This window comes from Girardinichthys multiradiatus, chromosome 10 (assembly GCF_021462225.1).
Source record: "Girardinichthys multiradiatus isolate DD_20200921_A chromosome 10, DD_fGirMul_XY1, whole genome shotgun sequence".
Lineage (NCBI taxonomy): Eukaryota > Metazoa > Chordata > Actinopteri > Cyprinodontiformes > Goodeidae > Girardinichthys > Girardinichthys multiradiatus.
This window is the reverse complement of record NC_061803.1, coordinates 37,681,639-37,807,888: the sequence shown is the minus strand read 5'-3', so window position 1 is coordinate 37,807,888 and position 126,250 is coordinate 37,681,639. Positions and strand designations below refer to the sequence as shown.

General features: G+C 41.6%; 2 protein-coding genes, 1 long non-coding RNA gene and 1 pseudogene across 3 annotated transcripts; 2 read left to right on the top strand and 2 right to left on the bottom strand.

The window, feature by feature from the left end:
* Positions 1-7,224: 7,224 nt before the first annotated feature.
* LOC124874678 (caveolae-associated protein 1-like) lies at positions 7,225-61,052 on the top strand. The gene is made up of 2 exons (XM_047376139.1): positions 7,225-8,014; positions 58,094-61,052. The coding sequence occupies exons 1-2, from the start codon at positions 7,484-7,486 to the stop codon at positions 58,973-58,975; spliced, it is 1,413 nt and encodes a 470-aa protein (XP_047232095.1). The 5' UTR covers positions 7,225-7,483; the 3' UTR covers positions 58,976-61,052.
* LOC124874679 lies at positions 37,021-53,185 on the bottom strand. The gene is made up of 4 exons (XR_007039866.1): positions 52,120-53,185; positions 48,722-48,804; positions 41,652-41,847; positions 37,021-37,076 (listed from the first exon to the last, which is right to left on the bottom strand). It is a non-coding gene; the product is annotated as an uncharacterized LOC124874679 (long non-coding RNA).
* A 974-nt stretch (positions 61,053-62,026) lies between the features above and the next one.
* LOC124874677 (signal transducer and activator of transcription 5B-like) lies at positions 62,027-104,981 on the top strand. The gene is made up of 19 exons (XM_047376138.1): positions 62,027-62,521; positions 71,044-71,212; positions 71,426-71,582; positions 72,133-72,222; positions 72,321-72,498; positions 77,840-77,970; positions 82,641-82,792; positions 82,883-83,038; positions 86,274-86,453; positions 86,836-86,923; positions 87,193-87,315; positions 87,528-87,620; positions 95,805-96,011; positions 96,531-96,625; positions 96,770-96,912; positions 98,932-99,087; positions 99,200-99,251; positions 102,626-102,730; positions 103,091-104,981. The coding sequence occupies exons 2-19, from the start codon at positions 71,085-71,087 to the stop codon at positions 103,212-103,214; spliced, it is 2,358 nt and encodes a 785-aa protein (XP_047232094.1). The 5' UTR covers positions 62,027-62,521; positions 71,044-71,084; the 3' UTR covers positions 103,215-104,981.
* On the bottom strand, positions 73,381-75,322 carry LOC124875030 (annotated as a pseudogene).
* Positions 104,982-126,250: the final 21,269 nt, after the last annotated feature.

Below are 126,250 nucleotides of genomic sequence, written 5' to 3'. Positions count from 1 at the left end.
CAGGAGGCAGGCTCCTTGGTTTAATTTAGATCTGTGTACTTTAAAGCACAATGTTAGAAAATTGGAGAGAAAATGGCACTCTACACACCTAGAGGATTCCTACTTAATCTGGAAAAATAGCCTACTGTTGTATGACAAGACACTTCGCCAAGCCAGAACAGCAGTACAGTTGCTAAACGTACAGAGTCATAGCTCTGTTGAGCCATCCATTCCCTTAGCTCTCAGCAGTCATGACTTTATGGAATTGTTCTTAAATAAAATTGATTCTATAAAAAAAAAAATCTTTGACATACTCCCGAAGATGATTACTTCATCCTCAGCAAGTGAAACAACATTGGAAATAACTGCAGAACCTGATTTGTGTTTGGACTGTTTTGATCCTGTGGAGCTTCCTGAGTTATCAGAAATATTAGCCTCATCTAAACATTCAACTTGTATGTTAGACCCAATCCCAACCAAATTATTTAAGGAAGTGTTCCCTCTGATTACCAGTACCATTTTAGGTATGATAAACCTATCCTTAGTAAATGGATATGTACCACAGGCTTTTAAGGTAGCTGTAATTAATCCTTTACTTAAGAAACCTTCGCTTGATCGAGATGACTTGAAACATTACAGACCTATATCCAATCTTCCATTCTTATCTAAAATTCTTGAGAAAATAGTTGCTAATCAAATGTGTGAGTATTTACACAGCAATGACCTGTTTGAAGAGTATCAGTCAGGCTTCAGAGGTCATCATAGCACTGAAACAGCTCTGCTGAAAGTCACTAACGATATTCTTATGGCCTCAGATAATGGACTTGTGTCTGTACTTGTCCTCTTAGATCTCAGTGCTGCATTTGATACAGTCGATCATAATATTCTCTTAGAAAGGCTGGAATATGCTGTAGGGATCAGGGGAACAGCGCTAGGCTGGTTTAAATCATATTTGTCTGACAGATTCCAGTTTGTTCATGTAAATGATAAATCATCTTTAAACTCCAGGGTTAATTGTGGAGTACCACAGGGTTCAGTACTTGGGCCAATTCTCTTTACTATACATATTCTTCCAATAGGTCAAATTATCAACCAGCATAGGATAAATTTTCACTGTTACGCTGATGATACTCAGCTTTACTTATCCATAAATCCTGATGAGCCCAACCAGTTAAATAGACTACAAGCATGTCTTGAAGACATAAAAACTTGGATGACTTAAAATTTTTAGCTTCTAAATTCAGACAAGACAGAAGTTGTTGTCTTTGGACCAGAGTCTTTAAAAAAGAAACTGCTTAGTCAATCATTTAAACTGGATGGCATTAAATTGACCTCCGGTAATAAAGTAAAAAACCTTGCTGTTATTTTTGACCAGGACATGTCATTTAAATCCCATATTAAACAGGTTTCTAGGATTTCCTTCTTTCACCTCCGGAACATTGCCAGAATTAGAAATATCCTATCCAGGAGAGACGCTGAAAAACTAGTCCATGCATTTGTTACTTCAAGGCTGGACTATTGTAATTCTTTACTATCAGGATGTCCACAAAATGCAGTTAAAAGCCCTCAGCTGATTCAAAATGCTGCAGCAAGAGTTCTGATGAAAATTAAAAAGATAGATCATATTTCTCCTATTTTAGCTTCCCTTCATTGGCTCCCTGTTAAATCCAGAATAGAATTTAAAATTCTCCTCCTTATAAATAGAGCCCTTAATAATCTAGCTCCATCATACATCAGAGATCTGATTGTTCCATATGTTCCTAACAGAGTACTTCGTTCTCAGACTGTAGGTTTACTGGTGGTTCCTACAGTTTCTAGAAGTAGAATGGGAGGCAGATCCTTTAGTTATTGAGCTCCTCTCCTGTGGAACCAGCTCCCAGTTGTGGTCGGTGAGGCTGTCTACTTTTAAGGCTAGGCTGAACACTTTCCTTTTTGATAAAGCTTATAGTTAGAGTGGCTTAGGCTATCTTCCTTTTTTACCTCTGCCTTTCTCCCTCCCTGTTGGATGGAGTAAGGGGGAGTCAGGTTTAGCCTAAACCAGCTCAGTTATGGTTGAGGTGCAAACACACCCTCCATTTCTGCTACCTTTATGACCCCTTCTCTTTTCCAATGGTTATAATCAGTCAGGCAGAGAAAGGTATCCTGATCCTTGTGGTTTTTAGTATAACAATGGGCATCAGTGGGCTCTAGATGGACAAACTTTATCAGTTTATTATTTTACTTAGTGCCCCTACACGTGGCCTGTTCTGGGGTGGCCGGGCTCTGGCACTCGGTGGTTTGGTCTGGCCTCCCCGCGCTCTTCCGGACCCTTTGTGGTGTGCCTTGAGATGACATTGTTGTGAATAAGCGCTATATAAATAAATAAACTGAAACTGAAACTATCTCTGTAGTTATGCTGCTATAGGCTTAGGCTGCTGGAGGACATAATGACCACTTTCACCCTCTTTGCTACATTCTCACACTACTCTCCAATTTTGCATTATTTGCTGTTATTTCAGTTTTTCACTTTATGTTCTCTTTCTTTTCTCTTCCTAGAAGCTACACCTGGCCTGACTCTGGTCTACCTGTGACACCTTTCTGGAGAGGGGCATTGTCCAAGCTTCTGCTGGCAACAACTTAATGCTCACCTTCTACAGATGATCCACTTGGCACTGTTGTTCAGGGTTTAACCCTTTCTCTCTCCTAGATATAGCTATTGACTGAGCTTTTACTGTAACTAATTAAATGGGCTCTCTTTAAGAATCTATCCTTGAAAGCTGGCTCAAAGTTTATGTGTTCTTTCTTTCTAGATGAAACAACTAAAGGAACTACATCCACTAACATTTACTTTTCCTGGAAAGTACTCCGGGATCAGTGCTTCTGTGTTCTTTTTGTGTCTCTGCTCTGTTCTCTCAAATCCCAAGTCGGTCGTGGCAGATGAGCCTGGTTCTGCTGGAGGTTTCTTCCTGTTAAAATGGAGTTTTTCCTTTCCACTGTCGCTACATGCATGCTCAGTATGAGGGATTGCTGCAAAGTCAACGCCAGTGACTGTCCACTGTTGCTACATGCTCATCCAGGAGGAGTGAATGCTACAAATCTCTGACTCGATGCAATCTGCTGGGTTTCCTTAGATAGAAAAACTTTTTATCCAATTTGAATAAATAACTGAATCTGACTGCACTGTTCAATGGTTAGGATTAATTGGAATGTATGTACCTGACTTTTGTGGAGTGCCTTGAGACAACATCTGTTGTGAATTGGTGCTATATAAATAAACTGAATTGAATTAAATTGACAGGAGTGGCACCTGGTGGGGTCTTTTGCTGCTGTAGCTCATCTGCTTAGAGGTTTCACATGGTGGAACATTGGTGGTGACCAGTGGCTTCTATCATTTAGAACTAGTTTGCCCATTCTCCTCTGAGACCAGCAAGGCTTTCTTTTCCAACAGCTTCTGCTCACTGTGTATTTTCTCTTTTTTGGACCATTCTCTGTTAATCTAAAAGATGGTTGTTTGAGAAAATCCCAGTGGACCAGCAGGTTCTGAAAGATTCAGACGAGCCTGTCTGGCAACAACAACCATGCCACGATCAAGATAACTTAAACAAAAATACAGGAAGCTATCTAGGTGAGGTAAGGATAACTTGCTGATGATCAAACTGAGCATCAGAATGAGGATTAATTTCTTCCTTATTCTGATGCTCACTTTGATCTTCAGCAAGTTATCCTTACCTCACCTAGATGGCCTCCTGTCTTTTTGTATAGTGAGACACACAAAATAATAATAATAATGATAATGATAATTTTATAATCTAATGTGATAATAAAGTATAAATGTCATATCCACACTTTTGTCACGTTGTCCTCTATATAGACAACAGATGGCGCATCTGTGCTCTGCCTCCAAGAAATCAGCTCAACAAACTCTGAACATCTATTAGTCTCTGTGACAGTCTGCCCTCTTTCTTTTTATGAAAGTATGATAGACACAAACTTGTTTGGAGCAGTCACTTGAAGAAAGCCTCATCTTTCCAAGAAGAACATTCTAGGTAGTTATGCTTGCCAAGCTACATTTTGATGAAACAAAAAGAAGACTTGTGGACCAATGTCTTCTATGCAGATGAAAATGAAGGAAAGAAGTGTGGGCATGATGCACAACACCAAGTTAAGGGAAAACCAAACACTTCCCACCAACTGTCAGGCATGGGGGTGTGCAGTACTTTAGTCATTTTAGTCACCATGAAAAGGTACTATTTAACAGCACCCATCTGTTAAACGAGAAACAGCAAGAAGACTGACAGACTGATAAAGTCTTACAAAAAGCAACAGCTTCAGGGTTTTCTTGCTAAAATGGTTTTAGAACCTACTAAATCATGGATGAGCTTGGTCTTCCATACAAAGGTTTAGAAATTTAGAATTTCATATAGATCCTTTTATTAGATCCTTAAATTATAGAATGGAAAGAGTCTGCTTCCCATGACTGTTTATCACTGCAATTGTCTACAACTTGATATCTGTCGGCCAAAACAAAAATATTAATCTGTCAGGTTAAAACCAAATCTTTACATACTCTTTGTTAAAAAAAACACCTTTCCCTTCACATTGTGTTTTTGCTCAGTTAGGATTACCTACATTATTTCTATTTGCTAAATGAATCGTTTTGTGGATTTTTTGTAACTTTCTTAAAACTCAAAAGTGTATAGACATTTCCATTGTGTGCGCACCAGAACCTGTTCATTCCTTCAACACAAAACTCGTCTCCTTCCTGAACATCATGATGTCTGGACACTCCCATGCTGTTTATACCTGCATGTAACTGTTAGAACAGATGAACGTGGAACCTTCAGGTATCTGGACATAAGCAAGGATGAACAAGACTGGTGGACGTCAACGCTTCTCCTCCTAAGATCTGGGCTGATTTCTCTGGATTTTTCCCTGATGTCACACAAGGAAGCCGATTGTTTGAGGTGTTGCCTTAAGATGAGAGGCTCCATTTAACTGAATGATCTGAATTACAGGTCCTTCTCAAAATATTAGCATATTGTGATAAAGTTCATTATTTCCCATAATGTCATGATGAAAATTTAACATTTATATATTTTAGATTCATTGCACACTAACTGAAATATTTCAAGTCTTTTATTGTCTTAATACGGATGATTTTGGCATACAGCTCATGAAAACCCAAAATTCCTATCTCACAAAATTAGCATATTTCATCTGACCAATAAAAGAAAAGTGTTTTTAATACAAATAACGTCAACCTTCAAATAATCATGTACAGTTATGTACTCAATACTTGGTCAGGAATCCTTTTGCAGAAATGACTGCTTCAATGCGGCGTGGCATGGAGGCAATCAGCCTGTGGCACTGCTGAGGTCTTATGGAGGCCCAGGATGCTTCGATAGCTGCCTTTAGCTCATCCAGAGTGTTGGGTCTTGAGTCTCTCAACGTTCTCTTCACAATATCCCACAGATTCTTTATGGGGTTCAGGTCAGAAGAGTTGGCAGGCCAATTGAGCACAGTGATACCATGGTCAGTAAACCATTTACCAGTGGTTTTGGCACTGTGAGCAGGTGCCAGGTCGTGCTGAAAAATTAAATCTTCATCTCCATAAAGCTTTTCAGCAGATGGAAGCATGAAGTGCTCCAAAATCTCCTGATAGCTAGCTGCATTGACCCTGCCCTTGATAAAACACAGTGGACCAACACCAGCAGCTGACACGGCACCCCAGACCATCACTGACTGTGGGTACTTGACACTGGACTTCTGGCATTTTGGCATTTCCTTCTCCCCAGTCTTCCTCCAGACTCTGGCACCTTGATTTCCGAATGACATGCAGAATTTGCTTTCATCCAAAAAAAGTACTTTGGACCACTGAGCAACAGTCCAGTGCTGCTTCTCTGTAGCCCAGGTCAGGCGCTTCTGCTGCTGTTTCTGGTTCAAAAGTGGCTTGACCTGGGGAATGCGGCACCTGTAGCCCATTTCCTGCACACGCCTGTGCACCGTGGCTCTGGATGTTTCTACTCCACACTCAGTCCACTGCTTCCGCAGGTCCCCCAAGGTCTGGAATCGGCCCTTCTCCACAATCTTCCTCAGGGTCCGGTCACCTCTTCTCGTTGTGCAGCGTTTTCTGCCACACGTTTTCCTTCCCACAGACTTCCCACTGAGGTGCCTTGATACAGCACTCTGGGAACAACCTATTCGTTCAGAAATTTCTTTCTGTGTCTTACCCTCTTGCTTGAGGGTGTCAATAGTGGCCTTCTGGACAGCAGTCAGGTCGGCAGTCTTACCCATGACTGGGGTTTTGAGTGATGAACCAGGCTGGGAGTTTTAAAGGCCTCAGGAATCTTTTGCAGGTGTTTAGAGTTAACTCGTTGATTCAGATGATTAGGTTCATAGCTCGTTTAGAGACCCTTTTAATGATATGCTAATTTTGTGAGATAGGAATTTTGGGTGTTCATGAGCTGTATGCCAAAATCATCCGTATTAAGACAATAAAAGACCTGACATATTTCAGTTAGTGTGCAATTAATCTAAAATATATGAATGTTAAATTTTCATCATGACATTATGGAAAATAATGAACTTTATCACATTATGCTAATATTTTGAGAAGGACCTGTAGTTAATCAGAAACTTACAAAGCCATGACATCATCATCTGGACTTTTTTTGATTCTTTGAAGGTTTAGCAATCCTCATTATTCTGGTATTCAGCAAACAGAAATAATGTTGTTCCTAACTGAGCTAAAACAGGAACTGTTTAGTCTGATATAATGTTAGACTGTGAGGAAATAAAATTACCTCTCTTCTAAATGTCTGGTTTAAAGTATCCATCAAGTATCTCTTTAGGAAAATACTTTTTAAATCACATTTTGCAGGCTTTGTTCCTGAGATGTATGTAGGCATAATGTTTTACCATATTGCTTGTTAGAATTGTTTGCTTTGTTTTTTCTCCATGTTGGCTTTGGTCCAGGACAAATCAACTCCTCCCTCATCTCTATAAAAGAAACGCTGCAGGGAATGAAGAAAGAAGAGGAAACATGGGCAGATGTGGCCTAACATTCCTCCTCTGCTGTGCCCCAGCTTGTATTCGAGTGTACTGCTACAGCTCTGCAAACTGTTGCAGCCAAGTCAACAGTACAAGGCAAGACCAAGGGCAGGGGGTGTGTCATTAAATCATAGAGAGGCTGAATCTAGGGAGGAGATAAAGGAGGAGTTTGAGGAACAGGGGGAGTCCAGTGGAAAAAAAAAAGGCTGGACAGAAAATACCCTGTAGGCTGTAGTTGGATGCTCGGGTTTTCTGCCACAACTCTTATGTGGTGACGTCCAGCACTGCTTGTCTTCTTTGCAAACTGACTGCAGGAGAAAACAGAACAGCTTTAAAATAGGCTACATACTGTAGAGGAATAAGTGCTTCCATAAAAAGGAGAAGTAAAGAACAAAAGTAAAAGGCGAAGCTAGTGATAGGGCAAGAATTTAGATATTTAAAAAGCTTGAAGTTTCACCACCTCAAATTCATCAAAATGGCAACCATGGAAGCACTGGAATCATCTAGTGCCCTGCTGGAGCCTCAAACCTTGACTGAAATCTCAGACGATGAGATCAATCTTCCACCTTCTGATGAAGAAGACAATGCCATTGCTGCCACCAAGAAAGATCTGCATGCCATGGGCACAGAAGGAGAAACAAACGAAGACAAGGATGAGGCACAGATGTCAGACCCTCAGGTAAACGGGGTGATGGTCCTATCATTGCTTGACAAGATAATCGGAGCAGTGGACCAAATCCAGCAGACCCAGAGTGGGCTTGAGACCAGACAGCAGGAAATGGAACGCACAGTGACCAATATTCAAGGCGAGCTGACAAAACTGTGCAAAAACCACAGCACTACATCCAACAGCGTCAACAAGATGATGGAGAAGGTGCGCAAAGTGAGCGTCAATGTCAAGACTGTCAAAGCCACGCTGGAGAAACAAGGCGGCCAGATAAAGAAGCTGGAAAACAATGAGGCAGAGCTCCTGAAGAGGCGTAACTTTAAAGTCATGGTTTACCAGGTGGGAAAGTGTTTGCATGCACAAAAATTAGCAGCATAGGTTGTTTTTAGAGCATGATATTAGAGATGGGTGTGGCACACTGGTGAACTAAACCAGATGTTCAGGAGTTGGTCCTTCGGAGTCAATGTAAAAAACATGATGACTGAAGATGATTCAGGTGTGGTTCAATCAACAGATAAATGCTGCTGAGGATGACGTGTTTTCAGGGAGTGGTTCTGGGTTCTCCTCTACTATTACCAGACCCCATATGAATTTGTGAGGAGAGTCTGTCCCACGACACACTCTCCTCACAAATTTATATATGATAACTCGTGTTTTTAAAAGATTAGGCTGATTATAAAGAGCCTGGATGAAGCTCAGTTCTGGAAAGAAAATCTTTACAGATTTTAGTATAACATGCACAGTTGTAATAAGCTCAGTAAGAACATACAGAGAGAGGAAATCCAAATGACATCCATTATGAGCCGATGTCTTTTCTAATTAAAAAAGAATAAATGATCTGTTTAACATTTTTTTTACTTTTTGGTGTCTAAATATTTATAAAAAGCAGCTATGTTGTCCTAAAATTAGTGTTGTATCAATCCAGTTATCATTCCTGCTTAACTGGTTTAAGTCTAATCTGGCACTTTGTAGTTTTAGACAGCATGAGCAGAGATAAGGGTGTGTGTCTGTGATGGGCATGCTGCCAGTCTGAAAACTTCTACCACTACTCCATTTAACTCATAAGCTTGTATAAAGTGTATTTTTTCAAATGAGAGAATGTTTTCCTCTATATACCCAACAATATTAAAAATGAAATCACAAACCTAATCTGGGTCTTAAATAATCCAATTTTTGGTTTTCTCTATTCAAGCAGGGTGAACGATTTGTGAGGGAAGCCCAAACTTTTTTTAGACTGTGAGTTCATTGTGTGTGTGTGTGTGTGTGTGATGGACCAGTAGTGCATGACGATTCAGAGTTTCCATCTTGACTCAGACATCATGGACTGGAACGACCGCACTCTCTCTGCTTCCCTCAGAGACGTTCCAGCAGCTACACTACATTTCCGGTTAGGTAACCGACTGTGGCACAGAGCTCAGTATTTCAGTATGCCCATAAGGTTCTGTTAATGTATGTATTGTCTTGACATAGCAGCAAGACAGGGTGTATAACAGTGCAGATTAACAGCTTATCATTTCATCAGATGGAATTCAGTGACTCAACTGTTTCTCAATCTGGGAATGTCATAAATCTACTTTTCATCAGGATCTAATACAGTCTTGGAGGTCTTGTGGGTTTTGTACTTTACAATGCAATCTATTGCAAATCTCAAATAGAAAACTGTAAACATTTGGGGATTTTGTAAAAATTAAGCTCTGCAGCAATGGAAACTCCGCCTCAAATGCTCACTAACTCAAAACACTGAGTTTATTTATGGTTGCCAGAAAACAAAGAATTCATCATCAATAAATGTGCTCGCACACATACATGCACACTCGTTGCTGCAGACAAAACGCACAATATTAATAATTAAATAGTATATATATTATAAAGTTTCCAAACCCACTAAACATTATACCTTTTCTGCATGTTAAATTTTTATTTTTAAGAAGATTCCAGAGAACATTCTGGAGTTTCCTTTGATTGAATGAGCAACGTGCTCCTCCCTTAATTTACTACACCAGTTGCCAGTTTTTGATATCGGCAACAAGGAAAGTTGCCCAAGGTGGCATTAGAGGGGGGGGGGGTTGGATTTCCCTTTCAGTTGAGAAAAGGCTACATGTTTCTCTTGTTCACAAGAAAGATTGCCGGTTGTTTGGAAAATCATGGTGGTTATTCCATATTTTGCTTCTACCTTCCACCAAAGTCTACATGTTAAAAAAACAAAAATTAATACTCATAAACTACCTGTTGTTTTAGCTCACACAGGCTCACTACATGTGACTGAAGCAGACTTTCTTGATTTTTCCAAGTATCTTTAGCTGAAACAAACAGATTAGTAAATAATTTTTCATGACAAATTTTAACAGAAAACGTCAACCCTCCCACCCGTGGTTTCTTGCTATATGTGTGTCTATGCATCAAATCAAAATAACAAAAACAAAATCACAATTATAAGTGCCAAATATATTACTTTAGCTAATGCTGTATAATGGCGTGATTTTTGTGTTTGCATCATTGTGTGTGGCTCAAAACTGTGGTTCAGTTTTACTTCTAGTTAAAATAAGATTCTGTTGAATATGAGGACAGCAGAAACAGCCCGCTGTGAGAGGAAGCAGAACAAAAACCAGCCCAGAACAGGTATCAGAGGTCAGAGGTCCACAAATGGAGGGACCATATAACAAGCAGCTCTAGACCATCTGACAGCCCGATACTCCTGTCCTAGGAAACCTGGATTGTATGAGTTACGACATTTAATTTTCCTTCGGGATTAATACTTTTTTAATTGAGTTGAATTAACTCTTTACATTTTCTTTAACATAGAAAGTACCCTTGCATCAGTGCTTCTGTGTTTGTATGTGCTCTGTCTTCTCAAGCCTTCCATCGGTTGTGGGAGATGGCCGCTGACACTGAACCCGGTTCTGGTCCAGCTGCCTGTTTTCCTTTTCACTTTTGCAGGATGCATGTTCGGGATGACTCAGAGGTTGGACCAAGTCATTGTTTTGCAAGTTAGTTTCTGGTTTTTCCACACAAGTTTCAAGTCAAGTCCCAAGTATAGGCATGCAAGTCCCAAGTCGACCAGGTCCAAAATGTTTCATTTCGATTCTTAAATAAACCATTGAGGTAAATATGACATTTAATCACAGAGTAATAATCAATAACTTCTGGTTTGAGTTTTTAAAATTATTTCTAGGCAGAACACCCAGCAAGATGAACTGAAACTGAGAATCAGCTCTGATGTTACTTTATACAATCAATAATAACTCAAACAAACTAAACAGTAAACTGAGAACAGAATGAGCAATCTCATCCTTGATAATAAAAAATAACCAGATTTCTATAACAAATTAAAATGGTCTCCATGTTAACCAACTGCAACAGTACAAACCTGCTTTTACAATAATATATGAGCAACACGAGATCATTAAAATAACACCTATTTATACAAGGAAGGCACGTTTATTAATACAGCACCATTGATATACAAGGCAATCTGAAGTGCTTTACAGAACACCAAAGGAAAAACATATGACAAAGCATAAAAGAAACATGTTTAAACATTTCATCAATGAGTATTTTTGTTTAAAAGTTGCAGTAAAATGTTTTCAGCCCTGATTATAGGGACCAGTTGCGCCTCTCAGATTTTAAGGCAGTTTGTTCGTGAGCTGAGGAGAATAGAAACTAAATGCAGGCTCACCTTGTTTAATTCTGGTCCTGAGAACACTGAGTAAGCAGGTCTCTGAAGACCTGAGGGGTCTATATGGTTCATACCTGACCACCAACTCAGGAATGAATTTTAAAATCTATCTTTTGACAAACAGGGAGACAGTGCATGGATTAAAGCACTGAGATGTTTGTGATTACTATGATAAGATCCATTTTGCTGGTGTTGGTAAGGACTCTAGCAGCAGCATTTTGGATGAGCTGCAGCTGCCTAATTTTGAGAAGTTTTTATCTAATTCTTTTTGTGTCCTTTGAGCAGTTAAAGATCTCAGCTATGTGCAGAGTTTATTATTGAAAATTCATACTTCCTCCTTCATCTTTTCTGTTGAATATCAAGAATCTATCAGATGATTCTATAAAACAAATCAACAGGCCCTCTAAGATTACTCTCCACTACTACAGCATGGTATAGAGTTGTATAACTCTGATAGGAAGGAGAATAAGAGCGAAAGGTGAAGTAAAAGAAGAGGTGTCCAAGTGCACAGGGAGTGGATAAGTGTGTAATGATGAAGACCAGGGACCATATTTAGACAGCTGACTCATGTCAGAGGAATTCTAAGCTCTCTGTTTTAGCCTCTTACTAACAAGTAGTGAGTCAAAGAATCAAGTCCTCCTTATTTAAAGACTTGAGTCTTGACTTGTACTTGTCTCTCAAAGACTTGAGACTTAACTTGAACTGGCCTCTTAAAGACTTGAGACTTGACTTAGCCTCTTAAAAAACTTGAGCTGGACTTTTTGGAAAATGACTTGTAAACGTCTCTGGTTAGAGGCTTAGAGTTTGCGTGTTCTTCTTGTTCATACATGTTTTTTAATCCCAAACAGATGCTTTTTCAGTCTGGATGATAATTAACATGGATATGATAAGTGTGAGGAGAAGAAAACATTGTCTCCTCTGCTGTCCACACATTTCTAAACAGAAAGATCAGGGTCTGAATATGTTGTCCTTCTGCAAAACTGTAAAGCACCATTTCACCCTGTGAGCAAACAGGCTGCTTTGAATTCATCAACCAGTGCAAACAGGTCTGTTCAGAACCATATATGGGCATTTGAACCAGAAATGTCTCTCCCTCATGTCATGTTGAGGATTGCAAGAACCATTGTTTCAGCTGAGAGTGGATTATTGTGTTTATATAGATATTGTGTTAACGTGAAGCCTCTTGTAATAGTCACCACTGAAAATGGTTTGCTAAAATAAAGAGGGAATAGAAGACAAACATGGAGGATAAACCAGAAAATGGGGGAGAGATGATAGAAGAAACAGAGAGATCTAAAAATATAAACTATTGCATTCTTCTTTGATTGTGAGAAGAAAATGACCTCTAGATTGGGTTCATGTTTGGTTTGGGAGATCCAGTCCACTGATCTGTGCATTAACTAGATCACTGGCTTGTAGTTGGTATGTCATTAGGTTTCTACCTTATTATGTTTGAAATCATCCCATTTCCTTTACGACACTCTGAGAGGTATAACTTGTTTCAGATCAGAACATCTTATAGAAACGTAAAGAAAATCTGTGTTGCAGTGAAGCATGATATCACCACTAACACTTCTAAAACATGGAATGCATATGCATCACTGTCAGTTTTAGGGACATACAGTTGCATCTCTAGGTAGCAAGCTATGTTTAATAAAGTGTTTGTGTTTCAGCTGAATGGGGAGGGAATATTCTCTGATGTTGTTTAAGGAACTGCATTACCCAAACTATAAGGGGAAGACAATCATAGTCTGACTAACTGGAGTGTTGTAAAGGAAACTGAGTATATGCTGTGTTGTGCTGTGTTTCTTTTTTTGACCGGCTCCATAGCAACATCTTTATCTAGTTGGACTTTCTAGCAGTGTGGCAGCGACCGTCTTTCTGTGAAGGTTACAGAGCAGTAGATTCACTTCATTTCATTTGAGTTTATTTTTATAGCACCAATACACACCACATGCTGTCTCAAGGAACTTTACAAAAAGACAACTGATTCAATCCAATCAGACAGATTCCAAGGCAGGTATATACACTCCAACTGATTCTAGTTGACTAGACTGCTTGACTGCATCAAACAATGCAGTCAAGTTCAGTTTATTATTCAAATTGTTTAAAACGTTTTCTATCTAAGGAAACCCAGCAGATTGCATCAAATCAGGGACTTGCAGCATTCAATCCACTTTCAGGATGAGCATGTAGTGACAGTGGACAGTCAGTTGCATAGACTTTGCCACAATCCCTCATACTAAGCATGCATGTAGCGACAGTGGAATGGAAAACTTGCCTTTACCAGAAAGAAACCTCCAGCAGAACCAGAACCAGGCTCGGTGTGAACGGCCATCTGCCATAACTGACTGGGGGGTTGAGAGAACAGAGCATACATAAACAAAAAAAGAAACACAGAAGCACTAATCTGATAACTCAGAAAGCTGAACTCAATCAGTCCAACAGATCAGGTTCTACAGAGCAGGTTGTACGGTTACCTACGGTGCTGTCTTACTGACTGTAAGATGGTTGCTACTACTCCTCCTCACCCAGTATTTGAAGGTATGTGAACATTTTAATAATTAGTAGGACTTGACTCATTTATAATAACATAATCATCTTGCTGCAGCCAGCTTTCTGTAAGACAAAATAAAATAATCTGTCATCATAAATGAAGTCATTAACTAACAAAGTTTTCAAGACAGAGATCTTATGTTTAAGGTAAGGTAAGGTAAGGTAAGTTTATTTATATAGCACTTTTCAGCAACGAGACACTCAAAGCGCTGTACATGCAATTACAATACAATCACAAAGAAAATAAACACAGATACAGACACAGAAAAACAAATCAAATGATAAAATCAAGCAACAGAGGTAATTTAAAAAAAATAAAATAAAATAAAGAGAATAGAATGATGGATAAGAAAATGAAAGGAAAATTGGACTGAAAACGTAACTAATTATGCTTAGATGGCGCAGTCAAAGGCCACTCTAAACAAATAAGTTTTTAATCTTGATTTAAAGCAACTTAGGGTTTCGGCACTTTTATAGTTTTCTGGGAGTCTATTCCAAAGTAGTGGAGCATAAGAACTAAAAGCTGCTTCTCCATGTTTGGTTCAGGTCCTGGGTATGCAAAGTAGATTTGAGCGAGATGACCTGAGAGGTCTGGGTGGTTGATACACTGACAACAAGTCTGTAATGTATTTTGGTGCTAAGCCATTCAGTGATTTATAGACTAACAAAAGTATTTTAAAGTCAATTCTCTGAACTACAGGGACATTAGAACCAGGGTGATGTGCTCCACTTTCTTAGCTTTTGTGAGGACGTGGGCAGCAGCATTCTGGATCAACTGCAGCTGTCTGATTGACTTTTTAGGCAGACTGAGAAGAAACCATTGCAGTAATCAATTCTACTAAAGATGAACGTATGAATTAGTTTTTCAAGGTCCTGCTGAGACATTAGTCCTTTAATCCTGGAGATGTTTTTTAGGTGATAGAAGGCCAACTTTGTTACTGTCTTTATGTGCCTCTGAAGGTTCAGGTCTGAGTCCATCACTACACCCGGGTTTCGAGCCTGACTGGTGGTTTCTAGCTGTATTAACTGAAGCTGTGTGCTAACTTTTAAATGCTCTTCCTTTGGTCCAAAGAGTATTACTTCAGTTTTGTTTTGATTCAGCTGAAGAAACTTTTAGCATTTACCCAGCGCTTGAATGGGTTCATAGTCACCTGGTGACATCATAATGTATGTACCTGACTGTTGTGAAGTGCCTTGAGACAACATGTGTTGTGAATTGGCGCTATATAAATAAAACTGAATTGAATTGAATTGAATAACGTATAGCTGTGTGTCGTCTGCATAGTTATGATAACTTACGTTGTTGTTTATCAAAATCTGAGTTAGGGGGAGTATGTAGATATTGAATAGGAGGGGCCCTAAGATGGACCCTTGGGGAACACCACATGTGATTTTTGTGCTCTCTGATGTAAAGTTACCTACTGACACAAAAAAGTCCCTGTCCTTCAAGTAGGATTTAAACCAGTTGAGTGCTGTACCAGAAAGGCCGATCCAGTTTTCCAGGCGCTCTAATAAAACGGAGTGATCAACAGTGTCGAATGCTGCACTAAGGTCCAATAATACCAGCACTGTGGTTCTTCCACAGTCTGCATTTATATGGATGTCATTGAACACCTTGACAACAGCAGTCTCTGTACTATGGTGAGCACAGAAGCCTGACTGGAAGACATCGAAGCGGTTGGTGGCTGTTAGGAAGTTGTTTAACAGCTGAAACACAGCTTTTTCAATAATCTTACTGATGAAGGGGAGGTTTGATATTGGCCTGTAGTTCTGTAGTAGCAGCTTGTCCAAGTTGCTCTTTTTCAATAGAGGTTTGATAATTGCTGTTTTCAGGGCCTGGGAGAAAACACCTGACAAAAGGGACGTGTTTATTATTTGTGTTAATGTTTAATAAGCCACATTTAATTATTTATTATTTATTTATAATTTAATTATTAATTATCTATTTTTTTCTATTCAGTCTGTTCAGAGTTGTTTTTATTTTAATAAGATTTTCATGGTTTGTTCCATTTAGATTAGTTTTTAATCTATTTATTTTGACCGCGGACACTGTCTTAATAGGGTAACAGTACAGCAGCTGCAGAGAGGTGTTATCCTACAACCTTGCTTCCTGGTCTGAGCCTTGGATTATCAGCATTGTAGAGAGCTAATAAATTTGTCCAGATTCCTAGAAAGAAGAGTTGCTGTTCAATTTGGGATGGATGCCATCTCTCCAGATTAAACCAGGTTTCCCCCAAAATGTTCACCAGTCATCAGTGTAAACCACATAGTTCTCAAGATACCGCCTATACAGCCTTGTTGAATGACAGCAAGTGGCTAAACATGTCTTCATTGGTCGATCAGGGAGGGGACCGGAGAAAATGACAGAGTCCAACAAATTTACACATCCAAGCAACATGATTTTAGTGACCTCTGATTGGTGTAACTGTGGCCATGACCTCCAGCATGACTACCAACCTTTGTGCAGGGCTCCTCTCTGTCGTCTCTGGGGAACTCCGGTCTGTCTTTTGACATAGTCTCTGCTGTAGTGGTGTGGGCAGAGAAGGGACAGAGCTCGGACAGGGGATTCATGCTGCCTGCCTGAGTTTTTATCCATGATGCCCTTCCTGACACAAGCTGGACTTGAACTCTAGTTCCACATATTAAAGAGGCAAAATTTCCTTGCTATATATCAAAGGGGCTGGGGTTCAGATGAATAACGTACTGGAATGATGATGGACTTAGTGGAATGAAGGTAGTACTTTTTCCTGGTTGAGGAGACTCTACTATCAGTCTTTAACTTAAATGCACCTCTGGGGGTCCCAGTTCCTTGATCTCCCTCGGGCTGACTGACTGAATGGGATGGTACAATGCCCTCTCCCTCCGTTGGTCTTTCTGAGTCCAAGCCAATATGTACCACCGATGCTTGTCCAGCAGGTTGGGGGATGCTTTGGGAAGGTTGGGGCTCCTCCTCTAGGGAGCTAGGTGGTTCTGCTGCCATGGACCTGCGTGGGTGCCTGGATGCTGGGGTGACTGGGTTGCAGGGTTGACCTGCTCTGGCAGCTGGATTGGTTAAGAAGGTTTGGTAATTTGTGTTTCGACTTGTTCCTCTCTGGCCTAGGGGCTCCTGTGCTTCGCTGTCAGCTTGCTTCCATGTTGGGTGTTTGACCCCTATGTGGGGGTTCCATGCTGTCTGCCCGCTGGCTGCGGTGACCTGTGGTAGCTGAGGGTGCTTCCCTTTGTTGCTTTTGAGTCTTGAGTGTTTAGAGGTTTCTACTTTTTTCACCATGGGAACATCTTTGCAATGTCAGGCGAAAAACTAGTACTGTCAGGATCTGTTTGTTCGGTTTTGAGTTTTGGTTTCTCTGCACTTTCCTATCTGTGTTCTTCAAGTTACTGTTTATATTGAGTTATGTTCCTGATTTATTCTTGTGTTTAGAATACTTTCTGGATTCCTGTGTTATTTTGAGTTTTCCTTAAAGATCTGGTTCTCTCTTGTTAATGTTCTTTACCTAGTGTTAGTGTTTTCTTGCTCCAGTTAATTTAGATGAATTTCTGTTACTTCCCTGTACTCCCTGCTCATTTGGCTCATTTGTGTTAATTAATCACTGTCCCTTAGTATTCTTCAGACTCCCTTCCACCAGCTGCTCCTGATTCTTTCCTAATTAGCCTCCTCATTTCATTGGTCCATACTCCAATTCCCTCAGTATTTAAACTCTCTGGTTTTCATTGTTTGTCACTGGTTCCTCCTGATATCTACCCTGTTCACACCCTGAAAACCTCTCTGTTAGCTACTTTCTCAGCTACCTTCTTCATGTCTGGTGCCATAACTGTAAGCTACTGTACTTGTATTTTCATTATTAAAATCTTTTCTTTTCACCATGTGGCTCCCAAGCTCTGGTCCACACTTTGGTCCTGCAAAACCCTCAAAATTCATGACAACTACATACACCGACTCTGAGCACACTCCCGCACACACAAACATAACCACACACACACACACACACACATATCAACAGTCATGCACCCATACAAATAAACTAAGGGGTTGAAGGTCATGCAAACACAGGTAAAATTATATTTCTAGACAAAACATACGCTCCCAGTGGTTTTTACAGAGACTGGGCTGTTCACAGTTCGTTTATATTAAAAACAAAATTGATTAAATATCTGTCTAATGTATGTTCAATATTTAAAATGGAATCATGTATATAACCTCTGAGAAAAAAAACACAAACAGAAAAGACAAAGATCTGCACTATGTATTTTTTGTGTCGATGCTTTTGCATTTCCACGTGAATCAGACATCTGCTAGTCATGTGAGGGTTTGGTTACATGATCCTTACATCATGTGAATCCAGTTAGTGGGACAAATGAGGGACATTTGTTATTTGCCAAAACAAACATTTAAAGAGAAAAACTCTCAGCCGATTATCTTTTGATGAGTGTACTAGAAACAGTAGTGTATGTGGGGCCATTAGGGACATTGTTCTGAGCTTACTCTCACACTCACTACTGAAATGTTGCAGGCTTTTACACACACCACTGAAGTGCTCTCATACACACTATTGATACACTACATGCTCTTACACATGCTACTAAAATGCTCTTACACACACTACTGAAATACTCAAATACTGAAATTATATATATACTGATGTATATATATAATAACCATTTTACAAGATATAATTTAGCACACCTTTATAATTAAGGATGGAAATAATTAGCACAGAGCTGTAAGGCCATAAAAATAGAGCCCGAGGGTTAAACCCACTGTCTCCACTGTAAATAACTGCCCATGGTCTTTATTTACATATTCCTAATGCCTTATGAGCTTGTTTTCCTTAAAAATTTCTTGTTTTATTATCTTTTCATTTTATTCTCGTTTATAAATCAGCCATTTAAAATGTTCAAAATATTTTTTATGTTCATAGAAATAAAAAAATATAACTCTGTAATTAAAGTATATTGATACTGACAGATACAGTCAGTCAGTCATTTTCTATCGCTTATTCCATAGTGGGTCGCAGGGAAGCTGGTGCCTATCTCCAGCAGTCTACAGGCGAGAGGCGGGGTACACCCTGGATAGGTCGCCAGTCAATCGCAGGGCAACACACAAACAACCATGCATACACTCATTCATACACCTTAGGGCAATTTAGAGAGACCATTAACCTAACAGGCATGTCTTTGGACTGTGGGAGGAAGCCAGAGTATCCGGTGAGCACCCACGCATGCACAGGGAGAACATGCAAACTCCATGCAGAAAGCTCCCCGGCCAGGAATCGAACCTTCTTGCTGCAAGGCAACAGTGCTACCAACTGCGCCACCGTGCAGCCCCATGACAGACACAAGTACATTTATTTATTTATAACATTCTTAAAGTGTAAATACATTTATTTGTAGAGCATAATAATAACACATTAGTGGTTGTGGTTTTTGTCTCATTCTATTGTTTTTGCACATTTACCTTGCTTATTCTTTGATTGAACCTTTTTCATGACTGTTTAGACCCTACCTGTGTGCTAGTAAGAGCTGCTGTAGCAGGTTAATTTCTCCATCTCCAATAAAGTCAATCTTATCTTAATAATAAATAACAATGATAATAATAATGATATATTTATAAATAGACCAAACATTAACCGTTAAATATAATCTGACTGAATCACATCTGTGTTTAAATCCACTCATTGGGAAAACCCAGCAGCAGTTTGAAAACGATGTGCCTGTAGTCAGGCGATCTCTCCTGGTATAGTGAGCCTCAGCCGCCAAGTCAGCTGACAGCTGGTGAGGCAAGCCGGCTGTTAGCACAGCAGTTGCGGACATTTACGAACATGTTGCAGCACCTTTGCAATTATGCAATATCTTGGTAAATGGAGCAGATATTTCAGATATTTCAGGTTAACACAACTACATTCTCACCTAAAAACATTGTAAAAGGTATTTATGTTCCACAGAAAGCATAATATATCCAACTTTATTCACAGCTTTTCTCTCTGCCATTACTACTTTCGTTTCAACAATCAGCTTTGACTTGCAATGAATCATGGGATAGGGTGGGCCACGAAGTATATACTGGACCCATCCTTCATATCTGGGGAAAAGAAGGACGCATTTGTCGGCTCCCTTTGGAGGATCCTTTGAATTTGAACAGCCTTCGTCGCATCTCTGTGATGTAATTGGCCCACAATGCCACCTTAAAAGGACACAGGTCTTCTCAACGACCCTCTCCCAATACCCACACTGCATGCACCATACGCCCCTCTATGAAGTGTGTACTTTAAAGAGGTGCACATAGGGGTGCACAAAGTGCACACAGGGGTTGAAGTGCACAGGTTAAAAGTGTGCTAAATTGAAGAATTGGGACAGTAGGGGTTACATCAATGACTTGCACCTCTGCCACGTAACTGCAACATCAAAAATGGCAGGACCCAACATTGTTTTTGACGTTTTGCTGCTAAAAAATATTTTAAAACTGTAACAAGCAATTGTTTTGAGGAGAAAGAAGGAAGGAGGCTTATACACCAGATTCTTGAAATGGCGCCAGTGTTTGTTCGAAAGGTCATTTCAATGTTATGGGCTACGGACTGCCCAGAATCATCCTGAAGCCAGTTGTGTCTTACAATGTTGAGCCTGGAAAACCAGTAAAAAAATATATTGTCGGCTTGCTGTCGTGATAGAAACATCTTGCTGTGGTGAAATAGATAGGCATTCATTATCAATACAGAATATCAATTGGTTATCGTGAGCAGATAAAAGTCCCTGAAAGTCCTTGAAAGACCCTTAGCTTCTACATTGGCCTGAGAATGCTAATCCATGTGGACTGAATAAGAAGGTCTGGCCTGCAAATATTTCTGGAATGCAGGGTTATGTCATGATTTTTACAGCCGACTTAACCCACATGCAGAGACACTCAGAGAACTTATTAAATAAAGAAGTGTATTGCAAACTTGGTCAAGCACAACAGAAGCGGCGAATGTAATCTCCTGTCACTGAAAAAACACAAAGAGAAATGATTAGAGGCTGAACCTCAGAATGAGGAAACATTCTCTTACTGGAGAATCCGGGGAAACCGCCAGGGAGAGGATAAGTGTCAGGAAAGAAGTCCCGCTAGCCAGGTTCAGTCCAATTCCAGGAAGTAGCCAGTACCACAACGGCGGACTGTGACAGGTCAGGCAGAAATTGTACCTGGAACAGGTAACAGGGGAAGTTAGAATTCATACAGAAAAATACTTGAAAAATCCTTCACAGCAATTCTTGCAAAGTTTTCAGGGCTGGCCAGAAGATTACCACGGAGGCAAAACACTCAGGCGACAAAGTGTTGACAACCATCCTCTTTATGCTTCCCAGCTGATGAATAGATGCGCAACACCTGTCGCCTCAGGACTCTCCTACCTACACCTAGTGTTGGAAAGGTGTTAGCAGCAGGCAGCAGATGACTCCAGATCCTGACACCACCTCCCCGTCAACGGCCGCCTCCTGGCGGCCCAGAAGACGCGGTTTGGGAGGCCCGGAAATCCCGGATCAGGGAGGGATCGATGATGAAGGAACCCGAAACCCAGGAGCGGTCCTCCGGACCGTACCCCTCCCAGTCAACGAGGTACTGACATCCACGTCCCCGTCGTCGAGAGGCCACAATGCGGCGAACAGAGTAGACAGGGTGGCCACGAAAGTCCTGGGCGGGCGGAGGGGGCAAAGCCGGAGGGCAGAGCAGGCTGGTCTGGACAGGCTTCAATTGAGAAACGGGAAAAACAGGGTGAACACGGAGACTAGGAGGCAGACGGAGGCGAACAGAGGCAGGACCAACAAGAGAATCAACCACGTAGGGCCCGATGAACCTGGGAGAAAGCTTTCTGGACAGGGACTTAAGTGGGATGTCCCGTGCGGCGAGCCAAACCTTCTGACCAGGGAGGTAACTAGGAGCGGGCAGACGTCGACGGTCTGCGTAGCGCTTGTTTTGGGCTGCTGTCCGGTGAAGCGCCCGGCTGGCGGCGTTCCATACCTGCTCACATCTCCGGATGTGGTGTCGTACAGTAGGAACAGTGATGTCCTTCTCCTCCGACGGGAAAAACGGGGGCTGGTATCCCAAGGAGGCTTCGAAAGGGGAATAGCCGATGGCTGAAGAGACGTGGGAGTTGTGAGCGTATTCGATCCACCCCAAGTGGTCGCTCCATTCAGCGGGACAGGTGGACGTTGCGCACCGCAGGGCCGCCTCCAGCTCCTGGTTGAGGCGCTCCACCTGGCCATTAGACTGGGGGTGATGACCAAATGTTAGAGCCACCTTCGCCCCCAAGGCGTCACAGAAATGTCTCCAGACACGGGAAGTAAACTGAGGACCCCTGTCGGACAACAGGCAACTGGGGATGCCATGCAGGCGGAAAACATGTTTGACCATCAATCTAGCTGTTTGGAGGGCCGACGGCAGCTTTCTGAGAGGAACCAGGTGGCAGGCCTTGGAGAACCGGTCGATAATGGCCATAATTATGGTCATCCCTTGAGAACTTGGTAGGCCCGTGACGAAGTCCACGGCCACATGGGACCAGGGTCGGCCGGGGATGCTGAGAGGCTGGAGCAAACCTGCGGAAGGTTGATTTGAGGACTTGCTTCTAGCGCATGTGGCGCAGGCATTCACATACTCCCTAACGTCTCTGTGAAGGGACGGCCACCAATAACGTCTGGAAATTGCGGCGATGGTCCTACTGACACCAGGGTGAGCGGAGAACTTGGCCGAATGGAACCAGCCGATCAATCTGGATCGCATTGAAGCTGGAACGTAGGTCCTTCCAGGGGGTCCTGTTCCTGGCCCTGGATCATCAGGAAGGGCTCGCTGCACCAGGTCCTCTATCTCCCAGGTCAACGAGCACACTGTACGTCTTGGCAGCAGGATCGACTCGGCCTTTTTTTCTGAATCTTCAGGTCCGAATTGGCGGGACAGAGCGTCAGGTTTGAGGTTCTTGGATCCTGGCCTAAAAGAAATAGACAGATTAAATCGGGAAAAGAAAAGTTACCAACGTGATTGACCTGCATTAAGACGCTTAGCTGACTGGATGTACGACAAATTTTTATGGTCTGTCCAGACCAACACGGGGTGTTCGGCGCCCTCCAGCCAATGCCTCCACTCCTCTAGGGCCAACTTAATGGCCAGCAGTTCCCTGTCTCCAACCTGATAGTTTCGTTCAGCAGGGGTCAGCCGACGGGAGACAAAGGTGCAGGGGTGAAACCTTCCATCCAGGTCTGAAAGCTGGGAGAGAACCGCTCCCACCCCGGTATCCAAGGCGTCTCCTTCCAGAGTAAACTGCCTTGTAGAGTCAGGATGGATCATGAACCGGCACCTGGGAGAACAGCTTTTTCAGCCAGGTGAAGGCAGTCTCGGCCTCCGATCCCCAGCTGAAGGTCGTCTTGGTGGAAGTTAGTGCAGTTAATGGGGCCGCCACCTGGCTGTAATTTCTAATAAACCTTCGGTAGAAGTTGGCGAACCCCAAGAACTGCTGCAACCTCCTCCGGGAGTCAGGTACTGGCCAGTCCATCACTGCTCGAACCTTCCCTGGGTCATAGCGAACCTGTCCCTCCTCCAACACGAAACCCAGGAAGCTGACGGTCGACTGATGGAAGTCGCACTTCTCCACTTTAACATACAGTCTGTTCTCGAGGAGGCGCTGTAGGACCTGTCTAACATGGTGGCGGTGTTCCTCGAGACTTCTGAAAAAAATCTAAATGTCGTCCAGGTATACAAATACAAAAATTGGTCCGTCAGTTGCCCCATCACAGCCGACGGACCCGTCCTTTTGGCCGGACAGGACAAGCGAAAATGAAATGGCCGGAGGCACCACAATAAAAACATTGGTTAGCCTCCCGGCGTAGTCGTTGCTCTCCAGGCGAGAGACTGGCTCTCCCTACCTGCATGGGCTCGGTCTCGGAGTGGCTGACTTGAGGCTCTAACGACACTGGTAACGGGGACGAGGGAAACGGGGAAGACCGCCCCACTACCCTCTCGGAGCGATCCCTCCTCCTCTCCCGTAGGCAAGAATCAATACGGACAGCCAAATCAATGTACTTATCTAACTCTTCTGGTTCATCTAAGAGGACTAACTCGTCCTTAATGGGCTCGTCCAGAGACTGGAAAAACGCCGCTTTCAACGCGTTCCAGCCTGAGGATCGCAGCCAATGTACGGAAATCAATAGAAAAATCAGCTAAAGGACGATTCCCCTGTTTTAGCGCCCACAACCTGTGGGCAGTACAGGACTGATCTGAAGCTACATCAAAAGTCTGTTTAAACTCCCTAATGAAAACCTCATAAGACACACCGAAACTAGTGCAGTTGGAAAATCGTGCCTCCGCCCACCGGAGCTCTCCCGATTAACAAGCCCAAGACATATGAGATCTTACCCTCATTGTGAGAAAATGCTCGGGGTGACCGGTTAAACACCAATTTACACTGGAGTAAAAATCCGCGGCATCTGCCCACATCTCAGGAGAACTTCTCAGGGTGAGGAGTAACATCTTGGAAACGTGGCTGATGTTGGGTCTCCAGGGGCTCCGCAGCGCCCCCAATAGGTGCGGCGGACTCGGGACTACAAGCACCTCAAAACAATGATGCCAAATGCTCTAGCTGCTGGTTTGTTTGCAGCTGCCGGTCTAGGAGGGTTTGGAGAGTGGAACCGTGCGCATGAATCTGCTGACTATGTTCAGCTAAAGTTCTCTGAAGGGTCTCCGCTGGGTTAAGCTGGCCTGAGTGTTCTGTCATGATTTTTACAGCCGACTTAACCCACATGCAGAGACACTCAGAGAACTTATTAAATAAAGAAGTGTATTGCAAACTTGGTCAAGCACAACAGAAGCGGCGAATCTAATCTCCCGTCACTGAAAAAACACAAAGAGAAATGATTAGTGGCTGAACCTCAGAATATGACCCAACTGAAACATTCTCTTACTGGAGAATCCGGGGAAACCGCCAAGGAGAGGATAAGTGTCAGGAAAGAAGCCCCGCTAGCCAGGTTCAGTCCAATTCCAGGAAGTAGCCAGTACCACAACGGTGGACTGGGACAGGTCAGGCAGAAATCGTACCTGGAACAGGTAACAGGGGAAGTTAGAATTCATACATAAAAATACTTGAAAAATCCTTCACAGCAATTCTTGCAAAGTTTTCAGGGCTGGCCAGAAGATTACCACGGAGGCAAAACACTCAGGCGACGACGTGTTGGCAACCATCCTCTTTATGCTTCCCAGCTGATGAATAGATGCGCAACACCTGTCGCCTCAGGACTCTCCTACTGGCGGCACCTAGTGTTGGAAAGGTGTTAGCAGCAGGCAGCAGATGACTCCAGATCCTGACACCACCTCTCCCTCAACGGCCGCCTCCTGGCGGTCCAGAAGACACGGTTTGGGAGGCCCGGAAATCCCGGATCAGGGAGGGATCGATGATGAAGGAACCCGGAACCCAGGAGCGGTCCTCCGGACCGTACCCCTCCCAGTCGACGAGGTACTGACATCCACGTCCCCGTCGTTGAGAGGCCACAATGCGGCGAACAGACTAGACAGGGTGGCCCTGAAAGTCCCGGGCCTAATACTGTATGGCGGTTGCAATAACTAACTTCTTGTCGGTCTTCCTGTTGTGGAGGACTTCCAGAATAGGACGATAGCCAGAGATCCAGTTCAGCTTTGTGAGGTCCTACAGTATATTGGTAATTTGAGGATGTGCAATGCCCCTTAACTTAAACTTCCGCCTTTGGCTTCACTTCATATGTAAGGATGTTAACCTAAGGCTACAACAAATAAAACTTTCAGGTCACATTGAGGGGTTTTACTGCCTGCTCGATATTTTAGCTTTGTTGTTTATGGATAGGAGTCAGAGCAAAGAGGTGCAGAGATGCTGCAGCTTAGAACGAACATTACAGCTGTAACTACGGTTCTATGAATCCTGAATGACCGCCAGAAGCGGTGCTTAGAGCACTGAATGATCATTCTTGTGCTTGCGCAGGTCAAGTACTAATATCAACAAAGTCACGTGTAACCCCTGGAGGTAACGGTGAGTGTGTATAATCACGTGACACCAGTAGCTCAGTCCCCCAATCTTCTCGCGATCACGACGATACAGAGTAACCGAGCGCTCTGGCAGTCATCCAGGATTCATAGAACCGTAGTTACAGCTGTAACTTTCATTCTGTTTCATCCCTACTGATTGCCAGACCTACTGACCCTGAGGTATCACAAAAGAAGAACAATAAAGGAAATGCCCACCTCACTGAGTTGGCAAGTGGGCTGCTACAATATTCCTTCCAAAGGATGAGGGAAGGTGACGTTCTCACTGTAAAGCCCCATAAAAGTGTCAGGAAAGGAGCAGGAGGCAGCAGCACAGATGGCCTCCAAAAGCTCTGTGCGTTGCCGCCCAAGAAGTACTAAGGCCCTGGGTGGAATGACACCACACCCCTGTGGATGGCCGGCGGCCCTGTAGAACATACGCCTGCTCAACTACGTCCACCACCCAGCGAGAAGACACTGCTTCGAAAGGGCCTGTCCTCTACGGGGACCAGCGTAGCAGACAAACAGACAATGAGAATGGCGCACAGATGCGGAAGGACTAATATATGTCTCCAGTGCCTGAACAGGGCACAGGGGTTCACCAGCACCCTCGAGTTGAGCAAGTTGTAGAGGCATGGAGTGGCACATAGACAAGGGAACCTTATGGACAAACCCCACTCTAGGCCACAGGGTTACACCTGAGCCATCAGGGCTCCAAAGGAAGCAGGACCCGTAAACAGACAAGGCCTGAAGTTCCCCCACATGTTTCCCTAACTCCATGGCAAGGAGGAAAGGGGTCTTTTTAGACAGGAACTCAAGCTCCGGCACAGCCAAGGGTTCAAAAGGAGAAGACCGCAGGGCACTGAAAACCACAGAAATATCCCATGCAGGCACCACAGGCGGAGTGGGAGGATGCAACTGCCAAGCACCCCTCAGTAATAACAATACATCCCTGTGGCTGCCTACAGTGTCACCATCTACTGTCTCATGCCGGCAAGATATAACAGCGACATACACCTCAAGCGTGGATGGAGACCGACCCCAGTCAAGGAGTTCCTGGAGAAAAACAAGAATATCTGAATTGTTGCAACATACAGGGTCAACAGTCCTAGGACGGTACCAACTGTTCAAAACCTTCTACCAACAAGCATACAGCTGACGCGTGGAGGGAGCTTTGGCATTGCTCATTGCATGGCCGACCCGGCCGCTGTACCACACAGGGCCCTGCAGCGGCCAAACCCACAGCTGCAGGCGACTGGGATTGGGGTGCAGGATCCGACACCCCAGCTGAGAAAGAAGTTTCCCTCCTCGGGGGAAGAAGCATGGAAGAGCTGCAGCAGAGTCTGGGCAGCAGAGGAAACCAGGTCCTCCCAGGCCAGAAGAGGGCCACCAATAGTAGACGGTGCCCATCTTGAAGGACTCTCAGGAGGGTCGGGCCCAAAAGGGGCAGCGGAGGAAAAATATATAGGAGACAACGGGCCAATTGTGGGCCAGTGCGTCCCGACCCAGGGGACTGGTGCTGTCTGCCAGACAGAACCAGTCTGGGACTTGAACCCGGGACAGCCGCATCGAGGACTAGAGCCATTGAGCAGGTAAGTAACTGAAAAAACAACAGAGACAAAATTAATTCACAAGACTGGAGATGGTGTTAGCTAATGTAGGTAATCAAACAGCTAATGTGAATAAATTATGCATAGACAACCTGAATTTATTTAGATTATAAAGCTGCTGAATTATTAAAACGTATGCAGTGAGAGAGAACCTTTGTCCAAGACAACTTAAACTTGAAAATATCGGCAGTTTTTTAGTATTATTTGGGTTTTCAACTGTTCAATAACCATTTAAAGGGCAAAAGTGACATTCCATTTAGTGAGATTTTGCCCTTGCGTGTGGTATTCTATAACATAATGACCACAATAGGTTCAATAAGCACCATAAATTGCACAAAAATATACATTAGAATGAAATTCACACACCAATACAGTGTCTTGATACTAGCTGATCAATTAAATCCTGAATTTAAAGGATAATTGCATCCTTTTCAAACTAGAATTTAGACCACATTAACTAACTGTGGAGCAGAATCTGATTTCAATACTTTTTTTGACATAATTAAATATTAAGTTCCACTCCAGAAAAAAACAAGTCTCACAATGCCAATGTCAAGCCCTCTTGTATAATTTCTAAGAAAATTATACAAGATAGCCATGTCCTTTATGCAGCTGTGTGTCGTTTAAGCAAAGGACACACTGTAATAGGCTGGATGGAAGCCACCAGGGGTGGGAAAAGCCACGTTTTTCAGTCTTCATAAATCTCCCAATTAACATCAGTCGCCATTGTTACTGAAAAGCAAAAACAAAGGGTTACCATAGAAACAGTCAGTTTCATCCCTTAAATTAATGGGCAGATCTGTGCTTGTCAGCCAGGGAGAACTGTAAATTGACTCTAAGAGGGACAAAGAGGAGAGATGATAGAACGGCCGATGCTATGCTGCTAAATGATGGTTGATTTTACTTTTTCTAGACTGATTTCGTTTGGTCGAATACAGTGAAAGGTTGTTTAAGAATCATGGTCATCCTGTGTCATGCTTCATTTTGCTTAGACTGAATGGAAATTTACACTCATTGTGTCCATGCTATCAATTATGCTGTCGTTAGCCACATAAATCTTTTTTCTGTGCTTTACTGTGAGGCTCTTTGTGGTTACATTTGATCTGCTGATGTGCTTTTTCATGAGACGGCATGGTCAGAATACCAAGAAAATAAAGTGTGCCATTAAAGTTGCACCATGTGATTGTTAACAATGGCAAGCTGTGTCTTGAAGTAAGAGCTGTGTGTTGTTTTCACAGTTAGTAGAAAAAACATGGAGCTGCCTCACACGTTTTTGCAGTCTAGGCACAATTTGATCCTATTTGTTCTGCTGCTTGATAAAAGTTGATAAAGATCTTACATTTAAGAAGAAAGAGCTTAACACATATCATGAGGGCATCATAATAGTAGATGTGTTAGGATACAACAGCTACTGTCAACAAGAACTGACTGTTTTATGAATTTTTACAGTTCTTATTGAAGAGAAACAGAAGCAGGGTTTCCTGTAATGTGTGTGTGTCTATATACAGTACAGACCAAAAGTTTGGACACACCTTCTCATTCAAAGAGTTTTCTTTATTTTCATGACTATGAATATTGTAGCTTCACACTGAAGACATCAAAACTATGAATTAACACATGTAGAATTATATACTGAACAAAAAAGTGTGAAACAACTGAAAATATGTCGTATATTCTAGGTTCTTCAAAGTAGTCACCTTTTGCTTTAATTACTGCTACGCACACTCTTGGCATTCTGTTGATGAGCTTCAAGAGGTAGTCACCTGAAATGGTTTTCCAACAGTCTTGAAGGAGTTGCCATAGATGCTTAGCACTTGTTGGCCCTTTTGCCTTCACTCTGCGGTTCAGCTCAACCCAAGCCATCTCGATTGCGTTCAGGTCCGTTGACTGTGGAGGCCAGGTCATCTGGCGCAGCACCCTATCACTATCCTTTTTGGTCAAATAGCCCTTACACAGCCTGGAGGTGTGTTTGGGGTCATTGTCCTGTTGAAAAATAAATGATGGTCCAACTAGACGCAAACCGGATGGAATAGCATGCCGCTGCAAGATGCTGTGGTAGCCATGCTGGTTCAGTATGCCTTCAATTTTGAATAAATCCCCAACAGTGTCACCAGCAAAGCACCCCCACACCATCACACCTCCTCCTCCATACTTCACGGTGGGAACCAGGCATGTAGAGTCCATCCGTTCACCTCTTCTGCGCCGCACAAAGACACGGTGGTTGGAACCAAAGATCTCAAACTTGGACTCATCAGACCAAAGCACAGATTTCCACTGGTCTAATGTTTGTTCCTTGTGTTCTTTAGCCCAAAACAAGTCTCTTCTGCATGTTGCCTGTCCTCAGCAGTGGTTTCCTAGCAGCTATTTTACCATGAAGGCCTGATTCACACAGTCTCCTCTTAACAGTTGTTCTAGAGATGTGTCTGCTGCTAGAACTCTGTGTGGCATTGACCTGTTCTCTAATCTGAGCTACTGTTAACCTGCAATTTCTGAGGCTGGTGACTTGGATGAACTTATCGTCCGCAGCAGAGGTGACTCTTGGTCTTCCTTTCCTGGGGCGGTCCTCATGTGAGCCAGTTTCTTTGTAGCGTTTGATGGTTTTTGCGACTGCACTTGGGGACACTTTCAAAGTTTTCCCAATTGTTCGGACTGACTGACCTTCATTTCTTAAAGTAATGACGGCCACTCGTTTTTCTTTACTTAGCTGCTTTTTTCTTGCCATAATACGAATTCTAATACAATATTCATAGTCATTAAAATAAAGAAAACTCTTTGAATGAGAAGGTGTGCCCAAACTTTTGGTGTATACTGTATATATATATATAGCTTTTATTATTTTGATAAAGAAATCAAGGATGAATGCGTCTTTGGGAGAGGTCAGGCATATTGAGGTAATGGGGGGGGCTCAGATTGGCTTGAAGAGGGGAAAAGGGAACGTCGTCGAAAAAACGTTATGAACCTTTGGACTTGAGGTCACCGCCAGAAGTGATGCAGTATAATGGGGCTAAATCACTAACCAACTGGATGTTGTGGTGAAGGACGAAGCAGAAAATATTGCAGTATCAATAAATGATGCAATTGGCCGAGACATTAGGGAATTATTAGGTTATATCTCACATCATCGTGTTATTCAGAAAGTCACAAGACATCATTGTTTAACTAGTCAGGCCAGTTCTGCGATTTTAAGGTAATAAAAATCACATGTTTACAGAAGCCCTGTTCTCTGATTGGGGAGATATTATCATGCAATATTCCCTGGTATTTAGCTAAAAAGCTAGATCACTTGTTAGTAAACCTGCTGTAGGTTTTCCACACTGGACCATCAAGCCTAAAGTTAGTGATGAGGCACAGGCAAGAGCAGTGTCCGGGCTGCTAAGGCAGCTGCTTAGTTTAAATGGACTGAATGGTAAATGGACTGAACTTATATAGCGCTTTTCCAGTCATACAGACTGCTCAAAGCGCTTTACACTTGACCCACATTCACCCAATCGCACGCACTAACGCTCACACATTCATACACCGATACGCAGATTGGTAGGCAACTTGAGGTTAAGTGCCTTGCCCAGGGGCACATCGACATATGGCAGGAGGAAGCTGGAATCGAACCCACAACCTTCTGATTGCAAGACGACTACTCTTCCTACTGAACCACAGTTGCCTAGTTTATGTTTTTATTTCTTTTATTTAATGGACCTGTATAGCACTACGGTCACTTTGGGTCTGTAAAGTGTTCTATTAAGATTAATTGATTGACAAATTCTGGTTGAAGAGTGTTTGGCATTGGCAGAGATTATTTTGCTTTTAATTTTCCATGGGTGCAACCCACCTGTCCTTTTAACCCTAACCCTCTTAACCTACAATGCATTTTCCTTACAAATGTACCATTTAAATGAAATTAAACACACTTTCTACATTTAAGTGAAACCAATTTAAATAATGGAAGGGTTATATAAATAATGAAAATGCATAGTAGTGTGCTGTGAAATTAAAATGACTAAACTGACTGAAGGATGGTTACTTGCTTCCTCATGTCAGGTTGCCTAATGTCATATGTGTTTTCAATTAAGCGCTCTGATCAAACAAATCCTTCTTGAATTTGGTTATGTACAGGTCCTTCTCAAAATATTAGCATATTGTGATAAAGTTCATTATTTTCCATAATGTCATGATGAAAATTTAACATTCATATATTTTAGATTCATTGCACACTAACTGAAATATTTCAGGTCTTTTATTGTCTTAATACGGATGATTTTGGCATACAGCTCATGAAAACCCAAAATTCCTATCTCACAAAATTAGCATATCATAAAAGGGGTCTCTAAACGAGCTATGAACCTAATCATCTGAATCAACGAGTTAACTCTAAACACCTGCAAAAGATTCCTGAGGCCTTTAAAACTCCCAGCCTGGTTCATCACTCATATATATATACCCCAGCCATGGGTTACAACATTAAAGGCCAGTAAGAAGTTTTTGAATAAAAAACCTGTTTTGCAACAAACTTCCATGCAGGTCCCCAGCGGAACACAGACATAACTCTTAGCTGCAAGTTAACCTTTTGTTCACTGTGGATGCTTTTTTTGTTCTAGAATTGCGCTGCTCAAGGTGCAGAAGGTTGGAGTAGGTCTGTTACTTTTGATTCTGATTTATTCATTTTTGGGAACTCTTCCTCTTGTGGTGGATACAGTTGATTTTTTTATGGATGACTGTCCTCTCCGGTGTCGGATGCTGTGCATTTTGGAGGATTTTTCCTAATACTTTTCTACTTTTGGACATTTGTTATGATGCATTGCCATGGCAACGAGGTTGTTTCTTACAACCGGGAGCAGCTGATTAATATCTCAAAAGCTCAAATAATACTTCAACTACAACCCCAAATCCCTGATAAGTTGAAAAGGAGACGCCATGGATGCAGAGCAGGAGCAAAGAGAAGAGAGAGAAGGAGGAAGTTCAAACCATCTCTTCTGTCGATTATGATGGGCAATGTGAGATCCTTGGGAAACAAGTTGGATGAACTCCAAGCCCTACAAAGGACCCAGCCAGAGTACTAGGAATGCAGTATTATGTGTTTTACTGAGACATGGCCGCAGGATCATATCCCTGACTCCAGCATCTCTCTGCCGGTCTTTTTAACCATACCAGCAGACAGAGATTTAAAGAGGAGCGGCAAATGTAAAGGAGGTGGACTGGCAGTACTTGTGAACAACAGATGGTGTAATCCAGGACATGTTACTGTGAAGTGTCGTCTCTGCAGTCCAGATATTGAACTGTTGGCAGTAAGTTTTCGTCCATATTATTTACCCAGAGAGTTCACCAGTGTTATTTTGGCAACAGTATACATTCCACCTTCCGCTGTTGCCGGCACTGCATGTGATGCCATCAGCTCAGTTGTTGCTAAGCTACAGACACAAAACCCCAATGCTTTTGTGGCAATTTCTGGTGATTTTAACCACGCTTCATTCTCTGCTACACTTCCAACATTTCAACAGTTTGTCAGCTGCTCTACCAGAGAAAACAATACGTTGGATTTGTTTTATGCAAATGTCTAGGACTCATACATCTCTACAGCAAGACCTCCTCTAGGCAAATCAGATCACAATCTTGTTTTTCTCTGCTCGATATATAAGCCCCTTGTTCACCTTGTTCAGAGGCAACCTGTAATAAAGAGGACTGTGAGAAAATGGTCACAGGAAGCTGAAGAATCCTTCGCATCCTCCTCTCCTGCTCACAGCCAAACAGACATTCCACCTTCCTTTGACCCACAGGACCCACAGCTGTCCAGTAACACCTCACATTTTTTATCTTCCACCTCAGCCCTAGACCCTTCTGCTTCTACATGTTTGCCTTCAACTATATCAGAAGATGCTGATACTTCCTTTGCTTCCACCTGTGTGTCTCAAGAAGTCAGGTGAAGAGACAACTGGAGAGACTGAATAGGAATAAGGCTGCAGGTCCAGATCATGTCAGCCTTAGAGTCTTGAAGGCCTGTGCAGAGTAGCTTTGTGGGATTCTGCAGCACCTCTTCAACCTTAGCCTGGCCCAGAAGAAGGTTCCGGTGTTGTGGAAGACCTCCTGTCTTGTTCCGGTACCAAAGAAAACTCACCCATCAGTCCTCAATGACTATAGACCTATTGCCCTGACATCTCACATCATGAAGGTCCTAGAGAGACTCCTGTTGGCCCACCTGAGTAAGCAAGGAGTTAAAGATGCCATCATACACCTGCTTCAATAAACCCACTGTCATCTGGACAAAGCCAGTAGCACTGTGAGGATCATGTTCTTTGATTTCTCCAGTGCATTTAATACAATCCAACCTGATTTGCTTTGTCAGAAACTCCAGAAGACTCAGATGGAGGCCTGAAAAATCTCCTGGATCAAAGACTACCTGACAAACAGACCACAGTTTGTGAGACTGAAGGGTTGTGTGTCTAACCAGGTAGTCAATTCAATTCAATTCAATTCAGTGTGGAAGTAATCATCTCATCTTGAACATGACTAAAACAAAGGAGATGATTGTAGATTTTAAGAGAAACAGGAATAAGTCAAAAACTATTTCCATCATGGGAGAGGAGGTGGAGGTGGTGCAGGAGTATAAATACCTTGGTGTTCACCTGGACAACAGACTGGAGTGGAGATGCAACTGTGAAGCCATCTACAAGAAGGGACAGAGCAGACTGTACTTCTTGATGAAGCTTAGGTCCTTTGGTGTTTGCAGCAAGATGCTGCAGATCTTCTATAAGTCGTGGAAAGTGTGATCTCTTCTGCTGTCATCTGCTGGGGAAGCAGCATCAGAGCCAGGGACTTAAAAAAGCTCAACAAGCTGATAAAGAAAGCTGGCTCTGTTCTGGGGACTCCTCTGGAGATCATTGTACAAAGAAGGATTCTTCTCATAAAATGAAGAACATTATGGAAAACCCTGAGCATCCTCTTCATGAGACTGTCCTACAACAACAGAGTGTCTTCAGTCAGAGGCTTCTTCAGATGTGCTGTAAGACGGAGCGCTACAGGAGATCCTTCCTGCCCACAGCCATCAGTGTTAGGTAATATTCAGTCAACTCAGAGGTAAGAACGATACAGTCAGTTTTACTTGCAAGGGTAGCTCACTTTGCAGTGCAGACTACAAAGTTTTGAAACCCTATCTCTTTATTTATATGCACAGTTCAACAGACAGTTCAGTATGTGTGTTTGTGTGAGGCTGAAAGGAGGCTGGTTCTCACGGGGTGCGATTCAGCCTAGTGTGTGAAATAGATAATGGTGATCCCACACACAGGAGGGCTGCATACCAGATCATGATACAAAGCGGAGTGCAGGTGCCTTGCAGCACAAAGTTTTTACATGAGTGATAACAAGTCCTTGCACCCATCCAACAGTCCCTCCTTTTATCACAAGTAAAATCATTTAATATAAAAACGAATTAGAAAAATACTCTGTATGAGCGAAAACCCACGGACGGTAAACAGATTATATTTTGTGGGAAATACTCATACGGCCTCGCCGCCCTCGGCGACCATTAAAAGTTAAATGTTGATCAATACTTGAAATCATAAAAATAAATGAATAATACTTGAAAACATAAAAATAAAAGAATAATACTTGAAAACATAAAAATAAAAGAATAATACCTGAAAACTTAAAAATAAAAGATCAATACTTGAAAACATAAAAATAAAAGGATAATACTTAATGAACACAGTGAAACATAATAAAGGAATTTAAAAATCTGCCCTGTTTATGTCATCATTGTACTTTTTCTCATTTCACTTAAGCAACAACTTCTTTCGATTTTCTGCTGTAAGGTCATTTTATGAAATACAATGTATGAGTACATTCAGGCTTTTGATGTGATTTATTTACAACATGTCATCATAATCGTCCACTTCATTTTCGTGCATTTCTACCTGGTTCAGTGTTGCATATGCCACCGTGACTGACAGAGTTACTATTCTTTGTACCATGCATTTGCAACATGGGATAATACATATTGACAGGAGACACAGAAGGTCCATGCATGCTATTACTGCAACTAGGAGAACCTTAAACAGATTTATCCATCCCCCTGTGAGCATCCAATCTAACCAAGAGTTAGGATCTGGGTGGTCATGTGCCATGGCATTTGCAGATTCCGTAGGTTGTTTAATGCTCCCGTTATGTTTGCAAAGTGTATATTATATGGGATATATGTGCAACAGGTGTTATTCAATAGAACACAAACGCCCCCCGTTGATGCTGTTAGAATATCCAAAGCCATGCGGTTCTGAATTACCATGGCTCGCATAGCGCTCATTTCTGTGTTTTGACCCTCTTCTACTATTATGGAGTTATTTAGAAACAGTCCAAATCGATAACTTAAAGTTTCCACGCGCAGCATTAATTTGCCCACACCCAACCAGGGTAGGAGAGATAATAATGTTTTATCATCTTTAGGCCAAAGTTTAAATTCATCTGGGACATTTGTTCCCCAAATGGGGTCATGTGGTTTAACATTTATTTCCCTTTTTGGCCTCCTATGTGGTATAACTATAGTCTGCTTAATAAGTACCACAGTGTGATCTGATGTGAAAACTGGGGTACATACACCATACCAGCTGGGTGGAAGTACATAATAAGCGTTATTACCACATAACCATGCCAGCCCTTCTATCCAGTATGTGCCATTTTGCATGAAGGTGGTAATCTGAGATGTTGTTTTACAATTTGTATTTGTACCCAAGTAAGTAGAGTTGTTCCCTTTGTTTTTGTTGTAACACTGGGCATGCCTTTAAATAAGCATTGAAAGAGGAGATTTTTTCTCCTTCTGTAATATTGAAGGCTTTCCAGAAATCGGGACAGGTACAATTATGAGGGTTGCACGTATAATTTAAACTCTGGTTTGCTGCTGGAAACTGACCTGGTAAGATAAATTGATCGCGACGTGCATATCCTAGTGCTCCAAAGGAGGAGGCGCAATTTGCCTGTGAATCATTCATAGCTTTGACATATATGGTGGGGCCTTGGGAATGCACGGGCATTATGGAACACACATAACAATCAGTTTTATTTTGAGTTTTAGCTGTATCGAACACGTAACGGTACCAGTAATTTTGCATAAATGGGTGTGTGTCATGTCCTTCCGTCAGTGGTCTGAGATGGGTCCCGTCTGATGTCCATCTCTTCTGGTGCGGTATCACCTCCTGTGGATCCTGCTTTAGGCAGAGAAAGAGTCCTGCTATCAGAATTAAGCTCAGGCTTATCAGTCCTGTCCACATGTTACAGAGAGCCATTTTATAATTGGGTGCAGATCAGCTGTTTTCTTCACCGGTTTGAGACACTGGGCTCCATGGGTCCTCCAGTCCCTTTGTAGCCGGGCTTCCTCTGCTACCCCGTCGGTTGATCTGGCTCTTGTAACGGCAAAACTGGCTTACAGTGGCTTTTATGGATCTAGGAATGCCTCTCTGCTATTTTCAGAGCTGTGGGCGTTGTCAGGAGTACTTGAAACGGCCCTTTCCACCGAGGAGTGCTCCAATCCTTCCTGTGGAGTGTCTTAATCAGGACCAGGTCTCCAGGCCTCAGGTCGTTCTGTGGGATAGGAGCAGAGATTATCGGCAGACCACTGGACATTTGTGTTTCTTTTGTCTGCAACATTTTATTCATCCACTCAGCTAATGAAGTTTCCTGTTGTGCTTTCTCTTTTTCATTCATGTCAGAGGGCAGAGAAAACGGTCTGCCATGTACTATTTCTTTGAGAATACAAATTTACATCAGCAACTTGGTGTCACGTGATCTCAGGCTCAGAATATAGTGGGTGGAGTTATACAATGATGTACAGTAGGTGGCAAATGGAGTAAGACCAGTTTTATTTGGAGTTATTCTCATCCATAATTTAACCACGGATAGGCATTCGGGCCATGGCCTCCCAGTTTCTTCCATTGTTTTCCTTAATCTTCAACTGAAACCCTAATGCTTTAGAACATAGTTCTATTACACTATTTACAAAATGAGTTCCATTATCTGACCTTATAATCTGTGGGATACCATATGTGGGGAAGAAATGTGTCACTAGGTTCTTAGCTACTGTGAGTGCATCACAGTGTTTTGCAGGGTATATTTCAACCCATTTAGAAAATGCATCTATTATCACTAGGCAATATTTTTTCCCCTGTGACCTTGACAGTTCGATTAAATCCATGTGTATGGTATGAAATGGGTGTGCTGCTGCTGGGAACTGTCCTCTTTTGGGCCTCAGGTTGCCCTGTGAGTTGTGTTTGCAACAAATTATTCATAATCTGCAAAAATTCTTTGCATAGTCAGAAAAATTTATAGTGTAGAATTGATGTTTTACCAGATGTGACATATTTACCCGTGACACGTGGGTCTTCCCAATGTGTCACTGTAGTCGCTGTGTTGTACAGGTCCTTCTCAAAATATTAGCATATTGTGATAAAGTTCATTATTTTCCATAATGTCATGATGAAAATTTAACATTCATATATTTTAGATTCATTGCACACTAACTGAAATATTTCAGGTCTTTTATTGTCTTAATACGGATGATTTTGGCATACAGCTCATGAAAACCCAAAATTTACCATCTTCTGCAGTAGGTATTAGAATACTTGGATTTAAAGGGCACATCTTTTAGAGTTATGTTTAGCTGTGATAATAATAGCGATGTCAGTGTGATATGCCTTGCATGTAGTGTCAGGTGCTTCTCTTAATATTCCTGACTTCAACATATCTTATATTACTGGCTTAGTACCTTCTTCAGCTTCTGGCTTGAAGGGGTATTGGCGGACTAATGGCCTTTTTTCAGATATTAGTTTTAACCTTGTATGGTGGGAAATCCCTTTATAAGCCCTACATCAGTTGATGATTGGGACCACAGTTCAGGTGGGACAGCAGCTTGGGCAGGATGCATGTTGCTCTCTTTGCTCTCAGCTAAGCCCTGTATTTGTCCCTCTGCCTCATCTAAATGTGTCCTTGGTTGGACTTTGATTGTCCACCCTAGAGTGAGCTTCCAGATTTCTGTATTAGGATCTACTTTCGACAGTGTCATTGCTGTTCCTGCAGAGGTTTAAAGCCTCTGTTTTTCCAAATTCTTATTATTCTTTTTTATCATATTTGATTTTATTGGGGACTTTATTTTATCTTTTTTTTATATAAAGTAAGTCCTTATTACATTTAAAAATGAGATCACTATTTTTGGTAGTTGCTATTATTTTAAATAATGCTTGGTTTAGTTCTTATTAAAAATAAAAAAATTAAAACTTACTCACTGATGAACACAAAAAATGAAGGGCATATTATATCTTATAATCTTAGTTTGTCTTACCCAGTTTTATAGATACACCGTACAGTTAGCTTTGTATTTAGTTCAAGTAACTAAAGTTTGTTTCAATTAACTCACGTTTTCTCTATTTCAGTCCAGTCCAGTAATTCTGTTAAGGTTCATTTAATCTTGTGTTAAGTTTGAGTCTAATTCGATCATTTTGAACCTGACTGGAAAAAGTCTAAACGTCTGTTAAAATCTTTTTGTTTTACCATAGAGAACTGACCTAATATTATTATGGTACTGTTCAGGACTGTAATTTTTACATAACATGAAACAGACATTTATTTCACAAAAACAGAAAGTCAAACACAGACATTTGGCCACATGAAAGTTTAAATACCCTGTTTGTAAAATAATTGTGAAACATTCAAGACTTTCTTATGGTTATCAGTATTTTCAATACAGGTAGAACCTTTGCTATCTTTATATGGTTTTTCGGAAAAGATTCTGGAAACCTTATTAAGATATAAGTTTGGCAATGATCATCAGAACATCAGACCTTTATTAGCGCTATTAAGGTCCCTCAAAGATGCATTACAATGAAATCAGTCATTCCCATTCACACACATTCACACACTACTTACTTATTTCTCTGTCACAGTAATTTTGTTTGCAAACATTTTAACATAATTTGACTTCTATTATTCTTAAAATGCACATCGTTTCCTCATAACCCCTTTTGTTTCCACTAGGTCTGTTTTGAACGCTTCAATTCCTTTTTTATTCACCAAGAATAAATAACTAAATTCATTTCAATTCAAAATTCAAAAATACTTTATTAATCCCAAAGGGAAATTAAATAAAGCGGGCTTAGTGGGGTCCACCTTAAAGGTATTTTGTTGGGTGTCATGTTATCATTGTCAGGTCAGTGAGGTTCATAAGTCAGTCAGAACCTTGGTCATTTGGTCTGTGCACATAATGTTTCATAGATCCAGCCTATGATTAGTCAGCAAAACTTCCACCTATAGGAGACAAATTGATTGTTAATGAATGAGCTGCATTTCCTAGGAACACTGTCTTCCTCCTGGATGAGCATCACTTGTTGAAAAACTTTCATCATTATTTGTTTCACATATTCAATCAGATCTTTATATTATACCAGTAGGTGAAGTTGTTAGTATCTCATGTAGACTGACATATACTGTTGCATTTGGAGAGGATCTCAGATTAAATAAACATAGTTAGAGCTTCAATCCAGGTTCATTTTGTGTCTGCAGACTTTAGCCAATTTTTCTTTTTTTCTTTTTTTTATACATAAAGAGCAAGATTCAAAACATTTTCAAAAGGCAGATTGTGGCAGAATGTAGACAAAACTGCTTATTGATTGACAAAATAACATTCAAGCACACAATCACCATATTAAAGGCTCTACTTCTAGAGAATCACTAAACTTCTGGGGTCCGGTTTTGGCCCGCGGACCTTGAGTTTGACACATGCAGGGTAGAGATACAATTTTTATCAGACCTTTCAGCAGAGACACGCTTCTGCTGTTTGCAGACGTTTTATCTTTGTTTTCAGGCAGCTGCATCTCTTTGTCAAGGTCGTTTCACAGAGCTGAAATTTAACTTCTCTCAAAGAGGAGAGAATCAAGAATGCACACAATCTGAGCCAATATGGAATTATTTCCCTGTAAAATTAATCTTTTGCATTTTATCATGGTATTGTTGGTAGTATAACACCATTATAATTTGGGGCTACCTTGGTATTCTAAACTGGGATGGGTGGCGGTCCACCCCCCTTATTTGTTTTCAGTTAAGCTGAAAGTTTTTGTTTTTCTGTGCTTTTCTTTAGGCCTCAGTATTATGGCTATGTCAGTTAAAGGCTGCTCTTGTTTTTTTAATTAATCTTTTTGTTTTAATCTGTTTATCAACTGTATGCACTCAGGGACTGAAAGGTCCCGTTTGAAATTATAATCTGGAAAGGTTTTTTATTGTCTCTTGAATCTTTTGAATGCATAATCTCCAGTTTAAGATCCCCGTGTAGTTTTAGGATTTCAGTGATAATTAAGTTACCTGAAAATCCGTATTTTTTATGCCATCGTGTACATATTTATGTTAAATCAGAGTTTTTGCTCTGTCCCTTCCCCATTGTTCTTTGTTATTTTTCTTCAAACTATGAATGTCCCAGATAAAAGTTCACTGGCATGAGACTTATGGGGGGGACATTAACACGCCCTTCTACTGCGACTAGTCCGCAGCGATGTTAATTTTCCGGAATGAAATCCGACCTAAATCCCCAAAGTCACCAGTACGTTGTTTTAATCTGGGCAAAATAAAACACAAGACTAGCAGAATCCTACTATGATTCTATTAAAATGCTTAGTCCTCCATACACACACAACACAGTCACACAGTTAGTTTCAGGTACCTTGTAATTTTTTCTAAATTAACTTGGTGTTTTTTATGAGCTCAATTTATTCCGTTCTTTTTACTTTTATAGCGCTTATTCTATTCCTTCGCAGGGGAATAACCCTTAGTCGTTTTATTTGGCCCTCTTCCCGGTGGGGCCTTACCTTAATTTATCGCTATTCCCTTCACGGCGGAATAAAACGTTCCCAATCCAGTGTCCTTACCGGCAACACACTACCAACGACTTTTAAGTACTTTTCTTCTTTTATTTATATAGCGCTTACTCTATTCCCTCGCAGGGGAATAATCCTCAGTCATTTTCTTTAATCCCCTTCACAGCGGGATTGTACCAAATTTGTCACTATTCCTTTCACGGCGGAATAAAACCTTCCCAATGCAGTGTCCTTATCGGCGACACACTACCAACGACTTTTAAGTACTTTTCTCATGTACTGTGTTTTAAAACTGTCTCACCTCGGAGTTGACTTCTTGGTGACTCTCTGGATCCTGTGAGAGTCACCCGGCGTCGAGGAAGACAATAATCCACCGGCCTGATGCAAATCTATACACAGGGACTCTGCCGCACGGCCTCCCTTAGCCATCCAGGCTAAGGGAGGCCGTGCGGCAGAGTTCACTCGACATTAGGCTTCCCCCACGGCTCCCAGAGTCACTGTTAAAGCAAAGAGAAATAAGGTTATTGAGTTAATCCGGCTCGAAGGACCAAGTAAATATTAGGTAATATTCAGTCAACTCAGAGGTAAGAACGATACAGTCAGTTTTACTTGCAAGGGTAGCTCACTTTGCAGTGCAGACTACAAAGTTTTGACACCCTATCTCTTTATTTATATGCACAGTTCAACAGACAGTTCAGACAGGGTGTATGTGTGTGTGTGTGTGTGTGAGGCTGAAAGGAGGCTGGTTCTCACAGGATGCGATTCAGCCTAGTGTGTGAAATAGATAACGTGATCCCACACACAGGAGGGCTGCATACCAGAGCATGATACAAAGCGGAGTGCAGGCGCCTTGCAGCACAGTTTTTACATGAGTGATAACAAGTCCTCGCACCCATCCAACAATCAGCATCTACAAGGGCTCTTTGAAGAAACCTACATAATGAGCTACAACAACATTTCATTTCCCTTTGGGATGAATAAAGTATTTTTGAATTGAATTGAATTTCTTCAACTTTGTCGCCTCGGACAACTTTTCCTCAGCACAGTTCACGTAAGAGGTAGTGTTTGGGCGGAGAGTTTAGCTTAGAATGAAATAATCTAAACATTTTTCTTTTTATGACGTTTGGTTTTGTTTGTGTTGAAAACTCAACTATCTTAGTGCTAACAAAAAGTATTTCTGGGCAAATTTGACTCTTTTGAATATTTGGCTCTCCAGGTAAAGAGCCCGGTCCGAACAATGTTCTTGAATATTTACAGGCCTCCTAAGTCCAAAACAAACTTTATCAGTGATTTTAATGAGCTTTTATCTGTGATATGTGTTGACTATGACTGTTTAATTATTGTGGGAGACTTCAACATTCACATGGACAATCCTGAAGACAGAAGTGCAAAAGATCTATGTGACTCTTAGAAATTTTGGTTTGACTCAAATGTTAAACAGCAAACGCACAAACAGGGACATATTTTGGACTTGATCATCACTAAGGGTCTAAGCATTTCCAAGGTGTCTGTAACTGATGTTGCCCTATCTGACCACTTTTCTGTTATTTTTGAAAGCATCATCTGCAATGACTCAGTTTGCCAAAGAGACATGATAAGAAAACACATCTTTAAGGACAGTGCTGCTGAAACCTTTACTCTTCTACCTCCACTTTGCCCTGTAACACAGTAGATGAGCTGGTAGATAACTTTCATTCTAAAATCTCAGACATCATTGATTCAATTGCTCCAATTAAAGTGAAAGTCGTGTCTGGGAAGAAAATGTCTCCATGGAGAAGTGCTCCACCAGTCAGAAGTGAAAAAAAGGAGTGTCGAAAAACTGAACACAGGTGGCGAAAGACTGGACTCCAGGTTCACTATATTATCTATAAAGAGAGACTATACAGATATAACCTACAACTGAAAAATGAAAGGGAATCTTTCTTTTCTGAGATCATCAGCAAAAACATTAACAATGCTCGTGCATTATTTGCCACGGTCGACAAGTTAACAAACCCTCCTGTAACTGTAGCCTCTGAACTCCACTCTACCAGGGCCTGCAATGAATTTGCTAAATTCTTCACTGAAAAACCCAAAAGAACAGAGGGGCAGTCAGCACATCCACATCAACTCCAGTACCATTGTTGTTTCCAACTAGAACTGATTTTGACAAAATTTCCCAATTTCACCAAATAAACTGCAAAATCTTAGAAGAAATCGTACAGCAACTAAGCTCTTCTTCCTGCTGTCTCGATCTTTTACCCACAGTTTTCCTTAAGAAAGCTTTGCCTGTAATAATGTCTGATTTAACACAAATAATAAACACATCCCTTTTGTCAGGTGTTTTCCCCCAGGCCCTAAAAACAACAATTATCAAACCTCTATTGAAAAAGAGCAACTTGGACAAGCTGCTACTACAGAACTACAGGCCTATATCAAACCACCCCTTCATCAGTAAGATTATTGAAAAAGCTGTGTTTCAGCAGTTAAACAACTTCCTAACAATGACCAACCGCTTTGATGTCTTCCAGTCAGGCTTCTGTGCTCACAACAGTACAGAGACTGCTCTTGTCAAGGTGTTCAATGACATCCGTATAAATGCAGACTGTGGAAGAACCACAGTGCTGGTATTATTGGACCTTAGTGCAGCATTCGACACTGTTGTTTCACTTGCTGAGGATGAAGTAATCATCTTCAGGAGTATGTCAAAGATTTTCTTTTTAATAGAATCAATTTTATTGAAGAATAGTCCCATAAAGTCATCACTGCTGAGAGCTAAGGGAATGGATGGCTCAACAGAGCTATGACTCTGTGTAAGTTTAGCAACTGTACTAAAGAGAAACCTAGGATTATTCTTGCTCTCTTGTATTAATGATGAGAAATAAGCTGTTCTGGCTTGGCAAAGTGTCTTTTTATACAACAGTAGGCTATCAACAAGAGAATCAATTTGTGAAGGGGCAGAAACAAAATTATTGCCCTCCACTGTGCTTTTCTGTGATAATGAGGAAATTAAAAGTGGAACAGATTCTTTAAAGGTTGTTACAGCATTTTCTGATAATGATCTACTATAATGAAATTTTATTTTAGGTATGGAGTACTCTGTTAAATTAAACTCAAAGGTTATTAAGAAATGGTCAGACAGGACAGGGTTATGAGAAAATATTGTTATTTCTTTACACTCAATGCCATTTGTCAGCACAAGGTCCAGAGAATGAAGACAAAGGTGGGTAGGTTTGTTAATGTTTTGTCCAAAGCCAATTGAGTCTAAGATAGCATTAAAGTTATATTTAGGCTATCACTCTCAGTGTCAACATGAATGTTAAAATCCCCCACTATAATAACTTTATCTGTATTTAACACTAAATCAGATAAAAGGTCTGAAAACTGATCTAAAAATTGAGAGTAAGGACCTGGTGGATGGTTCAAAACAACAAACAGAAGTGGTTTTGGTGCTTTGCAATTTGGATGAGGAAAACTAAGGATTAAATATTCAAAAGAGTTGTAGCTATTGATTGGTCTGGGACTAATCAATAAATCGGATTGAAAGACGGTTGCTACTCCTCCTCCTCGCCCAGTATTTCGAGGAATGTGAAAATTTAAATAATTAGTAGGAGCTGACTCATTTATAGTAACATAATCCTCTTGCTGCAGCCAGGTTTCTGTGAGGCAAAATAAATCAATCTGATTGTCACAAATCACATCACTAACTAGCAAAGTCTTTGAAGAGAGAGATCTTATGTTCAGTAAGTCACATTTAATTGTTTTTTTTTCTTTTTAGTCTGACTTGTGTTTATTTTCCTGATTTCCTCCTTTTAGATAATTTTTTTTATCTATTCAATTTTGGCCATGGGCGAGACTCTGTCTTAATAGGGTAATGGGTGGGTAGCAGTACAGCCGCAGAGAGGAGTGTTAAACTACGACCCTGCTTCCTGGTCTGAACCCTGGGTTGTCAGAGTTTTGGAGAACTAATAAATTCGGCCAGATTCCTAGAAAGAAGAGCTGCTCCATCCAAAGAGGGATGGATGCCGTCTCTCCGGATCAGATCAGGATTTCCCCAAAATGTTCGCCAACATCGTTTTCTGGACACCACCTAGACAGCCAGCGGTTGAATGACAGCGTGCAGCTAAACATGTCGTCACTGGTCAGATCAGAGAGGGGACCAGAGAAAATTACGGAGTCCAACATTGTTTTGGCAAATTGGCAACACTAACTTTGGTGACCTCCGATTGACGTAACCGGATGCCATTACCGCCAGCGTGAATAACAATCTTACTGTATTTACGCTTATCCTTAGCCAGCAGTTTCAGGTAGGATTTGATGTCGCCCGTTCTGGCCCCTGGCAGACATTTGACTATGGTCGCTGGTGTCTCTAGTACCACTTTTCTGACTGTGGAGCTGCCAATGAGTTGGCTTCTCAGCGGGTGTGTCGCTGAGCGGGGAAAATCTGTTAGAAACGCAGACGGGTTAGTGGTGACCTATGGGCTGGGATCTAGGACTATGTTTTCTACGTACCATCACCCAGCCGGCCTGAGGCCCTGGCTGCGTGGGCTCTGCTGAAGGACTGCTATGGGGAGCTATCCACGGTGGCTCCGCGCTGGCTCTCTGCTGGTTTCAAGGGGCCTTGGCTATCTGCTGGTTTTTCAACAGCGCGGAGCCGGGCCTCCAATTACGACACCCTCGCCTCCGAAGCTAGAAAAATGCTACATTTATTACACGTACCATTATCACTAAAGGAGGCAGAGGAGTAACTGAACATCTGACACAGAGAGCAGGAGAGAGGAGGAGACTCAGAGAGAGAAACAGTAGAACGGGTAGCCATGGTGGAGATAAAGCTAACGCTAAGCTAGCGACCCCTTACCACTACTAGAAAAACCGTATGAGACACAGAGAGTCCCCAAAGGTTAAATGCAGCAACAGAAAGTATGTCTTTTAATGTGCTTATCTATTAGAACAAGTAAGAGATATCAGAGTAGAGAGAAATCAGATCAAACGAGAGAGCCTTCACACACCAAACAATCCACCGATTGCAACTGCGAAAACAGGAAGTGACAAATACACCTTACCACGCATTGAGAATTGGTCATCCAGAAGGTTGGTTTTATTCAGCAAATCATTCTTTAAAATATTAATTTATTAAAGTAATGTTTTATCTGATGTTGCATTGTGAATGGTTGTTTGAAGGTATTCCAATTATTGTCTAAGTTGGTTCCAAGCCTAACTTAACTTCATTTCCAGATTCTTCAAGATAATCCTTGGTTCTCAAACATAAATATTGCATCACTCTTTCGGTCATTTTTTTCCAACCATCTTTGATAAACCTGTTTATATTGTACATAGCCCATTAGTCTTCCTTATTTTTTCACTCTGCCTGGTAATTTAGTTGGGTCGTTTTAGCATAGTAAAGAGTTTGTTGATTGAAATATAATTGACTTTGAGTTGAATTATTTTTGTAAATAAATTCTTATAGTATAGGAAATGGTGTGATTTCATTCTGTGTGTGTACCGAGTTTTGCTGTTCAATAATGCCAGCGCTTGGCTCATCCCTTTCAATTTTGTCCTAATACCACCGCCTTATTGGGCCGGTATTCACAAGACAACCTTTAACAGACAACCCTTAACAGACCAAAATATTGTTATTTAATATTAAATAATATATTCATATTCATCATCACAACAATACACGTATATATACAGTGCCTTGCGAAAGTACTCGGCCCCCTTGAACTGGTCCACCTCTTGCCACATTTCAGGCTTCAAACATAAAAATATAAAATTCTAATTTTTTGTGAAGAATCAACAACATGTGGGACACAATTGTGAAGTGGAATTAAATTTATTGGATGTGTCAAACTTGTTTAACAAATAAAAAACTGAAAAGTGGGGCGTGCAATATTATTCGGCCCCCTTGCGTTAATACTTTGTAGCGCCACCCTTTGCTGCAATTACAGCTGCAAGTCGCTTGGGGTATGTCTATCAGTTTTGCACATCGAGAGACTGAAATTCTTGCCCCTTCTTCCTTGCAAAACAGCTGGAGCTCAGTGAGATCGGATGGACAGCCAACACCTGGATACATTTATTTGTGAACCATTCCATTGTAGATTTGGCTTTATGTTTTGGATCATTGTCTTGTTGGAAGATAAATCTCCGTCCCAGTCTCAGGTCTCTTGCAGACTCCAACAGGTTTTCTTCCAGAATGGTCCTGTACTTGGCCCCATCCATCTTCCCATCAATTTTTCCCTGTCCCTGCTATCGAAAAGCAGGCCCAAACCTTGATGCTGCCACCACCATGTTTGACAGTGGGGATGGTGTGTTCAGGGTTATGAGCTGTGTTGCTTTTACACCAAGCATATCATTTTGCATTGTGGCCAAACAGTTCGATATTGGTTTCATCTGACCAGAGCACATTCTTCCACATGTTTGGTGTGTCTCCCAGGTGGCTTGTGGCAAACTTTAAACGAGACTTTTTATAGATATCTTTGAGAAATGGCTTTCTTCTTGCCAGTCTTCCATAAAGGCAAGATTTGTGCAGTGTATGACTGATTGTTGTCCTATGGACAGACTCTCCCACCTCAGCTGTAGATCTTTGTAGTTCATCCAGAGTGATCATGTCCCTTCTCCTTGTTTGAGATGAAAGTTTAGAGGGAAGGGCGGGTCTTGGTAGATTTGCAGTGGTCTGATTTTCTTTCCTTTTCAATATGATTGCTTGCACAGTGCTCCTTGGGATGTTTAAAGCTTGGGAAATCTTTTTGTATCCAAATCCGGCTTTAAACTTCTCCACAACAGTATCTTGGACCTGCCTGGTGTGTTCCTTCGTCTTCATGATGCTCTCTGCACTTTAACAAAACCCTTAGACTATAACAGAGATGGTGCATTTTTACAGAGACTTGATTACACACAGGTGGATTTTATTTATATATATATATATATATATATATATATATAATTTCAGTATTTGAGTATTTCAGTAGTGTGTGTAAGAGCATTTTAGTAGCGTGTGTAAGAGCATGTATATATATATATACATATATAAGCCTGAAATGTGTCAAGAGGTTGCAAGAGGTTGACCAGTTCAAGGGGGCCGAGTACTTTCGCAAGGCACTGTATATATATATATATAATATATATATATATATATAATTTCAGTATTTGAGTATTTCAGTAGTGTGTGTAAGAGCATTTTAGTAGCGTGTGTAAGAGCATGTATATATATATATATATATATATATATACATATATTCCCCCCCCCCCAGCAGCAGCCCACTGCCGTGATTTAAGAAAATCGTAGATGAAAACGTGAGAACGTGAAAATGTAAATCCAAAGAAGGTTAAAAAATGCGAATATTATAGTGAAGAAAACAGAAGGCTGTGTTCAACTTCAGCCTGATGACTCACTCTTGCTTTCTTCCCTTGGGGACTTGCAGAATGCCATCACTTTATATAGTAATCTCTTTCTCTTCCTCTCTGCTCTCATGTCTCTGATTAAAGGGGACCAACGGAAAGAAGAGATGATTAGGGAGTCTTGCTCTGTACATGACCATCACACTCGTTCCCATGCCACACAAGATAAATACATTCAATAACCTCCGCACACATAGTCTCTGGTAAGAGACTATTCTAAATATCTGTCATCCAACAGGTGGGTCAGGGTCAAGGTTTAAATAGTTTTGCAGCTTTCAGTAGTTTTTATTTTTATTTAGTTTTTAATTCACATTTTGAATTCTATTTTAGTTTTAATTTGTTTTTAGCATGTGTCTGCTACTTTAGTTTGGTACATTAGTTTAACATTGGTACAGTTACAATTTTATTTATTCTAAAATATATATTCATAATTAACCTTTAAAAATCAAGTGTAATAGCAGGAAAGTCAATCCACACTGTTGTTAGCATTTCCGCAGAGTAATAAAACAAATAGCAATAGTAATGTCTGTCTTCTTTCCTTTCCTCCTTTTTCTAACACTCTTCTGCTCTTCTTACTGCTCTTAGCTTTACTTTTCTATCCATCAATCTATTTATCTTTTCTAACTTTTCAAATTTTCCTGTTCTTTCAGTCTTTTTTCTATTTTCCTCCTCTCATCAGACGTTCACTATTCTCAAACATAGGCATAATGTAATCAAAATCCTCTCCAAGAACATTACAACATACAGTACAGACCAAAAGTTTGGACACACCTTCTCATTCAAAGAGTTGTCTTTATTTTCATGACTATGAATATTGTAACTATTAATTAACACATGTGGAATTATATACTGAACAAAAAAGTGTGAAACAACTGAAAATATGTCTTATATTCTAGGTTCTTCAAAGTCGCCACCTTTTGCTTTGATTACTGCTACGCACACTCTTGGCATTCTGTTGATGAGCTTCATGAGGTAGTCACCTGAAATGGTTTTCCAACAGTCTTGAAGGAGTTCCCAGAGATGCTTAGCACTTGTTGGCCCTTTTGCCTTCACTCTGCGGTCCAGCTCACCCCAAGCCATCTCGATTGCATTCAGGTCCGTTGACTGTGGAGGCCAGGTCATCTGGCGCAGCCCCCCATCACTATCCTTTTTGATGAAATAGCTCTTACACAGCCTGGAGGTGTGTTTGGGGTCATTGTCCTGTTGAAAAATAAATGATGGTCCAACTAAACGCAAACTGGATGGAATAGACTGACTGACTGACGGAATTATATACTGAACAAAAAAGTGTGAAACAACTGAAAATATGTCTTATATTCTAGGTTCTTCAAAGTAGCCACCTTTTACTTTGATTACTGCTCCGCACACTCTTGGCATTCTGTTGATGAGCTTCAAGAGGTAGTCACCTGAAATGGTTTTCACTTCACAGATGTGCCCTGTCAGGTTTAATAAGTGGGATTTAAAGCCTTATAAATGGGGTTGGGACCATCAGTTGCGTTGTGCAGGAGGTGGATACTGTACACATCTGATAGTCCTACTGAATAGACTGTTAGAATTTGTATTATGGCAAGAAAAAAGCAGCTAAGTAAAGAAAAACGAGTGGCCATCATTACTTTAAGAAATGAAGGTCAGTCAGTCCGAACAATTGGGAAAACTTTGAAAGTGTCCCCAAGTGCAGTCGCAAAAACCATCAAGCACTACAAAGAAACTGGCTCACATGAGGACCGCCCCAGGAAAGGAAGACCGAGAGTCACCTCTGCTGCGGACGATAAGTTCATCCGAGTCACCAGCCTCAGAAATCGCAGGTTAACAGTAGCTCAGATTAGAGAACAGGTCAATGCCACACAGAGTTCTAGCAGCAGACACATCTCTAGAACAACTGTTAAGAGGAGATTGTGTGAATCAGGCCTTAATGGTAAAATAGCTGCTAGGAACCCACTGCTGAGGACAGGCTAAAGAACACAAGGACTGGACATTAGACCAGTGGAAATCTGTGATTTGGTCTGATGAGTCCAAGTTTGAGATCTTTGGTTCCAACCACCGTGTCTTTGTGCAGCGCAGACGAAGTGAACGGATGGACTCTACATGCCTGGTTCCCACCGTGAAGTATGGAGGAGGAGGTGTGATGGTGTGGGGTTGCTTTGCTGGTGACACTGTTGGAGATTTATTCAAAATTGAAGGCATACTGAACCAGCATGGCTACCACAGCAACTTGCAGCGGCATCTTATTCCATCCGGTTTGCGTTTAGTTGGACCATCATTTATTTTTCAACAGGACAATGACCCCAAACACACCTCCAGGCTGTGTAAGGGCTATTTGACCAAAAAGGATAGTGATGGGGTGCTGCGTCAGATGACCTGGCCTCCACAGTCAACGGACCTGAACCCAATTGAGATGGTTTGGGGTGAGCTGAACCACAGAGTGAAGGCAAAATGGCCAACAAGTGCTAAGCATCTCTGGGAACTCCTTCAAGACTGTTGGAAAACCATTTCAGGTGACTACCTCTTGAAGCTCATCAACAGAATGCCAAGAGTGTGCGTAGCAGTAATCAAAGCAAAAGGTGGCTACTTTGAAGAACCTAGAATATAAGACATATTTTCAGTTGTTTCACACTTTTTTGTTCAGTATATAATTCCACATGTGTTAATTAATAGTTTCGATGCCTTCAGTGTCAAGCTACAATATTCATAGTCATTAAAATAAAGACAACTCTTTGAATGAGAAGGTGTGTCCAAACATTTGGTCTGTACTGTATTATATACTGAAAAATTACAATTTAACAAATAAAATAAGATTTTTGTTTCAGATACCCTTTAGAAGTTGGTTATTTTTAGATACAAGGAAACTAGGATAATCCTAATATAATCCTATAAATATTAACTTTTCTTTATTATTTAACTGTTTTCTTCAGTTGATTTACCAAAATTGCCTTATTTAGCAAAAAAAGTAAAGAAAAACTTTTTACTTGGATCTACAGGCTACTACAACAGAAGAAATGCATATTTAACCAGGTGATTATCTCTCCCCCCTCATCATTCTCAGTTCATGCATTTCTTGCCTCTTTCAGTTTTCCTGTTACTGACTCCTCTCAGTAACTTTCGTTTTTCCAAACTGAGTGGAAACCCCCCCTCACCCTGACTTCACAAATCACTATAACTTAGCAAAACAACTGATAACTAACTCAGAAAATATAAACCAAAGGTCGTCAATCAATTCTAAAACATCTTTGAACGAATCCTTGTTGACACTGTAGCTCAACTTTCCCAAATCAGGAAGTTGTTATAATAATTATGTTGTTATTACTCAGCTGCAGCTACTCTGTGCTCTTGTCCTCCTATTTGTTGTACTGTTCGTTCATAAAAGTGTGGTTTATTTGCATTTGGGTCCTCACCTTTAAAACGAAACACATCCAAGCCAATTCTTTTACCTGGCACAGTGAATGTTGACAACACTAGTAACGTTTCCTACCGCAAACCAAATTTCATCACGGCCAGGGTCAATCCAGTCCAAGGCAGCGTGCTTAGCTCTTCTTCAACTACTCTGTAACGTTAATAGCCGCGTGACCAGCTACCGTTGTTGAACGCAACATACTCCCTGGCGTTTTCGACGCACAGATGACTTGACGTACACGCCATCTGCTGGCGGAATGCGGCACAGCGAGAACAAAAACAACAACAACCGGATCTAGACTTCATGATGCATGAGGCACACAAACGAAAACTAATCACATTATCTCTATAAATTCAGTTAATTTTAGTTAGTTTTGTGAACACTCATTACAGTTTCAGTGAGTTTTCCTTTATTTGCAATGTCTCGTTTTTATTATGAACGAAAATGGTTTTTTACTTCTATTTTTCGTTATTTCGTTAGTTTTCGTTAACGATAATATCTTGGTCTGATTTTTAAAAAAGATACATTTTCACATTTTTCTGTGTTATAAGGGAACAGCTGAATTATGAGTCTGAAATATTTTAAAAGGTGACTTGGGTTTTTTTTAGGTCTGGTTCTGTGTAGTTATAATAGGTAATAGTTCCTTTCAGTAGAAAAGAACACATCATAGTGAGCTGGTTGAACAGTAAATGAATCCTTGCAGTGGTGGAAGCTAAGATGTAGTCTGTGAAACAAGGTCACAGTGATGTCATCTTTCTCCTATAGGTGTGGAAACTATTATTGATTAACACTAAAATAGGTTCATTGGTCAGTATAAAGTTGTAAATGTTGTCCATTCTAAACAGTAGACTAGCTGTTGATATCAGTAACTCAGTTTCAGGTGATTCACGTTCTCCCCATGTTTAATTTGGCTACTTAGACATTGGTTCCAACTATCATCACACTGAACTCCTAAGCAGAATACACCCGCTGATTGTGCTGTCTATACAGTGAGATGATGCTCTTCCATCCATTTATTTTTCTCTATCCAGGTAATGCAGCAGCTCTTTGGTAGAAAGAGGGAACACGCTGTCACTAGACGAACAGGTGAACACAGAAACACCTGGAGTTGACATGCAGACACCAAACACAAAACCACTGTGCAGTTCATGAAGTCCTACTTAAGCATACTTTGTTGGCCTGAATGGTTCACAGGTCTCAGCTAGATGTCCAGAACTGTGCAAGGTGACTGGAAGGAAGTTGAATATCAGAGAAATTAACCGCCAAAGATTACGCTTTTACTCTTGACTCTGTGTTAATACTGAGATTATTTTTATGTGACAAACTATACTCCTTATCTCCAAGCTCTTTTCTGCACTCCAGGCCGTATTCATGATCAGGGAGAACGTGATGACTCAGAAAAAGTTCAAAAGATCTCCAAATATCTGTATTTCCATGTAAGTTAAAATGATTAAAAGCTTCTGATAACTGCCGACTTGTAAAATGATATTCTAAATTGATTTGCATTTCATAGTTCAACAGGTAAAGAATGTTGTCCACAACTTTGCTGGAAGTTTATTCCTACGATGTCCAAAGGATTCCCTGTTTTCCTGGTTTTGCTGGAAAATCCACCCCCATGCATGTGTGTAATGGAATGTCAAATCAAAACACACATCTGGCTTTCCATAGCAGCAGGGGAGTTTTGGTGGTTGGACTTTAAAGGAAACCAGAAACAGAGCAGGGTGTGTTACCACAGGATTCCTCTCTCTAACTGTAAGTCTGCCTAGTGAGTGGCTGCAGTGTGAGAAGCTACTATGTTGTGCTTAGTATCCCAAACCCACACACACAAACAGCTGCTCATGCTGCCAAACACAGAGAAAAACATGCACACACTTTGACTAAACAATTTACTGAAAGGCATTTCATCCAAAACAGTGTAGTTTGTTCATCCATGGTACCATTTTACCATGGAGATATGGGTACAAATTGTTTTGCAGTAATGTTTAGGCAGTACAACTATTTCTTCTGTTAGTTTTTACCGCTGGAAGGCTGCCCATGTTACTCCTGTAACCCATAATGCTTGTCCTTTCCAGATCAGCATTTATATATGTAAAAAACATGCAAGACCGTTAACTTTCACACATTAAATGGCAAAATGAAATCATAGCTACACTTTCCTCTTTCAAAGACTGGGAGGATTACCTGAGAAAATGGTAGAAACATATTTAACTGTATGGTCGACTCCTTTGGCCTGAAGTTCTTAGGGTTGGATCAGCGTAATGGTATTATCAGAGTCCTCAGTGTTTCTGGTGCCCTTATGTACCTTAGCTAGCATTAGGAGTTTTTGAGATCTCAGACTTATAATTTCTGATTAATACAAAGATTCAGATCATCAACCCAAGTGATTCAGGAACTGACCAGGACTGTAGCCCCTCAACAACATGGGGTTACAAATTCCCTCCAAGGGCTTTTTGTTGACAGTGGAAAATGAGAAACAAATTCTGATAGCACTAGTGGACTAAAATTATGATTTAACAGATAATTACAGCTTTGTTTTATGTATGAAAACCAGACCAAAACTAAACAAAAAGCCAATTAGAATGACAATAACCATGACATGATAACTAATGATGATTACTATAACAGGATTGGTTTTAAAGAAAACTGAATATTTATGTATGGTGTGGACTCCAGTTAACAGTGGCTTAAATGTGTCAAAGGAACCCAGGTGGAGCAATTTATTTACAAATGCCTTTGAAAAAAAAAGAATCAGAATCTGTGTTGCTGCAGATTTTAGACTCAGGAGTCCAAGAATGTCTTAAAAGCTCTAATATTTCTACATAAACATGTTAGAAAACAGCGGATCATGCTGCATTTGAGGTTGTGTGACTCTGAGGGGATTAGTTCTTTTAAATTACTTAGAAGACCTGAGTATTTGTTCTATGGTGCAGAAACTCTTACTAGGTGCTGGATTGTTCAATGAAGTAGTGAGATGGAAACAAAATGCTCCTAATACTGCAGACACCTCTTTTTCTCTCTCTCCCAAACACACACACACACACACACACACACGCACACACACACACACACACACAGGCTCAGAATAATGACGTACCATGTTCATCTATTTTCCGAAGTTCTGAGTGTACCTTCCTGTCTTTGGGGTAGCTGCCTCACTGAGAACAATGTCCCATTAAATTAGGAGGGTCAGGAAGTGAAAACACCAAGGTGAATGCCTAAACTTCCCACAGCTCTTTCCATGTACTGTGGACACGCAAAAGCATGCGGCTGAGAATTTCCGCTGCTGTTGAAGTAATTATATACAAACACATTACCCAGTGACCTCCACCTCTCCAAGATGTCAAACTGGACTTAAGCTTTATAGATGAAGGGAGCTAGGAGCACCTTATATTAAACATTCCCTGAAGTCTAGAAAGTCTGCAGCATCACTTTAGTCTCTTAAGTTAAAGAAATTCATGCTGAAATATTTGTCCCTGAGCAATCCCTTGTTGAAACCAGGGTCACTGTAAACATCTTTAAATAAACATGTTGAGTTTAAATGCTCAGTGTTCAAATAAACAAATAGTGCACAGTCAGCTGCAGTGGCCAATTGAGACCTGTATGAAACTGATCATTTGTGCTCCACTTTGTGCTGGTAAATCGCATGAAATCAACAATCAACAGTGAAGTTTGTGGTTGTAACGTGACAAAATGTTAAAAACCTCGACAAGTGGTGCGGCGCTGGTGGTGTAGGGGTTAAGAGCGCAACCATTTGCAGAGGCTATAGTCCTTGGTGTGGCTGTCCCGGGTTTGAGTCCCGGACCTGGCGGCCTTAGCCGAATGTCTCCTCCCCTCTCTTCGCCCCTCTTTCCTGTCAACCTACTATAGAAAAATAAATGCCTCTAGTGCTGCAAAAAAAAAGTATTTAAAAAAAACAAACCTCAACAAGTATGAATACTTTTGGAAGGAACTATATGCAGACAAAACACTAACTACTCATAAACTCTGTCTAATAGCTGATTGTTAATTCTTTGGCAGTAACAGCTGCCATCAAGTGTTTGTTATTACTGGTAATGAGTCTTTTTAATCATGGTGGAGGAATTTTGGCTCACTCTGCTTTGCAGAATTGTTTTAATTAAGTTGTATTGGAAGGTTTCCTAGCATGAACAGCCTGCTTAAGGTAAGGACACAACATTTCAATTGGATTTAAGTCTGGGCTTTAAATAGGACACTCCAAATTATTCACCATGTTTATTTAGCAATTCAGTGGTTGACTTGCTCGTATGCTTTGGATCATTGTCGTGCTGCAGAACCCAAGAGAGCTTGAGCTTAGATTAAAACTGATAGCTGGACATTCTCCTTCAGGATTTTCTACGTCAGAGCAGAATTCATGGTTCCATCGATCCCAGCAAATTGTCCAGGTTCTAAACCAGCCCCCAGACCATAACACTACCACCACCATGTTTAACTGTAGGTATGATTATTAAAATAACTGTACATCATTTATTTTATGACAACAGATGTTTATTTATGACAAACAGTTGTTTATTTGTCAGAGACTGAATGTACTGTATGTATGGCTGCAGTCATATCTTTACAGTTACAGGTTATTTTTTATTTAAAGGCAATCATTGATGATTAACAAAAGATCAGTGTCCATGTCTTTGCTGTGGTGAACTCCAACACTGTTTGTTTGACAGAAGTACTGATTCTGAGTGAGGCAGTTTTTCCATCCCCCCTGCCTGTTAACACAACTGCTCAGGAAAGCCTAAATCCCTCCTACAAGGTCAAGTTTACCCAAGATACTGTAGTACAATACCTCAACAAAATTACCGTCATCATCCTCCAAGTGAAAACAATAGATATGTCTATACTCTCAGCTCTCATTCCCATACCTTCCAGCTAACACTATGATGCTATCATCTTCCTGTTGGACAGATGGTTTTCCAAGACTCAGAGGAATGACAGCAGAAAAACATGTCAGTTGTCCACACCTTACCAGAGCACCCACACACACACTCTGGGACAGAGGAATACCACATGCAGACATTTAGGGGTCCAGATGGAGTGACTGTCCTCTCACCTCCGTCCCATTCTCTTGTTAAATGAGACGAGGAGGGCAACAGAAGAGCAATTTGCTCATCTGGCAAACAAACAGAACAGACCTGCTGGTATCAGGAGTCAGGCACAGTAAGGTCACCCATACAGATAAGCCTCGATATTTACAGAAACATATTTTCCTTCTGTTTTATCTCTATTAGTTAACCTGAATTATTTCTATTTTTTAATGACTAAATAAAGTCAGATGTTTTCATCAATTTCCTGCCTTCAAACTGCCTGACTTGTTCAAATGCTCTGGGTTTCAAGCTTCTCACAATAGTTTGCTAGGGCTTTGGCTCATTCCTCCTGACAGAATCAGTGTAACTGGGTCAGGTTTCTTGTCTGCCTTGCTCATACACACCTTTCTAGCTCTGCCCACTGATTTTCTATGCACTGATCAACTTCAGCAGCATCTTCACAACATCTTTAACTTTTGTTCTGGTGTTGCAGTTTTTCATATTTTTCCTCCCAACATAATGTTTGTTTTTCAGTGTGCAGGATAAATGTCACATTATGTGTGGAAAAACATTTGAGATGATTATCATGGTCTAATTTTTAACATCATAAAAAACTTGGCATTTTGACAGGGGTGTGAACACTTTTAAAGCCTATGTAGTTGAACAAAAGAGATCTTTAACTGATGTTTCTGTGAAATCTACAGTTTGTTTTACAATTTATCTTGAAATGAAACTAAACACTAACACAACTACTGAAAGTGCTTCTCTTTAACTATGAATATGTTTTATTTTGCACTTATTGACATGACTGCATGATTATTATTTAATTTCCCTTTGGAATTAATAAAGTATTTTTGAATATGAGTTGAATTGAATTATTGTCTGCAGGCAAGACTTTGTCCATTATGTATGAAATTCTTTATGTTCCTTTCTCCTCAGGATGAAGTGAAGGTTGCCTCAAAACTCAGCATCTCCAAGTCCTTGAGAGTTTCCGAGTCTGTATCAGGCAGCAGAGGAGGTAGTCTGTTAGAGCTCAAAGAAGCTGTGGAGGAACCTGGGGAAACAGGAGTAGAGGTTGACAAGGAGGACAAGCCCCATGTAGATCTTTCCTCAGATGAAGAGGAGGTAGAAATTGAAGACACCATCGAGGAGACCCGAGCTGAACGCATCAAGCGCAGCAGCATGCAACGGGTGCATAACCTGAAGACTGTCTTCTCCAAGGAGAAGATGGATAAGACCAGAGCAAAGACCAAAGAGAACCTGGAGAAGACCAGACAAAAAACCAAGGAGAACATTGAAAAGACAAAGCAGAAGACAAAGGAGAACCTGGAGAAGACCAGACAAAAAACAAAGGAAAACATTGAGAAGACAAAGCAGAAAACAAAGGAGAATCTGGAGAAGACACGTCACAACATTGAAAAGAAGATGGGAAAACTTGGGACACGCATGAGTGTGAACCCTGAGCGAAAACAGAAGATTAAAACATCTGGTGACAAGATGAAGAAGGCCTTCACACCAGACCACGTTGTTTATGCCCGGTCTAAAACTGCCATCTATAAGGTGCCCCCATTCACATTCCATGTGAAGAAGATCCGTGAGGGTGAAGTTGAGGTCGTTCAAGGAACCGAAATGGTGGAGGTGTCAAGAGAAGTAGAGCCAATAGAGGGGGAGGATGTGGAAGTAGACAACGCTGAGGTGGATGTTGAGATGGAGATGGTGAATAGAGGTGGGGAGGAAGAAGACGTTGATGAGAATGAAGAAGAAGAGAGCCATGATGCCTTACAAGAAAATGATGATGATGATGATAAAGACAGCGACTAAATGCTCAAATATTGAGCAAAAAACCTGCATCCATTCAGATCAACCATTGTTTCTACACTAAGATCTTGGCTTAATTTGGAAGAAACATGTTAAACAATAACTGAGACAGTTTTACAGGGTTGGCCACCATTCTTACTAATAACAGAGGGTTTATGCTCATCAAGGTATCTTCTGAAAACACAGCATTAGCACTTAAGGTCTGAATGTGTCCATCAGATGTGTGCTAAAAGTGATACATCCAGAATGTCTAAATCTCACAGAACCCTGAGTCTAAACATTAAGGAAACTGTAATGGTTTGCTTTCATATTCTCATTATTTAACCCATTCTTTTTTTTTGTAACTAAGAACCTGAAGAGACGACCTGCTGCTACTGCAGCCATACTTAGACAAACTATTCTAGCAGCTGAGATCATAAAGTCCCAACGAAGTAGTAGGGTTATTTTGAGTTTAATTTGCTGTTAAAACTGTTTCCCATTGAAATCCTTTAAAAAGAATGCAGTTTCGAAGGATTTTGACTAGTCTCTGCCTTCTTAAGTTCAACTTTGCTTTATTAAAACTGCTAACAAACAAATAACCTACAAGGTCATGTTTTAAATCTCTAGCTTACACCAATAATAGAGTAGAAATGATGTCCAAACGCAAACAAAATAAACCTGGAGATCAATTTTGTTTTCTTTATAGACTTGGTGCTTAAGATTTATGGTTTCATTAATCTGATTATTGTTTTTTAGTGGTCCAGAATATAAAGACACATTTTCTATAACGGCAAATTTTTGTGGATGATGAGCAGGAAAATGATCAGGTGGCACCATAACAAAAAGGTTATAATTTTTATTGTTTAATAAACTCTTGACTCCACAAACAGAAACGCATATATAAGGAATTTCCTTTCTCACATAAACTCAAACTATTTCTTCCACTTTCTTTGCTGTTCAGCTTTTTAAATAACCATTTAAAGTATCATCTTCCTCTGATTAATGTAGATCTGTTAGCACGTCAAGTTTTTGATGAACACTCGTATTTGTTTAGGATTTTTCTATAATATAACACTATCCACCTTATGATACTTCTTTTTAATGCTGGCAGACTTGCTCTATTATAAAATGTCTATTTCACACATATTGCATTTATTTCACAGAACACAACACAGTAAATATTCCGGTTTATTTATATCTGACCATATCTTAAAAAATGACTCCAATTAGTGAAAATCAAGATCACCATGATCTTTATACACTTTTTTACAATACATTTCTCTCTGAATACACTCACACACAGCTAGACCAGACCTACAGTGGATCTTCTAGTGAACAGGCTGCTTTCAACTAAAGTAGGTATGCTTTTGTCCAACACTGACCCCTAGTGTTGAGGTTAAGTTTAAGCACTTCCTGCTCCACATTAAATTTATTCAGAAATTCTAATAATTTTGTTAACAGCAGCATCTAAGGCAAGGGTGTCCAAATCTCTTCTCTAGCACCTGAATCAAAAGGCTGAATTTCCTCATCAGCCTCCAGGGATTCAGCTCTGCAGAGGCCTTGGAACGAGGACTGGAGTTGGGCACCCCTGCACTAAGCAATCTACATAAAGACTGGCCGCAGAGGGGGGTTGGTCATATATATTGGTCAAAATTTAAGCAGGAATTTTGCTTCCAAATATACCATGAATCATAATCCGAAAACACTTTCCGGGTTAAAAGGAACACAGCTGTTTCTTATGGCATCTTGTGTAAATAATATGACTCTGTCAGAGCAGATTATTATTAGCTTTACCGGAACCTCTTGCTAATTATCACTTGCACTTATTCTGCATTTTGTGACCATGCTAAACTTTAGTTTTTGCACAATGCATTGAATGGAAACCATGATAATTATTAGTAAGCAGAGACTAAAAATTCAGGCCTTTCCATGTATGGCTGTGTTTAGAGACCTTCACTGTTTTTATTTCCAAACCTTTGCTGATGAAACGCAAAATATAGTTTATCTAGTTTTCTGCTTTGCTTTGTCTGTATGTGATTGCTGAAAACTGCATCACAGCTTAACCACTAACGATTTAATGAATAAAACCCATTAAATCACAGTTCCTGTGTTTTACTGAGTGTGTACAAACATAAACTGTCATCTTATTATTTTCATTTCAAATGAAGCTAATTTTAAAAAACTTTTTATTTTTCCTATGTATGTTTAGTTTCTAGGGTGTTGAAAATGCACCCTAGAAATATGAAGTAAGACTTGCGATTAAAGCACATTCTGAAAATGCCATCACTTATTTTGATTGTGATCAAAGACTCATTGAGTGATTAAAAATATTAATATTTATTTCTTCTGTGGAGATAAAATATGGAAAGTTCAGGTCTGCTCTCTATAGTGACTGATCAGGAGCTTCATTAGATTTAAAGAGTTACTATACACAAGCACATGTGAAGATGTGATTTTTGAAGTAGACTGCTGCAGACTGGAGCAAAGTTACTTTCCTCATGAAGTGCCCCTATAAATTTTTGGGACACGGAAAACAACGTTTCTCTGGAGAAGAAAGGAAGGCGCTGGTGCTAAGATGAGTACTGTGTTACTCCACCAGTGAAGCATCAATGTTTAGAGCTTCTGCTCATCCAAGGGTGTGGCCAAGAGCACTGCCATGAACGAAGAGTGGGAGGAAAACATCAGGCAAATAAAATCTTCAAACAATCTTGACATAATTGTGGTTATTTTCAGGCATGAAGCAGATGAAGGATTCACCGGGCCCAGACTGGTTTTACTGTGACACATACCCCAGAATTTGTGCCCCAGTAATATTTCCAGATCACATTTAATGAAAAAATAGCTAATATTTAACAATAAAGTGCCCTGGGATCCAGTGTACATGGAAATCTGAATGCTTGGCAGGAAAATGTAATTGAATATGGACAGACTAGAGGAATACGCACTGCACTGTTTGTCTAAATCTGATTGCACTGGAAGTCGAAAATTAGTTAAAATGTTTATTCAATAACACATAAACATTTAAAAGTGTTAAATGTTGTGGAAGCCACAAACCCAAGAACTTTGTTCCTGCGATGATCTCCAGGAGAGTAAGCCTGTGGTGGACCTGCTGAGGTACATTTGATGTTATGTTGGAGGTGTTTCCCCAAGATCTCTACTGCTGTTTCAGGTAGGAACAAACAGCGACAGTGACGTTCTGCACATGCGCCACGCTAGCAAGCACATGCAGGGTTTGGACACACCTGGTGATGCCCAGTAGGTAGAAAGAGGCGGGGCTTTTCGAGACGCCGCCGCCCGGAGCCTCGCAATAAACCCGGAAATAGTTCGCTTCTCAACTAAATACAAACGTCAAAATCTGTTAATTACACGGACATTGCTAACACAATCCCATCTGAGCGAGATTTGCAGAAAAATCATTCTGTTCTGTTGATTAGCGTCGGACGCACAGCAGCAGTAGCCTCTTGCTGAGCAGAACCGAACCATTGGTCGACAACCTTTCAGGATGACAGGTTAAGCTCAACATTTAAGGCTTAGTGTGGTGTCCACCCGAGAGCTGCAGCTTCCACGAAGGTGAGTGAAGGCCTCAGGAAGTGAGAAGTTTGTGTGTGGTGCATGAAGTGAAGTTTTCTTCAGACGGGTACTGTTCCTCAATCTGCTAGCTTCACCGTCGCTAGCTAGCTGGCGTTTCGCTCTAAAAGTGTCTCATTGACACTTCCAGCCTGAACGCAGGATCTGAGCAGGAACCAGACATTTTCTCTCCACAGAACCTCTGCTTACTATAGGTGTAGAGGCTAAGCTGTCTCGTCAACTTCCAGGTAGACTGAGGTTTACTACCTGTAAGTTTCTGCTGGGAACGTCCCCATGCTCTCTGTTTATCCGAAGATGGTCTGCGGACAGAAACTAGGATTTACTCACTTTCACAGAGTTTGGTAAAGTTCCACTGAGTCCCCATCTACCATTATGTCCCATCATAATAGTGTGATCCAGGTGGAGGTTGTTTATTTTATCTGATTAGAATAGAATAATCTTTCATCAACATCAATGCGAGAATTCTGTATTTCAGCAGCAAAATGAAGGAAAGATACTGGACATTACATGATAGATAATAGATAATACTAATGTCAATAAGGAAATATCTGTACAGGTGATTGCAAAAGTAGGGGAAATGAATCTAAAAATCTATATTAAATACAAAGACACTGCTCTATATATCCCTTCTGAGCTGAGAACACCTTGGTATCGCTCAGAACGGGATGAGAAGTCTGGATTTCCCTCCTGGACCAGTCTGCTCCAACAACACAATCTAAGATAAGCAGAATATGATGGCTAGATAGTACATATGCAGAATAGCTTGATAGAGTGTGCTTTTATTTTTGTAAAACTAAGTTTTAAACAACAAAAACATTGTGTTCCATTTCGAAGGTAATTGTAGCTGAGTATCTGAACAGATACTTCAGCTTAGACCTTTTTAAATACAGGGGTTGGACAATGAAACTGAAACACCTGTCATTTTAGTGTGGGAGGTTTCATGGCTAAATTGGACCAGCCTGGTAGCCAGTCTTCATTGATTGCACATTGCACCAGTAAGAGCAGAGTGTGAAGATTCAATTAGCAGGGTAAGAGCACAGTTTTGCACAAAATATTGAAATGCACACAACATTATGGGTGACATACCAGAGTTCAAAAGAGGACAAATTGTTGGTGCATGTCTTGCTGGCGCATCTGTGACCAAGACAGCAAGTTTTTGTGATGTATCAAGAGCCATGGTATCCAGGGTAATGTCAGCATACCACCAAGAAGGACAGACCACATCCAACAGGATTAACTGTGGATGCAAGAGGAAGCTGTCTGAAAGGGATGTTCGGGTGCTAACCCGGATTGTATCCAAAAAACATAAAACCACGGCTGCCCAAATCACGGCAGAATTAAATGTGCACCTCAACTCTCCTGTTTCCACCAGAACTGTCCGTCGGGAGCTCCACAGGGTCAATATACACGGCCGGGCTGCTATAGCCAAACCTTTGGTCACTCATGCCAATGCCAAATGTCGGTTTCAATGGTGCAAGGAGCGCAAATTTTGGGCTGTGGACAATGTTAAACATGTATTGTTCTCTGATGAGTCCACCTTTACCGTTTTCCCCACGGTGTGGAGAAGCCCCAAAGAAGCGTACCACCCAGACTGTTGCATACCCAGAGTGAAGCATGGGGGTGGATCAGTGATGGTTTGGGCTGCCATATCATGGCATTCCCTTGGTCCAATACTTGTGCTAGATGGGCGGATCACTCCCAAGGACTACCGAACCATTCTTGAGGACCATGTGCATCCAATGGTTCAAACATTGTATCCTGAAGACTGATGAAAGATTGGTTTGATGAACATGAAAGTGAAGTTGAACATCTCCCATGGCCTGCACAGTCACCAGATCTAAATATTATTGAGCCACGTTGATGCTGTATTGGCTGCAAAAGGAGGCCCAACACCATACTAATAAATTATTGTGGTCTAAAACCAGGTGTTTCAGTTTCATCCACCTGTTTCCACCCTGATTTGTGGGAACTGGCAAGGAGACTTTTTTTCCTTTACTCTGAAGAGTCATTCCATTCCTAAGTTTCTCCAGTATTTAAATTCAATTCAATTCAGTTTATTTATATAGCGCCAATTCACAACACATGTTGTCTCAAGCCACTTCACAACAGTCAGGTACATACATTCCAATTAATATTAACAATTGAACAGTGCAGTCGGAGTTAGCTTTTTATTCAAATTGGATAAAAAGTTTTTCTATCTAAGGAAACCCAGCAGATTGCATCCAGTCAGTGACTTACAGCATTCCCTCCTCCCGGATGAGCATGTAGAGACAGTGGACAGTCACTGGCGTTGACTTTGCAGCAATCCCTCATACTAAACATGCATGTAGCGACAGCGGAGAGGAAAAACTCCCTTTTACCAGGAAGAAACCTCCAGCAGAACCAGGCTCAGTATGAGCGGCCATCTGCCACGACCGACTGGGGGTTTGAGAGAACAGAGCAGAGACACAAAAAGAACACAGAAGCACTGATCCAGAAGTACTTTCTATGGGAAGGAAAAGTAAATGTTAATGGATGTAGCTCCTTTAGTTGTTTCACCTAGAAAGAAAGAACACATAAACTCTGAGCCAGTTTTCAAGGTTAGAGTCTGAAAGAGAGCACATAGTTTGTTACAGTTAAGCTCAGTCAATTGCCATGTCTAGGAGAGAGAAAGGGTTAAACACTAAAAGACAGGGCTATGTGGATCATTGGTAGAGGGTGAGCATTAAGTTGTTGCCAGCAGAAGCTCGGGCGATTCCCCTCTCCAAAAAGGTGTCACAGGTAGACACAGAGCCAAGCCAGGTGTAGCTTCTAGGAAGAGAATAGAGAGAACAAAGTTAAAAGCTGAAATAACAGCAAATAATGCAAAATTGGAGAGTAGTGTGAGAATGTAGCGAAGAGGGTGAAAGTGGTCGTTATGTCCTCCTGCAGCCTAAGCCTATAGCAGCATAACTACACAGATAGTTTCAGTTCAGATTATTTAGTTAAACGGCGCTTATTTACAACGATGTTGTCTCAAGTCACCCCACAAAGACTCCCACTGATGGTCATTGTTATACTAAAAACCACAAGGATTGGGATACCTCTCTCTGTCAGACTGATCACAACCATCGGAAAAGAGAAGGGGTCACACAGGTAGCAGAAATGGAGGGTGTGTTTGCACCTCAACCATAACTGAGCCAGTTTAGGCTAAACCTGACTCGCCCTTACTCCAACCAACAGGGAGGGAGGAAGGCTCCCTCCCTGATAAACTAAGCCACTCTAACTATAAGCTTTATCAAAAAGGAAAGTTTTAAGCCTAGCCTTAAAAGTAGACAGGGTGTCTGCCTCACGGACTAAAGCTGGGAGCTGGTTCCACAGGAGAGAAGCCTGATTATAAAGGATCTGCCTCCCATTCTACTTCTAGAGACTCTAGGAACCACCAGTATACCTGCAGTATGAGAACGAAGTGCTCTGTTAGGAACATATGGAACAATCAGATCTCTGATGTATGATGGAGCTAGATCATTAAGGGCTTTATATGTGAGGAGGAGAATTTTAAATTCTATTCTGGATTTAACAGGGAGCCAATGAAGGGAAGCTAAAATAGGAGAAATATGATCTCTCTTTTTAATTAAAATCTACTGTCTAGTTTAGCAGGTATGAATTCAGAATCATGTGTTATCCAGTGTAGTATTCGTGCATTTTGTTCTGTCCTTGACTACTTTTTTTTCCAAATGTTCAGTGGAACTGTTACCCAGGAAGGGAGTTTCATCAAATAATTATTTAGCAGGTTTACGTCTCCTATAAATTAAGGGAGAGGTATATTATCAGGTTTTGTTCTATAGATTTCCATTTGGCGTCGTAGGTGGGGTCAGTCCAGCTAATTAAACAACGTATGTGTGCTGCTCTATAATAATCCTCTAGGATACATGGTCATTGGTAATAGTGACCACTTGTTTAGGTCTGCTTTAGTGTCTGCTGTAATTGGAGTATAATTGTTGTCATAAATGGAAGTTAAGTCTTTAGGTATATGAATACTTAAATATTTAATTGCGCTGTTTTTCCATTTAAATTGGCATTTTCTTGAAAGTATCTCTGTAGGTTTGTAGTTAAAGGTAAGGGTCTGTGTTTTATGTAAGTTTTAGTCTGTAGCCAGAATACCACCCAACTTTTTCTAGTACGGACAGTACTCTCAGTAGACCTGCCTCCGGGCAGGTGAGTGTCATAAGAATGTTGTCTGCATATGAGCAAACTTTGTGTTGAGTCTCTCCAATAAAAATGCCCATTATGTCATTGTCCTCTCTAACTGCCTGAATCAGAGGTTCAATAGATAATGCAAAAAGAGCAGGACTAAGGGGGCATCCATGTCTGCATCCTCTTTCGAGTGGAATAGGATTGGATAGATTACCAGTTACTTTAATTTGGGCTGTAGTTGAGCAATATAAAGATTTCAGACATCTTATAATTTTGGAGTCAAAACCAAACTATTTAAGGACCAGATATAAATAATCCCACCAGACTGATTTAAATGCCTTCTCGGCATCTAGGCTTATAACTACTGATTATTTATCACTTTTTCTCATATTGTCAATAAGATGTAATGCTCGTCTCACATAATCCTGTGTTTATTTTTGACAAAGCCCGTTTAATCCGAGTCAGTTAGTTCTGGGATTATGTTTTCCAAGTGTTTTGCCATTATAGATGCGAACAGTCTATAGTCTGTTTAATATTGATATGGGTCTGTACGAGCCACACTCAGGCCTATCTTTACCAGGTTTAGTGATAACTGAGATCACTGGGTATCTCCAGGATATTGGAGTGTCCCCTCCTTGCAGGACATGGTTAAACAATTCTTCAGAAGTAGTATTAGAATTTTTCTAAAGGTCTTATACTAGGTAGGCGTCAGCACCTGCCATCTTATTAGATATTAAATATGATATAGCCTTATTTATTTCATAGTCTGTCGTTGTCTCTGTTAGTAACTTATGCCCCTTTTCCACTGGCTCAATTTGGTCCTACTTGACTCTACTCGGCTTGCTATGCGAGCGTTTCCTTTACAGTTTTTTTCTATACAGGTACCTACTTTTTTGGTCCCTGCTCGTGAGCAGGTACGACCGGTGCTGAGTTAGGGACTACATGTGATGTGAACAGACTGCTGTTCACTGATTGGCCATGGGAAGAGGAGAAATGAGAAGATTTTTGTTGAGACAGTGCAAGGAAAAGTTAATAAAACTCAAGAGCAACTAAAATAAAATTAAGGACCACTTTTCAAAAACCTTTTGGATGTTTTCTAAATCGGGATTACTTTTTTTGGACAGGGGTCTTTTATTTTCTGTATACATCATTTAGCTTGTAGTTGTTTTATTCTCCATTCCAGTAGCTTTTTATAAAAGTTTTGTTTGACTAACTTTGCTCTCCTCTCTACTTGATTTTCCAATATATCTTTTAGGATTTGTTTTGTTTTTGTATTAATAATCTCTTAAAATATTACTATCGCTATACTCTACATGTTTAGTCTCCGACACTTTTATCTTTTAACTTGGTACTCTTGTTTGATTACCCTTTTCACTCTTCTTGTGGGATGAGTTTGCTTCTCAGGACTGCCTTAGTGGCATCCCATAGTGTGCTGGGGTACACTGTTTTATTGTCATTATGAACTAACTCTTCAATCTTTTCTCACATATTTGTGACACTATGTCGTTGAGAAGACCTGTGTTAAGTCTCCATAAGGTCTCCTTGGGTTTGTTGCCAAGGTGAACCACTAAGTATACCTCAGCATGATCCGAAATATTTCTCACCCCAATATCACTTTGGGGTGAGATATAATCCTGTTTCTGTCTATGACTAACATAAAAAAATGGTCGATTCTAGAGTATACTAAGTGAGGATGGGAGAAAAAAGTTAAGGAATATTGAGCAGGATGTAATTCCCTCTACACATCAACCATGCCCAATTCTTTCATTAGTTTTCGAATGTGTATTGTTTGAGAGCCAATCCTTTTTTTTGATTTACTTGAGGAGTCCAGGGAGGGATGTAGCTGAGCATTCCAGTCTCCTCCACATATAAATACACCTGACAAATCCACAGACAACATATACTGCCTGGCCAAAAAAAAACGTTGCCACTTGGATTTAAGTAAGCAAATGGGTACAAGCCTCCCATTGGGTAATTACTGCATGGGCGATTATGTTTCAGCTGGCAACAAGTTATTTAACCCCAACTGGTGCAATGAGTTGCTTCTCATATCTTAAACAACCATGTCGAAAGACACATTCCGTGGTTGTGGAAAAGATGTCTGTCTGTTTCAGAAGGGTAGAATCATTGGAATGCATCAAGCAAAGAAAACATCTAAGGAGATTGCAGACACTACCTAAATGGGGTTAAGAATTGTCCAACGCATTATTAAAAACTGGTAGGATAGTGGGGACCCATCGTCTTCGAGGAAGAAATGTGGCTGGAAAAGAAATCCTGAATGATCGTGATCGGCAAGCACTTAAACGTTTGGTGAAATCAAGTCGAAGAAAAATAACAGTAGAACTCCGGGTTTGTTTAATAGTGAAAGTAAGAGCATTTCCACACGCACAATGCGAAGGAAACTCAGGGTATTGGGACTGAACAGCTGTGTAGCCTTAAGAAAACCACTAATCAGTGAGGCTAACCGGGAAAAAAGGCTTCAATTTGCTAGGGAGCATAAAGATTGGACTTTGGAGCAATGGAAGAAGGTCATATGGTCTGATGAGTCCAGATTTACCCTGTTCCAGATTGACGGGCGCATCAGAGTAAGAAGAGAGGCAGGTGAAGTGATGCACCCATCATGCCTAGTGCAAGCCTATGGGAGCAGTGCTATGATCTGGGGTTGCTGCTGTTGGTCAGGTCTGGGTTCAGCAACAGTATGTGTTCAAAGAATGAGGTCAGCTAAGCACCTGAATATACTGAAAACCAGGTTATTCCATCAATGGATTTTTTCTTCTCTGATGGCTCGGGCGTATTCCAAGATGACAATGCCAGGATTCATCGGGCTCCAATTGTGAAAGAATGGTTCAGGGAGCATGAGACATCATTCTCACACATGAACTGGCCACCACAGAGTCCAGACCTCAACCCCATTGAGAATATGTGGGATGTGCTGGAGAAGGCTGCGCAGCGGTCAGACTGCCATTAAACTTCAAGGCAAAAGGCGGAAGCCTTATTCGTGGTAGGGCCCCCCCTTCTTGTGGACATGAGTCTCCAACAACTGATAGTCAGAGCAGAGCACATCAGTGTGGTGATTGCTCCCAGATCAGCGGTCAGTTTTAATGCCTAATCATGTCAGAGGGAAACGCACATCACTTGATATTAAATACACCAGGTTACTCACACCTCTTAAGTCAACTCTTCCATGTTAATCCACTAGGGCTGCTCATTATGTTGGTGAAGAAAATAATTTTGTACCGATTTCCATCATTGCTTTAGAACGACTTTAATTTTTCCTGGATGTTTTTCATGTGCGCTTCTCGGCCCCAGCGCAATCCTGCTCCTGTTGTCTTCCAGGGCGGGGACTATACAGGTCTTCTCTCTTTCTCCAGCGCTGTCTATGATTATTCCCCTCTTCTGTAGCTCCTCTCTTGCATGCGATGCGCTGGTAGGTAGTCGACCCAGTGTCAAAAAACATGCAAAGTTTTGCAAGGTAGACCGTCTGGAAGTGCAGCGCTTTTTCTTTAAGAGTCTTCCTGATTGCGGAATAGGCCTTTCTTTTCATGACTATCTCTGTGGGGTAATCTTGTTCAAAAAACACCCTTTTACCATCATAGAGTATCTGTTTTATTTTCCAAGCAGAGTGGAATATTAGTTCTTTGGTTTAATCAAGATGTTTTTTGGCCATTGTGAGATAGGCCTTTGTGTTCTTTTGGGTCTTCTTTGTCAGGTGTGAGTGTAAGTACAGCCAAAAAGCTGCTCTCACTCACATATTCTTCTGTTCTTACCATTAGATGGGAAACAATCTAAATAATGACTAAAACTGAGTTGTTCACCAAGACACCCTCATCATCCACATATATAATAGAAAGTCAGTGATTTTCATATTGTTTCATGTATGACAATCACTCAGGTCTGCAACATTTTCACACAAGGCCCGCTCCTAATGCACAGTGGGAATGAAAAAGGGTTTCATGTCCAGTCACAGGGCTGTTTGGGGAAGATTGACCCTGGTTCTGACTCACATGGTTGAGGATGCTTTTGTAACATGACTACTTCTTCTGTCATTAACATCAGTTCAGAGCAATTTAACAATGCCCAACAACAACGTTGAAGCAATCATCTTCTATTAAGACCAGAACTTCATATAAACTGCTAATTAAAAGTCTGTGCTGCACACCCTCAGTTCTGTTTTTTTATAGCATAATGCAGAAATAAAATCACTTTATTTCACTGGAAGCAAAGTTGCTAAACTATCCGCAATATAAATAACAGTTTTTGTTCTTTTCTACAGTGTTCCAGCAAGAGAATCGAGGTTGTCATGTTCTGTATTATTTTCAGCGCTAACTGCTTTAAACCTTGTGTTCCAGGCTTCTTTTCCTACTACCATCTTGGTTCCTCAGGTTGCGCCATGGCAATGTGGATTCAGGCCCAACAGTTGCAGGGCAATGCATTGCATCAGATGCAGGCACTGTATGGCCAGCATTTCCCCATAGAGGTGCGACACTACCTGGCCCAGTGGATTGAAAGCCAGCCTTGGTATGCAGCTCACCTGTACTGGATTCTGACCTATTGATAGTCAAATATCTGCTCGAGGCTCTGTAACTGAACATAGATGGATTTTGCAACAAAAACAATGGTTTTGCTGAATGGTCTCTCTTGTGTCACAATAAATAGAAATGTTGTTGTTGTTGTTGTTTTTAATAGCGAGTTATCTCTATCCTGAGATCTAATTAAGATTTGTTTTCTTAGGGACTCTGTGGATTTGGATAACACAGGAGAAGAGGCTAAAGCCAAGTGTCTGCTTGACAGCCTGGTGACAGAGCTGCAGAGAAAAGCCCAGCTTCAGGGAGGCGAAGATGGTTTTCTTCTCAAGATCAAGCTGGGGCATTATGCCGACCAGTTCAAGGTACCCGTGCAAGTCACTTTGGCTGGGGGTGTCATTCATTCATTCTTCAGCTGTGATGTGGGGTGCTTTTATGGGTGTTTTTGTGGTTCTCTGTGTGATTCAACAAATGTACTTGGACCTTTGCCTCACTTTCAGTGTAACCCAAAGAAGCTGATGGTAATGATAAAACTGGATTTGCAGGATTCTTTGAGTGGCTTTGCTTTTCAAGTATTGCTTAAAGACATATTGCAAGGGAAAGTACTGATCATACTCTGTGCATAAAATACTTATTTGGTAAAAGATCTTGGAAAACAAGCCGAGACTCCTAGACTTCCCTCTCCCCAGTCACCACCCCCAGCTCCTCTGCTGGAAGCCCAAGGTGTTCCCAGACCAGCCGAGAGACATAGTCCCTCCAGCGTGTCCTGGGCTTCCTCCAGAGGGAGGGGCAATGGCTAACTAAATGTATTGAATGTATATGATGGACGGTACTGTTGCATTGTACCAGAAAACCACAGAGTTAGTGGGACATTAAATGCTCAGTTCTAACCTGTGTATCTGTTTGTGTCTGCAGAGCACTTATGACCGCTGTCCTTTCGAGTTGGTGCGCTGCATTAAACACATCCTCCAATCAGAGCAGAGACTGGTTCAAGAAGCAACAAATGTACGTTTCATTGATCATCATTGAAGTTATTAGTAAAAACCTCTTTTACTTTCCAAAAGTAGAAAAATGAAAGTATATTTTAAATTGTTTGTTAATAGGCAAGCTCAGGGAGCGGGGCGCAGGCCATGGACACGCTGTCTCAACGGCATCAGCAGATCAACCAAGCCTTTGAAGAACTTCGCCTGGCGACGCAGGAAACTGAGAATGAGCTCAGAAAGCTGCAGCACAACCAAGAATACTTCATCATTCAGTACCAGGAAAATCTGCGAATCCAAGGTGAGACTGATCTCAGCCACCTCTGAAAGTAGACTCAGCGTAACAAACCTCAAAACTAATCTCATAAAATTTATATTAAATATTCTGTTCCTTTTGGGAAATGTTCACACACAGATGTGTCATGCTAGCTTTTATTTAGCTCTGGAAAAGAAAGAGATTTAATTGCACATAAGCAATAAAATGAACTTTGTTTTACTGATTAAGCAAAAGATGTCAAGAAAATATAGATTTCTGGCCAAGGAAAAAGTTAAGACACCCTAACCCCTGATAGCTAGTGTTGATGTTTTTAAAGTGTGTTTCACATTTTGGTCCTGTTGTAGCAAAACATCCCCAAACCATGATACCTCTACCTCCATTCTTCACAACTGGTATAAGGTTTTATTCCAGGACTGCTGTTTTTGGTGTCCAGATGATTACATTTTAGACTCATCCGTCTGAAGAACATTATTCCAGAAGTTCTAGTCCCTGTCCTATGTCCTCTCTGGTAAACATCAGTCTGACCTTGTTGTTTTTCTTGGAGAATAAGGGTTTCTGCCTTGCACACCTCCCAGGGAGGTAAAACTTTTTTAGTCTCTTATTGGTTGGATCTTCATATCAACAGTAACAAGAGCTGCTGTAGGTTCAGTGATGACATTTTATGTCTTTTTTTTGCTTTTTGACAAGGTTTGTTGTGCAGTTGAAAGAAACGATATTTTCACAGAACCAGAAGCGTGGGGAGGGAGAGAGTTTTAGTTTATATGGAAGATGTAAAACATTTAACTGGTGGACATAATCACAATAACAAGTTAAACTTCAGGACTGAGGAAGTAGTGGATGATGGTTGTTACATGCTTTGTGGCTGCATTGGCACAGATTTCTAGTGTTAGCCCACAGAGGCCAGGATCACATCATCACCTGCATGGTGACGCCATCAGCCAGCGCCAGACGAGCCCAAACCAGAACATCATGACCTCCTCGAAACACACCAGTGAGAAAGAGGATGTGGGAGTGCTTCCTTCTCATTTTTGTGTCCCACTTCCACGCTGCTCCGAAGTTTGGTTTCAAAACTTTCTGTATGTGATCTGCAACCGTCACCTCCAGGTCCTCCAGCACATATTCATCATCATAACAGTCATCGTCAGGTTCTCAGCGTCAGTGTTGGGGTTGGAGTCCCTCACCAGGTACTTCATTGAACAGCTGAATGTACAGGACACCGCCGTCGGGTCATCATCAGGTAGCCGCACCAAAGTGTACGAGGAACCAGGCTGGCTGTAGGGGGGGCTGGAATGTAGTGTACCACCTCATAAGCTTCTGCTGGCTCCATCTGCACCACCACCTTTTGTAGCAACTGGTCGTTCAGAGTGTTTGTGCAGTCGAACTGGAACACCATGTGTCAGGCAAATGTGTGCTTGATGCAGCAAACCACATATTCTGTCTCAGCCTCGGTCAGCTGTACTGGCTCTGATGACTTGAACAACGGGCCGAGAGCCTGGAATTCTGGGATGGACGCAAGTTGTTCCTAGTAGATGTCCTGGCGTGATGGGGCCAACTTTTCTGGCAGTTTGCTGGTAGCAACAGAAGAAATTTCGGTTTTCTGATTGGAGTGGTCGCCAGGGGTACAGACTTCATGACAAAAGGCTTCTTTGAGGGCTCCAGGGTTTACTGGTGGAGGGATTTTTCCAAGCCAGGAATGGACACAGACAGCCCATTAAAGATGTACGCAGCATTCAGAGCTTTCTGCTTCTCCTGCAGCACGTTTATGTAGAAAGTAGCTCTGTCTCGCACCTCATCGTCGCTGTCCATCACACACCTCTGCATGAGAACCAGGACGCTCGGCAGCAGATCATCATTCTGAGCTCCAAATTTAGCCAAAGCGATCACAGCAGCTGCACGAACCCCCTCATTCTCCAGTACCACCCGGTTGAATATAAAGTGAATGTACTTGGAGGGCGGCGGGGTCCGTGGACCCTCTTTGCCCAGCAGGTGCAGGGTCTTTGTGGCCAGCACTGTGTGCTCACAGTCCTCAATGAATTCACACAGATGGGCCAAGCCCCTCTCTCTCAGAATTCTCCTCGATGATGCTGATGATGCAGTCCACGATGCCTCGCTTGTAGACAAAACCACCATCATCTCTCAGCATGTTGGACAAGAAGTTCATCATGGCGCTGTGCTTCCTGAGATACTTTTGACATAGGGCGCTGATGGCCTGCACAACCACCACCTTGAATTCATCAGAAATCTCAGAGACGAAAGAGGAGATTTGTTTCATGAGGTGGTTCATGCTGCTCTCACTGCCAGTCTTCAATAGCGTGGTGATGGCCAGGGTTGCAATGCTGTGGTTCGAATCGGTGACCAGGTTCTCCAGCTCCAAGTTGCACGCAGTCACAGCTGGCAGGTGTTTCATGACCACCTTGTTGAGGGTCCCAAAAGCAGCATATCTCAAGGCTGCTTTAGGGAAGCTGCAGAAGAGCTGGAGCACTGATACAGCAGGAGCCAGCTCCCTGGCAGTACAGTTGGGCATGTGGACAATGGCAGAAGCAGCCTCATAAACAACCATCTCTTTCTTCTTCCTCAAGCAGCTCTCGATGAAGTCAAACAAGGGGCTGTCATGACCTCCCTCCATCTCGTCCAGCAGTTTGCTGGCACTGCGGATCAGCATGCAGTAGGCAAAGGGGGACTTCAGGCCGGACTTGGTGAACTTGTTGAGCATCTTGGTCACAGCGAGGCGATCGTTCTTCCTGAGATGATACAACAGGCCAGGAGCATGGTACGGGACCATGATGTTGTCACTAGAGGCAGCCTCCTGGGCCTCATTCACCCAGCGCTTAACCACATCGTAGCTCATCTTGTAGCTCAAATTATTATTTTTATTATTAATAATCCGAAATGATTGTTATTATTAAAATAAGATAAATTACAGACACATACGATATATTTAAATAAATGTTTCTCTAAAGATTCTTATATAAAGGGGAAAAAAAAAGACACACCAGGTAGTGTCTTCAGATCTTGAATCATTTCTTGTGTCCGCTGCTGCTGCTCTATGCTGCTCACTCTGGTTGTTTCACTCACTGCCATATCTTCTGTAACCCTGGATTCTGTATCTGCTCTGGACCGGTCTGGTGCATGGCCCAGAGGATCTCCAAGAACCATACGCAGATCGTGCAGAAAAAATTGGTGATAAATGCGGTAGCAAGTCCAAAACAACTCATTCTGTGGAAGTTAAACTGCTCAATTTTTCGTTTTATGCATACAGATATTTTCACGTTTTCTTCCCTGAGTTCATTTGTTGCTTAATTTGGTGCATTTAACATTTAATTGCTTGGTTTATAATACCTTAGTTAACCCACTAACTGATCTAATATTAACCACTTCTAATATATACATGTGTATGTATAAATTTGTGTTTATTTAATAATATAGTGAGATCTAGTCCGTCTTTAGTGAGTTAATTTTGAAAACCTGGATGTTTTGCTGGTTCTGTTTAGTGGTGGTGTGGTATGATTCATGCATATTGACTCCAGCTGTGCACTGGCATCCGGCAAAAATAGACTCTGGTCAACCGCCGCAGGCCGGAGCACTTGTGTTCTTCCGTCTGATGAAAGCTGACTTTGTTCTCCTGACTTTGCTGCGTCTCTCTGTGATAGTGACTGAAATATGTCTAAAGAAACATCAGATTCTTTGCTGCTGTCTGTGTTGCTGCCGTTATAGTGGCAGTCAGTTGACCTGCAGGGGTTCCCCTTTGACGTCATAAAAGAGCACAACAAAATCAAGTATTTTGGGAATGTCTTTTTATTGAAAATTATAACCATATATCTCAACATACGTTCATTTCAATGGCATGTATTTACTCTTTAAAATATTTTATCAATGTTTCCATAAATTGGATTTATCATGAACATTTGTCACAGGGACACATCCTTTGTTTCTTATACAGGTCCTTCTCAAAATATTAGCATATTGTGATAAAGTTAATTATTTTCCATAATGTCATGATGAAAATTTAACATTCATATATTTTAGATTCATTGCACACTAACTGAAATATTTCAAGTCTTTTATTGTCTTAATACGGATGATTTTGGCATACAGCTCATGAAAGCCCAAAATTCCTATCTCACAAAATTAGCATATTTCATCCGACCAATAAAAGAAAAGTGTTTTTAATACAAAAAACGTCAACCTTCAAATAATCATGTACAGTTATGCACTCAATACTTGGTCGGGAATCCTTTGGCAGAAATGACTGCTTCAATGCGGCGTGGCATGGAGGCAATCAGCCTGTGGCACTGCTGAGGTCTTATGGAGGCCCAGGATGCTTCGATAGCGGCCTTTAGCTCATCCAGAGTGTTGGGTCTTGAGTCTCTCAACGTTCTCTTCACAATATCCCACAGATTCTCTATGGGGTTCAGGTCAGGAGAGTTGGCAGGCCAATTGAGCACAGTGATACCATGGTCAGTAAACCATTTACCAGTGGTTTTGGCAATGTGAGCAGGTGCCAGTTCATGCTGAAAAATGAAATCTTCATCTCCATAAAGCTTTTCAGCAGATGGAAGCATGAAGTGCTCCAAAATCTCCTGATAGCTAACTGCATTGACCCTGCCCTTGATAAAACACAGTGGACCAACACCAAGACCAAGACCCCAAGGTCTGGAATCGGCCCTTCTCCACAATCTTCCTCAGGGTCCGGTCACCTCTTCTCGTTGTGCAGCGTTTTCTGCCACACTTTTTTCTTCCCACAGACTTCCCACTGAGGTGCCTTGATACAGCACTCTGGAACAGCCTATTCGTTCAGAAATTTCTTTCTGTGTCTTACCCTCTCGCTTAAGGGTGTCAATAGTGGCCTTCTGGACAGCAGTCAGGTCGGCAGTCTTACCCATGATTGGGGTTTTGAGTGATGAACCAGGCTGGGAGTTTTAAAGGCCTCAGGAATCTTTTGCAGGTGTTTAGAGTTAACTCGTTGATTCAGATGATTAGGTTCATAGCTCGTTTAGAGACCCTTTTAATAATATGCTAATTTTGTGAGATAGGAATTTTGGGTTTTCATGAGCTGTATGCCAAAATCATCCGTATTAAGACAATAAAAGACCTGAAATATTTCAGTTGGTGTGCAATGAATCTAAAATATATGAATGTTAAATTTTCATCATGACATTATGGAAAATAATTAACTTTATCACAATATGCTAATATTTTGAGAAGGACCTGTATTGTTTTAAATTAGCCAAATAGGCTTGTCTGCAGCCCCCAGCAAGATAAGTGTCATCGGAGTCTGGTAATTTTCTTAGCTCAAAGGTAAGTACCAGATTTGGGAGGAAAAATTTTAAACATGCTACATGTTTTCTGCTATTTGCTCCACTAGCCCAGCTAACCAGCTTGTCTTCGGTGCCAGCAGCAGAGCGCACACAGAGGGAAGCTACCCTGCAGAGCAAGAGGGCCACTGTGGAGGCTTGGCTCGCCAGAGAGGCCAGCACCCTACAGAAATACCGGCTTGTATGAAGACACCATACTTTCCTCTTGCTTAGCAGTGCTCTACACACACTTATAACACATTTAGTGTATTCATTTGCATAAAAAATGTTTTATGTCTCTTGGCTTATTCTTATACACAAAGTACAATTCCCACAGGGTTATAAGAACTGGCTGGTTACCTGCACCCCTTTGTTTGCTTTCTCAACACAGGGTCCCTCGTGAACATAGACTAAATACATGAACGTTGCAGCCTAATATGTCCTACATTTGATTTATTTATTTACTTGACTGGTGGTGTTGCAGTGGGGACATTTCTTGACTGCAATTAGTTTGAGGTGAGCGGGGCGTGGGTGTACACATGCAGCAAGTTAGGACTGATCCTCAGATCAATGTGTCATGGACTATTAGCTTCCATACATGGGGAACCTGCTCTGCTGCCACACCATCTGCCACCTCCACATAGGTTTTATTGGAGCTGTAAAACCACAGATTCTGAATGAAACTCAGCAGGTGGTCTCTTACAGGCCTGTAGTACAGAGAGAGTTATAGGAAATACAGCAGCAAATCCTTTAATATGAAAGAACGCCACATTCAGTGGGTTGGTGAATTAAGTTAATCTAGAAACTGCCAGATTTGACTGTTGGTTATTTAGCCTGACTGAAACCTTTTAAATACCCTTTGGTTGCTCCAGGAGGACCAGTTGTAGTTGGTTAGTCAGCATGAATAGGAGGGTCGACTGAACTAGAACATGTCTAATATAGTAGTTCCTTTTAACCAGATGAGGAAGACTTGACTATTGGCTTTCCTTTCTACTGAATTATTTGAGCAGAAACAGTGATGATTCTCAATAAAACAGCCTAAATGACCACAGAGTTTAAATTTGACCAAACAGCCAATATGGCTGCACAGCCAATTAATACAACTAATTAATGTTACTCAGTGAAGGTCAGAATAGTTTTGGTTAAAACAGAAACAATGAACCAAGATCTGTTTTTAAGGCGAATTTAATTCAAGCTAAACTCTGACCTCTCTTCTTCTGAACCATCATCTCCTTTGCTAAGAAGATAGAACTTAGTTGTGTCTCTTCACCTTTAAAGCTGCTAACCTTATCAGGCAAACTTGACTGAATTCTCCTAAAAAGGCTGTCTATGAAAAAGCAGACATTTGAAGGCCAGGATTTGTTATGTGTTGTGCTATCTATGCGGTATCAGTAAGCCAACTGCATAAATAATTAAGATTTTTATTAAATTAGTTGATCAGAAATGTTTATGTTGTGTATTTATCTGTGTGTCTAGTCTGGTATGAACAGGGCAATAAATAAGTCAGAATTTGAACCGAACATTTTAGAGTATATTTGATGTGAATATAAAATATCTACATACAGCATGCATGTTTAGTTGCTTCTGCTGTGCTAACAGCAAAGGTTTGGATGAACTTTCCATCCCTGTTTTTATTTTCCTATCAAGCTGTTGGCTTACAGCTAGCACTGCAATCCTTAGAAACATAACAGATATTAAGATGTTCATGTTTTGCTGAAAACTCTTTGTTCTTGTTCAGTCACTCCTGTTTTTCCTGTAAGTAGCTCCCATATCGCAAAATGTTCACCTGATGAAGAGCTGGCTTTGCACAATACAGGGCATGGTAGAGGATCCGACTAACCTAAATAAATAACTCATTAGCAGGTCTCAGCTGAATAACTGGATGCTGATGAGAGAATAAAGCCATTTGATCCAGGTGTTTGAGAAGGGATTCATCTTAAAGCTGCGGGATAGTAGCTCTCCAGGACTGGACTTGGACACCCCTGATGTAAATAAAGAAGTAGAGGAAGACAAAATCAAGAAGAGGACCAGCTTCGTCAAATGAAACCTGTGCAATACTAATCATACATGCAATAAGCAACAAAGTGATGCTGAGGGAAGCTGGACTCAGAGTTCAGATATATTTGAGCTGATACAAAGAGGCTTCAGTCATTCTGTCAGGAACTCCAGCAAAACTGGTTTCTGAACTAAATAAAGTATTCAGCAACTTGCTTTTTACACCAGGACCAGGGATGAAAATGAGCCGGTACAGTCCGGTACTGCGTACCACTTAAAGATTTTGCGCGGTACGCAGTACCGGGAAGAATAGCTATGAGGCCGTCATCCAGAACCAGTTACGGCTGCAAAAATTCACGAGCACACAAAGAAGATCAGATCCGCTACCAATAGGCAGTCTAAAACACGACTTAATCTGTTTATAAATATAGCTTTCTTTCCCCTCATTCCAAATAGTTTCTGAACTGTTCTGCTATGCTGGAGCCTCAATGCTCTTGCTTTGCTTCTCTCCCCTCGGAGCTCGAGGCTTTTGTGAACGGCCAGCCTTTAAAACGAGAACCGCTACGTTTAATGTCTGTCTGTACTGCTAAATACCCCAGTTAAAAGCAAAGGGAGAGAAACTAGTTCTGTTTCATGTTATTTTGCTGAATTACAACAACACAGTACAGCTCAAAAAAACCGCTTATGACCCGAGATTTCACATACACTACACGAGAGCGCATGCACGCTTTTACCTCCAAAAACAGAACGGTTGCCAAGCAGATCGGTGCGTTTGATTTAATGGACTGGGAGATTTTACACAGGTGGTGCACAGACATAAAAAACCGCCGCTTGCATTAGTACAGGATTTACAATAAATCACTTAACCATTTACAGGCTTTTAAATAAAAACCGCGAAACCAACCGAACTGTCAAATTTTTAATTTAAATGAAATCAAAACTTGACCACAATGCAGAGAACAATAACTTATTTGTTCGAAAGAAAAGACGGAAACTGAAGATGAAAAGTTATGCATCAGAAAATGGTTTATCATTGTTTCATACATGACAGTTCTTTAACAATTGAAAAAAGAAAAAAAAAACTGAAAATGTTTTGCTGATTAATTGAACAGAGCAGCATGTCAGGGCAGGTTGTTTTGACTGGTACCCTGGCTAACAGGGAGGATGTGTCTAAACGTAACATTTTCATTCATTCCATTTGTTTGCTATGAGAATATAATTTCAGTTTTACACACATACAGGTCCTTCTCAAAATATTAGCATATTGTGATAAAGTTCATTATTTTCCATAATGTAATGATGAAAATTTAACATTCATACATTTTAGATTCATTGCACACTAACTGAAATATTTCAGGTCTTTTATTGTCTTAATACGGATTATTTTGGCATACAGCTCATGAAAACCCAAAATTCCTATCTCACAAAATTAGCATATTTCATCCGACCAATAAAAGAAAAGTGTTTTTAATACAAAAAACGTCAACCTTCAAATAATCATGTACAGTTATGCACTCAATACTTGGTCGGGAATCCTTTGGCAGAAATGACTGCTTCAATGCGGCGTGGCATGGAGGCAATCAGCCTGTGGCACTGCTGAGGTCTTATGGAGGCCCAGGATGCTTCGATAGCGGCCTTTAGCTCATCCAGAGTGTTGGGTCTTGAGTCTCTCAACGTTCTCTTCACAATATCCCACAGATTCTCTATGGGGTTCAGGTCAGGAGAGTTGGCAGGCCAATTGAGCACAGTGATACCATGGTCAGTAAACCATTTACCAGTGGTTTTGGCACTGTGAGCAGGTGCCAGGTTGTGCTGAAAAATGAAATCTTCATCTCCATAAAGCTTTTCAGCAGATGGAAGCATAAAGTGCTCCAAAATCTCCTGATAGCTAGCTGCATTGACCCTGCCCTTAATAAAACACAGTGGACCAAGACCAGCAGCTGACACGGCATCCCAGACCATCACTGACTGTGGGTACTTGACACTGGACTTCTGGCATTTTGGCATTTCCTTCTCCCCAGTCTTCCTCCAGACTCTGGCACCTTGATTTCCGAATGACATGCAGAATTTGCTTTCATCCGAAAAAAGTACTTTGGACCACTGAGCAACAGTCCAGTGCTGCTTCTCTGTAGCCCAGGTCAGGCGCTTCTGCCGCTGTTTCTGGTTCAAAAGTGGCTTGACCTGGGGAATGCGGCACCTGTAGCCCATTTCCTGCACACGCCTGTGCACGGTGGCTCTGGATATTTCTACTCCAGACTCAGTCCACTGCTTCCGCAGGTCCCCCAAGGTCTGAAATCGGCCCTTCTCCACAATCTTCCTCAGGGTCCGGTCACCTCTTCTCATTGTGCAGCGTTTTCTGCCACACTTTTTCCTTCCCACAGACTTCCCACTCAGGTGCCTTGATACAGCACTCTGGCAACAGCCTATTCGTTCAGAAATGTCTTTCTGTGTCTTACCCTCTTGCTTGAGGGTGTCAATAGTGGCCTTCTGGACAGCAGTCAGGTCGACAGTCTTACCCATGATTGGGGTTTTGAGTGATGAACCAGGCTGGGAGTTTTAAAGGCCTCAGAAATCTTTTGCAGGTGTTTAGAGTTAACTCGTTGATTCAGATGATTAGGTTCATAGCTCGTTTAGAGACCCTTTTAATGATATGCTAATTTTGTGAGATAGGAATTTTGGGTTTTCATGAGCTGTATGCCAAAATCATCCGTATTTAGACAATAAAAGACCTGAAATATTTCAGTTAGTGTGCAATGAATCTAAAATATATGAATGTTAAATTTTCATCATGACATTATGGAAAATAATTAACTTTATCACAATATGCTAATGTTTTGAGAAGGACCTGTATGTTTCTCTTCATGTGGCCATTTATAGGACCTGGCAGAACAGCACCAGAAGACTCTTGGTTTACTAAGGAAGCAGCAGACCCTGATCCTGGATGAAGAACTTATTCAGTGGAAAAGGAGACAGCAGCTGGCAGGCAATGGTGGTCCTCATGAGGGGGGTCTGGACGTTCTGCAGTCTTGGTATAATCTGGATGTATTTATTCTCCTATTAAATTAAAATTAGCATGTTATAGATGGTCATTTCTGTTGTATAAACCATTGTCTGTTGAGGTGTGAGAAGCTGGCTGACCTGATTTGGCAGAACAGACAGCAAATTCGGCGCTGTGAACATCTTACCCAGCAACTTCCTCTGCCTGGCTCAATAGAAGAACTGCTGAACAAACTCAACTCTGACATTACTGACATCATCTCTGCCCTGGTCACCAGGTGAGAAACACTCAACATCCTTTTTAACCTGATTTCAGTTCAGTTTTATAACGAGTTAGCTCTCAGCAAATCTAATTTATATTCACTACTATTTAACTGGATTAATCCAGTCATATAGACAGATTTAAATTCAGTTCCATGCATTTCACTGTGATGCAGTTATCTTCTATTTATTAGGCTGGTAATAGTTTTCCATGTAAGGAACCTCAACAATTCATCAAGTCACAGACTTTGCAGCAATCCCTCCATTTGGGCAGGCTGTAGTGTCAGTAGACAGTTAATTACATCCAGTGACTGACTCCACAACAATTTGTCATACTGAGCAAGCATGTGGTGATATTGGAGAGGAATTGCTCCTTTTTAACAGAAATCTGCTTCAGAATGCTGTATTAGGGGACATCTTCCGGTGATTTCTAAATCTATGACAGCAGGTCCAAGTCTGTTGTAGCTAATTCTCCCAGTTTCAGGGTCACAGTCCCAAGTTCTCTGATGAGCACTGGCAGCAGTAAATCTTGAATCTCTACATCTTCTAGATTTGGGTTTGAGCTGTTTGATGCATGATTCAAAAGCAACAGTTACATTGAGAAGAAAGTTCATGAGAAGCTGTATAAACACAATCACTGCTGTATTCTTGGTGTCCAGTAGTTTAACCATCAGTGGTCTTCAGTCTGGACCTCTAAATCCTAGATAGTTTTAGTCCTGTAATCCTCAACCACCTTTAGTGATGTCTTCCACCTTGACCAAGGAATTTCTGTGTGTGCACGGCATTGAGTCATAGGCTTCTCGTTCTTATTGCTGGGCTAAAAGCTCATATATCTGGTGTCACAGCCCCCAGTGTTTGTGACTAGTGGTTGAAGCTTGGCTTCTCTGGTTTTATTAATCGTTCTCAAATTGAACATACAGCAACCAACACTTGGTATTTGGAAGGCATCTCCTTTTCTTCCATTCCATTCCAACTTCTTCCATTTTTTAATAATTGCACCCACAGTTGTTGCCTTCCCACCCAGCTGCTTGCCTATATAATAATAATAATTAATAATAATAAAATCTATCTTCGGCCACATGTTTTGGACACTTGGCCGGGCACTCCCTTAGAGATAGGGTGAGGAGCTTGGCCATCTGGGAGGGGCTCGGAGTAGAGCCGCTGCTCCTCCACATCGAGAGGAGCCAGTTGAGGTGACTCGGGCATCTATACCGGATGCCTCCTGGACCCCTTCCTCGGGAGGTGTGTAGATTCATTGCACACTAACTGAAATATTTCAGGTCTTTCATTGTCTTAATACGGATGATTTTGGCATACAGCTCATGAAAACCCAAAATTCCTATCTCACAAAATTAGCATATCATTAAAAGGGTCTCTAAACGAGCTATGAACCTAATCATCTGAATCAACAAATTAACTCTAAACACCTGCAAAAGATTCCTGAGGCCTTTAAAACTTCCAGCCTGGTACATCACTCAAAACCCCAATCATGGGTAAGACTGCCGACCTGACTGCTGTCCAGAAGGCCACTATTGACACCCTCAAGCGAGAGGGTAAGACACAGAAAGAAATTTCTGAACGAATAGGCTGTTCCCAGAGTGCTGTATCAAGGCACCTCAGTGGGAAGGAAAAAGTGTGGCAGAAAACGCTGCACAACGAGAAGAGGTGACCGGACCCTGAGGCAGATTGTGGAGAAGGGCCGATTCCAGACCTTGGGGGACCTGCGGAAGCAGTGGACTGAGTCTGGAGTAGAAACATCCAGAGCCACCGTGCACAGGCGTGTGCAGGAAATGGGCTACAGGTGCCGCATTCCCCAGGTCAAGCCACTTTTGAACCAGAAACAGCGGCAGAAGTGCCTGACCTGGGCTACAGAGAAGCAGCACTGGACTGTTGCTCAGTGGTCCAAAGTCCTTTTTTTGGATGAAAGCAAATTCTGCATGTCATTCGGAAATCAAGGTGCCAGAGTCTGGAGGAAGACTGTGGAGAAGGAAATGCCAAAATGCCAGAAGTCCAGTGTCAAGTACCCACAGTCAGTGATGGTCTGGGGTGCCGTGTCAGCTGCTGGTCTTGGTCCACTGTGTTTTATCAAGGGCAGGGTCAATGCAGCTAGCTATCAGGAGATTTTGGAGCACTTTATGCTTCCATCTGCTGAAAAGCTTTATGGAGATGAAGATTTCATTTTTCAGCACAACCTGGCACCTGCTCACAGTGCCAAAACCACTGGTAAATGGTTTACTGACCATGGTATCACTGTGCTCAATTGGCCTGCCAACTCTCCTGACCTGAACCCCATAGAGAATCTGTGGGATATTGTGAAGAGAATGTTGAGAGACTCAAGACCCAACACTCTGGATGAGCTAAAGGCCGCTATTGAAGCATCCTGGGCCTCCATAAGACCTCAGCAGTGCCACAGGCTGATTGCCTCCATGCCACGCCGCATTGAAGCAGTCATTTCTGCAAAAGGATTCCCGACCAAGTATTGAGTGCATAACTGTACATGATTATTTGAAGGTTGATGTTTTTTGTATTAAAAACACTTTTCTTTTATTGGTCGGATGAAATATGCTAATTTTGTGAAATAGGAATTTTGGGTTTTCATGAGTTGTATGCCAAAATCATCCGTATTAAGACAATAAAAGACCTGAAATATTTCAGTTAGTATGCAATGAATCTAAAATATATGAATGTTAAATTTTCATCATGACATTATGGAAAATAATGAACTTTATCACAATATGCTAATATTTTGAGAAGGACCTGTATATATATTTATGTGTTAGATTGTCCTCACGGACAGGTTTGGCTGATATCACCATACATTTTTTACCAAATCTCTCGGATTGTACAAATAAACCTACCTCTGGCTAAAGTCTATGAAGCTATCCAACGAATGCTCTCCGAATGTTTTTAAGGGCGAGATTTGACCCACCTAACAGTACATGATACACGTTGGTTGTAGGTCTATGAAACCAGAGTTGGATCACATCTCTAGTCCTGGAACTTAGGAGCTCATGTGTTTATCTTATGCTTCTAGTGGAGGGAAGTTCTGGTTTCCAAAGCTTGCCTTCAGACACTGGGGACTATGCTGTCTCTACAGCAAGAACATTTGGAGTAAATTTTCTCAATAACAAGTTTTCTTTGAAGATGTTGTCGATGACAAGTGATTTGTTTGCAGCCCTACTGAGGGTCCATGCACTGAGAGTACTTACGTTCAATGTTCACCAACATGTTACTGTGTTCTCTGGTTTTCAGCACCTTCATCATTGAAAAACAGCCGCCTCAGGTGTTAAAGACCCAAACAAAATTTGCAGCTACAGTCCGTCTTCTTGTGGGTGGGAAGCTCAACGTCCACATGAACCCACCGCAGGTGAAGGCTGTCATTGTTGGTGAGCAGCAAGCCAAAGCTTTGCTGAAGAATGAAAGTACACACAGGCGAGTAACCAGCTGAATGGAAACGTGTCTCTTCAAAGACCTCTAGCAGACATTTTATTGGATATGAACAGACAAATACTTCAGTGTTCAGATAATGTACAGTAAACGATACACTCAGTGAGTTGAAGCAGATATGCCCTGATTAAAAGACCAGGGTCTACTGACCATGAGGGTCTGGACTGAAATGAAAATCTAAATCCAGTAAATGTTTCTTATCCAGACAAATTTGTAAAGCTTTTTGTAACACAGTTCATTTAAATTCGACCAAACTAACATGACCTTGAGTTCAAACTAGTTCATTTTCTTTGTAAACTGTTATGTGATGAGTTTGTTCTGTTAAAGAGGTGTTGTAGAGGAATTACTCTTTCTTTTGCCATGATAGTGAAAGCAGTGGAGAGATCCTTAACAACAACTGTGTAATGGAGTACCACCAGGCCACGTGCACCCTGAGTGCCCACTTCAGGAACATGGTAAACAACTTTACAACTTGTTCGTTGATTTCATCATTCTGATTACATTTTACTGCATATATGATGTAAACCCCTACACCTGGACCATTTTGACGAAAGTGATGGTTTAGATTAGAGTCTTCATGGGTCGGTTGTTTCTTTAGCTGAAGGTTCGACATGGATTTGAGTTTACCTCTGCTTGCCTGTTCCTGTTGTGTGGCAGTTTAACCCTGTGATGACTGTGGTAAAGTTGCTGCTGTCTAATAAGTCACTTGTTTGATCTTTTCCAGTCACTGAAGCGAATTAAACGTTCAGATCGTCGGGGCGCAGAATCTGTGACAGAGGAGAAGTTTACCATTCTGTTTGAGTCGCAGTTCAGCATTGGGGGAAACGAGCTAGTCTTTCATGTCAAGGTTATTCAGCTGGACGATTTCTTTTATTTTTCATTTTTAGAACCATGAACAGTCAAATAAAAGATAATAAACATGAAATCATCTGCTTCCTGGTTCTGTTTAAACCTAATCTATTACAGCATTGAAATGCAGTTGGTGATTGTGCAAATTCAAATAATTTTAGATCACTATTGTTCATCAGGTGCCCTTAATGTTTCATCTGTGACCTGCAGACGCTGTCTTTACCTGTGGTTGTGATTGTCCATGGCAGTCAGGACAATAACGCCACGGCAACAGTCCTGTGGGACAACGCCTTCGCTGAGCCGGTAAGATGAATCTGCAATGAATGTTGCTGTGTTACATATACAAGAAAATTGCCTAGATGCATGGACACAAGACATTTAATACATCTTATTGTATTGCAGTTATGGGAGCATTAAAATCAATGTGCCTTTATGAGTTTCTTCTAAGATGCAGGGCTGAATGGGAAATACGCTCTAATTAAAATGCAAAAACTAGCTTATGGTAGCTTCTGTGTTGATCCTTGGGAGGCTAGGATGGTAAACCATGGAAGGCATCCATTCTGTCCAAAGTAGAGCTGGACAACATCAAGTCACAATAGTTACTGCATATGACAAACAACTACTTGGATACAATATTTGTCAGGATACTATATTTCAAGGATACTATAATTAATATTTTGTGTAGATGTTTAGTGGTTTTATACCTTTTTATAAAGAATCAAGTTAAAACCAAGTAAAGAGCAAGACAGAGTTACAGATAAAAATTAGAAATACTATTAATTCATTCACTGTGTTTTTTAAACAAGTTGTATACAAACTTAAAACAATTAGAGTTAACCTGCATATTTTGCATCGCAGTTATACAAGTTAACTACATGACAGACATTAAGGGAGAGGATGGAGGGAAAGAGAAACACAAACCCACTGTTGTTGTTATTATTAATATATTATTTAATATTAATATGTGATTAAATAATAATTCGGACTGTTAAGTGTTCGGTGAATACCAGCCTAATAAGGCAGTGGTGTTAGGACAAAATTGAAAGGGATGAGCCAAGCTCTGACATTACTGAACAGCAAAACTGCACACACATGGAATAAATTCACGAAATTTCTTAAAATAAAACATTTTATTACCAAAAATAAGTCAACTCAAAGTCAAACATATTTCAATCAACAAACTCTTTACTATGCTAGAACAATCCTACTAAACTATGAAGCAGAATGAGGAAGACCAACTATGTACAATATGAATAAGTGAATCAAAGATGGTTCTCAAACATATATAACATTGAATGGTAATGTAACCAAGGATTATCTTGAAGAATCTGGAAATGAAGTTAAGTTAGGCTTGGAACTTAGACAATAATTGGTATGCCTTTAAACAACCATTCACAATGAAAGATCAGATAAAACATTATTTTAATTAAATCATATTTTAAAAAATGGTTTGCTGAATAAAACCAACCTTCTGGATAACTAATTCTCAAGGCTGTTTAATTTGCTGTTTTTATTTAGTACAATAATACTTAAGGAAATATTAGTTTGAATAAGAACCAAACCTTTCTGGATAAATGAGTCTTAATGGTATTTAATTAGCTATCACATTTAGTGAAATAATATTTAGAGAAATATTACTTACCTAGATTGGAACCTAACAACCTTTCTGGAAAAAATAATTATTAATAACTCATAAATGGCGGTCAGAAGTCAAGTGTCACCTTAGCCATTAGCGAATGAAGCTAAGAAAAGAAGCTTATAGCTTGTTACCATTCCTTTACTCAAACATGTACCTTTTGAAATACTATTAATATTATTGTCAAAATATTGCCGATCTGTGTTTAAAAGCCACCCTTTAAAAAACGTTTTTCTTAACTTTAAAAACACAACACAGAACACATCATTAGCTGAGGAGCTAGTCTGCTAGCACTTAACTGAGTTTTCTCAATACGAACAAAAACCAAAGTCATTAAATAAACATTATTTAGATTATTTCATATCTTCTCTGCCCAAACACTACCTCTTATGTGAACCGTTCTGAAGAAAAGATGTCCTAGGGGACAAGTTGAGGAAAGCGGAGCTCTCCCAGTAATCCACATATGGGCATGAAAGGGACTAGCATTGCAGCTAATCTCGGTAGCTGTGAGAGGGTTGGTTGTTTTGCTGGCTCGACCGAACAGTACAACAAAGGCACGTTATATGGAGGTAAATTTGTCTCAATATTATTCAATCAAACAAAAAACTGATCTCAATCAAAAAAATAAATTGTGGTCAAAACTTTTGGAATATTCAATCAAAAAAAAAACTAATCTCAATCAAAACATATTAAGTTGTGATCAAAACGTTCAGAGTTGTAACGATTTTATTTTGGGGAGAAAGAAAATTGTTTGAAAAAACTTTTTGGATTAAAATGACAAATTCTTTCTCACGAAGAGAAAAAAGTTATTTGCAAAACATAAACTTTTATTTGCGCATGTCAAAAATCTTTGAGTTCAACCAAAAACAGATAGCGTCAAAACCAAAAGAGCGAGAGTCGTAACCAAAGAATTTTGAGTGCTGGGAACATTGCCTAAAGGCAAACGATATAAGACGTTTCCCTATTGGTTAGCGCTGACTAAAGCAGCAGACTGATCGCCCCCAGCTTTGAATTTCCGCTCAAACTGCAGGACTTGCTGCGTCGCTTCAGTGAGGAGACATCAACTGTACAGAAGAAAACTGCTGTTAAGTGAGCCGACAGTCAGAAATACGCGGTCACACCAGCTGACACCAGCTCTCTCTTAAAGATTAGCTTCGCGCATACAAGGTGCATTATGGTAATGGAGCAGAAAGGACACCGATCCTGGCATCGGTTGAGAAAACAAGAGGAAAACAGAAAAGTAACCTACAGAGCATTTATATTAATTACATTTTTACAACTTTCACATTCATGTTGTATGTAAAAGAATAAATATTCAATATTTTACTGTACAGTTTTGGAGAAATATCTTGTCAAAGTACCTCAAAATGCTCAACCATTATATGCATTTATCCTTTATTTATGCTTTTGCAGTTTCCTGGGAGTTTATTCCAGATTACTGGAGCATAATAACTAAAAGCTGCTTCTTCATGTTTGGATCTGATTCTGGGTATACAGAGTAGATTTGAGCCAGAAGACCTGAGAGGTCTGGGTGGTTGATACACTGACAAGTCTGTAATTTATTTTGGTGCTAAGCCATTCAGTGATTTATAGACTAACAGAAGTATTTTAAAGTCTATTCTCTGAGCTACAGGGACATTAGAACCAGGGTGATGTGCTCCACTTTCTTAGCTTTAGTGTGGACGTGGGCAGCAGCATTCTGGATCAACTGCAGCTGTCTGACTTTTTAGGCAGACCGTGAAGACACCGTTGCAGTAATCAATTCTACTAAAGATGAACGCATTAATTAGTTTTTCAAGGTCCTGCTGAGGCATTGGTCTTTGAATCCTGGAGATGTTCTTTAGGTGACAGAAGGCTGACCTTGTTACTGTCTTTATGTGCCTCTGAAGGTTCAGGTCTGAGTCCATCACTACACCCAGGTTTCGAGTCTGACTGGTGGTTTCTAGCTATATTAACTGAAGCTGTGTATTAACTTTTAAATGCTCTTCCTGTGGTCCAAAGATTATTATTTCAGTTTTGTTTTGATTCAGCTGAAGAAAATTTTGCCCCATCCAAGCATCGATTTCTTCTAAGCGTTTACCCAGCGCTTGAATGGGTTCATAGTCACCTGGTGACATCGTAACGTATAGCTGTGTGTCGTCTGCATAGTTATAATAACTTACATTGTTGTTTATTAAAATCTGAGTTAGGGGGAGCATGTAGATATTGAATAGAAGGGGCCCTAAGATGGACCATTGGGGAACACCACATGTGATTTTTGTGCTCTCTGATGTAAAGTTACCTACTGACACAAAAAAGTCCCTGTCCTTCAAGTAGGATTTAAACCAGTTGAGTGCTGTACCAGAAAGGCCAATCCAGTTTTCCAGGCGCTCTAATAAAATGGAGTGATCAACAGTGTCGAATGCTGCACTAAGGTCCAATAATACCAGCACTGTGGTTCTTCCACAGTCTGCATTTATATGGATGTCATTGAACACCTTGACAAGAGCAGTCTCTGTACTGTGGTGAGCACGGACGCCTGCCTGGAAGACATCAAAGCGGTTAGTCATTGTGAGGAAGTTATTTAACTGCTGAAACACAGCTTTTTCAATAATCTTGCTGATGAAGGGGAGGTTTGATATAGGCCTGTAGTTCTGTAGTAGCAGCTTGTCCAAATTGCTCTTTTTCAATAGAGGTTTGATAATTGCTGTTTTTAGGGCCTGGGGGAAAACACCTGACAAAAGGGATGTGTTTATTGTTTGTGTTAAATCAGACATTATTACAGGCAAAGCTTTCTTAAGGAAAGCTGTGGGTAAAAGATCGAGACAGCAGGAAGAAGAGCTTAGTTGGTGGACAATTTCTACTAAATTTTTGTAGTTTATTTGGTGAAATTGGGAAAATTTGTCAAAATCCATTCTAGTTGGAGACAACTTTGGTACTGGAGTTGATGTGGATGTGCTGACTGCCCCTCTGTTCTTTTGGGTTTTTCAGTGAAGAAGTTAGCAAATTCATTGCAGGCCCTGGTAGAGTGGAGTTCAGATGCTACAGTTACAAGAGGGTTTGTTAACCTGTCAACCGTGGCAAATAATGCACAAGCATTGTTAATGTTTTTGCTGATCTCATAAAAAGATTCCCTTGCATTTTTCAGTTGTAGGTTATATCTGTATAGTCTTTTTATAGATAATATAATGAACCTGGAGTCCAGTCAGCTTTTTGACACTCCCTTTTTTCACTTCTGACTGGTGGAGCACTTCTCCACGGAGACATTTTCTTCCCAGAAACGACTTTCACTTTAATTGGAGCAATTGAATCAATGATGTCCGAGATTTTAGAATGAAAGTTATCTACCAGCTCATCTACTGTGTTACAGGGCAAAGTGGAGGTAGAAGAGTAAACGTTTCAGCAGCACCGTCCTTAAAGATGCCTTTTCTTATCATGTCTCTTTGGCAAACTGAGCCATTGGAGATTATGTTTTCAAAAACAACAGAAATATGGTCAGATAGGGCAACATCAGTTACAGACACCTTGGAAATGCTTAGACCCTTAGTGATGATCAAGTCCAAAATATGTCCCTGTTTGTGTGTTTGCTGTTTTAAAATGTTGAGTCAAACCAAAATTTCTAAGAGTGTCACATAGATCTATTGGACTTCTGTCTTCAGGATTGTCCATGTGAAATTTGAAGTCTCCCACAATAATTAAACAGTCATAATCAACACATATCACAGATAAAAGCTCATTGAAATCACTGAAAAAGTTTGTTATGGATTTAGGAGGCCTGTAAATATTCAAGAACATGGTCGGACCGGGCTCTTTACCTGGAGAGCCAAATATTCAAAAGAGTCAAATTTGCCCAGAAATGCTTTTTTACACTTTAGCAAATCTTTAAACAAAGTGATGACCCCTCCACCTTTGCTCTCACAAAGAAAATTGTAGTTCGTAGGCGTCGACTCTATCAGAATGGGAGCTTCATTAAATTCATGTAACCATGTTTCTGTTAAAAACATGACATCAAGATTGTGGTCAGTAATGAAGTCATTGATTAAAAATGATTTTCCTGACAGAGATCTAATGTTCAATAAAGCCAGTTTATATGACTTAGTTGCTGATATTAACTCTATGTGTGGTTGTACCTGACAGTTTATGGCTTTTGTTGATTGTTTATTACTGTCTCTTATCCTTTTGGGGGGTGTGGTAAAATGGATGAACTCCATTTGCCTATTTCCGGCTCGTGATTTTACCACTTACCTGTGTTCAAGGAACTAAAGGAGGAGGTGTGGCCTAACTTCCTGTATTTGGAGGTTTCAGGGAAGTGATGTCACAGGAGGTACCAGGTGAAGAGGGGAGAAGAAACTGTTAGTGTTAAGTTAACTTTGGGGTTTTGTTTGTTAGTTTTGATGTGTTAGAGTTAGGATATAATTGTTAAACCATAAACACAGGGTTGTTGCTAGATAGAAGTAGCTTCAGTGATTTGAGATTATTTCTCATGTTGGAATATACCTGTAAGATGGAAGATTCCATTTCAGTTAATTGTGTTTGGAAGGGCATGAAGGTATTTAAGCAGATCAGGAAAGAAGTTAAGGAGGGAGGACCAGGTCAGTGTAGCTGTGTGCACGTGATGTTAATTTTGGTTGGTTTGAGTATAGTTATGTTTATTTTGTCACTTTCAAGTTTAAATCATTTTTGTACATATTAGTGGTTGTTCTTTTTGTAAATAAACCACCTGCTACACTGGAGACCATCAGTCTGCTGCCCTTCTTCAGTCACTTTGGCCACAATATACCACAGGGGGGTATAACGGGGGGGTCCACTTCTCCTGTGGATTTCAACAGGGAGACCTTTTGTGATGGCCTCTCTTTCTCAGCCAACTGGCCGGTTAATTCTGCTGGAGCTGTTGGAGGCGTCGTTATCATTGTTGTCGATACTTCATGTTCTCTGCTGAAGGTCGAAGCTGCTGGCGGATTATTTACTGAATAGAAGAGATTAGATGTGAGACGTCTGGCTCCCGGCTTGTTCAAACAGAAACCATCTTGCTTGAAGAGTTGTCTTTTCCCAAAAAATAGTTGTCGATGAAGTTCACAGATGTAGTAGCATATGTTTTTTTCAACCACTAATTAATCATCAGAAGTCTCGAAAAAATCTCATCTCCACAGAAAATTGGTGCAAAGGGTCTGTTGAGAAACACCTTGATATTGAGACCTCCAACAATATTCAGAAGACGAGTGAAATCCTCCTTCAATCCTTCTGATTTTGTCTTAGCCACGTCATCCATGGCTCCACAGTGTATAATAAGGTTTTCTAGAGACAGGCGCTTTTCTGTGATTGCAAGAATATTCTCTGAGATATTGGACGCCATGTTACTGGTACCAATCATGACTTCTGTGTTTTTCTTGTTGCAGAGGTTTTTAATCCCATCCACAGCTGTGTTGCCCTCTATTAGGGTTCTTGGTCCGGTGGGGCGCTTTTTCTCTGGCAATTTAGGAGAAGACTGTTTAGAATGAAGGTTGTTCTCAAACCTTTTATTGTTCTCAGAAGATGAATCATTCCCTGGTTTTCATTCTGTAGTGGAGCAAATCTGTTTTTGAGAGAATTTCATTATTTCCAGCTGTCTCACTCCTATCAGTTGTTGTGACAGCAGCTCGCTGTCGAAGTCTCCTTTTCCCAGGGGAAACGGGAGCATTTCTCTGTAATTCTGGCCATTCTAACTTATTTAATTGCTGAGATCGTCCAGTGAGTCGTTCACCTTAATTTTTTGGGCATGCGTCTAAAACATGCCAGGGGGTCTGCCGGTAGGTTTATTCTCAGTGTTCTGATTGCCAGCTGAGTTGTTGAGCTGGCTGTCACTGTTTGGGATCACAGGCAGAGTTGAATCATCGTTGTACCTCATATTCACCTCCACATTCACTTCATGTCAATGGATTTTCATCTCCAAAACAACCAATTTCTGTAAATGTTTGTTGAAGTCCTCTGTGGTGAAGGGAGGCATTTTTTGCTGATTAGCTGGCGTCAACTTGTCCTTCTTTCGAGTTCGATTATAAAAGCATCAAAATCCTTTAGAAAAAAAATTTAAATAATAATAATCCTTGGGAGTTGCTGGTAAGAAGTAGTTTTATTCCAATATTTACATAATTTTGGCTAAGAGATAAAAAGTGAAGAGTAAAAGAATGCAAGCAAGCAAGCAGGGAGCTTAGGAGAAAAGTGTCTGAGCAGGCAGAGGAGGAAGTAGAAAAATAATTATTTGCTAATGCAAACTCCTTGCAAGAAATTATGCAGATCTGGGTCCAGATTCATATTATTGTTTTTTTTTTCTATTTCCTGGGTGTTTTATTAAGGTAATTTCCTATTAGATTTTCTTTATTTTTCTTTGCAAGTTGGAGATTGGTACTTTTTATTTTATTTTTACTTATCTTTTAGGTTCTTTGTTGAGATTTGTAAGTCTTATTTTTTTATTATGGGCCGAAATAACTGCTGTTAAGGAATCCCACACACCAACTTCCCCTTTATTGTTTTTCTCTAAAAACTGTTTTATTTAGTTTTTCATCTAAACACAAACTGTGGATTTATGTTCAATCTCTACCGTGTTTTACGGGGTTTCTCACTGATACATGCTTAAAGGTGGGCCTTACCACCAGATTTTTATTGGGGTGGCATCTGTTATCTTTCTATTCATTTTAGTGACCAAGAAGCTTTAATTTTGTTAACTTTACATTGTACATATTGTAGCGTTGATCCTACAATAAATAAATGCTCTAAACTAAAAAAAGATGTGGCTGTTCTAAAAAGTGCAAAAAGTAAAACAAACCCTCTCCTGCCCCTCACTGCTCTTCCCTGCCATACTTCTATTAACCTGGTTTTTTGACCTTTTCCTTCATTAGGGAAGGGTACCATTCCTTGTACCTGACAAAGTGCTGTGGACTCAGCTATGTGAAGCCCTGGACATGAAGTACAAGGCGGAGATGCACAGTGGACGTGGTCTGACAGAAGATAACTTGGTCTTCCTGGCGCAGAAGGCCTTTTCAAGCAGCAGTAATAACCCTGAGGATTTCCGTAACATGACTATTTCCTGGGCCCAGTTCAACCGGGTGAGACCCGCTCATTCTCTCATTTCAGCAGTTCTCTCAGCAGGTCAGTGTGTGGAGATGTTGCCTCAGCCTCCTGCAGAATCAGGCTTACTAAAGAAGCTTCATGATATCGGAGAGGAACAGTGACAGAACTAATGGTCCTCATCACCAGATAAATAATAATGGCCTCCTGTTTCTCCTAGGCTTCCTCATCCCTGGCAGATCTGTCAACCAACTGAAACAATAAATTGCAAGAAAATGCCACATAGAAACTGAGGCTTAATGGTTTGCCGTGTCTGAATGGCAAAAACATGGTGTATAAACCATTGTGCCAGAGCGATCAGCATTAATAAAGTTGATAAAATTAGTATTTAAAGCAATATCACAACTTGGAACCACTGTCAATTATTTTTTTATGCAGGCTGTGCTACATCCTAATCAGGTATTCCTCATTAACCAGTTTATTGTGTTATTACCTGTGGGTTTAGACTTGTCCAGGTAGCTGCTAGAAACAAACTGACAGATCTTGTGGTTTAACAGGAAAACTTACCTGGACGCAACTTCACCTTTTGGCAGTGGTTTGATGGAGTGGTAGAGCTCATGAAGAAACACCTGAAGCCTCACTGGAATGATGGGTAATGGCTTTTCCTTTACTTATCAGTAGATTAACTTAAACTAATAATGCTTTTTTTTTTTTTTTTTTTCACTGCTGCCATTTATTGAAAGGTTATTGTTTGGTGTGGGTAAATCTTCGATTTCAGCTGTGGATGTGATTTTAGGGCCATTCTTGGATTTGTGAACAAGCAGCAGGCTCAAGACATGCTGTTGTCTAAACCAAATGGGACCTTCCTGCTCCGCTTCAGCGACTCTGAAATCGGAGGCATCACTATTGCCTGGGTGGCTGAAAATCCCAACAAACAAGGTAAAAAACTCTTTATTGGGCTTGGATGATATATACACCTATAATGGTCATTATGAGATTTCATTCTTCATCACTCTGATAATATTCAGATCTTTAATGCAGCTGTGAACAGCGACTCAGACTCTGACATTTTCTCCAACAGCAGGAAGAAAGCAGCAAATCTCGCAGATGTTTTTCCACATAATCCAACAGTAGAAGAGATTTTTACTCTGTTCAGTTCCAAAATAAAGCTGCAGTGTGCCAGACAGGCAAATATACAGTATGTGCAAAAAAAGTCATAATCCAAGACAAACCCAAATCCCTCTTACAATAATTGGACCATTTTAGGTCTCTGTGTTACTTACCCCGGAGATAAAAATAAGACCAGGGAATTGCTGCTTTGTTTATATCTCTTAATTGTGAATACAGGTCCTTCTCAAAAAATTAGCATATTGTGATAAAGTTCATTATTTTCTATAATGTCATGATGAAAATTTAATATTCATATATTTTAGATTCATTGCACACTAACTGAAATATTTCAGGTCTTTTATTGTCTAAATACGGATGATTGTGGCATACAGCTCATGAAAACCCAAAATTCCTATCTCACAAAATTAGCATAGTTCATCCGACCAATAAAAGAAAAGTGTTTTTAATACAAAAAACGTCAACCTTCAAATAATCATGTACAGTTATGCACTCAATACTTGGTCGGGAATCCTTTTGCAGAAATGACTGCTTCAATGCGGCGTGGCATGGAGGCAATCAGCCTGTGGCACTGCTGAGGTCTTATGGAGGCCCAGGATGCTTCGATAGCGGCCTTTAGCTCATCCAGAGTGTTGGGTCTTGAGTCTCTCAACGTTCTCTTCACAATATCCCACAGATTCTCTATGGGGTTCAGGTCAGGAGAGTTGGCAGGCCAATTGAGCACAGTGATACCATGGTCAGTAAACCATTTACCAGTGGTTTTGGCACTGTGAGCAGGTGCCAGGTCGTGCTGAAAAATGAAATCTTCATCTCCATAAAGCTTTTCAGCAGATGGAAGCATGAAGTGGTCCAAAATCTCCTGATAGCTAGCTGCATTGACCCTGCCCTTGATAAAACACAGTGGACCAACACCAGCAGCTGACACGGCACCCCAGACCATCACTGACTGTGGGTACTTGACACTGGACTTCTGGCATTTTGGCATTTCCTTTTCCCCAGTCTTCCTCCAGACTCTGGCACCTTGATTTCCGAATGACATGCAGAATTTGCTTTCATCCGAAAAAAGTACTTTGGACCACTGAGCAACAGTCCAGTGCTGCTTCTCTGTAGCCCAGGTCTGGGGAATGCGGCACCTGTAGCCCATTTCCTGCACACGCCTGTGCACGGTGGCTCTGGATGTTTCTACTCCAGACTCAGTCCACTGCTTCCGCAGGTCCCCCAAGGTCTGGAATCGGCCCTTCTCCACAATCTTCCTCGGGGTCCGGTCACCTCTTCTCGTTGTGCAACGTTTTCTGACACACTTTTTCCTTCCCACATACTTCCCACTGAGGTGCCTTGATACAGCACTCTGGGAACAGCCTATTCGTTCAGAAATTTCTTTCTGTGTCTTACCCTCTTGCTTGAGGGTGCCAATAGTGGCCTTCTGGACAGCAGTCAGGTCGGCAGTCTTACCCATGATTGGGGTTTTGAGTGATGAACCAGGCTGGGAGTTTTAAAGGCCTCAGGAATCTTTTGCAGGTGTTTAGAGTTAACTTGTTGATTCAGATGATTAGGTTCATAGCTCGTTTAGAGACCCTTTTAATGATATGCTAATTTTGTGAGATAGGAATTTTGGGTTTTCATGAGCTGAATGCCAAAATCATCCGTATTAAGACAATAAAAGACCTGAAATATTTCAGTTAGTGTGCAATGAATCTAAAATATATGAATGTTAAATTTTCATCATGACATTATGGAAAATAATGAACTTTATCACAATATGCTAATTTTTTGAGAAGGACCTGTATATCCATTTTAATGAGAATTGACATCTTTGATCCACTTTTGTAGGTGAAAGACTGGTCTGGAATCTGCTGCCATACACAACAAAGGACTTCTCAATTCGCTCCCTGGCTGACCGCATAAGTGACTTGAACCATCTTCTGTTTCTTTACCCCGACCGCGCCAAAGACGAGGTCTTCGCCAAGTACTATACCCCTCCACTCTGTATGTGTAATGACTTCTTAGTTTAGAACCTCAGCACATACTTTGTATAACATTTCTTCAGTATACCTTGTGAGTGGTACAGTACACCTGAACAAGTCTATTTGTCTTCCAGCAAAACCAGTGGATGGATATGTTAAACCACAAATCAAACAAGTTGTACCAGAGTGAGTTGGGATTTTTCTTTAGCTCATGTCTCTAAAACATATTTATTGTAAGCAAGTGCTCATTGCATTAAATCCCAAAAAATTATGTCATAAAACATAGATTTTGATATTCCATCAATGAATGGTGCTCTTACACAATGCCCAGTGGACGTGTACAATGTTGACTACAGTTTAGCAAACACAGAACTATTAACTTCTAGCAGCTGGCGGACACACCAGTTGGCATGTTTTTAAGGACATATTTTAGCAGGTTAGATTAGATGAAGGAGAAACAGATAAAATGGAGCGAACACGTGTTACTGGACCATTCATGTTTAAACCACTCGCTGAAATAAAGTTTGTCTGACCTTAAAAAACACAACTCAAACAAACTTGTAGCACTAGGCTTATGGCCTTCAGAATTTGCTTAGCCGGTACCCTGCTGACACCACAAACAAGCTTAACACAATGGAATATTTCAGTTGTTTTAAGCTACACTAAGACCAGGTTATCTTCTGCTACACTAATTTTCTCTGCCCAAACACTTTTCACTTACATGAACCATTCTGGAGGACAGGAGAGCAACAGGGGGTGGCGAGTTGCATGGCTCCTTAGACCGGCACACGCGGGCAGCATGCGGTGCTGGGATGAGCGTCTGCTCGGACTTTACGCATCAGGCGTGCAGAGCTATCACCGTCTCTCGGGGAATCTCTGGCTCAGTTTCTTTTTCTTCACAAGCTCAGAAAGAAAGGTTAGGGCAACTAGTCTTATTTTGGGCAGTTTATGATTGACAAACATCAGACTGTACTCAACTTTGGATCCTTGGTTGCGGCGCTGGTGGTGTAGGGGGTTAAGCGTGCAGGCCCATCTATGGAGGCCTCAGTCCTCGACGCAGGCTGTTGTGGGATCGAATCCCTGCCCATTGATGCTTTCTGTGCTCCCTTACCCCACTCTTTCCACACCATTTCCTGTCTACCTAATGTCAAATGATGCCATGCACTGGAGTTTTGTACTATGACATACAGGTCCTTCTCAAAAAATTAGCATATTGTGATAAAGTTCATTATTTTCCATAATGTCATGATGAAAATGTAACCATCATATATTTTAGATTCATTGCACACTAACTGAAATATTTCAGGTCTTTTATTGTCTTAATACGGATGATTTTGTCATACAGCTCATGAAAACCCAAAATTCCTATCTCACAAAATTAGCATATCATTAAAAGGGTCTCTAAACGAGCTATGAACCTAATCATCTGAATCAACAAGTTAACTCTAAACACCTGCAAAAGATTCCTGAGGCCTTTAAAACTCCCAGCCTGGTTCATCACTCAAAACCCCAATCATGGGTAAGACTGCCGACCTGACTGCTGTCCAGAAGGCCACTATTGACACCCTCAAGCAAGAGGGTAAGACACAGAAAGAAATTTCTGAACAAATAGGCTGTTCCCAGAATGCTGTATCAAGGCACCTCAGTGGGAAGTCTGTGGGAAGGAAAAAGTGTGGCAGAAAACGCTGCACAACGAGAAGAGGTGACCGGACTCTGAGGAAGATTGTGGAGAAGGGCCGATTCCAGACCTTGGGGGACCTGCGGGAGCAGTGGACTGAGTCTGGAGTAGAAACATCCAGAGCCACCGTGCACAGGCGTGTGCAGGAAATGGGCTACAGGTGCCGCATTCCCCAGTCCTGGGCTACAGAGAAGCAGCACTGGACTGTTTCTCAGTGGTCCAAAGTACTTTTTTCGGATGAAAGCAAATTCTGCATGTCATTCGGAAATCAAGGTGCCAGAGTCTGGAGGAAGACTGGGGAGAAGGAAATGCCAAAATGCCAGACGTCCAGTGTCAAGTACCCACAGTCAGTGATGGTCTGGGGTGCCGTGTCAGCTGCTGGTGTTGGTCCACTGTGTTTTATCAAGGGCAGGGTCAATACAGCTAGCTATCAGGAGATTTTGGAGCACTTCATGCTTCCATCTGCTGAAAAGCTTTATGGAGATAAAGATTTCATTTTTCAGCACAACCTGGCACCTGCTCACAGTGCCAAAACCACTGGTAAATGGTTTACTGACCATGGTATCACTGTGCTCAATTGGCCTGCCAACTCTCCTGACCTGAACCCCATAGAGAATCTGTGGGATATTGTGAAGAGAACGTTGAGAGACTCAAGACCCAACACTCTGGATGAGCTAAAGGTCGCTATTGAAGCATCCTGGGCCTCCATAAGACCTCAGCAGTGCCACAGGCTGATTGCCTCCATGCCACGCCGCATTGAAGCAGTCACTTCTGCAAAAGGATTCCCGACCAAGTATTGAGTGCATAACTGTACACGATTATTTGAAGGTTGACGTTTTTTGTATTAAAAACACTTTTCTTTTATTGATCGGATGAAATATGCTAATTTTGTGAGATAGGAATTTTGGGTTTTCATGAGCTGTATGCCAAAATCATCCATATTAAGGCAATAAAAGACCTGAAATATTTCAGTTAGTGTGCAATGAATCTAAAATATATGAATGTTAAATTTTCATCATTACATTATAGAAAATAATGAACTTTATCACAATATGCTAATTTTTTGAGAAGGACCTGTATAATAGGAATCCCAGCTCTGACTCTTCCTTCCTGAGCTGTCCTGAAACTAGCATTGCTGTGCATTCTGGGATTCAGAGTTTTTACCAGTCTCTCTATTTGTGTAGTTCAGCGGTTGTTCTCCATTCATGGCTGGAACAAAACAAGTTGTTTTTTGGTAAATATGATGAAGACCATTTTTGCCCAGTTTCTCTTTCTAATGTTGAATCATGACCTCTGACCTTTCATTGAGGCAGTGAGACCTTCAAAGCTTGAGATGTTGTTCTGGGTTCTTCTGTGACCTCCTGGAAGAGTTAGTGATGCTCTTTTGGAGTAATCTTGGTTGACTGACCTCTCCCAGGAAGGTTCTCTACTGTTCCATGTTTTCTTGATTGTTCTCACTGTGGTTCTCTGCAGACCCAAAGCCTTAGAAATGGCTTTGTAACTTTTTACAGATTGATAGATGTCAGACTTTGTTCTTCAACTAATTTGGTTGTGCATGGTTCCACTGATTATGGCTAGTGACATTAAACTAAAACTGTTAACTCAGGTTATCTTTGTCTGATATTAAAATGAGTTTAATCTAAAACATTTAAGTATGAGAGAAAGACAGACAAAATCTGTAGTAGGGAATATACTTTTTACTGCACTGTATAGAACGTTTTTGTACATTCATTCAGGATGAGCATAATTAGGGTTTTAAAACTGACCTGAGGATGGCCAGTGTTGGAGACAGTAAAATTGCTACTTTCCTACTTCTAGTTTATTTAATAGTCTTTTTAAGTCTACATTTTATAGTAATCAGAATAATACTTCTCTCTTGTAGATTCACCACCCCAAACCCTGAACCATCCACAGGAGTTACATTTATGGACCAGACAGCTTCTTCCTCTACCACTCATTCCAACAGCTTTGGTGTCTATTCTTCCATGTAAGCACACATTAACTATGAACCTTCAGAGCCCTAGTATATAAATAACAGCAACAAAACATGGCTAATTTAGACTCTTTAATGTGATTGAAAAGCTACATATCCTCACTGGCCACTCGGTACACCTTGCTGATATCAGGTTGGACCACCTTATGCCTTCAGAATTGCCTTCATCTTATGTGGCCTAGAGTCAACAAGGTGTCAGAAACATATTGCATCTAGATGCTTAAATGCATTGAGTAGCCACCATGTGTAATTAGGTGTCCATTGAGTTTAGGATGCAATGTATACAGTCAATAAACACTGTTCCTGTGTCTGTTATGTGTGTCATTAAACTCCTGACGTCTGCTTCTGCTGCAGTAGTGACAACATGCTGGATCCAGATGGAGAGTTTGACTTGGAGGACCCTATGGATGTTGCTCGTCATGTAGAGGAATTGCTTCGCAGGCCTATGGCCAACCAGTGGAGCAGTCAGCAGTCTTGAACCGGACACGTGAACCCTCTGCACACCTTTGTGTTTTATTGTTTGGTTATTTTTTTAACACTCACTCCCAGAACCCCTAATAGGCAATAACAGAGATGAGTCAGCTTGTTCAACATCTCTATCCAATTTACAGTTTGGTTTTGACTGTTGTGCTTGTCTGTATGAAGAGACGGTAGAAAGGTCTATTGTCTAGAGAGTACATCTAACATATAGTTATTGTTACTTGCAAAGGACAAGTCTGATATCCTTTCCAGATCACCGCATACAGGTAGTTTTGATAAAAGCTCTACAGGACGTTCAGCAAGAAAAGCTTTTCTTGGGGAGAATCTCTACAAATCATTGCATAGTAATCTGTTATCTTGTGTGAATAAGTACTGACAAATTTTATCTTTTTTTCTATTACCAAGTAAATCTGTCACCGATATATTGACTGCAAACCTTAAAAGACAAGAAATGAAACTTCAAGGGAGACTATGTAACTTTTGCTAAACACCAGGCACTTTCAACACAAATGGTACTTACTAAATACATTTAGTTTAAAATATGCTCTATCATTTGTTGATAGTAATTACAACTCTAAAGAACGAGCAAAACAGCACATTTGTTGCTATATTCTTAGTTTATATGTAACTTCAGCTTAAAGGGTGGCTAAAACCAGTCATAAATCAAAAATAATTAAAATGGGTGTTGCACCCTGTCCAAACAAAGCAGCTTTGCAGAATACAAAAAACAGGTCGTATTTTATTTATTTAAGAAAAAAAACTACTTTTACATCATATTGACTATATCATATTTCAGATAAACAAAGTAGAAACAAAATACTTTGGGTTAATTTTTCCTTTGCCAATTCAGTGTCTCCACTCTTTGGCACCAGACTCTGTCCTTCAATATTTCTAAACTCACCCCCACAGAGCAGGGTTCATTAGAGACTTCCTCCAGAATCTGGGAGTGGAGAGGCTGGAATGCCCTGCCTGGAGTTCTGACCTCAACCCACTGAAAACTTTTGGGATCAGCTTTGGGAGTAATGTTTTTGTTCCAGAGTGATCAACACGACCTCGCTGCCTCACCTGAGCCACATGCTGGTGAAGGAATGGGACCCCATCCCACAACCATGTCGAACCAAGCTTGTGACCACCATGAGGATGAGGTGTCAGGCTGATCTGGGTTATGTGTGGTTCTCCCACACACTATAGAGCCCGTCACTGACGAGAGTTAGTGACAGAATAAGATGTTTGGCAGAAAGGATTTAACTGTTTCTTCACTTGTGGAATCAACATACTCAACTCTGCAGTTCAACCCACAAATATATTTTCCTTTCGGATGTGACTCCATTTTTTTTTTTTTTACATTTTACTTTTTATTGCCGGATGTGACTCCATTGAAAGAGAAATGAACAGGCTGTCCAACACTAAAAGGTTAATTGGCAAGAGGCGTTGTGACGACAAAGCCACAACCGATTACCAGTTGCTACACTGTGCAGGGAACAGGGACTGCTGACAGAAATAACATTTAAATACTAAAAAATATTTCAATTCTGCATTCACACAGATTAGGTACATACATGTTTTGTAAGAGTTGGATTTAATATAAGTAGCCTTTTCCACTGATGAGCTCTGAATGCATGTTTTGTACTAAACCCTGCAGAGATGAAATAGAAGCGTGATGAGATGGGAACTGATAGCTCTCATCCTCTCACGTTGTTCTCAGCCCCAGCTGTGTTGCTACAGCGTCAAAAACACCAGTAAAATCAAATCCTATAATGGTAAATGGACTGAATTTATATAGCGCCTTTCCAGTCATACAGACCGCTCAAAGCGCTTTACACTAGAGCCACATTCACCCAATCGCACTCACTAACGCTCACACATTCATACACCGATACGCAGATCGGTAGGCAACTTGAGGTTAAGTGCCTTGCCCTGGGGCACATCGACATACAGCCGGAGGAAGCTGGAATCGAACCCACAACCTTCCGATTGCAAGACGACTACTCTTCCTACTGAGCCACAGTTGCCTCATGTTCTAATAATAATAAAAATGCAACAATGGCAGTGGTTGGTGAACCGACTCGGTATTGTTAGGTGCCCAGAGGTAGGTCCTCATTCTGACGGCCTGTCTACCAAGATAAAATAAAGATGTGGATGTAAGGCTGTAGTGTACAAAGTTTTTGTACACACATATTTTCTCCCTCCTTGTTCAGAAGTTACTTAGTCTAACTTTAAGTGTTAAACATAGAACTGAACATGCTAAGTGCTATGTATCTTCAACTTTTTCCTTGAAATGCATTTGTTCTCTACCACACTGCCTTGGGTCACGTTAGTTTTAGGTGCTGAAATTCAACGTTAAATAATGAGATTTTACTGTTAAAGATTTTTGCAAAGTTTGAAATTCAATGCGTCTTCTTTGCTTTGTATTATTTTTATTGAACCTGAAGCAATTATCTGGGTGTCACACTAGGACAAAGCAGAATTTAGTCCAGGTTGGATCCAGAACCCTTGTTCTTACATTTACATCCGCTAATGTGTTCCATCGGTGTGACGTTTCTGGTTGTTGGAGTCTTAAAGTGCCTTTTAAGGTGTTTGAGTTTCCTGTGCACAAACCTACCTTTACGTGCTCAAACACATTGTAACAAGAGAATTTATCAAAGGGCACATAGCTAGAACATTAATGAAGCCCTTCAATGGAAAGTGGTTTGTAGTTCTTAAACAAATGTTATTGTATATTAGCATTGAAATTGTATATAAATTCCCATTTATTTTAAACTGTAGAAGGAAGGATAACATCTGTTTAAAAAGCAGAATGAGGCCATACCCAGATATACAGCCACCGTTACTACCTATGTAGTCATACAAGTCCTTCAAGTCTGGTTCTGTAGATATCACTATATATCTGAGCGGAACCACCCTTGTTGTTCGTTTCCTCGGTTAGAACATGAGAAAGCTTAAAATCTCCCACTATTTATGTTCTGCAGAGTCGACTAACTGCACTCAATCAGGTTTTAACATAAACTCAGATTTAGAAGGGTTTTTGTATTGTCTGTTTTTGATGCTAATATACATCTGATGTACTTCTGTGGATGTTTTTGAATGGTATTCAAAGAGATGTATTTGTTACTTTTTGCTAGGTACGTGAAGAGTGTCTCATGTAGATTTTTATTCATATTGATTTTAATTTTTTATCACATTTTGTTCTGTTTAGATGAATCAACTGTAAATAAAATCTCAATTTTGGAAAATAAATTGAGACAGAGTTATTTGTAGGGGATCTTTTATGTAACAGTCAATATATCTAAAAGTTCATGCCTCTTGAACGTTTACATTTTCTCATGTTAGAACCACAAAGACACAGCATGATGCTGCCATCACCATGTTTGACCATAGGGATGGGTTTTTCACACATAGCATTGGTCATAAAAAAACCAATCCTATGTTCTGACTACTCTTTCTTTAAAAACTGCTTATAGATTTCCTTCAACAATGGCTAAATAACCGACAGGTTCGCCAAAGGAGCAACAGAGAGACAACCCCAAAAACAGGAATGGTTTAGCAGGGGGAGGCCACAAGACATTTACCATTGCTTGAAGGTTTGCTGTCTCTCCCAGCACAGTCTCGAGGGCAAGGAGGAGATTCCAGGAGACACGGTTTGTCCTGCAACCAGTGTGTTGCAGATTCAAACCCCCGCTCCATCCGTCTGTCCTTGGGCAAGAAACTTAACTCACCTTGCTTGCTGATGGTGGTCAGAGAGCCCGGTGGCGCCAATTGTATGGCAGCCTCTCTTCTCCGTGTGCCCCAGGGCAGCTGTGGCTACAATGTAGCTTACTACTGTCAGTTTGTGGATGAATAGGTGAATGACTGAATGTAGTGTAAAGCGGTTTGGGGTTCTCAGATTAGATAAAGCGCTATACAATTGCGGGCCACTAGCGTGAATGTCTCTGACCAAACCCTTAGAAACAGACTTTATGAGGTTGGCCTGGGGGCCAGATGTCCTCTACTAGGCCCTGTTCTTCTGTATAAATGATGGCTCCCTGACTGCCATTAAGTATCAGGATGAAATCCTTAGAACAATTGTTAGAACCTTTACTGGTGCAGTGGGTACTGGGTTCCTCCTGGTTTTCATTGTCCGATGAGCTAACCCCTCCTATGTCTAAGGGGATCGCTCAATCCAGCTCTCCATCCAACGGGGCCGGACTTCCCTAAACCTGAAAGATATTACTAAGCAGGTTTACTGAATGTTCTGTTGTCAGGAAATGACACGCCTAACCTCTGACAGCCTGCATCCAGAAGTCTCTCCTTTCAACTGGAGGTCAGGACGACCGAGTAGCCCACAGTAATCATCCACTCCTCGACAGTCACTTCTGTTAATGGCTGCTCATTCCCTAACATCACAACTGACTCTTGGTATATGGGCTAGGTTAATTTTAGTGACTCGACATGAGCCCCAAGGGCGCTGTTTTAACAAGCTCAGCTAAGGCAACCTATAAAAAACACCTAAAATCTCTTAGAACCAGGCAACAAGACTTTTTACCACCAATGAAAACCAACAATAAGGTGACTAATAATTGGATGTCCACGATTTATCTAGAATTTTATATGCTTTTCTTTAATTAGTAACGCTTTTGCAGGGGTCAGTAACAGCTTAAATTCGGCAGCACATAATTTCAATAATAGAAATGAATCAATCAACTCAACCTGTCTTTCCCTGATGCTGAAACTAGTGAGTTTGGAGAGGCTTTGAAGACGGAGGCTCATCCATGCACCCGATGGGGATGTTTCTTCTGGCAACAACGAGCGATTTCTTGATGGAAAGACGGCTTAATCTTCAGTTTTCTTCCTCTAAGTGGACAGGCACTGATGCTCCAGGTTTCGTTGGTCAAACAGGAACTTTGTTGTCATATGTCTCAGAAGACAGTAGCTTCCAGAGGCTGAAGAGTTGAAGGAAACCCCGGTGGTATAAATGAGGTTGATTCAGGACTTCCAGAAGCCTAAAACTTAGAGCAATCAGTTGTTCACCGATCAAGTTCACTTCTGTTGTCTGGATACAAAGGCTGTAGATGAAATCAGATTCTTAATTTCGAGGCACGGTCTTTCCAGAGCACACGGGTTGATCCTCTTTTTTGTAATGCAGTCAATCAGCTGGGCTGTGTCTGGTCTTCTGATTCATCTGTAGTGTCTTTCTCCGTCCAATCTTGTTCTGGTCTTCTGCGAGGAAACAACTGCAGTTCCCTTTTTTGGCATTGCTTTTATAGTGCAGATGCTCCTACTGGTCAGCCCTTTGTTAGGCTTCTCCATTGTTGCGCAACATGCTATTGCCCAATATGTTATTTCCCAATACTAAGTCATGGTCGTCATGGCTTTCTGGTGCTGTTTTTCGGCCTTGAAGATACCAGTAATAGCCACGCAGCTGGCTGTAGTCTCGTCCTCCCTTCCTTGCATTGCTTGTTGGTCTTCAAAAGAGTCGCTGCAGCTGGCTTTATCCTGTTCCTCCCTTCTTCATGTTGTTGGTTGGCCTTCAAAAGGTTCGCTGTCAGCCCGCAGCCGGCTCTCGTCACTCCTAGTCATCCTACAGTTCTCTCCTTAATCTGCTCAGTCTTACACTTTACACAGTATTACACATTCCATTCTCAGCTTTCTGCATTTACTTTAAAACATAGTCATAAAACCATCACTTCATTCTTTTTATTCATACATCACAACTGATCAACATTATATAATTTTAAACCTTAATATTTTTTATTTTAATTATCAGTTCTCAATTATATTTCAATCATACGTCTTTTAACTTGATAATCAAAGATTACTCATTTCATTTAATACTTGTAGAAAATGGAAAATCATACATCATTTCCTTGGTTACACTTGTTTATACTTATGCAAAAGATAAGACGGTTAATATGTAACTCCATACAGGCCTCTCCAGTCTCTCAGTCCCAGAATATGAGAATATGCCACTCTCTACTGCTTCAATTGTGTATTTTAATAATTGTTGCATGGATTACACAAAAGGATATTTATTGTTATTTTTATGGATTTAACTGCGAGCAGTTAATGAATGTTGCATGGATTACATGGAAAGATCTCACCTCATTTTGACATGGTGCATGATAATATTTGGACTTGTGTAGCAAGAGTATGCAAGTAGATCCTGGAGGAAGAAGGAACTGTTATTATTGACTGGCCTTCATGCTCCTCTGACCTAAATCCAATAGAACATCTCTGGGACATCATGTTTCGGTCCATCTGATGCCACCAGGTTTCACCTCAGACTGTCCAGTTGCTCAGTGATGCCCTGGTCAGGATTTGGGAATATGTAGCATGCCCTTATGGAAGGCATGCATACCTTGACCTGGGCACGATGAGTTGCTACAATGACATTTCAGCAGACTGGACCTGCCTGCTGCATCAGTGTTTCAATTTAGATTTCTCAGATAAAGAAAGCCCTCTGTGGGTTGCTGATGTTCATTTTCATCAAGTGATGAGGGATCCTCTTGTTCCTAACACATTACCCGTTCCGTACCAGTATGGATATCCAGCAGGGTTTTTTTTTCCAGCTGAGATCTGATGTGTTTTTAAAGTGTTTGCAGAATATATGGGAGTTTTGGAAACTTTGAAACTTCTCATCTAGATTAACCCAGAAACATAATGTTCAAAAACCTGCTTGCATTTTGCACGGATAGAACTGTGGCAATATAGGGAAAAAAACAAAGGTTTTAACAGCCACTTAAGGTTAAACATTTTTCACATAATAAGGTGTGCCTTAGGCTGGCCACTGTTGGGGTCATCCATTTTGGTTGGATAGACCGACTGGGCTGCGCAGTTAAACATGCACGGCCCATTTGTCGCAGCGATGGACACCAAAGCTGATGTCATCGGAGCTATAAGAAGCTGAGGAAGCCAAGTTTTCGCCGCCGTTTGCAGCATGTCTCACGGGACAAAGCCACGGAGGCGCATATCTGGAGAGACAAAACCTGGCAGGCGAGTTAGCTTTTCCTCCTCATGGCCATTTCTGTAAGAGCTTGAAAGCTGGAATTCTGTCTGATACAAGAAGGTCAGAAGATTCATATACCGATGAAAGACCAGTGCAGGTAAAAACCCACAAAGGTGTTGCCAAGGAGATGATTTTTCCTCCAGTTGACTTAAACTGTTCCTCAAATTTTTCCCGTTTTGGGCAGAGGAGAAACTGACTGTTTTTAATGATCATGAACGTGTGACGCTCCGGCCCCTCATTTTTCTTCAGACCTACGACCCATCATCAAGCCGGTGAAGAAAAGAAATCAACCTCAAAGTAATTTCGTTCTTTTTATATCAAATCAGATAGGTGTATTTAGAGGTCTGGGCAGGATGAGGCATAGTTAAGGTGAATTAATATCACCATTAGTTAATCCAAGGTATTAACTTGTTGCATGCAATATTGATTAAAGTGTTTTATGCTGAACTGTTTTGATTTATTGTTTTGATTTGTCATTTTTAAATTAGTAAACTTTCTTCTCCCACACTCTCAGGGAGAGAGGTGTGGGACACGTGGTCCGGGCTTCTCCTCGTCATGTACATGCTAGGACTGGAGGCCACAGTGGATGAGCGTCTGGTACCCTTCAGAGTTTGTGCTTTTTTTTTTTTTTTGTTTGTGTGTGTATCACGGTTTGTGGTGGTCAATGTTTCCAATTTTATTCTGTGTCTTTGAGTGTTGTACTTTAAGTTACTTTGGTTTATTTTTATTTATTTTTCAATTTTAACATTTTTATTCATCTCCTCTTTTCTCCTCTCTTCTCTATCTTCCAATATCCTCTCTCTTCTCCTCTCCCGTCTCCTCTTCCAATCTCCTCTCCTGCCTCCTCTCCTCTCCCGTCTCATCTTCCAATCTCCTTTCCCGTCTCATCTTCCAATCTCCTCTCCCGTCTCATCTTTCCAATCTTCTTTTTCGTCTCCTCTCCTGTCTCCTCTCTTCCTCCCCCCCCGTGTCTGCCCTGTCCCAGGACATACCCAGCAAGCCAGGCAAGTATGGGATCAAGTTGTGGGTGGCTTGTGACGCCAAGTCCAGCTACGTGTGGAGGATGAGCGTATGCATGGGCAGGCCGCCGGGTGCCCGAGGTCCCAAGAAGGATTTGGGGAGGCGAGTGGTGCTCGACCTGACTCGAGGACTTGGTGTGGCGTCCGACAACTTTTTCACCTCGTACTGGCTCGCGAACCCTCCGCCCGCTGGAGGAGGAGGAAGGAGTAGGAGTGGAAGGAGAAACAGAAGCGGGAGCAGAAGGACAAGCAGCGGCAGCTGCCGTCCGCTCTCTCGCGCTTCTCCTCCAGGGACCGGGATGGTGCAGCGTGGTCCTGTCCCACTACAATGCCAACAAGGGAGGAGTGGACAACCTTGACAAGCTCTTCGTCACCTACAGTTGTCATACATATAGGATGATGTGCCGCTGGCCCGCGGCCCTGTTTCACAACATATTCAACCTCCCCGCCTACAACGCCTTGGTCCTCTGGCAGGAGACTAACCCTGGGTGGATGTCCGAGATGAGGCACAGGAGGAGGCTGTACCCTGAGCAGCTTGGCAGGGCGCTGGTCGCTCCACTGGTGGAGTACCGGACCCGCGTCACCGGCAGACGCTTCTCGGCGCAACTAGTCAGGGACGTTCGTAAGCGCTGGTCCCTCGTGTCTAGGTGATGGCCTGCTTGCCGGGCAGCGGTGGCGGTCATGGAGGGGGAGTCTGCAGCAGCAGAGGACAATGACGAGGAGGAGGAGGAGGTCGAAAGAGAGAAGGAGGAGGCCACTGAAGATGGAAAGAGGAAGAGGTATTTATTCTAGAATTGTGAAGCTCAAGGTGGCAGTAGGTTAGAGTAGCTCTGTTACTTTTGATTCTGATTTATTCTTTTTTGGGAACTATTCCTCTTTTGGTGGATACAGTTGATTTTTTTTGAACGACTGTCCACTCCGGTGTCAGATGCTGTGCAGCTTGGAGGATTTTTCTTAATACTTTGTATTTTTTGACATTTGTTATGATGCATTGCCATGGCAACGGGGTTGTTTCATACAACCGGGAGCAGCTGATTAATATCTCAAAAGCTCAAATAATACTTCAACTACAACCCCAAATCCCTGATGAGTTGAAAAGGAGATGCCATGGATGCAGAGCAGGAGCTAAGAGGAGAGAGAAGGAGGAAGTTCAAACCATCTCTTCCGTCGATTATGATGGGCAATGTGAGATCGTTGGGAAACAAGTTGGATGAACTCCAAGCCCTACAAAGGACCCAGCCAGAGTACCGGGCATGCAGTATTATGTGTTTTACTGAGACATGGCTGCAGGATCATATCCCTGACTCCAGCGTCTCTCTGCCGGGAGTTTTTTAACCATACGAGCAGACAGAGATTTAAAGAGGAGCAGCAAATGTAAAGGATATGGACTGGCAGTACTTGTGAACAACAGATGGTGTAATCCAGGACATGTAACTGTGAAGTGTCATCTCTGCAGTCCAGATATTGAACTGTTGGCAGTACGTTTTCATCCATATTATTTACCCAGAGAGTTCACCAGTGTTATTTTGGCAACAGTTTACGTTCCACCTTCTGCTGTTGCCGACACTGCATGTGATGCCATCAGCTCAGTTGTTGCGAAGCTGTCTCAGAGGGGTTCGGGTGGATCGACCCCAGGTATGTATTTATTTATTTTTACTTTTATTTTTTGTTGTCTTCTTCTTCGTTTCTTGGAAGGGGGGGTTGGACTGTCTCTCGCCTCCTGTGATATCTTTTTTTTTTTTTTTTTACCGTGTCCTGTCCGACAGAGAAGCACTCAAATTGTTGTCTGAGTGCCAGGGAAAAGCCCAACAGATTTACTGTGGAGCATTACAGCTATCGCTTTAAAGCTCTGCTTGATATTTGTAAAAAGAAACTTTATTAGAAACTGCTTTGGGATTATTTAAATTGTTACGGACACGGAGACAGAAATGGAAATGAAAAAAAAAGCACGAAAGAGAGAAAGGGGGGCAAAAAGGAAAAGTGGAGAGAAGGAGAGTAGAATGGAGGAAAGAAGGATGAAGAGACTACAAGATAATACCCTGCTTGCTTCTACACGTGCAGAAATGTTCGTATTACCAGCCTTTTTACCGAAAGGTGCACTGTATTTAGTAGGAAATGCGGCTCAATATAGAACATTTGTGTATCTGTTAACACCTGAATCTTTTTTCTTGCTTGCTCTCGGTGGAAGACACGTGTTTTCTCTCCCTCCCTCCCTGCTGATTCCTGCTTCTGCTTTTTGTCTGTATTTTTCTCAGAGCCTCGCTTTGCATACTGGACTTTTAAATTATGGATTTGGTCAGCTGAACTCTCAACGTAATTGATAAAATTTTCTTTTCAACGGGAAGACAGGTTATAAAGGAGACCCTCTTGTCCAGATGTAACGTTCTTCTCTGGATACACAATGGATTCTTGGCAGCATTGGAAGATTGTGTGTCTGACTATGATGTCGGTCGAGGACGTAGAAGATGTGTACATATTTGGACTTTTGATAACAGGATTCTGCTTTTTGGAGTTGGTGGTTACCTGGCTTCTCGAGTGATTCACAAAATGTGGGCAGCTGTTCAAAGCATTCCAAAGCAGCCTGCGATGTTAGATGGAGTCTGTAGAGCGATCAACACTCTGAAATTGTTAAATGACTGAAATGGTAAAAGAGCAGAATCGCAAGCTGGACACGATTCTTGAACAGAACCGCAGCCTGGCAGCGATTGGACTTGGAGGTTAAAGGGTATAATCTTGGAGAAGTTGTACGCTCGAGATCTGTGGAAAGTACCAGAAATTTTGCTATTTGGATTCGCAATTGAGACATACCAGTAAAACTCTTAAGGTAGTTGGAAATTCACAACTGCCTGAACCACAACATTTATTGTTTTTCTAAATCTGGTGCCCCAATGTGGCCATGGCAACTTCTGCTAACTGGCTATCGACAAAATATCTCCTGGATGTTATATAAACACAACGCTCTTCCCTAACACTCCCCTACCAGCTGTGTGCCGATAGGACTATGCGGCCGATTGATAAAACTTCCACCTCTCTTCTCAAGACCAATGGTACCAGTAAAAGCAATATATTATTAACACCTGTAAATGTGGATTAAAGCTGTTTAGTACCAGTGACTCAGCTTCCCTAGTTAGAATTCAGTGGAATGATGAGACTATCAATATTATCATCTACTTTTAGCATAAGATGCTTTATTAATAAGAGTGGCTTGCAACCAATTTCTACCAGTAAACTTGGAAGGATTATTAATTATTACTCCCAAACATTATAAGTGTCATTTGATTTGTTTTTCTGTGTTTATTTTCTTTGTGATTGTATTGTAATTTTTCTTCCTCATGTACAGCAATTTGAATGTCTTGTTACTGAAAAGCGCTATATAAATAAAATTACCTTACCTTACATAGACACTTGTGGGTCTGAGTGTGAGCACGCATGTGCTGACAAGGTTTCTCCATAAAAATATGCAATAGTGAGTGTGAGGAGCCACAGACCCGTCCCCCTGGACCCGGGACAGATACGGAGGAGATCCAAGTCACAGACATCTAAAGGCCCCCCCAGAGCACAGGAACCCCAGGAGAACCACCACCGGGACTACTGTAACACCCCCAGAGAGAAACAGGGGGGAATCCCAGGGGAACCACCCAGCAGCCACAGTGCAAAAGTCCAAGGGAGCTGCAGCAACGAGCCCACAGGCCCCGCCGGCAGCAGTCTACGCCTGAGCAGATCCAGCCACGGACCCAGAGACACGAGACCCGGGACATATCGCTCCCCAAGCAGAGGCCTGACTGAGCCCAGGGGTCCAGGCCCCGGCAAGCAGCCACCAGGAGTGAGCCAGCACACACCAAAGCACCCAGCCCCGGATACCGAGAACCACAAGTACACCGGCGGGCAGAGATACCAACCACCGGCAGGTAGTGTGGCGGGGAGGAAATAGGCCCTGCATTCGATGGGGGCCTAATCTGATCCAGGAGAGGGAGCAGCCCAAGTCCCAACCTGACACAAAAAACAGGCACACACACACACAATCACAATCACACATTCCCACCCTCATGCGTACACATAAAAACACTCACACCCACGCACCCAACAAACTACAATGGACGTCGTACATTCACTCACGCTCCCCATACATACTCTATACTCCCAGGTCCAGGTGCCAATACCCCATAGGGACAACCAGCCCCCGGACCCAGGAGGTGGTCCCCTTCCCTCCGGGGGTGGAGACAGTTATTCCGCCCCAGCACTTGAGCCCGATCTGGGCTAGGCCGGGCTCATGCCTGAACCTGAGCGACCCCGATCCCCCGCCCTGACCACAGTCCCCAACCACCGCCATCCTCATCCGGGGGGGCATGTACAAAAGAGGGGTCTACACGTTCAAAACAAGCCCGCCAATCAGAGCAGTCACAGAATAGAATAGTCCCAACCCCCAGTGAGTTCCAATTCCAACCTCATGAGCCATCCACCCCCAATGAACCCAACATGAATCTCCCCACTGGGCTACCCCCAACCAGGACACAGATATCAAACACATGCCCCCGAACCCAAATGCCATGAATCACCCCCCCACACCACATGGACAACTCCTACAGGAAACTTCATCCCCAAAAGGCCAAGGAAGCAACACCCACACAGCGCAAGCACTGCACACAGCCCCGCTCCAAGCACCCCCGCTGCGTCCCACCCCCGCCACACAGCTCGCCGTGACAGCAAGGCAAGGGCCCCATGCAATGCTGTCCCAGCCCCTGCCCACAGGCGCAACAGGGCAGACACCATCGAGCACTGAGCTCACAACGGAGCCCCTAACCCCACACCAAGACGGGACAAACTCACCCGGCAAGAGGTCCCCGGCCAGCGGCAAGCTCCCAGACCAGAAGGCACGCTCCCTCTCCCAGCCTCCGACCTCAGATGGCAAACAGCAAACGAGGGTGGGAAAAGACCCCAAGCCTACCTCTGCCCGCTCAGATGTTTTGTTGATGCGTGTTGTTGTAGTATGCATTTAAAAAGAAAAATGGGTGGGGAAGAGGGTCTGACACACTCCACCCCACCCAGAACCCTAATGTCTACATGCAACTTAACTCTTAGAGGTAAGCGCAGACACCAGAAGTTAGGGTAATAAAATACCCTCCCTCTTAGTGCCATTGAGGGCACTCACACCCAAAGCCCTACATATGAATGCCATGAAAATGTTAAAAATGAGTGTCTAAGTTGTACAATAAAATTGGGGCACAGGCTGCCATGGGACTGCAAAGATGGAAATCCCTTGCGGCACCCCAATGATGCAATGATGCACCCCAAAGCCCTACATGAGTGGTAGTATGATGGAGTGAGTGAAGGGAGGTGTCCGGGGATGGGGAGGGAAGGACTGGGGGGCAAAATGCTCTCCCAGGGAGCCAGCTCCCCGGCTGACAGCAATAGGCACCCCCGTTCGCTGAGTTCCAACAAGGGACAGGGTTGTTGTGCATAGGCACATCCATCAGGCGAAAGGCTAGGGACAAGTTCCAGGCCCCAAGAAGTGACCCAAAACCAGGACAAACACCCCCAGCCCATCCCTGAACCATCCAAACCCTGATCCCCAGCCCTGGCACCCCGTCCGCAGCATCGACCAAGAGTGCAGCCCCACCACAGAAAAAAGAGCAGACCAGCTGGCCCAGCGCAACCAGAATACGCCACACAAAGGAGGGCACATGACCAACATGCCCAACCACCCCTGAACCACAGGGCAGAGCCAACAGAGGGCCCAGTCCCCGATGCCCGGCACCAGACCGCAGCCACAACTAGGCAAGCAGGGCAACAAAACACATCCCACACCAACACAGAGGCCGCCAACAAGATGCATCCGACCCAAAATGGCAGGCCCACCCAAATGCAAGCTCCGGACCAGCATAGGCACATGCACCCCCCACAGACAATCGAGCCAAGCAGACCCCGCGATGCACCACCCACCACGGGACGCCAAACAGCGGAGGACAGTATGCAGCAATGAGCACCCAAAGCTGAAGCCATGCACAAAGTCCACACCATGCAAGTGCGCCCTCACCAGCCCTCCAAAAACAAAGCCCCCTGCAAAAGTGCACCCACGTGAGAAGAAGACCTATAGCGTCCAGGTCCAAGAACATGCCCGACCCCCATCCCCCTGCCTGAGGTAGCCCTGCGAGAAAACCCACACCAAAGCCCACAAAAGGCAGAGAGGCCACAGAGCCAAAACCAAAACCCACCAAGAAGCCAAGACCAGTCCACCCCGAGATCAGCCCCGGCCAGCCCGCCCGCCAAACCATGCAGACCACTCCGACCTCCCTCCCCCAGACAGAACTGGGACCGGCGTCAGGAACCAGAATCTAGACAAGGAACCAGAATCAGTGCCTGATGCCAGAGCATGCGCAGGGCCAAAACCCTGGTGACATTCCCGCCTGGACCCAAGCCCCCCCAGGCCCAGCCAGGACCCCAGCCCGGGGGCGACATGCCCCAGGAACCCAGAGTCCCCAAGTCCACCCCAGATCCGCCCAGGAGCAGCCCGACCACCAAGCCAGTAACCTATGTCTGCCGGTACAGGCTCCCCAAAAGCATTGCATGCAGCCACCAGATGCCGCCCCAGAGAGCCACCAAAGCCCCACCCCAGTTGGGGCCACAGACCCTGGCACCAGACCCCCCAGAGACCCCAGCTCAGGGACACCCCAAATGTGCCAAACCCAAACACCTCCCCGCATCTGCCACAATGCCCCACAGGATGAAGCCAAAGGTGCCCCACCCCCACAAGGTGATGGAGCCGATTAAAAGAGCCCAGAGAGATTGATCTGATGAGGAGGCAGAGAAGGCAGTGAAAACCATGTGAGCTGAATTTGTCTCTATGGTGACATCATCTAAGTTGCCCAACAAGCAAACTGAGGGGTAAGGTAAAATATTACATCTCAAACACTTTGATAAGTCTTCGTATATCAGGCACCAGAACCTCTGAACAGGTGTACATAACCATAGTGCGTAGATGTAATTGTCAGGTATATTGCCTATGCAGTGTAAGCAAGTATTAGATGGCGCAAAACCCATCCTGAACATCCGTTGACCTGTATAGTATACTCTATGAAGGATTTTATATTGTATTAATTGTAGACTAGTGTTATTAGTCATTTTAAAAATTCTGGAACATATCAGAGACCAAAATGTTTGGTCAAAGTTAACTGATAAGTCCACCTCCCATTTCATAATAGGAAGGGAAATTGATTCGTCTATAATAGACAGTGTCCTGTCTATCTTAGAGATTAATTTGGGGGGGGTTGAGTTTTAGGAACTCTAGTACACTTGACGGCATTTTTAACCCAATGTTTTTAGGGCTAAATTTAATTTTTATTAAAGATTTAATTTGTTGATATTCTAAAAATTTATTCTTGTCCATCCCATATTGTATAATTAATCTGTAAATGGGATGGACTGAATTCCTTCAAATATACAGGGGTTGGACAATGAAACTGAAACACCTGGTTTTAGACCACAATAATTTATTAGTATGGTGTAGGGCCTCCTTTTGCGGCCAATACAGCATCAATTCATCTTGGGAATGACATATACAACTCCTGCACAGTGGTCAGAGGGATTTTATGACATTCTTGTTGCAGGATAGTGGCCAGGTCACCACGTGATACTGGTGGAGGAAAACGTTTCCTGACTTGCTCCTCCAAAACACCCCAACGTGGCTCAATAATATTTAGATCTGGTGACTGTGCAGGCCATGGGAGATGTTCAACTTCACTTTCATGTTCATCAAACCAATCTTTCACCAGTCTTGCTGTGTGTATTGGTGTATTGTCAACCTGATACACGGCACCGCCTTCAGGATACAATGTTTGAACCATTGGATGCACATGGTCCTCAAGAATGGTTCGGTAGTCCTTGGCAGTGACGCACCCATCTAGCACAAGTATTGGGCCAAGGGAATGCCATGATATGGCAGCCCAAACCATCACTGATCCATCCCCATGCTTCACTCTGGGCATGCAACAGTCTGGGTGGTACACTTCTTTGGGTCTTCTCCACACCGTAACTCTCCCGGATGTGGGGAAAACAGTAAAGGTGGACTCATCAGAAAACAATACATGTTTCACATTGTCCACAGGCCCTGTTGGATGTGGTTCGTCCTTCTTGGTGGTATGCTGACATTACCCTGGATACCGTCGCTCTTGATACATCACAAAGACTTGCTGTCTTGGTCACAGATGCACCAGCAAGACATGCACCAACAATTTGTCCTCTTTTGAACTCTGGTATGTCACCCATAATGTTGTGTCCATTTCAATATTTTGAGCCAAACTGTGCTCTTACCCTGCTAATTGAACCTTCACACTCTGCTCTTACTGGTGCAATGTGCAATCAATGAAGACTGGCTACCAGGCTGGTCCAATTTAACCATGAAACCTCCCACACTAAAATGACAGGTGTTTCAGTTTCATTGTCCAACCCCTCTATATTCCAGGTATTCAATTCTTTTACTCCTCCAATCTGGAAAGTTTATCATTTTTTTTGTAGGATGTTAGGGTTGTTCCAGATGGGTGTGTGTCTGCATGGGATTAGTGAAGACCCTATCATTTTTAGATATTCCCACCATGCTGTCAGAGAGGTGCTGATATTGAGGCTTTTAAAGCATTCGTGTCATTTTATATTTGAGCTAATAAATGGTAGATCTGAAATCTTAATATTATTGCATATTGTCTGTTCTATGTCTTGCCAGGGTTCATCTAGAGGAGTGTTTTTAAACCATTTTGAGATATATTGTAGCCTGTTGGCTAAAAAGTAATGATGAAAGTTAGGCAAATCTAGTCCTCCTTAATCTTTGGTCTTTTGCAGCATTTTTAAGCTAATTCGCAGGGGTTTATCTTTCTAAAGAAATTTAGTGATGGAGGAGTCCAGAGATCTAAACCAGTCAGATGACGGTTTATTAGAGATCATTGAGAATAAGTAATTGATTTTTGGCAAGACCATCTTTTTTATTGTAGCAACCCTGTCCATGAGTGATATGGGTAGAGATTTCCATCTAGCAAGATCATCTTCCACTCTTTTTAAAAGCGGGATGTGGTTTAATTTTAAGTCTGCCAATCTAGGAGAAACATTAATACCCAAGTATGTAATATTCCCTGACTGTAGTTGTATATTAAGGGAATTGTGGAAAGAACAGTTAATTGGAAGAACTGTCGATTTCAACCAATTTATAGAATAATACGAAATTCTTGAGAAAGAATTTATCCATCCAATTACCTGAGAGACAGAGGTTTGCGAATGTTGGAGAAAGAGTAATACATTATCTTAATAAAGACTGATTTTATGTTCAATATTCATGCATTTTATGCCTTTTAATATCATTAGTTTGACTGATTGCTGCTGCAAATAGTTCAATAAAAATTGCAAATAATGAGGGGGAAAGTGGGGATCCCTGCCTGGTGCCCCTCTGAAGAAAGAAGCTGAGAGATGTTTGGTTATTGGTCCTGATACGTGCCGTTGAGGAACTGTATAATATTTTTAACCAGTTTACGAAAGAGTTTCCAAAAGCAAATTTAGTCAAGGTTGTAAACAAGAATTTCCAATTAACTATCAAATGCTTTTTCTGCATCTAGAGATAATATATTGGTCTCCATATTTTTACTATAGGAATAGACTATTAAATTAAGAAATCTGCGTGCATTTGTGGATGATGCCTTCCTTTTATGAAACCAGTTTGGTCAGGATGTATTATGAGGTGTTACCTTTTCTAGTCTTTTTGCGAGGGCTTTACAGATTGTTTTAAGATCAACATTAATAAGGGATATAGGACGGTAGCTGGTAGGAAATACTGGGTCTTTTCCTGGTTTTAACAGGAGAGTGATGTTGGCAGAATTCATATTTAGCGGAAGTATTCCATTTTCTTTGGTTTCCTGCAACATTCTTTGGAATGTTGGAGCCAAAATATTCCACAATTCTTTGTAGAACTCTGTTGGGAATCCATCTGGGCTTGGAGCCTTTTTATTGGGCATGCTTGTGAGAGCTTCTTGGATTTCGGCTTCAGTCAGTGGTACATCCAGGGCCATCGCTTGATTATCTGATAATTTAGGAAAAGTTACTTTATCCAGAAATTAATGCCGTTATCTGACGGGTCTATCTTATGTGAGTACAAAGCTTGATAGAAACCTCTGAAAGTGCTGTTTATTCTTTCAAGATTATAAACTGTATTCCCTGTCGAGTCTTTAACAACAAATATAGTTGTTTTTTTGTTTTTTTTAACAGGTTAGCTAAAAAGCTACCTAATTTAAATTGCCATGTTCAAAGTTTTCTATTTGAAGTCTTTGCACTAAGAATTGGGTTTTTTTGTCTATAATTTCATTTAATTCTAGTTTGGGTTTACATAGTTCACTCTGCATTTCCTCTTCCTGGGAAGCTTCTAACAGTTTAATGGTTTCTTCTAATTCTTGAATACGTTTGTTTTCTTTTTTTTCTTATGTGATGAGAATGAGATTATTTTACCTTTCATCACTGCTTTCCCTGCCTCCCAGAGAACAGAATTTGATGTCCCTGGGAAGTCATTAAACTCCAAATATGAAGTCCACTCTTCTCTAAAATATTTGATAAATTCTTCATCCTTTGTCAATGATGTATTAAACCTCCAGTTTTTGCTTTGTGGGTTTTCTTATTTGCTAGACTTAAGGAGACAGGAGCAAGATCGCTGACAGGCCCGACGTCCACAAATGGACGTCGGGCAGGGCGCTTGGCATTTGCCAGAGAACACCAGGATTGGCAAATTCGCCACTGGCGCCCTGTGCTCTTCACAGATGAAAGCCGGTTCACACTGAGAACATGTGACAGACATGAAAGAGTCTGCAGGCACCGTGGAGAGCGATCTGCTGCCTGCAACATCCTTCAGCATGACCAGTTTGGCAGTGGGTCAGTAATGGTGTGGGGTGGCATTTCTTTGGAGGGCCACATGGCCCTCCATGTGCTTGCCAGAGGTAGCTTGACTGACATTAGGTACCGAGATGAGATCCTCAGACCCATTGTGAGACCATATGCTAGTGTGGGTTCCTCCTAACAATGCTAGAGCTCATGTCGCTGGAGTGTGCCAGCAGTTCCGGCAAGATGAAGACACTGAAACTATGGACTAGCCCGCCCGTTCCCCAGACCCGAATCCAATTGAGCACATCTGGGACATCATGTCTCGCTCCATTCACCAATGTCACATTGCACCACAGACTGTCCAGGAGTTGGCGGATGCTTTAGTCCAGGTCTGGGAGGAGATCCCTTAGGAGACCATCCGCCGTCTCATCAGGAGCATGCCCAGGCATTGTAGGGAGGTCATACAGGCACGTGGAGGCCACACACAACACTGAGCCTCACTTTGACTTGTTTTAAGGACATTACATCAAAGTTGTAAATCTAAAGTTGTAAGTTCCAAATCCAGGCCTCCATTGGTTAATAAATTTGATTTCCATTGATGATTTTTGTGTGATTTTGTTGTCAGCACATTCAGCTTTGTACAGAACAAAGTATTCAATGAGAATATTTCATTCATTCAGATCTAGGGTGTGTTATTTGAGTGTTCCCTTTATTTTTTTGGGCAGTGTATATACATTACAGACCAAAGGTTTGGACACACCTTCTCATTCAAAGAGTTTTCTTTATTTTCATGTCTATGAATATTGTAGCTTCACACTGAAGGCATCAAAACTATGAATTAACATGTGGAATTATATACTGAACAAAAAAGTGTGAAACAACTGAAAATATGTCTTATATTCTAGGTTCTTCAAAGTAGCCACCTTTTGATTACTGCTCCGCACACTCTTGGCAATCCTGTAGATGACCTTCAAGAGGTAGTCATCTGAAATGGTTTTCCAAAAGTCTTGAAGGAGTTCCCAGAGATGCTTAGCATTTGTTGGCCCTTTTGCCTTCACTCTGCGGTCCAGCTCACCCCAAACCATATCGATTGGGTTCAGGTCCGGTGACTGTGGAGGCCAGGTCATCTGGCGCAGCACCTCATCACTTTCCTTCTTGGTCAAATAGCCCTTACACAGCCTGGAGGTGTGTTTGGGACCATTGTCCTGTTGAAAAATAAATGATGGTCCAACTAAACGCAAACCGGATGGAATAGCATGCCGCTGCAAGATGCTGTGTTAGCCATGCTGGTTTGGTATGCTATCAATTTTGAATAAATTCCCAACAGTGTCACCAGCAAAGCACCCCCACACCATCACACCTCCTCCTCCATGCTTCACGGTGGGAACCAGGCATGTAGAGTCCATCCATTCACCTCTTCTGCGCAGCACAAAGATATGGTGGTTGGAACCAAAGATCTCAAACTTGGACTCATCAGACCAGAGCACAGATTTCCACTGGTCTAATGTTCGTTCCTTGTGTTCTTTAGCCCAAAACAAGTCTCTTCTGCATGTTGCCTGTCCTCAGCAGTGGTTTCCTAGCAGCTATTTTACCATGAAGGCCTGATTCACACAGTCTCCTCTTAACAGTTGTTCTAGAGATGTGTCTGCTGCTAGAACTCTGTGTGGCATTGACCTGTTCTCTATTCTGAGCTGCTGTTAACCTGCGATTTCTGAGGCTGGTGACTCGGATGAACTTATCGTCCGCAGCAGAGGTGACTCTTGGTCTTCCTTTCCTGGGGCGGTCCTCGTGTGAGCCAGTTTCTTTGTAGCGTTTGATGGTTTTTGCGACTGCACTTGGGGACACTTTCAAAGTTTTCCCAATTGTTCGGACTGACTGACCTTCATTTCTTAAAGTAATGACGGCCACTCGTTTTTCTTTACTTAGCTGCTTTTTTCTTGCCATAATACGAATTCTAATACAATATTCATAGTCATTAAAATAAAGAAAACTCTTTGAATGAGAAGGTGTGCCCAAACTTTTGGTGTATACTGTATATATATATAGCTTTTATTATTTTGATAAAGAAATCAAGGATGAATGCGTCTTTGGGAGAGGTCAGGCATATTGAGGTAATGGTGGGGGCTCAGATTGGCTTGAAGAGGGGAAAAGGGAACGTCGTCGAAAAAACGTTATGAACCTTTGGACTTGAGGTCACCGCCAGAAGTGATGCAGTACAATGGGGCTAAATCACTAACCAACTGGATGTTGTGGTGAAGGACGAAGCAGAAAATAGTGCAGTATCAATAAATGATGCAATTGGCCGAGACATTAGGGAATTATTAGGTTATATCTCACATCATCGTGTTATTCAGAAAGTCACAAGACATCATTGTTTAACTAGTCAGGCCAGTTCTGCGATTTTAAGGTAATAAAAATCACATGTTTACAGAAGCCCTGTTCTCTGATTGGGGAGATATTATCATGCAATATTCCCTGGTATTTAGCTAAAAAGCTAGATCACTTGTTAGTAAACCTGCTGTAGGTTTTCCACACTGGACCATCAAGCCTAAAGTTAGTGATGAGGCACAGGCAGTGTCCAGGCTGCTAAGGCAGCTGCTTAGTTTAAATGGACTGAATGGTAAATGGACTGAACTTATATAGAGCTTTTCCAGTCATACAGACTGCTCAAAGCGCTTTACACTTGACCCACATTCACCCAATCGCACGCACTAACGCTCACACATTCATACACCGATACGCAGATTGGTAGGCAACTTGAGGTTAAGTGCCTTGCCCAGGGGCACATCGACATATGGCAGGAGGAAGCTGGAATCGAACCCACAACCTTCTGATTGCAAGACGACTACTCTTCCTACTGAACCACAGTTGCCTAGTTTATGTTTTTATTTCTTTTATTTAATGGACCTGTATAGCACTACGGTCACTTTGGGTCTGTAAAGTGTTCTATTAAGATTAATTGATTGACAAATTCTGGTTGAAGAGTGTTTGGCATTGGCAGAGATTATTTTGCTTTTAATTTTCCATGGGTGCAACCCACCTGTCCTTTTAACCCTAACCCTCTTAACCTACAATGCATTTTCCTTACAAATGTACCATTCAAATGAAATTAAACACACTTTCTACATTTAAGTGAAACCAATTTAAATAATGGAAGGGTTATATAAATAATGAAAATGCATAGTAGTGTGCTGTGAAATTAAAATGACTAAACTGACTGAAGGATGGTTACTTGCTTCCTCATGTCAGGTTGCCTAATGTCATATGTGTTTTCAATTAAGCGCTCTGATCAAACAAATCCTTCTTGAATTTGGTTATGTACAGGTCCTTCTCAAAATATTAGCATATTGTGATAAAGTTAATTATTTTCCATAATGTCATGATGAAAATTTAACATTCATATATTTTAGATTCATTGCACACTAACTGAAATATTTCAGGTCTTTTATTGTCTTAATACGGATGATTTTGGCATACAGCTCATGAAAACCCAAAATTCCTATCTCACAAAATTAGCATATCATAAAAAGGGTCTCTAAACAAGCTATGAACCTAATCATCTGAATCAACGAGTTAACTCTAAACACCTGCAAAAGATTCCTGAGGCCTTTAAAACTCCCAGCCTGGTTCATCACTCAAAACCCCAATCATGGGTAAGACTGCCGACCTGACTGCTGTCCAGAAGGCCACTATTGACACCCTCAAGCAAGAGGGTAAGACACAGAAAGAAATTTCTGAACGAATAGGCTGTTCCCAGAGTGCTGTATCAAGGCACCTCAGTGGGAAGGAAAAAGTGTGGCAGAAAACGCTGCACAACGAGAAGAGGTGACCGGACCCTGAGGAAGATTGTGGAGAAGGGCCGATTCCAGACCTTGGGGGACCTGCGGAAGCAGTGGACTGAGTTTGGAGTAGAAACATCCAGAGCCACCGTGCACAGGCGTGTGCAGGAAATGGGCTACAGGTGCCGCATTCCCCAGGTCAAGCCACTTTTAACCAGAAACTGGCAGAAGCGCCTGACCTGGGCTACAGAGAAGCAGCACTGGACTGTTGCTCAGTGGTCCAAAGTACTTTTTTCGGATGAAAGCAAATTCTGCATGTCATTCGGAAATCAAGGTGCCAGAGTCTGGAGGAAGACTGGGGAGAAGGAAATGCCAAAATTCCAGAAGTCCAGTGTCAAGTACCCACAGTCAG

What these genes read in the sequence shown, in the direction of transcription:
- LOC124874677 (XM_047376138.1), top strand. Translation starts at nt 71,085, where the DNA reads ATGGCAATGTGGATTCAGGCCCAACAGTTGCAGGGCAATGCATTGCAT. An exon ending in CCTGGGCCCAGTTCAACCGG is followed by an intron (nt 96,012 to 96,530) that starts GTGAGACCCGCT and finishes GTGGTTTAACAG; the next exon opens with GAAAACTTACCTGGACGCAA. An exon ending in TGAAAATCCCAACAAACAAG is followed by an intron (nt 96,913 to 98,931) that starts GTAAAAAACTCT and finishes CCACTTTTGTAG; the next exon opens with GTGAAAGACTGGTCTGGAAT.
- LOC124874678 (XM_047376139.1), top strand. Translation starts at nt 7,484, where the DNA reads ATGGCAACCATGGAAGCACTGGAATCATCTAGTGCCCTGCTGGAGCCT. An exon ending in TTAAAGTCATGGTTTACCAG is followed by an intron (nt 8,015 to 58,093) that starts GTGGGAAAGTGT and finishes CTTTCTCCTCAG; the next exon opens with GATGAAGTGAAGGTTGCCTC.